Genomic DNA, 120,725 nt, shown 5'->3' with positions numbered 1-120,725 from the left:
CACAAACATTATACGTTTTCATGTTTTTATTGAACACAACATGTAAACATTCATAGTGCAGTGTGGAAAAAGTATGTGAAACCCTAGGCTAATGACTTCTCCAAGAGCTAATTGGAGCCAGGAGTCAGCCAACCAGGGGTCCAATCAATTTGATGAGATTGGATGTGTTGATTAAAGCTGGCCTGTCCAATAAAAAACACACACCAGTTTTGAGTTTGCTGTTCTGAAGAAGCGTTGTCTGATGTGAACCATGCCTCGCACAAAAGAGCTCTCAGAAGACCTACGATCAAGAATTGTTGACTTGCATAAAGCTGGAAAGGGATACAAAAGTATATCTAAAAGCCTTGATGTCCATGTGTCCACGGTAAAACAGATTGTCTACAAATGGAGAAAGTTCAGCACTGTTGCTACACTCCCTAGGGGTGGTCGTCCTGTAAAGATGACTGCAAGAGCACAGAATGCTAATCTAGTATGCTCAATGAGGTGAAGAAGAATCCTAGAGTGTCAGCTAAACACTTACAGAAATCTCTGGCACATGCTAACATTTTTGTTGACAAATCTACAATAAGGAAAACATTAAACAAGAATGGACTTCATGGGAGGACACCACGGAGGAAGCCACTGCTGTCCAAAAAAACATTGCAGCACGTTTGAAGTTTGCAAAAGAGCACCTGGATGTTCCACAGCACTACTGGCAAAACATTCTGTGGAAAGATGAAACCAAAATGTAGTTGTTTGGAAAGAACACACAACGCTATGTGTGGAGAACAAAAGGCACAGCACACCAACATCAAAACCTCATCCCAACTGTGAAATATGGTGGAGGGGGGATCATGGTTTGGGGCTGCTTTGCTGCCTCAGGCCCTGGACGGATTACTGTCATCGATGGAAAAATGAATTCCAAAGTTTATCAAGACATTTTGCGGGAAAACTTAAGACCATCTGTCTGCCAACTGAAGCTTAACAGAGGATGGACGATGCAACAGGAAAACGACCCAAAGCATAGAAGTAAATCAACAACAGAATGGCTTCAACCGAAGAAAATACACCTTCTGGAGTGGCCCAGTCAGAGTCCTGACCTCAACCCGATTGAGATGCTGTGGCATGACCTCATGAGAGCGATTCACACCAGACATCCCAAGAATATTGCTGAACTGAAACACTTTTGTAAAGAGGAATGGTCCAAAATTTCTCCTGACCGTTGTGCAGGTCTGATCTGCAACTATAGGAAACGTTTGGTTGAGGTTATTGCTGCCAAAGGAGGGTCAACCAGTTATTAAACCCAAAGGTTCACATACTTTTTCCACCCTGCACTATGAATGTTTACATGTTGTGTTCAATAAAAACATGAAAACGTATAATGTTTGTGTGGTATTAGTTTAAGCAGACTGTGTTTCTCTATTGTTGTGACTTAGATGAAGATCAGAACACATTTTATGACCAATTTATGAAGAAATCCAAGTAAGCCCAAAGGGTTCACATACTTTTTCTTTCAACTGTATAAAAATAACTTTTTAGTCAACTAAAATACAATTTAAAGCACAGGTCAGATCAAGGCCTTATGGTTAGTTAAGATTAGATTTTTATTTTGCTTACAGTACACACCAGACACCTACTGTAACACACAAATCCAGAAATAATTTGAAATTCATTTACTTAATATGAAACATTTTATAAATATTTTTACTTGAGTAAATTGGAAAAATAAAATAGAATACAAATATGACATTCATGCAAACTGACATTTGTGAGAAATATTTGTCCTGACAACACAGTTCAGCATTGTAGGTAAAAATGTACAATATGAAGTCTTACAAATGTTTCATGTTGAAAATCGAAATGCTAAATGCAGTCCTACATCGTGCATGTAAACAACAACTCGTATGTGTTGTTCAGTAATACAAACATCTGTAGATAAACACGTGTCTTGCGTCACAGCAGTTATAATAACAGACAGTGTTGTGTATTTCTCAGTCATACAGAACTGAAAGATTGAAGCCACAGAATGCTGGCTATGGTTTTATTGGAAGCTGGATGGTGATAATGGATCAGTTCGATGGCAGTGTGCTTCTCTCACCACTAGAGCTTGCACGTGGCCAAAAACTATAGCATCCACGTACCTGCATGCATGCGCTCTTTCATAAGACAGCTCATTGAACATCTGAACAAAGAGATACATGCGACCCACTCGAATGTTGTGGCCTGTGACGAGGCTTCGAGTCGTGGATGGACCCATTAAGGATGCGCTCCCCAGTGTCGCAGTGATGGCTGGAGTGTCTAAGGGCACTGACTCACGCTTCTGAGCAGATGTCTGGACCGGTACCGACACCGGGACCCTTCCTCTGGACACACAGATGGCAGGTCGTGTAGAAGGAAGCTGGAGGTGTTCGCGCTCTGGAGAAAAGAGGAGGAGATGTTCATGGAGACACGCGTCAGGAGGGATGAGCGCCACCAAACTCTCATCTTTAGGAATATTGCTGCTTTTAATACACAGTGCGCAGCCTTCCGAGGGTAAGCCCATATCTCACCCATTGTATTTATATTTTTGTGTGTGTCCTATTACAGCATAACCAGACATTTTCCCATCGGATCAAACTCAAGCCTTGGCATTAAGGAATGGATTATTTAATAGAAAACCCTTAGGCACGCACATTTTCTGATCGCTGAACATGTCTGTGCAAGATTTACGCATTCACATCAGATAAAACTTTGGCACCGTATAGAACACATCACTCACAATAAGAGTGCAGATCTTAATTGTTACTTTGACGATTTAAACGTGACATGTCGGTGTTTTTGGTAATACGTAAAGTTATTTTAATTGAATTTGACCGCATTTGCTTGTTGTCTTTAGGGAAAGCATAATTGCTATGTTTGAAAAGACTATATACTACTTTGAGTGCTTTATCATCTATAGAGATGATGATGAGAGTGATGTAATGTGATGAAGTGAGAGTCCAGCAGTAATGCAGTGAAGTGTGTAGGCGCGTGCTGATGGAAACTGCAGCTCTGTGCCCAACGTTGATGCCTGTAGTTTTTTTTAACATGCATGGCCAAAATGCAGAGATTTATGTCCAACACTGTGTAACCTGGGGACTTATAGGATTGCAAAGCAGGGTTCATGCACATTCACAAATGAGCTGTAAAAGTGTCTACAGCAGTGTCTCATTTGAGATGCCGAGCTTGCCTATATGGTGTTCTAGGAGCATCTGCAGAGGTCCTAGTTTTTAACACTGTCAGTGTGTGTGTGTGTGTGTGTGTGTGTGTGTGTTGTATGTCCAGTGGAGAAGTCATTTAGAAAGGGGTGTTATGGTGGGGATACGTATTTTTCTGTGTATTTGGTGTGTTACAAGTTGCCCATGCATGTATTAGACACATAAAATTGCCAAAAATAAAGTGTAGGAACAAAAGATGCATTCAATCTAAAAGCGAATGCTCACCCAGACCTGCCAGAAACGCCTCGTGTAACCACACCCCCACAAATATACGTCAGTTCGTGGTATGATTTGACTGAGACCGCACAAATGTATACGCAAGTAATAGGGGCGTACCTGTCAGTACAATTGAAGAGGAACCTGATTTTCCAAATATTGTAAGAGGCGTTATTTTCTGATTTATCTGATTTGACGCTACACTGGTTTGTCATGTAGCACTTCTTGCACTGTGCATTATGAGGACTGGGAACATGTAACCCACTGGATATACAGTCATGTTTTCATTGTAGACTAGCGTTTCCTTTCTAGTTCTCAGTGAATAAAGTTGTGACCAAGCATCCTCCACTTAGTCACATTAAACTGAATTCTGGTGAGTGAATAAAAGTTTTTTTAAACATTTGCATTGAATACAAAATATGAAAGCTCTGTGCCCATTCAATGTATACAGTCAAATACTGACTTTAAAGGGTCTGTGCAATGGTGTTTCAGGCATTCTGACTTCTTTACAATGTTAAACGTGGAGAACTGGCTTGTCACGCTTGAAATGGGTCAAAAAATTTGTTAGACGTATGATGTACTATTCTGTGCCCGATACACTCCCCTAGCATTCGTATAGGTTTCAAAACGTTTTTTCAAATATGAAAATTCCTCGTAACAACTTTTCTCGGTCCCTTATTGGAAAATTCTCTCATAAAAGCACGCCCATGTGTTAACCCGCTAGAGCGTGAAGAAAGAGCACTCCCACAATTTTTGAAGGGTGCAATACTATTTTGTAAGTACTCAAGATTAACATGAGAAATGCAGAAACTGTCTGAATTGCGGCCACTTTAAATCGCATTGTGTCTTGTGACTAGTTAATGGCATGAGAAGGAATAAGATCTGATGTTATCACTGTGCCACCACAGGTTTTTTCAACACAGATTATTATTTTACAAAATATTCATAATATAATATAGTTGTTATACAAATTTGGTATATATTTGTTCCAGCTTAAATGTTTGTATCACACAACATTGGCATCTGGCCGTTGTACTTACTACACATTGTAAGAGCTTGTCTTTAGTGCGTGATCTTTGCTGTTTTTTCGCTATTTTTGTTGAGCTTCTTCTTAAATGTATCCTTATTAAAATGATCTGCATGTCTGAATTGGTGTTGGAAGATGCAGCAAACCCCATCACACCCTGTTTCCTCCTTAACTGTCAAATCTCTCCAGGGAGTGTTAATAACAGCCCGTGGTCTATCCCTTGGACTGGTGCAGGGGTAAATCAGGTTATACGGCATTGCTTGCCCTGTGGTGTTGGAACGTTTATCATTGCTAAGACATTAATGTAAACCCAAAGTCCTGGTGTATAATGCTCCCTTTAGATTCTAACCTTGTCCTTTCTCTTTATAGAGATAAGCAGACAGAATCAGCAGAGAAGAATAGCAACAGAGAGGATAAATCTATATAACTGTTGAAGGGGGCTGCTGGTATCATTTGTGAATTTATGGCTACAAAGCACAGTGGAAAAAGTCATTTTACTGTAGTGGCACCGATTTTCAATTTGGGGTTAAAATCTGACCACATTGCAGTTTACAGACATTTTTACAATCCATGTGTTAACACACCTGACTCAATCTGATTCCATGCAATACATCATGGACAGACTGTGGGGTTTAGCATTTATGAAGAGCAAAAACAAATAGACTCCAAACCAGCACTGGGAAGAAAGGGAAAAACCCAATCATTCTGTTAAATTAAAACAACTTTTAAACTACACAGCATATGTTCATTTACACCCCAAAGGTGTATAGAATGTATTTCTTTCTTGGCAAAATTTTATTATAAATAATATTTATTTGGGTATTAATAAAAACCAACAATGGGGGAAAAAGACGAAAGAACGGAGGTGAACTTTAAAACTAAAACTTCCCACAATGGAACAAAACAAAGAAACAGGATTAAACAAAACAAACTACCAAGACAAGACTAAATGATACACACGACGTAAGACAAGGAATCCAATAAACAAGGTACTCCAGCACAGCACGGTAACAAATTAGCACAGTACAGCAAACTCAAGGGCATTAAATAGGGAGACTAACAAAGGATAATTAACAAGGGACAGATGTGGGGAATGAAACACTGATTGAAAGCTAAATGAGGAAACTAGAGGGGCTGAGCCAAAGAGATCATAGAGAGCGCATGTTATGTCAGAACCAACAATAACATGCCTCTCTCCACACAAAACATGAGGCTCTGTCATGATCCTGCCACTAGACCAAGAAAGACATGACATGATGAGGTAGAATCATGTCAACATACAGTAGCCTACAATCCATTTGACCGCATTCCATATCACTATGCAAAGTTACAGAAAACTGTCATAACAAAAATATTAGGTTGTAGCATACAGGTATGTGCATGATTTGCCATTTTTAATGACAGTTTGACAATATATTACACAACAATGGCTTCAAATAAAAGAAAATAAAGTATTTTTAAATGGATAAGTTTGTGGAGGCGATCCCTTCGTCTTCCACTCACCGGATGTGAGGTCATGAAATTTCCTACCAACCATTTCTGTTATTGTTTGCAGCAGGTTGTTAGGTAAGGCATTTTTCCCTTTCGAGCCATCAAAATTTTGCCAGTCTTGGTAAAAATCTTGGGGCGTATCAGAGCCTTCTTGTTAAGTTTGTTTAGTTTAGTTTTTTTCTGTTGTAAAATGTAATATCAGTGTTTCCCCTACCATTATATAAGGGGGGCGCCCCGCCCTCCTAACGGCTCGCCCCGCCACCCTTGGACGTCAAGTAAATTTGATTTTCTTTATAGCGCCAGATTACAATTTGTTATTTTATTAAACAAACTAAATAACCCTTAAGTAATATGTTATTTATCTTATTTCCACGATGGCATGTCTTTTCTGTCTGTGTTTGCGCGTTTACAATTATCCCAATGAGTGCGCACACGCGCTCACTCACACACAAACAAACATTAGCGGACAGAGAGCGCGCGACGGGAAATATGTCGCTTCAATCAGATGAAAACCAAATGAAAATATTTGCGTTTTTTAAGCGCTCACAGGGAACTGAAGATGGCAAAACTCACTCCACTGCGAGTAGCAGCCGGAGTAGCTCTCCTGCTCCAAGTCTAATTGTTGCGCATCCTGCCCCTGACAAGCATCAAAAGTCCATTCATCACCGGATGGCGGTTAAAATGTATATTAATGAATTACATGCCGCTTACTATTTACATATGTGTGTTTAAAATGTTTTTAGTCAGGACATTGTAAATCTGCTGATTAAATAAGACAAGAGATATTTAATACGCTATGCAGATGGCTCCGTGTTGTATGGGAATGTCACGTGATGACGTTCACAACAGCGTCCACGTCTGACAGGATTATTCTCCAATAAATGCATCATAGAAATTAAACCGTCTCACAAAAAAGCCCATTTAAAATTAGTTTATCATATAAAGGTATTAACTAACATTAACGAACAATGAATGAGCAATATATTTGTTAGTATTTATAAATCTTTTTATAGTTCTTTACTTTTTTAAGCTCTGGCCCATTAATATTAACAAATACTTCTATAAATTTAACAAAGGTTATTTGCCAAAGTCAATTTTAAAAAGATTTAAATACATTTATTTATATTTATATATAACATTTTTTAAATTTTACAAAGCATTACCCTCCCAGACAATCAATGTATGTGACTAGATAGAAAGATAGATAGATAGCACATAAAGAATAAAAAGGAAATGATTTCTCGTCAATTTTCCCCAACCAACCCCCCCCAAAGCTGTAAACCTAGGGGAAACACTGAATATGAATAAAAATACTAAATTACAGTGTGTACATGGCCATTATATCCTGTGTTTTAAATACAAATGCTTATGCAGTGATACAGAACTCATTTGATCTTGCGCAAAGTGAACGAAAAAGCCACTAATAAAGCAGACTGCCCCTTTTAGCGAATTTATAGAACATACATAGGCTAAACATAGTGATTATGTGATTATTTTACATGTTCTTGTCAACGAAATGCAAGCATTATGCTTGGATAAGTTGGCTCAATGTTTGTGAACAATAACTCCATCTGAGGAATCTGCGAGGACTCAAAGATAACAGTGCTAAGCAATCAAGTTTATTCATGTGCTTTGTTTTTGATAAACATTAATCAAAGAAACTTCAAAGTTCTGTTAATCTAGAAGCTGAGACATCATTGTTTTATTCTGCTCATGATGCATTTACAGCTCATTCTGCCAACAAATAATGGCAAATCCATCTTTAATCCATTGAATTTTAAATATTAAAATATTTATATTCATAATTAAGTAATTGTTAACATAATTGTATACCTTTAGTCTTTCGATCATTATTTACTTTTCGGTTTATGTCTAAATTATTATTTTGACACTTTGATATGAAATAGTTTGCGTAAAACCTACCATTTTCTTAACTTTAGCTTATGACATGAAACATATCTTCACAGAAAGAAGAACCCATTCAGCTAAAAGTTGGAAGAGTCAGGCCTTGCACCAAACTGACCTGAATTTTGCTTGCCGAATTCAATATTATGGTCTGTTTTAGCTTTCTAGTGGTAAAATGGTTGTTTCTAAAACGATCGATACAAAAACCATCAGGTGTTTCTAGGCCAAAAAAATCTATGTTAAGGAATTCCGGTTCCGGTATTTTTTGGCAGTGTAGTGTCAATAAAATCATTAATTTCTCACGTTTGTAATGTCATAAATACAATTTTGAATACTACATCTTAAAGGTAGGATTGTGATCTGCCATTTACAGCAATACAAACAAATTATAATTTTTTTGTCATTTTTATCTCATAATTCTGTGACTTTAACCGGGAAATCACAGGCAGGGTCACAATTATTATAACACACATAAAACAGATTTAATTTACAAATCTAATTAAAAAACGAAAATATGATTATTAACTACAGGTTCCCATGTTATTTTAAATCCAGCTAAATAACTAAGCGCAATGAGGCCTAAAACATGCCACTTGTGGATCTTCTGGGAAATGTAACAGTTTTTTTTATTCCAACAAACAGGTCAGACCAGTACTGCGGAAATCTGCATCATCATCTTCCGGATCCTGCATGAAAAAAACACACATTTTTTAAAGGCCAGATCTGTATGACAGAGCAAAGCCACAAGAACCATACATATGTGTACAACGGATAGTTTAAAAAACAGCAGAGAATTAAATCACAACATACACTTTGTATATAGAAGCAAAACACGTGCCTCTCAGGTGTCGAACCCGCAACTTTCACCAAATCCATCAGAACGTGGTTTGCAGACGACGATGTACACACAAATGGGCGAAAACAAAGGTTTTAATCTTCCTTGAACACAAATTAAACTCAACTAGAGCAGGATACATCAAGAACTAAACTGAGGCGAATTCCTCAGAGTCATTGGGGATGATCGCCTTCCAGACACAGGCTAGAGGCAATGCCATCACTGCCCACTCTGGTACGGGCTCCAGGGGCAAACATATAGGAATGTGATTCAGGGGCACACATTCTGGAACAGGATCTAAGGGGAGCAACTCAGGGGTGGGAGACAGGGAAACGAGCTCTGGAACGATCTCTGTGGGGGTTCGGAACAGGGGGTCGAATTCCCATAGCAGTTGCTGGGCCAGGGGAAGCTTGTGAATAACAACTCCAGTAGGCTCGGGCTGGTGTGGTGGCGTGAGGTTTTGGCCCATTTGGCCTTTCATACCTCGAACGCAACTAACTAACTAACTGCAGACTCTGGGAAGTGACGAGACGCTGGTTCAGGAGGTCCATGACAAGCACACCGCTTCCAATGGCGGCGGGAGGACCTTCTAGAAGAGCGAAAGGTTGTGGAGGTCTGAAGTGCACCAACCACACGAACGCACGGTGACCCTGTCTTGAAACTACAAGGGTACCTTCAGGACATTAATTAAATGACACGTGCCAAATTATACAATATAATGAAAAAGATATTATGATGTATAACAAATTTCTAAATGGCGGACAGGCCAATCATTCAATCGTGACAATAATAGCTTTTTTTTAAATCTCGTGACCTATAGGTTGGCACAGAACCCCAGTGTGATGTGTTGATGAAGCATACCATGTTTTGTACTGATAGGAGAAAGAATGTCCAAGTTACAGCCTCAGATACATTATTGGTTCAACTTCGAAAAGTTTGGACTTCATAACTTTTGAAATCACAATCCTGTATCATCAAGTCTGGCTGTCTCAGTCCATGACAATTGGTCACAATTTTAGGACAAGTAACAAAAACATAATACTGTACTTTTCAAGATGGCGCCTACTGTAACGTAATATATTCCAGCATGCATCATTCTCTCAGATAATTATAAGTAGACTATTAATTTGTTTGAAAATACACTGTCTGGGGGAAACCACAGTATGTCCTGTACAGGAAATTTTAACAGCTCCCTGGATCAGATGAAATTTGTCTCTGTGGTGAGTGAGCTGTATGCGCTCGGTGGAGGCGTTTAGGTGTGATACATCCAGATGGAGTCATGTCATGCTTTGCTGCCATTCAGTATTTTATTTAATGGGATTGGACAGTGAAGGCCTGATCTTTCTTGTGTATGATTGGCTTCTCATAGCCTGCAGTCCAACTTCTGTCACTATGCAGACAAATACATTTGTAAGATGGAGAAGCGAAAAATAAGGAATTAGATACTGTACTGTTACTGTCTGGAACATGCAAACAATCCTTGTTATGTCATGCGGTAGTGTTATACACTTGTGTGTTCTCCCTAATTCTAGATATAGACCTACATGTACTGTACGCTGTTATTGTTTTCCAACACAAAGATAAACATTACACATACTTGCATGATTTTGTGGTAATATGATCATGTGAGCACTCCATCCAGGGTATATCCTGCCTTGATGCCTGATGACTCCTGAGATAGGCACAGGCTCCCCGTGACCCGAGGTAGTTCGGATAAGCGGTAGAAAATGGAATGGAATGATCATGTGATTTATTAACCATCAAATATGTGTGTTTGCTAGCTACTGTACGTGTCGTGTTGTCAGACTTTTGATTATCTGCATAAGGTTTAGTTTAGTGATATTTCAGTTTCTGGCCAAAAATTGCTCACAAAGACTATTTGACCAACATAAAAAGTGGCTAACAGCTTTTTGTTTTTATGCTTCAGGTATAAAGAAACTGATTGTTAAATTAAAGGGATGTTCACCCAAAAATGACAATTCTGTCATCATTTACTCACCTTTCAGTTGTTCCAACTCTGTGTAGATTTCTTTGTTCTGATGATCACAGAGAAAGATATTTTGAAGAATGCTTATAACCAAACAGATCTTGTCCCCCATTGACTCCCAAAGCAGGAAAAATTGCTTCATCATTTTTTTGTTCTGTTGTACACAAAAGAAGTCATTTTGAAGAATGTAGGACAGCAAACAGTTCTGGGGCACTTTTGACTACCTTTGTATTTTTTCCTACTATGGTAGTCAATGTCTGTTTGGTTATAAGCATCAGAAAAAAGACATTAATGCAGATTTGGAACAACTCGAAGGTGAGTAAATGATGACAGGATTTTGAGTAACACTGTCCTTGAAAAATGTACGCATAATGCACTGTAAAAGTAGTTTTAAAGCATTGTGATGCACCTTTTAATGCATTGGAATGTCCTATAAATAATTATTTGTGCTAATAAATAACACTTAGCAATTCATTGTTACACTACACATTTTAAATTGGTTAAACTTCTTTACAACTGCATATAATGCATTACAAAACACATTATGAAGAATTATAATGCATTTTACCCTTTAAATGATGTTTTATAAACAAAGTTCGGGAGGAGCCGGAGCATATAATCAAACCCGGCTGGTTCGCAATCAGTAATCATGGCTTCCACCCTACCTGCTAAGTGAGCCAGCCCATAAATAAGCAAGACCTCTTACCTGCGACATCTCTTCTGTTTCTAACATGTCTGAGACCCACGAATCCGTCGTTAACGACAGTCCAATCCAGCAAGATACTCCGGCCCCTTCGAGCGCTCGTCAGCGTTCCATCCTCAGCCCGGAAGCTACATCCCAACCTGCAGAGCAAGAACGAGGCCGCCAGCAAAGCCGACCGACTCGTCAAGCCTCCAAACGCAACCGCTCTTCCGTACAGAGCCAGGTTAGGCTCCCTTCCTCCTCACCGGCGTCATCATACACCTCGGCGCACTCAGCAATCCCAGCCATCGGGAAATGGACAGTCGCAGGACTTCGACTCGCACTCTCCAATCGGGATGTGAACTTGAGCAGCCGGCTAAGCAAACCTTGGGGAGCACTGGACACTGAGCTACATAATAGGGTTGTAGCAAACCTCCATAAAAGGAAGGAAGGAGGCGGGAACCGGCAGACATTAAACACGAAATTTTAATATAATAATAACATCTGGCGGCCCCTCACGGACGACCGCCGGCGAAATAACATAAACAACAAATATAAATACAAATACAAATGTAAAACAAGTTCAGGCCCGGTCCTCTCTCTTCGACGGTCCGGTCGCTCGTTCCTTTTATATGCTCCAATCTCCTACGTGATTCGAGGCCGGTGTGCGCACAGCTGGCGCTAATTCACAATTACTCACCGGGACTCGAACCACGGTCTCGCCCCGCCTACTCTACTACATACCCCCATCACCCCTAACAGGCCGGGGGAACCCCCGCGACTGTGCAAGCTCCCTCCCCCTCCTTCGGGGGGGGTGGGGTGGGGGGTATGCAGCGACGAGACGAGACAACGGAGACGGGAGCCCTCGGAGCGACCGGAAAGAGAGAGGGGAGAGAGAAAAAAAAAAAATTATAGTCCGGTTCCCTGACATGCTGCCGCTTGTTCCTCAACCAGCCGGAGTACTCTTTCGCGGTGCCTTGCGGTGGCCCTGGGGCTTCGGCGGACGGCTCGACCGTCCGCCCCTGGCGGCCGGCGGTGGCTCCTCCTTAATCTGGGAGTCGGGGCGGGTTCCCCGTCCCCTGCTCCGCCCCCTTGGGCGGACGGACGCAGGCTCCGGCCTCTGGCGGGCGGTGGCCACACTCGGCGCTTCCGCCCCCTGCTCCTCCCCCTCGGGTGACAGACGCAGGCTCCGGCCTCTGGCGGACGGCGGCAACTCCCCCGCTCCCGCTTGGACGAAAGCCACCCCACCTCGACCCAGGGGCGCGGCAGCAAAGGTCGCCGTTCCACCGAAGGTTTGACGGTGGCCGCACTGTGCACTTCCGTTTCCCAGAGCCACCGCTTCGGGCAGCCACTGGAGGACGCCCTTCGTCCGCGCTGCCCGAACTCTCCGGCACCGCGAGGCCCCTCGGCGGCGAGGACTCTCCGACAGCATGTCTCTCCTTCCTCCCGGGTTTCGGCACCAATGTAATATGATTCATTAAAAGGAAGGAAGGGGGCGGGAACCGGTAGACATTAAACACAAAGTTTAATATAAATAATAACAGCTGGCGGCCCCTCACGGACGACCGCCGGCGAAATAACATAAATAACAAATATAAATATAAATATAAATATAGATACAAATACAAACGTAAAACAGGTTCGGGCCCGGTCCTCTCTCTTCGACGGTCCGGTCGCTCGTTCCTTTTATATGCTCCCTATCTCCTACGTGATTCGAGTCCGGTGTGCGCACAGCTGGCCCTAATTCACAATTACTCACCGGACTCGAACCACGGTCTCGCCCCGCCTACTCTACTACAAGGGTGTTTTTGGGTTGCCAAAACATTTCATGCGCGGTGTGCCGATCCATGGCACACAGCACCACCGCTTGCCCCTTGGTCACTCCTTCCATACCCCCACGCCCAGTCTCGCCTCATCCCATTTCAACCGGTCACATTCCGCGCCTGCTAGATCTAAATACCTCAGAAGCTTCCAACACCCGTTCGCACGACGTTTGTATCAGCTTCAATACAGGACGGTGCACCAGGCAGAGGTGTCGGTACTTGCACGTGTGCAACCATTGCGGCGGCGCCCATGCCCGCCTTGTTTGCCCCGTTTACAAAGCTGCAATTAAAAAATCAAAAAATTATTTCTCGACTCCTGTCAATGTTTTACATTTGTCTGCCGAACTATTACACCACCCTGACCCTTCCTTTACAGAATACCTTGTGTCCGGTTTCTCATCAGGCTTCAATCCTGCCATTGCGAGTTCCATTTCCCACAGTCTCGTCTGCCCTAACCTTCAGTCCGCGCTAGCCGAGCCCGAGACCGTAGATCTCCTCGTCAAAAAAGAGATCGACGAAAGGTTTTTGATCGGCCCCTTTTCCGCACCACCGTTCACGGTTTTCCGCGTCAGCCCCATAGGCATAGCCACGCGGAATTTCTCGGGGAAAAAAGCGTCTTATATTCGATCTCTCATCGCCTCACGGAGCTCCCTTCCCAAGCATTAATAGTCTTATCCCGCTCGAAGAATTTTCGCTACACTACCACGACATTGAGCAAGCCATCACCCTGATTAAAAAAGCCGGTCGCGGAGCTTGGCTGGCTAAAGTAGACATCAAATCCGCGTTCAAAGTAATGCCGATTCACCCAGACTTTTGGCATCTATTCTGCATTCGGTGGCGCGAAAAATATTATTTTTCCGTCCGCCTCACCTTCGGATGCAGAAGTAGCCCAAAAATTTTTGACATGTTATCAGAAGCGATTTGCTGGATCCTATCCAACAATTACAACATCCCTTTTCTCATCCACCTTTTAGACGATTTTCTAATCATCTCGCCTCCTGACTCCGTCCCAGCCGCGTATCTCTCAAGTCCAAGACGATTTAATTCAGATAACCAGCTCATGCAGCGACGAGCTAAGTTTATGGATCGAATTCCTTAAATCATGGAACGGCATATCTTTTTTCTACAACGACATGTTGTCTCTTCCCGTCGACATCCGCCTTTTTACCGACGCAGCCCCATCTGTAGGTTTCGGGGATTTTACCAAGGACGGTGGTTCGCATCTACCTGGCCGCCCCAACTCGCAACATTACCGCAGCATCTCGCGTCATCAGCCCTCTCCTCTTCTATATCCATTGGTAGTAGCAGCTCAGTTATGGGGGAAAGAATGGTCCGCCTCCAGCATATTGGTCCATTGCGATAACGAAGCAACGGTACAGTGCATAAATAAAGGACGTTCCCACTCAACCACCTTAATGCCCCTTCTCAGACGCCTGACATGGATTTCGGCACGCGATCAATTCATTCTAACAGCCAAGCATATCCCCGGGTCCAGAAATCAGATTGCTGACGCACTGTCCCGCTTTTCATTTCAGAAATTCAGTCAGCTAGCGCCGGATGCGGACCTCTATCCAACACCTGTACCTCCTTATTCAGAATTGATCTTCATCTAAATCACCCTTTAAAAGCCATGCTGGACGTTTCACTCGACGTCATCATTCAAGCTGTCTCCCCCAGGACCATACAGCATTATCTCACAGCCTGGAGAAACTTCAAAGTATTTCATCACATCTATAACCTCCCCTTCCCAGATTTCTCTCTCCTCTCCATCACATCATTTATCTCCTTCCTAAGTACCATTAAAATTCTTCAAGCAAGCTCAATTAAAGGATACTTGAGCGGAATCCAATTTTTCCATAAATTAATTTTCAATGCCCCTTCCCCAGTCATAGCCAGCTCTCAAGCTTCCATGCTTATAAAAGGCATCCAGAGAACCCGACCCGCCCTCCCAGATGCCAGACAACCCATCACTATAGAAATTTTGAGCCAATGTATTACAACCCTTCGCAGAGGATACCACTCCAAACATACAGCTCGCACGCTAGATGCCATGTTCATTCTGGCTTTCTTTGGATTTCTCCGATGTTCGGAAATACCCACCACAGCAAATTACGATCCCGCAATTCATCCCAACTTTTCAGATCTATCAGTGCTCGACTCAGAATCAATCTCCTCTTTCATCAAGCAAAGTAAGACAGACCAAGGCAGAAGAGGACATTTTATCTACATCTTCAATCTTCAAACTCCACTCCAGCCATACCAAACCCTCGTAGCCTACCTCCATTTTAGAAGATCTCAAGTCAAATCACCATCCGAACCACTCTTCGTAGACGATTCAAACCTACCCGTCACACGATTCTGGTTCCAAAAACACCTGAAGTCAGTTTTGCTCCACTCCGGCATCCCAGCAGACCATTTCTCTAGTCATTCCTTCCGCATTGGCGCAGCAACTACAGCCGCACAAAAGGGCCTTTCACTAGTCAGATTCAAGCGCTCGGACGCTGGTCATCTGAAGCATTCAAGACTTACATCAGGGCTGACCGTGCCCTCATCAGAGAAGCCCACCGGACACTCATCACCAGACTCATCTAAGTACCATCTAAGAAATCCCCAGCCACCCCCAGTTCGGCCAGAGCCCTGTTTCCCCCCAACGATCCAACGCAGCAAAAGCGTTTCATCAGAAGCCTCAGGGGCCAATGCTTTCTATACTCTCCCCGTGCTCTGCCGCAGCAGTCACAACCACAATCCAATCCCTCCCATGTCACCTTCCCGAAGCCAGTATCGCCGCAACGACCGCCCCCGCAGGGGCCCGTGCTTCATCCCGTGCACTGGCGCAGCAGTCACAACCTTTATCCAATCCCTCCCAGTCACCTTCCCGAAGCCAGTATCGCCGCAGCGACCGCCCCTGCAGGGGCCCGTGCTTCCTCCCCGTCCACTGCCGCAGCAGACACAACCTTAATCCAATTCCTCCCAGCCACCTTCCCGAAGCCAGTATCGCCGCATCGACCGCCCCCGCAGGGGCCCGTGCTTCTTCCTCATCCTCTGCCGCAGCAGTCACAATCACTATCCAGTCCCTCCAAGTCACCTTTCCGAAGCCAGTATCGCCGCAGCGACCGCCCCCGCAGGGGCCCGTGCTTCCTCCAGTGCTCTGCCGCAGCAGTCACAACCATTATCCAAATCCTCCCACTCACCTTCCTTCCCGAAGCCAGTATCGCTGCAGCGACCGCCCCCGCAGGGGCCCGTGCTTCTTCCTCATGCTCTGCCGCAGCAGTCACAACCACTATCCAGTCCCTCCAAGTCACCTTCCCGAAGCCGGTATCGCCGCAGCGACCGCCCCCGCAGGGGCCCGTGCTTCCTCCAGTGCTCTGCTGCAGCAGTCACAACCATTATCCAAATCCTCCCACTCACCTTCCTTCCCGAAGCCAGTATCGCCGCAGCGACGGCCCCCGCAGGGGCCCGTGCTTCTTCCTAGTGCTCTGCCGCTGCAGTCACAACCTTCCTCAGCCCTTCCTACCCAAGTTTCCCCCCCACAGGGGGCTCGCCCTGCCAACTCACCCTCTCACACAAATAATCAGTTCCCTTTTCCAACCCAGCTATTTCAACTCATCAGGCCAGCTATCATCCACGTCACAGCAGGAACTTGCCCCATCAAGAGTGTCATCCCTTGCACCGCAGTTCCATCCGCTCTCGCCGGAGCTCACATCAACTACCCACTCGCACACCACGCAGCCTCGTTTATTATCTGCATAGGTAAACTCGTGAAATGATGTTTTATAAACAAAGTTCGGGAGGAGCTGGAGCATATAATCAAACCCGGCTGGTTCGCCAATCAGTAATCATGGCTTCCACCCTACCTGCTAAGCGAGCCAGCCCATAAATAAGCAAGACATCTTACCTGCGACATCTCTTCTTTTTCTAAAACCCACCCCACCTCCCCAGCTCCTTCCCCGAACTCCCCTGTTAGCAGAATCCGGGGGGTTGCTCTGGGTTCGGGCCGTTTCCGAGCTCTGGACACTCACCCTAGCGGGGGGAGTGTTCCGGGTTCAGATGGAACCGGCGAGTTCGGAGCCCGCTCCCCGGACAGCACGCCAAACACGCATACCTGTTACACTTCTGCTAACCGTTTATTATCTGCATAGGTAAACTCGTGAATAACTCTTTATAATGCATTATATATACATGCAGGGTTCGTACGGTCATGAAAAACCTGGAAAAGTCATGGAATTTGCTTACAGAAGTTGTGAAAGTCTGCAGTGGTCACATTGATATCCTGCACTCACTCTCACAGGATATCTGACTGCTTCAGGCTTCGTCTACTCTGAAACTCAGCAAGGTAAGAAAGTAGGCTAAAGCTCTGATGGATTCTTTATATTATTTAGGTCAGTGTACTGTGGCACAGATTCCATGCAGTTGTTCTGTACCTCACCGGAATTCTCTCTGGGAGATCAAGGTTGAGCTAGTTTCCACTGCAAGTGTGTACTTAGTGTACTAACCCCTAACTGCGGCTAAAGTTATAGAAAGAGTGATTGAAAATAAAATGATGTTCGACGATATGCTAATATACTGAATTGTCTTGAAAGTAAAATAGCATACCCACAATTAAACCTACACACATTTTAAAGACTGTGAAAATGACATTATAGCAATGTGATATAGGCATATGGTGAAATCAGCAGACTGTGCTTGTTTGTGCAAATTCAATATGGAGTCATCCGCGCATAACCTAACCTTTACATCATATTAACAACTGAGGTCATTCTTTGGTTTGCTACCCAACCTCATTATTGATATGTCAACGATCGCTGGTCACAAGATGAGTTTCCCTCTTTGGGGTCCAATTATTGAAGTTAAAAATCAGCATGTGCTCCAGTCCTGTGTGTCTGCAGAGCCATGGATGAAGGGCCTATATACTTACACCTCAGTTCTATAGGGCTTCGTTTTTAATAAACAGCTGAGCAGCACTTTTATTTTCCCCTCTCAGCTGCCTGGGTACGCCATTAATCTAATGCCTGCTGTTTTCTTGCCATAGAGCTCTTGGTTTTGTGAGTGTTGTCTTTAGAGGCGTCTGACTGCAGGGTCTCAGTCGAAATGAAGACGATGATATGTGCGACAAACCTTCTCATTAGTTCATTTTCAAGCCAGCAAGTTTGTCCTCCCTGAAGTGATAGAGAACATTTTATCTATAAGAAATAATAGCTTGCGGGTTATTGTGCTTAAACTTCGAAGTTTCATGACTTAATGGAGCTTAATATTAAATTAAGGCCAGGATTTTTTAGGTAGAGATTTTGATATACTGGTTGTATTGCATGGATCATCAATGTGTGGGACGTGGTCCAAGTCAAGACTAGGATCAACAACACATTACTGAAGGATGCTGTTAAACACGATACAAGGTGCTGTGAGCTGAGATGAGCACCATACAAGCCTCCGACTGCCTTTACAACATTTTAACCATTTATAAAAACGTTGGTAGCTTTAACCATAAACTCTTGAGCTGTGTGTGGATGAACAACAAGACGATGAAGGCATTTGTTTTAGTAGGCCTATTAGTAGGAACAAAGTTTAATTTGCTCTCGAATCTCATAGGAGAAACAGCTGAGATATATAAAGACATCACACGTTTTTTTTCTAGCATGTGAGTTGTGTTTTTGCAGAACTGTCTGTGCAAAAAGTATTGTCTAGTTGAGAGTGCAGTTTATTATAAACGGCAGAGGAAAATATTCACACACACACCCTACAGGGAAATGAGGTAGTGTGTCAGCCAATGGTGTGATTCATTGGACAGAGGGACACCATGACCTTCACGGTTCTTTAGCGTATGTAACAAAACTCAGAACAATGAAGCTTTCTAGGGTGCTTGTATAACTGCCAAACAGAGTTTTCTGGTCATGAGTCCAGATCTATTAAACCCTACAGGTGTGACCTCCAACTATTAGAGCACATCATGCTGACAGAAACAATACAGACGGGAAAGTTGTGCGTGTAAAGGTTCTGTCTTTGTGTTAGCTGGAACAGTATGTCCTTTGCTGTTCGCCTTTTAGCGAAATTCAACATTTTGAATCAAAAATAGGTCATTTATGTGAATCTGTGGGGGGGCGTCTACTCTCTAGCGTCTGAAACGTCTTTGGACCAGCACCTGGATTAGTTTGGCAAACCAGAATTAAGATAACAGCTAACATAATCACGCATCATGTTTGCGCCTGTGTAAAGCATTTTATTTAAAGGGACGAAAGCAAAGTGTCTGTCAAAGAGAGAATGGTGTTGATATTTATTCAAATCGAAACGGCTATGTTATGAGTGACAGTGGGCAGTCTCCCTTTCGAATTTCAACTTCTAGATCTCTGCCCTTCTAAGTGAGTAAGGCACTTGGGTGCAATTGATATTCGTCCGAAGTCTCAGTCACAGAGGCTTGAGTTTACAGATGATATTTAATAATTATTTTAGAGACCGATCAATTCGATACATTAGTATGTCGTCAGGAGCCGCCTGGATTACTTTTGTAAAGTTTGTATCTGCTTCTTGACCTTTCTTTTTTTATGAAAGTTCTAAATAACTTAAAAAGGCTGTCACCTTTTTACCTCCTCCGAGTTTACATGTCTGAACACTGAGGGTGGTTATGGGTCTGGTAATTTTGAGTGAAATATCTTGAGGATGACTGTGGCAGCAAATGAAATGATATTAACGTAGATGTCATTCTGTAGTGTTTGCATTTCTGGTAGAGTTAAATTACAGCAGGTGTATTATTGACTACAGAGATGAGTCTTTAGTTTAGACTTAAGCAGAGTGTGTGCAAACTCCAAACCAAAAACATCAATGTCTTTTCTACGCTGAACAATTAGACCGATTAGACCAATGAATTTCTTTAACTGTTAAATGTTCTAGGTTGCTTCTGTAAGCATAATATTAATCAGCATTGAATGGAAGTCAGTTCAGGTATTGTGCACTGTTGTTCTAATGGAGCGTAGCCACTGTTTGAGGTTTGGTAAGTGAACAGATTGGCACACAAATAAGCAACAGAATTTATACATTTGTTTGTGTTTTTTCAGTACACAGGGCTGCGGGTATGGAGGGGGTAATGGACATCAGTTATAAGAGAGTGGCTCTTGCTGGGCTTGGCACGAACAGTTATTAATCTCCAAAGATTTGCATCTCCGAGAGAGATGCATACAACAATTTACCAACACCTGGAGATCACCTGCAAATGCAAATGCAAATTCTGCTCACTACTGGAATTCACATTGAGACCAATCTGACATAATGACAGTTTACTTACAGGGTGCTTTTATTCCAATATCAAAAAACAAAATCAAATCTGATGTTCTTGTTATGTAGCCTTTCTATGAAGGTAAAATAATGCCTAAAAGATTTGCAAGCATAAAATAAATTTGCATTCCCAAAACAATTTGGTAAAGGTAGAAATCAAGCTGCAAGCGAAAGAAAACAAGTTTTGCAGCATCGTATATATATTTTTTTTAAGCGTAATTCAAGTGTTATGAAACGGCAAGCTCATATCACGTCAAATAATAATGATCTGTATTCTTCTATTGTCTTGGTGCATGCATTAAAGTACCATTTCTGATGTCTGCTTGACAGACATGTTATTGAACCAATCAGATAAGAGAAAACAATGAGTCGTCAGAAACCTCATTTGATTGGTGACAAGAAGGTAGCCCCGCCTCCCCACTCACGCTTGCAAACCCAAATGAGTGAGACAATCCTGCCCAAACTGTAAGTGCAGATACAAGCGAGACGGAACCGTAAACATCGGGTTATTGCAAGAAACAGTTTTCTCCTGCGTAGGCAAGACGTTTGCAACTTTTACATACACAAAGATTTTACATACACATTCATGACACCATTGTTTTTGGACGCACACCTCTGTTTACAGACTTGCAATGCTTTTGGCAGTATTTCAGCGCATAAAACGTGTCAAAAGTTTAAGCGAGGTCAGAAGAATAAAGAGGTCAGAAGAATACAGATCATAATTTTTTTGACGTAATATGAAGTTAGCCTTTTACAACACACGAATACGCTTATGAAAAATGTTACAATGCTGCAAAAAACAAGAATATTTCTCTTGCAGCTTTACAAACTTTTTTGCGATTGCAAATTTATTTTATGCTTGCAATGTATGCTTTTTCAAATGTTATCCTGTGCAGGCAAATCTTTTAGGCATGATTTTACCTTCATACCTTTCGGTCATCTTTCATTTAGTGTTGCATTTCTGCTTCAGCTACTTCTGCCAAAGCATTGCATGCTGGGAGGTCAGTACCGAGGTCTAGATAAAGAAATGCTGCTAAGCTTCAGTATTTCGGGATAAAACAACTTTGTAATCGCACAGAATATAAATGTAATAAGCCAAGTACTATAATAAACAAAAGACTCATCCAATTTAGAGAAATATGAGATGTTCCTAGTACCATAATATTCAGATGTGTCTCTGCAATTTTAAGATCCCAACAATGCATCAAACTGTGCTTGATCTGAAAAGATACCAGACATCTACAATCTAAAGGCAGCGATTTTAATTGGACGCATGTCTTAGAAAATCTTCCCAAAACCAGATTATTTGAGATATGCTGAATAGTCTTTTTATAGTTTTATACAGCAAGATTAATATATCTAATGTATGTTTATTTTTAGTTCCTCATTCTAGGAGAAACATCTGAGGCAGTTTCTATTAAATCTGAATTATAGTATTTGCTCTGAAAATTGCATTTTGGATAATATTTGATTTCGAAAGTAGCCTTTACTTAAAGTCCCACTGAAATAAAAACATACAGGGCCGGGTTTTACATGAAATAAAATGCATGTGTATACCTATTAAACCTGAAAATGCACTTCCACCCTATATTGACTATCCATCTTAAATGAGGTATGTTAGACGCTTGGGCGGAGCATCCGTTGAGTCCTCCCTATTTTTCTCTTTCGAATTTCCATTTCACTCTGAAAATCGATCGAAAAAAATCACACTCAGTTCAGGAAGAAAAGGATCAACATTTTTAAAGTATTAATAATGTTTATTTTTGGGTGTGAGAAAGTTATTAGAACATTACACTTTATAATTTTGAAAATGTAAGAATATTGTTTTTAAATCAATGCTTTTAGGACATTTTGCATTTGAAATGTGATGTTGATTAAATGCTTTACTAACATTACTGCAAAAAAAATGGATAGCTGAGAGAACTTACACATAATGTTTTAAGAACGTTCTTTGTAAGCTGGGAGGTTTTTGTAATCTTATGGTAAAAACATTCTTGTAATCTGTAGTGTAGAGCTATCTTCTGTCCTGGAAAGGTCTCCACAAATACATCTTAATAGGTTAATTGAGGTCATCAGAATTATATGAAAATGTCCGATAAGTGTTTTTGATTACAGTTGGGATGAAGGTGTGCACGACTTTCTTGACCTGAGCTGAACAGCCCTGCTGCAGTGAAACATGTCCATTCAGCGTACAGTATGAAGTTGCTTGAGTCTGCACAGTCTGTGGATTATTTAGGGTGCAGATTTCTATGAATGAATCATTCTGTCCTCCAGATATTGTGGATGTCAGAGCGACAGGGACAAACTGCTAAGGAAGTCATCGTGGAAGAGTGCCAGTGAAAATGTGAAGAGATTCTGTTCAGTCAGCATATCAATCTGAATTTCTGACGCTTGATTTATTTTTCAGTTTGAGGGTGACACACATACTTTACTGCACCTGTGATTTATATTCTGTCCAAAAAAGTCATATTGCCTAGATTTAATGTACTTTCTTTTCCCTTGTATAGTTTTGTTCATGTCTTTGAAGATTATGGAATGTCCTGCAATTTACCCTGGAACTGGACTAAAAATGTGAGATGCATTTGCATCAACCTGTTTACATCAAAATATTTTTTCCCTTTACATTGACAAGCATATTTATTTTGCCATTCTAACTTTTCATGATTATATGGTTAGTTGCATTTGTAGCAGATGTCTGCTGTCCATGGCCCTAACAAAACAAACTGAAATCCTCATGCTGTGATGCTGTTATCCTTTTCATGACTATCAAATTAATTATTAATCAATATAATATAATATGGTTGATAAACATAGAAAATACTTTATGATGGAGTTTATGAACATTTCAGTCCAACCGAGAGGAAAACTCTATTGCTCAGCGTTAGTCTTTCATAGCTCTATGTTTGATTTAAGTAATTAAGTAATTTATCAACTTAGTCTGAGCCTCTTGTATAATTTCTTGGTTGAAATGAAAGTAGGAACAAGTCAGACAATTGTTAAAATACATAAATAAAATGGAGGTTTAAAATGAATTTAGATTGTAGAGGTCAAATGATCTGTATTTAGGTACATTTGGTGTTCCATAATATTGACATTTAAAAGCAGACTTGACAAATCTGAGCTACATTTTTGACATTATTGAGAATGTCTTCTGAAACTAATGGAGACATTTGTGACATTTCTGGCTCTTTTTTTCTCAGGAGAAATATCTTATATGCAAGAGATTTCCATTTACTCCCTTTAATTTGATTAATGGTTAAAATAATTAAGATATTTAAGAAATCTCATTTGTGTTTTTCTGTCTTATGGAAATTTTACATTTACCTTTGACATTCATATAAAAAATCGACTTGTCTGTCACATATTTTTAGCATTATGCTTCAGCATATTCAGCATTTAAAATCTATTTGTATTATGAAAGGAAACAATCTTGTGAAACAGGAAAGGAAAATTACAGCCTGAAAAGTTTTCCTCAAAATAAGAAAACTGTCATTGATGATTTATTTCTCTCAGGATAGCTTCATTATCCTCTTTCTCTCTTTTTAGATGACAAAAGTCGTGAATCGTCTGGCTCAGCGGTTTCATTTCTGGATGTGGCCACCTCACCATCCTTTCTTACAAAGGATGAGAGTCCTTTGTCTGCAGTCCACACAAACTCCACAGGGTTGTCGAAGGGTAACAGAGAACAACCAGCTTTCTCCTCTATACTCAATTTGCTGGCCGGGACGGACCAAATGCTTACGAAACATCAGCTACCAAAAGTGTCACATGAGAATCCTGTCATAAGTAATAATGAAACACATCAATTGCTTTCAAACATATCTTTGGAGAGAATTGAGTCTTCATCTTCTGAACTGGTCAGCAACCATACCTCCCTATCAGGTTTGTTTCAAAGCATGCAGTTTGCAGATTTTTGACCACTTTTTTCAAGCTCAACCCAAAGTCTGCTCTTAGTTTACCCACTGTCCCGCGCCAACTTTGCTGTTCCCATCATCCCATGAATGGGAATATACACGAACATGTAGAAACACATTCGGTGTCAATACATAATAGGTCTAGCACTTCAAATTGCAGAATAGCACAAACAGCTTATTAATCCCCACTTCCATTTAAAAAAACTACTTTTCCGAAAGCTGTTTTATCATCCACAAGTCATTATATCACAAAGCACAGAGCGGTGCCTCATCCCCGCATGCCGCTGCAGGGCCGTATGCCTGCCAGTGTTCTTCAGACAGCCGGTTTAACAGAACAAAGAGCATTGAAAGTGTCACAAAGGCATTGCCGAAGCTGTTATTATCATGTTGACCAGACAAAGCCAACATACTGTTAATGACTGTGGGAGTGTGTGTTTAACACAGACTTGATGTACAAAAGCAAATGTAAAAATACAATAATCTTATTCAAGTCATTTAATTTGCACGGTATAAATTATTTACAGTACACATTTTCCAAAGTAGCTTTATGAAGAACAGTGACTTGCAAATTCAATAGTGAGAAAGCCATAAGTGACAATGGCAAGGAAAACGTCCTTAAAAAGATAGTTCGCCCAAAATAATTTACTCACCCTCAGACCTGTATAAATTTACTAAACACCAAGGAATATACAGTTGTGTTCAAAATTATTCAACCCCCAATGCTGTAAATTTTCTACCGCTTATCCGAACTACCTCGGGTCACGGGGAGCCTGCGCCTATCTCAGGAGTCATCGGGCATCAAGGCAGGATACACCCTGGATGGAGTGCCAACCCATCGCAGGGCACACACACTCACGCACTCACACCCTACGGACAATTTTTCCAGAGATGCCAATCAACCTACCATGCATGTCTTTGGACCAGGGAAGGAAACCGGAGTACCCGGAGGAAACCCCCGAGGCACGGGGAGAACATGCAAACTCCACACACACAAGTCGGAAGCGGGAATCGAACCCCCAACCTTGGAGGTATGAGGCGAACGTGCTAACCACTAAGCCACCGTGCCCACCATAGGAAGCATCATTCGCAAATTCAAGGCAAAGGGCACTGTTGAAACGCTACCTGGTCGTGGCAGAAAGAAGATGCTGACTTCGACTGCTATGCGCTACATGAAGCGTAGAGTGGAGAAAAGTCCCCGTGAGACTACTGAGGAACTGAGAAAAGATTTGTCAGATGTGGGTACTGAAGTTTCTGCTCAGACAATATGGCGCACCCTGCGTAATGAAGGCCTCCATGCCAGAACTCCCAGGCGCACCCCCTTGCTGTCCCCAAAGAAAAAGAAGAGTCGATTGCAGTATGCCAAAAGTCATGTGGACGAACCACAGAAGTTTTGGGATAGTGTTCTGTGGACTGATGAAACAAAATTAGAACTGTTTGGGCCCATGGATCAATGCTATGTTTGGAGGAGGAAGAACAAGGCCTATGAAGAAAAGAACACCTTGCCTACTGTGAAGCATGGCGGGGGTCAATCATGCTTTGGGGCTGTTTTGCTTCTGCAGGTACTGGGAAGCTTCAGCGTGTGCAAGGTACCATGAATTCTCTTCAGTACCAGGAGATATTGGATGACAATGTGATGCAGTCCGTCACAAACCTGAGGCTTGGAAGACGTTGGACCTTTCAACAGGACAATGATCCCAAGCATACCTCCAAGTCCACTAGAGCATAGTTGCAGATTAAAGGCTGGAACATTTTGAAGTGGCCATCGCCGTCACCAGACTTAAATCCGATTGAGAACCTCTGGTGGGACTTAAGGAAAGCAGTTGCAGTGCGCAAGCCTAAGATTGTGACTGAACTGGAGGCTTCTGCCCATGATGAATGGGCGAAGATACCCGTAGATCGCTGCAAGACACTTGTGTCAAGCTATGCTTCACGTTTAAAAGCTGTTATAACTGTAAAAGGATGTTGTACTAAGTACTAATATTGAATGTCACTTGGGGGTTGAATAAAACTGATAATGATGTGAGCTCAGAAAAGACATTTGTGGTTATTTCATTATAAATGTTATGTTATATTTGTCTGACCTACACGTGCCTCTTTGATTTAATTGTAAGCAGGATGACTGAATGATCATAATCAATGTCAAACCGACCAAAACAATCAATTTCAGTGGGGGTTGAATAATTTTGAACACAACTGTATTTGTAAGGATGTCAGTAAGCGAGCAGATCTTCCCCCATTGACTCCCATATTTATTTTCCCTACTATGGCACTCAATGGTGTCGAGATCTGTTCGATTACAGACATTCTTCCAAGTGTTTTCCTTAAATCCCAAGATCTTATCACTAATCTGTCAAAAGCTGTGTCAAAGTCAGCTGGTGTTAAAGTCTATGTTTCATGTAATTCCTGAAGATCAAGGTAGACTTTGATTTTGGGCAGTAATGCACAGCACAGACGGCCCATCATCCCTGTCAATGAGCACATCCCTTGAGAACATTTTCACCACCAAGAGGAAATTGTGGTTTACTGAACAAAATAAAAAATCATCAACTACTAAGAAGATAGCAAGACCCCACAACAGGCCCATCAAATGTTTTGTCCTGAGAACTTTCTCAGAACGTCCCCTATGGGACATTCCCATAAAATTCCAAGATGATCATGATGTGAAGTTTTTTAAAGGGTTTGGAGACGGTATTCGGTTGACTTTCACAGACTATTCAGGACGTTCTCTGAACGTATAGAGGACCTTTATTATAGGACATTCCCATAACATTTGAAGAACCTTTAGGGGACTTTAGCAAGTTCAAAGAATGGGAAAGGAGGCCGGGAATCGGTGAACATTCAACCAAACTTTAGTAAAATGAACAAACCACAAAACGAAAGTAAAATTCCGGCATATTTTGTAATGACAAATTTACAACCAATACCACCTTTAAATCCCTATGCGTTCAAGGAATGTCCTGAATGTTCTCTGAAGGTCAACCAAATAACATCCCCACACCCTTTAAAAAAGTCCTCATCGTGAACATATCGGAACATTCAGGGAATCTCTTCGAAACCAGCAGGGACGTTCTGAGAATGTTATCAGGACAAAACATTTCTAGCAGGACATGTCACATTCCAATAATACATTAAAAAGGATGGTGAAGGTATACAGTAAATTAAAACTATAGAACATATATTTAATTTCCCACACACCTTGTCAAACTATGGCATAGCCTTAAAAAAATATATAATTTATAAAAAATTATAATGGGTTTTATTGTCTTTTGTTGCATTGCACTGGCCGCGTAGACACGATGTAACTGTATACAATGCCAGCCAAAATAAAACCTGCTAGAAAAAATGATTACAGACAGATTAAATCCTGTACATTCATAGTAGAGTAACTTTAGCAAATTAACCTGGAAATGAAGAAACCTGAAGTAAAAATTATAATTTACATAGAATCTGTGAAATATGTTTTAAAAAAAATGAAAACTGTTTGCTCATAGACACAGGCTGCCAACTGCACAGAGAAGGAGCAAGATGAAGGTCATTGAACACCAGGGACATTTTTTACTTCTGTTCTTTCAAACACAGGATCAGATTGAGTCACTTTTTAAAAATAAATCACAGCAGAGAGTTACATCATCTCAAGCGCTTTTTACAATTTTTATTGTTACAAAGCAGCTGTACATGAGACACATTTAATACAAGTATGAATTCTAAAGCAGCCCCCCCGGCCAGGCAGATAGTGCAAAACAATATGCAAACGGTGGTGAGGAACCCAAAACTCCCATCGAGAAAAAAAACCTCAGGGGAACCCAGGCCCAACCAGGGGATTCCAGTTCCCCTCTGGCAAAAGCTGCTGCCTCTGCACAAGCTCATCAGTGCTTGCACAACAAGGCTTAATAAAAATATAAAAATTAAAGATTATCATTAACAATCTAATAGCATTTGAAATGTTGTAGAAAAAAACAAAGTTGTCGCGTCCTTTATCCAGCTCTATCCTCTTAGCACTTGTCAGGTCACCGCTTCCCATTCTCAGCTCTGCCATCAGGTCTGGGCATGAACTGCATCCTGCGGTAACCTTGGAACAAAGAGACAAGACTGGCTGAGAGTAGAGTACTGTTCTGCACTCTTTGATGCAACAAGTACATCATTTGTTGTTGGATGTGTTCCTGGTTCCGGTTGATCTAAATAATGCAGCCTAAATCCTCTGAGGATTAATATTATGGAGGTGTAGTGTATGCAAGATTAAAAAGATGAGTCTTTAGTCTAGATTTAAACTGACAGAGTGTGTCTGCCTCCCGGACCGTGCAGGGAAGAATATTCCAAAGTTTAGGCGCTAGATAAGAAAAGGATCTACCACCTGCACTTGATTTTGAAATTCTAGGTATTACCAACTGACAGGACCCCTTAGAGCGTAATGTACGTGGTGGTCTGTAATACAATAGAAGTTCATTCAAATACTGCGGCGCTAGACCATGTAGGGCTTTATAGGTAATAAGCAAGATCTTAAAGTTAATGCGATGCTTTATAGGTAACCAGTGCAAGGTTGACAGAACCGGGGTTATATGCTCATACTTTTTTGTACGTGTAAGAACTCGAGCTGCCGCGTTTTGAACCAGTTGCAGTTTTTGTAATAGGCCCGCAGTACTGTACTTCAGTGTCTCTTTTTTCTGTAATTGAAAGATTCGAGAGCCAATGTGGATTGTGGAAATTAGTATGTTTAAGTATATTTTTATGCCTTAAATGAATGTGTAATGCTTGCGAATATCGCACCGCCCAGTTCATTTAAGTCGCTCAGCACAAATGCGTGTCTATTCACATCTTTGCATTGACTTTGTATGTAATTTACTTGCACGTTTATTCAATTCGCTCTTGGTGTGAACACATTATTATTATAGCAAGAGACACAGCGAAACACGGTGACAGAATCAGTGGCAGTGTGAATGCAGCTCTAAATGCCTGCGTTGAAATAGTAAATGCAGCTTTAGCCACTGAAATAACATTAAACTATTAAACTCTTAAACTTTAAAAACTCATCTACTGTATTTATACATTTATGTAATCAGATGCTTCGACAGTGATAACAATAGTGATGCTATTGTTTGTGATGCCATGATAACTGTGCAGTGAAAATCCGATATACTGTATGTCTAAAGACAATTTGTGTACGTTTAGAAGTATATTGTAATTATTGTGTTTCATTTTCATCATCTTCAGTAAAATCTTCATTAATATCGGCAATTATAATGTCAATGTAAATACTTTTTGTGTCATCTCATCAACACTCTTTCCATCGTTCTCTTTCATCTTTTGTTACCATCAGTATTATTGTAAATAATATCTTTATATATTTTATAATTGTGATTGCAGAGTCCGAGTTGATGTCATTGTTGGTCACACCTAGATCTGCAGACCCTCACGTTAAAGGCAACGATTCCTTCATATACTCCCCAGAGCAGAGAATCAAAGATTTCCCCAAAAGAGCATCAGTCGCAGATGTGGACACACAACAAGAACGACCTGAGGTCCCTGTCTCTCAACCATCAGCATTTACCAGCAATACCTTTACACCAGCCAGCACTTCCTTTCCGACAACCACAGAGTTAACCAGCACTACCGGTTCAACCAGTGCCAAACGCAACACCAAAACATCTAACAGAAATTCAACCTCGCTCTACGAATCTACAAGGACAAAACACAGAATCCTGTCCACCTCACAGAGCACAAAGACCACCCCAGCAAGATACACTGCAGGACCACCAAAAGCTCCTGTTACTGACACCACACCGCTCGGATGTAACATCACTGACAGAATGTGGATAAAAACAGGTTGGAGTATTAAAGCCATCATAAAGAAACTAATTGATGTTCTTTTATACTGGCTTTTGCATATAGAGAATGCTTATCTCTTAAAAAAGTTTGATAATTTTGTGAAAGGTTAACACACTACCACAGAAGACTGTAATACCAACACTGTTAAAGATTAAAGATAAGAAGTGGTGTGATGAGTAGCGGGTTTGATCCAACAATGAGTTTGAACAAGATTTGTTAACTGTACTGTTAATAGAAATTCATAGGACCAGAACAACACTGGGATGCCTTACTGTTTTTATCAAACAGTCAAAATAGCATTATGATGCATCAATAAAGTCTATTTGTTGCTTCACTCGGATATTGCTTTGAAAAAAGAGTTATTTTACACTACATGCATTTAACCTTGACTCTTTATTTTTGTGTCTGTGACAGTGCTGTCCATACAGTTACGAAGGAGTCGTCTAGACAGTATTCTGAAGCAGAATCTCCCTAGAGGACTTACTAATGCACTGAAGAAGGCCTTGAATGACAGCATGGTTCAAGCTAAGGTCTGCACTTTACAACTTCGTGACTTTTGCATTATGTATGGATTTTAGCATAGAATCAGCATAGACACTTAACTTATACAGTAAACATGATGTAAAACACTATGTGCTTTATCCAAACTCAAAGTAAACGTTAAAAGTGATTGAGAAACACAGCAGAAATAAGCCTTGTTAAAACTGACCATAGATAAATAAGACTTTTTATACAGTTTTCTTTATGATTTATTATGCATATGAAACAAAGCTGTTACCTTAGCTGTGTTATCACATACTTTAACTTTTGACAAATGCTTGTGTGCCCAACTTGTTAAAGCGGCCATTCTACCAATCTAATATAAATGTTGAGTTCCTATAGAGTAGTATTGCATACTTTGTATCTTCGAAGAGTATTTAGTTTGATCACATTTATAAAAGATACATACAGCAGCTGTACGATTATTTCCGAAAACATATGCCGCGTTTGGGGGGAAGGGGCCGGCTGAACTAAAGCATGTGCATACCCATTGCCAACAAAACACAGACATCAGTTTTATTCACCGCATGCGGTTCATGTCCGGTATCTTTTACCACTGGGACGGCTCCATATATCAGTTTCAAAGGATCTCCAAAACCAACGTTATATCCACAGTTTATATAACATTCATCACCCAAATGCAGTGATCAAACAAACACCTGAACTTCGCGAACATAGGCTCTCTCTCCTGAACACAGATGAAAGTGACGACTGCGCATGCTCCTTCTCCTGCTCTCATTGCTGTTGCGTGGGCGTGCCGCATGCTTTTCCGGGAGAATTGTCCAATAAGGGACTAAGAAAAATTGTTATGAAACAGTTTTATATGTTTGAAAAAAACTTTCCGAAATCTGTACGATCGATGGGGGAGTGTATCGAGCACAGAAATACTATGTAATACGCCAACTCGTTTTTTGACAAGTTGACCATGTTAAGCATGAGAAGACGTTTAACATTGTAAAGAAGTCGGATGTAATCCAAAAAGATAAGATGTGGCTGAATGGCTTGAGGAACTTAAAGGGATAGTTCAGCCAAAAACTCCAATTTGCTGTTTATTTACTTACCCTCAGGCCAGATGTAGGTTACATTTTTTCATGAGAAGAACCATAAAGAAGATCGTTTGGTAAATCCGCAGCCCTCTCCGCTTCATATAAAGGTAGTATATGGGGTCCGCCGTTTTAAGAGTTCCTAAAGCACATAATTCCAATAAGTGGCTTGCTCGATATTTTCATAAATTTGGACGTCATTTTTTATAATATTAGCCAATCTGTACAGCCTCAACACTCCGTTTCTGCAGGTGGCCTTTGTGGCGAGGTCGCTGCTGCGATGCTGGCCTCTAAGGGAGTGATGTCCTGTGCTGCAGAACATAGATGGAACCACTGGGCCTTGTAGGCGCTGCTGCCATGCTGGCCTCTAGGGTAGTAATGTCTGCTGCTGGAAAACGTAGATGGAGGCAGGGGCCCTTGTGGGGCTGTCGCTGCTGCTATGCTGGCCTCTAATTGAATGATGTCTGCTGCTGCAAAACCTAGATGGAGGCACGGGCCCTTGAGGGGCGGTCGCTGCTGCGATGCTTGCCTCTAAGTAAAAGATGTCTGCTGCTGCAGAACGTAGGTGGAGGCACGGGCCCTTCAGGGGCGGTCGCTGCTGTGATGCTGGCCTCTAAGTGAATGATGTCTGCTGCTGCACAACATAGATGGAGGCACGGGCCCTTGTGGGGCGGTCGCTGCTGTGATGCTGTCCTTAAATGGAGTGATGTCTGCTGCTGCAGAACATAAATGGAGGCACGGGCCCTTGTTGGGCGGTCGCTGCTGTGATGCTGGCCTCTAAGGGAGTGATGTATGCTGCTGCAGAACATAGATGGAGTCACGGGCCCTTGTGGGGCGGTCACTGCTGCGATGCTGGCCTCTAAGGGAGTGATGTCGCTGCTGCAGAACATAGGTGGAGGCACGGGCCCTTGTAGGGTGGTCGCTGCTGCGATGCTGGCCTCTGAGTGAGTGATGTCTGATGCTGCAGAACATAGATGGAGACACTGGCCGATGTGGGGCGGTTGCTGCTGCAATGCTATGCTCTAAGGGGGGGACGTCTGGTGCTGCAGAACGTAGATGGAGCACTGCGAAGTCAGAGATGTCAGAGATGGCGGGGTGGACTGTAGGGTTGAAGCTGGATGTAGTGGTCATTCCAGAGCATCTGAGAAATCCAAAAAAGGCCAGAGTGAACATGCCGTCGAGGTTGTGTGCATGGAGTGGTAACCTCTGCGGAGTGAAGGAAAGCATTTGGTCAATAGATCCAAAGTTGTAGGTTGTCTTGTGTCCGGGCAGGCGGGTTGAGCTCTTTGTATTCCTTTGATGAGCATAGAGGCTTGAGGACTGGCTATAGCTGGGCAGGTTGAGTTAAAAATGAGTTTGTGGAAAAATTGAATTCCGCTTAGGTACCCTTTAATTGAGCCTTTAATTGAGCTGGCTTGCAGGTTTTTGTTGATATTCAAGTTCAAGTTCAAGTGTGCTTTATTGTCAATTCTTCCACATGTACAGTACATACATACAGAGAATCGAAATTGCGTTACTCTCAGACCCTTGGTGCATACAAATAACATTAAACACTGACAGTAGACGTTGAAATAAAGATAAATACGATTTAACGATATGTACATATAAACTATATGGATATACAAATGAGGACATTGTAGAACAATAAAAAAATAAAAATAAAGAGAGATAAAGTGACAATTGGCACATGGCAGATAAAGTGCAAACCAGTTGAATAAAAATAATACTGTGCTGATGAGAGTAGTGCAAGAAAAAAAAGAACAGGAAGGATTCAGGAAGGATATGAATGAGGTGATGGTAAGCAGAGAGAACTCGGGAAAAGACATGTTGTATGTTTGGTGGAATGACTTAAAACTCCTCCACGCGGTTAGGTACGACTGAAGGGTCCTGAGGGAGACGGCTTGGATGATAGAATTGAATGAAGAGTCTAGGAGAGTTCTTAGTCGGTGATTTACGGGAATATCAGTTCCGAAAAAGGAGGTACTGGTGTTGGTAGGGGGTCCGCGTCTGGTGCCAGGCGCCTGAATTCCTGGAAGGCAAAACGGGAAAGAGCGTCGGCTATTTGGTTTCCAGAACCAGGAACATGTTTAGCAGTAACAATGAACTGATCGCTAGCCGATATCCAGGTGAGGCGTCAAAGGAAAGGCATCAGTGCGGAAGAATATGAACGGCCTTTATTGATGCAGTGCACTGTCGCTTCGTTGTCGCAATGAATGGTAATGCTTAAAGTGGACCACTCATTCCCCCACAAAGAAGCCTCGACTACGAGAGGGTACAGCTCGAATAAGGCTGAGGACGTAATTCTAGGAGCTGGGGGGCCACGTAGAGGCGAACCAGCGTCCTTGGTAATATCCTCTGAAATCAACGGAGGGGGGCGTAGTCGGTGAACAATTGAATAACGACGGGGAGAGCGCTCATGTCCTTGTAAAAGAAGGACAAACCGTTCCATTGATTAAGGAATTTTATCCATAAACCGAGTTCGTCATGGCATGCGCTGGTTAGGGTTATTAAGTCCTCTAGGGCGTGAGCTTGCAGAAGCTGCATGGTTCGCGGCTTGATGGTTGCCGGCAATCAGAATCTGGCAGAGGGGGGTTGGAGGGATATGATGGGAAGCGTGGGACGTAGCCTGTGGATTTGAGGTGAGTCCGGGCGGGGGGGGGAGGGTGAGTGAACCAAGTGGCAAGAAGTGGTGCTGTGGGATGAAATATTCTTGCAACCGAGGAAAACTCGGTTGTGAAGCTGCAGGTCCAGTGCCCCCCAGTAAGGACACTGGTTCCACTGAGCTACGCGGATGGCACATTTGCCAGAAAATAGATGATAATAGGTGTAGAAATGGGTTCCCCCGTAAGAGAGCGCAAGCTCTGTGACTATGGCAAGGTAGTCACTGAGCTTGTGGCTCCTATGAGGGAATGCCGTGCTGATTACCTCGAGGTAGCGTGAAAAGGATACGGTGAATTCTGGAAATGTTAAGGTGCGTGAACTGCTGTGTGTTCTTTAGAGTGAGTGAGAGCTCGCTGTAGGTGATTTGGCGATCTGCTGACGCAGGTGAGAGTGGGGATAGAAGAGGTCTACGTCCGCACCTGCCAGTACCTGCGACCTGATGCTTGCTGTCACGGTAGGCGGCTCCAGGGCCGGGGCATTGGGCGGGACTCGCTGCCGATGACAGTGAGAAGGAGGGACGAGCCTGAGGGAGAGACATGAGAGGGGGAATAGCAGCTGCTGGGGCTGTTTGCGGGGCCAGTCTCAAGCTACTGTACTGAGGAGGAGATTGTGAGGATGTGTGGGTGAGCTAGGGCCGCTTGCAGAGCCATGCTCGCGTTACTGGGTCGGCTTGATGTGTGGCTGGCTTGAATGGTGCCCGGGGATGCTGCCTGCTTTAGCTCTTCTGAGCGGGGAAGAGACTGCAGGTGGGCGGATCTGGCGTCCGGGGTGCGGCCCAAGCTTGCAGAGGGACCGCTGCGGCGGTTTTCGGACCGGAGGCCCCTCCTCGTTGGAGTCTGATCTGGCTGTAGATATGGGGAATCACGGACATGCCTCTGCTTTCCTGTTGCCCTCGTCGGAGTGACAGTTAGAGCAGTCAGGGAATCCGGCTGGAGTGAGGACTACAAACCGTTCAGTTCGGCCTTGTTCATCCGTCGCGGACGTCTGCTTTAATTAGCGCTTGCCGTAATCCTATAACCGTCCACATCTGGATAGGCGGGATGGAGGGGAGGATGGACGCATAGGAGGAAGCTGGAGACGTCAATGGCTGCCTGGAAGGCGGTGGTGACTGTGTGCAACTGCGTCTCGGGGTAGTAGAAGAGGCGCGGGAATGCCGATGGCCTCTTGTGCTGGCCGTCGCTCGGGGACACCGAAGGACCCGGATCGTCGACGGAGTTGTCAATTGGGATTGTTTCGTTCTCTGACATCGCTGCAATTTGGATATACCAATGCTTGAGACTGAAGAGAGAGTGAAGGTAAGACGTCTTGACTATTTGTAGAGACTCTCTCTCTCTCTCTTTTGAACTGATAGGTCGATTGCTGTGATTGCTGCTAGCCGACCAGCCGAATTGATTATCTGATCCAGCTCCTCCTGAACTTAGTTAGTAAAACATCATTAAAAATCACGTTCAGTTTTATGAAAATATCAAACAATTCGCTTCACGAAACATCAACATGTCGCCAGGAGACGCTTTTTGGAATTATGTGCTTTGGGAATTCTTTACCAGAACTGGATTTACCAAACAATCTTCTTTATGGTTCTACTCAAGAAAACATGTCACCTACATCTCTGATGGCCTGAGGGTGAGCAAATTAACTAGAAATTTGAGTTTTTGTTGGTCGTTTTTAATCATAAAAGTTATTTGGTACCTGTGGCGGAGTAGGCGGGGCGAGACCGGTGAGTAATTGTTAATGAGCGCCAGCTGTGCGCGCACCGGCCTCGAATCACGTAGAAGATCAGGAGCATATAAGAGAACGAGAGTGGAGCGGGCCCAAACATGTTTTACGTGTGTATTTATGTTCTTGTGTTTTAACTTCCGTGTTTTGTGATTTGTTTGTTTGGTTCACCGGCGGTCGGCCGTGAGGGGCCGTCGGCTTTTATTATTTATATTAAAACTTTCTTGTAATGTCTACCGGTTCCCGCCTCCTTCCTTCCTTTTATTGAACCTTTCTACATTGGTGCCGAAACCCGGGATGAAAGAGAGACATGCTGTCGGAGAGTCCTCGCCGCCGAGTGGCCTCGCGGTGCTGGAGAGTTTGGGCAGCGCGGACGAAGGGCGTCCGCCAGTGGCTGCCCGAAGCGGTGGCTCTGGGGTAACGGAAGTGCACAGTGCGGCCACCGTCAAAGCTTCGGTGGAATGGCGACCTTTGCTGCCGCACCCCTGGGTCGAGGTGGGGTGGCTTTCGTCCAGGCGGGAGTGGGGGAGTTGCCGCCGTCCGGCAGAGGCTGGAGCCTGCGTCCGTCCCCCGAGGGGGAGGAGCAGGGGGCGGGAGTGCCGAGTGCAGCCACCGCCTGCCATAGGCCGGAGCCTTCGTCCGTCCGCCCAAGGGGGAGGAGCAGGGGACGGAGAACCTGCCCGACTCCCCGATAAAGGAGGAGCCGCCAGGGGGCGGATGGTCGAGCCGTCCACCGAAGCCCCAGGGCCACCGCAAGGCACCATGAAGGAGAGTATCCCAGCTGGTTGAGGACCGAGCGGCAGCATGTCGGGGAACCAGACTATAATTTTTATTTTCCTCTCTCCCCTCTCTCTTTCCGGTCGCTCCGAGGGCTCCCGTCTCCGTTGTCTCGTCTCGTCGCTGCATAACCAGCACCCCCCCCCCCCCGAGGGAGGGAGCATGCACAGTCTCGGGGGTACCCCCGGCCTGTGAGGGGTGATGGGGGTATGTAGTGAAGTAGGGGGTGCGAGACCGTGGTTCGAGATGAGCGCCAGCTGTGCACGCACCGGCCTCGAAACACTTAGGAGATCGGGAGCATATAAGAGAACGAGCGATTGGACCGTCGAAGAGAGAGGACCGGGCCCGAACATGTTTTACGTTTGTATTTATGTTCTTGTGTTTTTACTTCCGTGTTTTGTGATTTGTTTTGTTCGCCGGCGGTCGGCCGTGAAGGGCCGCCGGCTGTTATTATTTATATTAAAACTTTCTTTTAATGTCTGCCGGTTCCCGCCTCCTTCCTTTTTTGAACCTTTTTACAGTACCATTTATGACGCAAAGGGCAATGGCTATAACATAAGCAAACAAAGTTGTGGAACATTATATTCACATTATCCAGTAAGTAATACAATGCTGGTTATTCTTGGTTTTGTTATGGCAGAACAACATAGCTATTCTTGAATAGTAAAGGTTTGTCAACTTATACAAACAAGCTGGTTAAGGAAGTTATGGAGATAAAACACACACACACAATGTGCAACATACTGTACTGGTGACCAACTATGCTGATTTATCAGAATAAGACCATTTCTCTGTCCTTTTGTCTTTAAGATGAAAGGCATAAGAAAACAATATCTACACAAAGATCCAAAGAAAAACCAGCACAATGGGAGAAGGTTGGAACGTATCACTATAAATGTCATTATCACTCTGGAGCCACAGGAGAATGATGTCCTGACAAGGAACAGTCCTGAGATCTTCTGTCTCGAGCTATTGAAAAAATTAATTTCAAGCTTTTAAGAGCCCTTTAAAAAGTGGACTCTGAAACATCATCCATCGTTTCTTTCATTCAGTCAAAATACAGTTTTAATTTGAACCTGAGAAAGAAACCTCTGCACTTTTATGATAAAATAATGATAAAATAATGCTCTTCTGTAAGGAGTTTCCATTTTTGTGTTTAATTTTTCATGTGCCGCAGGTGGAAAGCATTTCCAGTGTGCCTAACGTGACTGTTGGATATTACGTGACCCATGGAGGGATGGTGTACACCGCCTCTGTGGTGGTGGAGGCTCTTAATCTTTATGGTTTTGAGAGATTAATGGCAGATATCCGACAGTTTGTGCCTCTGGTCCAGGCAGTTCCGATGCCAGCAGCCCGATGGAGACCCAGTCCTGCCATCACACACATGCTGAAGACAGGTCAGACATACAACTCAATCTCCATCACTACAGATACATTACTGCTTACAATGACAAAAAAACACACAACCAACATAAGCACAAATCTACATAGAAGTAGTGTCTTTTCTTGAATGTCTCTGCTATACACAAAAGAAAATGTTAGTTGATGTAATGCAACTTAATAATCTCTTTTGTGTGCGTGTGTGTGTGTGTGTGTGTGTGTGTGCATGTTTGTGTAGTTCTGAGGTTTGTAGGTCCAGACGATGACCTCAGATCCTGTAGGTTTACTCAGATGATGGAGCAGAGGCTGGAGAATGCTTTTGCTGAGGCAGAGGCCATGGTGCTTAACTCTTACAGCTCTCTCACTGTACAGGTGAGAAAGACCATAAGGATTAACCTTTAATGAAAAAGGGTTAAAAAATAGATATTTTGAGAATTTGACTAAGACCGCACAAATGTATACAAAAGTAAGGTTGGCGACGTGTGGTACAATTGCTTTGGAACCAGATTTTCCAAAATGGTAAGAGGCGTTACACATCCGTCACATGCTTGCAGTATTCGACCAATCACTTTTCAGAGCGATGAGCTTAGCAAAAAATCCACACGGGGCAAAGAGGAGATACAAATATGCACGGTTTGTGAACCTTAAATCGTGTATACACATTGTATTACATCTTAAACAAATGATAATATACGTGTCACATGACCCCTTTAAAAGTCTTGTAGTGTATTCCAGCCATAAATGATTACAGTATGAAAAAAAACAATTATCAAGTAATACTAAAATTTTACAAGTTTGAACTGCCCATGAATTTTAGTGTAAGATATCTTTTTTTTTTCCCACACAGATCTTGAGTGCATCTCAGTCTTCAGGTACTCCTGCTGTATCTCTGATCTATGTGGTTTATAATGGAAGCGTCACTCTCAATGGCACTACAGCCAGTAACCTCCTCAGTCGTTTGACAGCAGAGCTGGTGGGCTACTTCCTGTTTTACCCTCCACTGATCACTGCAGAGCGTAAGAGATTTTCAATTGTACACATAGGATGAAACTTATGAAACTATTAATTTAATACATTTAACAAATAGTTGAAATTTTGGTTTGATGGTGTAACTTGACTGTTACATCGTTTAGCGAAACGTTAGACAGAAAAAATGTCAAATAACCAGTGGTGGAAAGTAACGAATTACAAATTCTCAAATTACTGTAATTGAGTAGTTTTTTTCTGGAATTGTACTATTCTAAGTAGTTTAAAAACAGTGTACTTTTACTTGAATCCTTTTTAGTGCTGTTTTTGTACTGTTACTGCGCTGTTTATCCTCACATTGTCGTCGCTACTTTATATGTTTAATGTTTATGTGATTGGCTAAGGAGAGTAATCCGTCCCATCACCTGACCCGTCCACTCAAATCGCGCATAGAAAACCTGCGCGCACAGATTTCAAGACATCTGCCGACAATTTAGTTTAATAATGAAGTAGGACGAACGTGTGCAGCAGGCAGGGCGCGTATCAAACGGCTATGATAAATACGAAGCTATATCACTCCATTCGTCAAGTTTCATCTAAAACGGCTGTATCATGAGAGAAAATTGTCCATCGCTCTCCAAAGTCTCTACATCAAGTGCTCTACCCCTATAAGTGAGTAGGGAACATATGCGACTGGAATCCATGCGAAGCAGTTTTGCAAACTGTGCATTACCAGTTATAATGTTGTTAATAACAATCAGTTTCTTGCACAGTTTGATCGATTCGCTTAAATAAAACGTCATTACATCGAAAGAAGCCGCAGGGATTACTTTTATGTTGCATCTATCTGTATTTTGAACCTTTAAAGACATGAACCATGAAAAACCATGGACAACAACTCCAGGTAAAAATCTTTATTGTTCTACCTAAGAAATAATGTCAAGTACATCTCGGATGGTTTGAGGTTGAGTAATTGATCAGCCAACTCCTCTACAGATATGAAGGTTAATCATAATCAAATGCAATTAAGGTAATACATGTTTTGCATTTTTTGAAGGTATTATTTAGGGCTCTTATTTATTAAATTCTGCATTGTGGGGCCTAGTACACATGATTGAAAAGTGTTTGAATTGTATAAATGGTTTTAACTGGAAAACTGCACACATGATAGACAGACAGACAGACAGAATAACACATTGAATGATTATTTTGTCTTGAGTTGTATCCAGTTATATGCTTTATCAGTAAGGTAAAGATGAGTTTTGTTAAAAGTAGCAATTTTCTGTATAAATCTCAAAATTTGATTATTAATAACTATTCTTAATTCATTAAATAACACCGCCTAAAAAGTAACGAGTAACTAGTACTCTAAGTAGTTTTTGAGAAGAGTAATTTTTACTTTTACTCGATTACTTTTTTAACACCAGTACCTCTATTTGTAATTGAGTACAAATTCAGCAATGCAACAGTTCTTGTACTTAAGTACAAATTTCCAGTATTCTTTCCACCACTGCATCTAACCCATGTTCCCAATAAGGCTTGTTCACCTGTTCTCACTCTTTTCAAGCTATATGTTTTACTTTTGAAATGATAAAAAATATGATGTTGACATTTGATGTGTTTAATACAATACCTTATATTAGATTTGATGCCATAGAAAATCAACCATAGATAAGGCTTATTAATAAAACCATTAACTGTTTGTTGTGTAGTGTTGCCGTTATGTCAACATCACAACATTCACAGGAGGCAGAAACAGGTTTAACAAGCAAGGGTAAGAGCACAGCATGCACATGAATCCAATTATCAAGAAAAATAACAAACAGTGGGGAGTTGTCATGTACTGTACTGAGTGTCTGTTGTAAACCGCCTTCTGCAAACATATGTACATTCATGTGAGAATATCACACACCTCTCGCTGTCCCACTTCTGCTCTTGGGATTGTGGGGTTCTTTTTACTGTCAGCATTCACTTCCGTGCTCAACACCAAACTCTTTTACACTCACCTTCATGTTTTAGGACATTTTGTGTGTTTGATAGGCAGGGTTGGGAGTGTTACTTTGAAAATGTATTGCGTTACAGTTACAAATGTAATCAGTAACGTAATCCAAGTATCACAATAGAAAATAAGTGTAGTCTGATTGCTTTTGGATTACTTTTAGGGACACATGTGTAAATAAAACAGAGAAGCAAAAAGATTTAGTCTTTTAATTTACACAGAAGTAAAGAGGCATCAGAATTGTCTTTAGGTGGCTTGAAGCAGAATATCAAATGACATAGATCTAAAACAAATTTATAAGAGAGGGCTGCAAGATTAAAATGAAATCTTTATCATTTATTATAGACTTTGATTGTGTAATCTTGATTATTAATGTCAGTTAACACAATGCATTATAAACATCATATTTTTGATAGGCAAAGCATTCAGGATTCTTTTTTATGTAATAGAAATTGGTTATTGAAATTGGTTGCTCGGCACAAAAATACCTTCACACTTTCACATTTAAAAACGTACTTTTGTTTCGAAACAGTTGTAATCCTGACAGAAATCAAATTTTTAACTAATTGTAACTACTTTTTTGTATCCTGATCACTGTAATCCCGTTACATGTAGTCAGTTGCTCCCCAACCCCGTTGATAGGTATAATGAAATAAATGTAGGCCTACTATAAAATTGACACTTGAATGTTAAATGACACATCCTTTTTTCTACCTCAGTGTGGGCTCTTAACAATTTGAGAAATTGCATTGAAAGTTTAGACGCATTCTGAATTTAATTATGAACTCTTGTCAGTGAAGTAAAGTAATTCAACGGCTGTACAGATTTTATAGACTATTTACAGATTCTGCCTGGAAGACACAATGTCAGCCAAATCCTTTAATCACACTGCCAGTATGCAATTGAGTAAAAGTTTCATTTGGGAAATGATGTGGCTGGTGTGAATGTGCAAAGCTAAGCCTCAGGACCACGATCAAAGTAACTGGCTTTAGAAAGAAACTGTCTTATCTACTCTATCTCTCTCTCTCTCTCTCTCTCTCTCTCTCTCTCTCTCTACCCTGTCTTGCTTTCTTCCTTATACTCTATAGCTCTGGAGTACCACAACCTCAATATCTCTGTAGAAACCAGGCCGTTCTGGGTCATCACAGGTAATCATCTTCCTCATCATAAATAAGTCAAAGAGCTTAATTTAAAAGGGCAAATAGCAATGAAAGGAACATGTTCATATTCTGTAACATATTCAGTGCAGAGAATCTGGGAAAATCTTGCACTTACTGTCTTTCCTCTTCCTAACTCTGCAGTTATTCAGGATGTGGAGAACTCATCTCTTGAGGTACACTACCAGAGCTTCGCAAGTCTGATGGAGGAGCGTTTGGCTGAGCTCCTCATGCTGGCCCATCAGCAAGGCATTCGTTTCAGAAGAGCAACAACAGTGGACAGTTACACTGTCCAGGTATGTGCACATGGAACAAAGGTTTTATGACAATTTGTTAACTGAGATATTGATTCTGTAACATCAAAAGTTTGGCAAACTAGCAATGTTTTCATAGTATCACAACAAAAACGGACTATTTTGACTGTTGTCTACCTACTTTAAAGGGGTCATGAAATATTGTTTCACCGTTCCCACTTCGGTACCTCCGAATAGTTTAATACTGTGAATAAATTGTCTGCTTGTAAGGTGCAAATTTACTTAACTAGCTTTAAGTATACAAGGCTGGGAAGGTTACTTTTCAAATGTTTTTACAGATTACAAAATACATGCTTTAAAAAGTAGTCGGTAACGTATACCGTTAGATTACACGAGTTTTGTATACTTTTAAATACTTAAGAATACTTTCGAATACTAAGGTACATAAATCAAAGGGATCACCAGGACTTTGCTTTCCTCTGCATATTTTATTTAAACAACAGCAGTTTTCCCTCAGTGGACCTTATAGTCCTTAATTGTGAGTGTATTGTCTCACAATTCTAAGAAAAGCAGTCAGAATTGCGAGTCAAAAACGTACAATTGAGAGAATTGTTTAATTCTATGAATGGACCTTCTCCACGATCTATCCAGTTTAACCAAGGCTAAAGCTTGGAATTATTGTACTTCAAATTATGTAGCCAGATTTTTTGACATACTATCCACAATGCGTGAACATGGCCTACATGTCATGAGTATTTGTATGCACACAATGGCACTATTTTTGTGTAGCACACCTTTCAACAAATCAGTGCTAGTGCATTATTCATGAAGCTCTGCACTGTTTGTGTGCCACAATTGATGTAGCACCATTACTACCAGCAAAAAGCAAATGGTTAACAATGTTTGTTTATATTTTGTATTAGTCTGGGCAGCTTCATCACACAATGATAAAATAATGGAGAGAAGCTTTTTAACTTGGCCCGCATCCAGAAACAATGAACAGTGAATTGCGTTTTGTGCCTTTAAAGAGCAAATTGAGGTGCCTGTATTGTAATAGTGAAGTGATGCTGAACATTCGCAGCAAAGTGTGTGAGAACACAGTAACTATCCACAACTCGGCACCTCGGACTGGTCTACAAGATAACAAATTTCAGCATACATATTCAGTTTTTGAGCATATATGAATGATGGGATTTGGATCATTGGGCATTAAAACAACACTCATGCAAATTAAAATGTTCCTCCAGTACTGAAAGTTGCGTCGATGGAAAATATTCAACATGGTTTACAAATGAAAACTGTGTGTACAGAAGGTGATCATGCTGTGTTTTGTTGAATTCAGATGGTGAGTATCAGGCGCTTACAAGGTCCAAAAAACCCAGCTGAGATGACCTACTACGTCCAGCAAAACGGGACCCCACTGCTCGGCACAGCCACAGCCAAGCTCCTTAATACACTGGACTCGCAGACCATGGCACTCACGCTGGGCTATTTTGTCGAACTGCAAGCTGAAGGTTAAATTACTTTCTCCCTAAGCTTTGGGTATTCCTAGCATCAGCAGAATTACAATAACTACTGTAATTTCAAATCAAATCACTCAAGCTTTATTTACAGAAATACGATCCCATTAGTGAATGAGGTAAAATCTCATTACTGTTGACTGTTGCTCTTTTTCAGAACTAATCAACTGCCTCCATAAACAGCCTCTAAGATTCTTACCAATATAGTACTGTATGTGCTTTGGGAAAAACATTGTTTTCATAAAATCTTACTGAATGTTATGGATTCAACTCCAAGAAGCTCTATGAACATACTCATAATGGAGGTACACAGGGCAACACAATAAACATTACACAGTAACTCATCCTTTTTAAAACCTAATAATAACATAACAACATAATGTGCATTTGTTTGTGTCGCATCTACAATGATGCCACAGCAGTAGAGGTGGTGCAACTGGAGATAACGTATTTACGAAACGCGCTCTGTAGAGTAGTTTGTCCATTTAGGGCTACTGTAGAAACAATGCATGCAAGGGGACCCACTGTGTATGTAGATAGAAATAGCTCATTGTAATGGTGGCAAAAACTTTATTGTCGACATGTTTAATGCCTTATGACTAGTCAAAGGGCGCCAATGTGTGTGCACACCAACGCACAAAACAGCAGACGTAAAAGCGTTATTAAAAAATGTGACAAGCTGCATTGAAAACTGGCCAACTAATGAGATTGCCGCTTTTGTTCAAGTGCCTGGAGCTATTGAAGTTATAGCAAAACAAATATTGTCCACACTGGATGTGGCGCGGCAAGACGCACATCTAGGAAGGACAATATTTTAAATTATAATGGGTTCTAATGCGTTTCTAATGTCTTGTGTCACGTCATGCCTATCACGTCCGGTGTAAGACCCTTTTGTGCTTGAGCACCACCAAGTCGTGTTTTGCTGTAACTTCAGCAGCTCCAGGCACATGAACAAAAGTGCCAATCCTATCTGCACGTTGCTGAACTATGTTCTTGTTTTATTGTTTAAAAATATGAAATATACTTAAATATTCTGTCCTCATACTTCAGCTTGTTATTTAATATGTGACTGACATTATTTCCAATCTTGCAGCCGTGGTGAAGAATCCTCCCAACAATCTGTGGATCATTGCTGCGGTGCTGGCGCCCATCGGTGTGGTGACCCTCATTATAATCATCATTACTACCGTACTGTGTCATAAAAACAAGAACGATTTCAAGAGCGATCCAATCGGTAGCTTCAACCCTCGAGTCAAGGTACGGAGGCGATTAGATCAGTGTTTCTCAATTCCAGGCCCTTCATCCCAGAATGTTTGAGATCGTTGCCTTTATAAAACAACTCACCAGACTGTTAGTTATTTTGGAGACGTCTGAAACATTAGGCGTGTTCGACTTCACACAGATCTTTAACGGCATTTAACATTACAGTACTGCAAGAGAGATTCGAGAGTAGATGACTCTAAATGCTTTTTTTCAGTTTGCTCTCTCGTCATAGGCTACTGTTTGAAGGTCTGAAAAGCCTGTTTTGCAAGGGGGCTGATGAGTTAAATAAGCTCTTTTATATATGGAGACATTTAAAATATTCTTTGAGGGGATATCAAGGACTGAAATTGAGAAACAATGGACTAGAATGAACCTCCCGCTCGGCCATTTCTCATAAAGCATGGCTTTGTTCTTTATCTGTCTCATTATAACTCATTACAGTGTTTTATAGACTCAGCATTTTGTGCAGTGGCTACATCAACGGTTCTCCTCAAACTCTCACATGCTTTGCTTGCCTTGCCTCTGGGAATACATCCCTGAGAGAACATTTGAGAGAGATCCGGAAATGATTGATGACTCTTCATGCTGTTTTCTCTCATTTAGACTGCTTACTGGAGAGACGTGGGTTATTACCCTCAGGTAGTTATTCACATCATCTAACCTGCTGCTCTGGGCTCCTGATGTTCTTACTCTGTTTAGGATGTTGTATGGTTTAAACGGGTCCCAGGCACAAATACTGGCTATCTTTCTACACTATTCAAAGTATATTTAACTCAAAAATTAAAACTTTGTAATCATTTACTCATAGTTTTGTTGTTGTTAACTTAACAAAAGATGACAGGTGATTCTACATAAGAGTAAGCTGCTCTCTTTGTAAAAAATGATAGTGAATAGAGATGGACCCTGTAGAGCTTAAGAAGTAGGTAACATGTGTTTTTTTAGGCCCTACTTTGGTTTATGGAGTGTCCAACAATTGTCCAGAGATTCACCCGTCTAGGCCCCTCCTACCCGGTAACCTTGTGTCATGTGATTGGTCAGATGGTGTAGTCTGTTGTGATTGGTCAAACGCGTTCATCATTTGTCGCAAAAGGAACGCCTACCATCATTACAGGATTACGGTTTACATATGTGGTTGGATCTCTTTATATATACAGTTGTGTTCAAAATTATTCAACCCCCACTGAAATTGATTGTTTTGGTCGGTTTGACATTGATTATGATCATTCAGTCATCCTGCTTACAATTAAATCAAAGAGGCACGTGTAGGTCAGACAAATATAACATAACATTTATAATGAAATAACCACAAATGTCTTTTCTGAGCTCACATCATTATCAGTTTTATTCAACCCCCAAGTGACATTCAATCTTAGTACTTAGTACAACATCCTTTTACAGTTATAACAGCTTTTAAACGTGAAGCATAGCTTGACACAAGTGTCTTGCAGCGATCTACGGGTATCTTCGCCCATTCATCATGGGCAAAAGCCTCCAGTTCAGTCACATTCTTAGGCTTGCGCACTGCGACTGCTTTCTTTAAGTCCCACCAGAGGTTCTCAATCGGATTTAAGTCTGGTGACTGCGATGGCCACTTCAAAATGTTCCAGCCTTTAATCTGCAACCATGCTCTAGTGGACTTGGAGGTATGCTTGGGATCATTGTCCTGTTGAAAGGTCCAACGTCTTCCAAGCCTCAGGTTTGTGACGGACTGCATCACATTGTCATCCAATATCTCCTGGTACTGAAGAGAATTCATGGTACCTTGCACACGCTGAAGCTTCCCAGTACCTGCAGAAGCAAAACAGCCCCAAAGCATGATTGACCCCCCGCCATGCTTCACAGTAGGCAAGGTGTTCTTTTCTTCATAGGTCTTGTTCTTCCTCCTCCAAACATAGCGTTGATCCATGGGCCCAAACAGTTCTAATTTGGTTTCATCAGTCCACAGAACACTATCCCAAAACTTCTGTGGTTTGTCCACATGACTTTTGGCATACTGCAGTCGACTCTCTTCTTATTCTTTGGGGACAGCAAGGGGGTGCGCCTGGGAGTTCTGGCATGGAGGCCTTCATTACGCAGGGTGCGCCGTATTGTCTGAGCAGAAACTTCAGTACCCACATCTGACAAATCTTTTCTCGTTCCTCAGCAGTCACACGGGGACTTTTCTCCACTCTACGCCTCAGGTAGCGCACAGCCATCGAAGTCAGCATCTTCTTTCTGCCACGACCAGGTAGCGTTTCAACAGTGCCCTTTGCCTTGAATTTGCGAATGATGCTTCCTATGGTGTCTCTTGGTATGTTTAACATCTTTGCAATCTTCTTATAGCCATTGCCCTTCCTGTGAAGAGTAATCACCTGTTCTCTTGTCTTCCTGGACCATTCTCTTGACCTCACCATGTTTGTAACCACACCAGCAAATGTCTAGAAGGAGCTGAGTATCACAGTCATTTTGTAGCTGCCTAATTGGTGCTTATTAGGCTTTATTGCTGCTCCCTGATATCCACAGGTGTTTTCAATACCTGATTGAAAACACTTCATTGAACCTCTGTTCTTCAGAGTGGTAGTCTTTAAGGGGTTGAATAATTATGTCAATGAAGAATTCACAAAAGAAACATTTACTACTGTATTACAAAACTAATTGATGTCATTTTAGTTGCATATGGTTCTTTAAGAAGTCCTTGTAGGATTTCATTCTGAATACAATTACAAATGTACACTAAATTCCCTTAAACCATTTACAGCATTGGGGGTTGAATAATTTTGAACACAACTGTATGTGTAGATAGAGATGGCGGCGATTTTACCGTACCAGTTTGAGCCCGAGTCTGACGAGGAAGAAGACGCTAATCCTCCACAAACTCCACCACGACTGGAGCAGGATGTTAGTCAGTGGCAAGTGACAACTCTTGTCATAAAAACTCAGTGTGACAACATGCATGTTGTGTTTTGCTTATCAATGAAGTAAATTATTATTTTTCTTAAAGTACGTTAGTAATACTAATATTTCATCTAATTGTGCGTTGTCATGGTACATAGAGCATTTCAAAAAGTCGACGTTATGAAAAAATATTGTAGTTTCACCCAAATATATCTATAGGTGCACGTGCGGCAAATGCGTCAAACTGCAAAGCGAGGATGAAAATATTTGCTGCCAGGAAGTTCAACAGGTTGTTTACACAATATTATGAATCAATTTATGTTATGAAAAATATTTTTTATCGTTTGTTGCCATAACAACAAAATTATGTCATAAAACATTCTATTAAGTTCATGAACGTTTAAAGTATTTAGAGAATTAATTCATCGTTCTGCAGATCCCAGTAAGAAAAAGGACATTTACAATTCTCTTGTAACAGTATTATACATGGACTAGTTGACACGGCATACAGTGTCCTGTGTTCGTATCTTCAGATGTTATTACAATACAGATAGTACTCGATCGACTTAGTTCTTGAAACAAATACTTTGAGAATTCATGGATTGAACAATTAAATCAGCCGAGTAAATTGCAAGTTAAACAAACTGTAACACCAGAAATACGTACGTACGCTTTAATAAATAACAGAAAAGCATTAGTATATTAACCATAAGATGCATATTATAGTTCAAGTCAAACAACAGCCTGTCATTTTGCAAATCTTAGTGTTCTCAAATTTTTGCATTTGTATCGGTCAATGTTCAAGTCATATTAGGTCTTCTGTCACGAGTCTGCACTAAAGGTTATGACAAGTATTACAGGGGAGATGTGTTGGAAAACATTACTGCACTGTATCTGCACTATTTGATTCATTCATAAGCCCGTGTACACGCTTGATTACTTTTTCAAAGCTGCTTTAAAGTAAAGCGTAAAGCATGTTTTCAAAGTGCTTTTTTAAAACGCCAGCGCCGGCGTCTTTTTCTGCAGCTCAGAGCGTATTTTTAAGTAAAAAAAAAAACACCCTACGTCAAGCTCCTTCTTCATAGCTAACCAATGATAGAGACCTGTTGTTCCCTTTCTGTCGGTCTCTCGACGTTGTGTCGAGAACGACAGATGGGGTTCGCCCTTGAGAACCAATCAACTCTGACTACTATAGAAAAGGCCAATGAAATTTGGCGAATGAAATTTGCATGCCGGGCTCCGCCCCCGGATATCCGGTATAAAAGGAAGCCGGCGTGCAGCATTCATTTACCTTTTGTTCTTCAGAGCCTTCGCTCATGACTACGAACTGAACGAATTCAATGAATTCTTCGTCTTCTTCTACTGCCGGATCTACGACGTGTAGCAGCGGATCGTCCCTACCTGCAGCGACCTTCCCCTGGGCGTCTCGGCAGTTCCGAGGGTGTGAGATTTATCTAAAAGTCCTTTTCAGGACTGACTGAGCATTCTCCAGCGCGGCTGTTCTCTTTGGTGCGGAAAGGAATGGATACGATCGCTGCATTAGGTGTGTGGGCGTCCAGCACACTGAAGCAGCGTTCGTTGACACATCTGCCCGCACTGCGGGTAGATTGTCATTCAGAAGTTGCGGTCACGGGTGGCTGTCTTCCTACGGGAACCAGCCACCATTTCGTTTGCTACCAGGGCTGTGACATCTGTGGCTACGGCCCTGATGACCACCCATGTTAGCAGCGTTAGTGATATGGGGAACTCTGCGAACGTAAACCCGCCAGCTAAGTGCTCACGGGCCGATCGCACCCCGATTCGCTTTTCTGAACGTTCCCCAACCGGCGGTGGCATACCGTCCGGATTCTCACGCACACACATCGAGAACGACATGTCCCGCTGTTCTCTTGGGTGCGGCAGGGGACTGACACGATCGCTGCATTAGGTGTGTGGGCGTCCAGCACACTGAAGCAGCGTTCGTTGACACATCTGCGCGCACTGCGGGCAGATTGTCATTCAGAAGTTGCGGTCACGGGTGGCTGTCTTCCTACGGGAACCAGCCACCATTTCGTCTGCTACCCGAGCGGTGACATCTGTGGCTACGGCCCCGATGACCACCCACGTTAGCAGCGTTAGTGATATGGGGAACTCTGCGAACGTAAACCCGCCAGCTAAGTGCTCACGGGCCGATCGCACCCCGATACGCTCTTCTGAACGTTCCCCAAACGGCGGTGGCATACCGTCCGGATTCTCACGCACACACATCGGGAACGATGTGTGACGTAGATGAGATGTCGTTCGCAGCATCGGAGGGAGACTGACATCCGACTCTGACGAATCCGAGCTCCACCCCCAGTGGTCGAGTTAGGAGGAAGCAGAAATGTCATTCATGCTAACCCGGGGTTCCGGAGGTGCATGAGGAGCTGTGTAAAACTTGGAGCGCTCCACTCTCGGACCGCTCCAGTGAAAACCAGCTCCACCTCCCTTACTTCCCTCGATGGTGGGGCAGCCAAGGACTGCGTCGAGATCCCCCGAGTGGAACGTCCGCCCGCGGTGCACCTGTGCCGCGGACGGCTACCACCTGGGGGGAATCGGCCACGCCTACGGTCCAAAGCACGTAAGACTTCGGCATCACTGGTGTCGAGGGCTTGCGATGCCGCGGACAAGGCTGCCTCCTCTCTCTTCGCCATGGCCATCCTGCAGGTCCGCCAGGCCAAGGCGTTGAGAGAGCCCCACGAGGGTAAGACCGACCTGGGTATAATGCAGGATCTCCGTGCCGCCGCTGACAGCGCTCTACGGGTAACTAAGGCGGCGGCACGGGCCCTGGGTCGGACGATGTCCACGGTAGTGGTCCAGGAGAGACACCCCCGGCTATACCTTGTGCATAAGAGTGATACCAAGGAAGTCCGCTTTCTTGATACACTCATCTCGCAGGGTGGGTTGTTGGTAAAGACCGTCGAGGACTGCGCTCAGCAGTTTTTGACGGTGAAGCAGACAGTGGCAATTAACCACATTTTTCTCACCGCGACTCGGCCGCCGGAAGGCCTCCGAGATCCCGCGTGACGTCTGCTTCCCTGCAACCCAGGACCCCTTCGACATCGATTCCGGTTCTTGTGCCCCCACAGGCGGCACCCCGGAAGTAGAGGTCGAGGGGGAAACCTCCACCCCGTCAGCAAACTTCTCACGAGAAGGGACACTGACGGGAAGACTCCAGGGAGAACAACATCGGGCCCGAACCATCACAGCCACGGCTCTGATCGGTCGGCACGTGACGACTCCTGCCTCGTCACCAAAGCCGGGCCCTTTTCAGGGCCTGGCGCCCACTTACTCACAGAGTTTTTCGGTCTCCCCGGGTGTACTTGCAGCCGATCCCACACTCCACTGGACTGTGCTCGGCGAACCGACCTCACGCCCTGGCGAGGCGTGAGGTCGTACACATACGACAGTTGTCACCACTCTCAAACCGACAGTGCGTGCCATTGTCCCGCCAGGCAGGTAAAAAGGCGGAGCCATCCTTCCCTCCGGGGACCCCCCGCGACAGATGGTTAGCTCCGCCAGCCGACGAACCACCCCCCGTGGAAATGATGAAGCAGACTGCCCCCTTGGTCACCCTGTACAGTCCCTGGGAGCTCAAGAGCTGCCCACACTGTCTCGCTGGCTAATGCGGGTGGTCCGTCTTGGTTACTCGATCCAGTTTCCCAGAGACTTCTGGCAAAACAGGCATCGAGTTCGTCCAAAATCAAGACGTTCAGTGGGTCACAACCTGCACTTCATCATTCCCTAGAAAGACGGCGGGTTGCCATAGGTCTGCGTACCCTGAACAAGCACCTTCACGAGTTGCCGTTCAGATGCTCACGCAGAGGCGCATCCTGACATCTATCAGGTGTCAGGATTGGTTTGTGGCAATCGACCTGAAGGTTGCTTACTCTAATGTCTCGATCCCCTCGACACTGCCCCGTTCCCATGGTTCGAGTTCGAGGGGTGGGCATATCAGTACAGAGTCCTCCCTTTCGGTCTGTCCCTGAACTATCTCGACGACTGGCAAACACTCGTGAGATCTGTTCTGTACACAGAGGGACCTGGTGCTCCGGCATCTAGATCGATTGGGATTTCAGGTCAACCGAGAAAAGAGCAAACTCTCCCCAGTGCAGAGCATCCTCTTTCTCGGTATGGAACCAAACTCTGTCACCATGACGGCACAGCTGTCCGCAGCACGTGCCCAGTCAGTGTTGGAACTGGAGGCTCCTGGGACACATGGCATCCTCCGCGGGGGTAAGACCCCTCGGGCTGATGCACATGAGACCGCTTCAACACTGGCCACAGAGTCAAGTTCCGAGGACAGCGTGGCACACCGGCAGCAGGCGCACGGTGATGACGCCCTGCTGCCGACGCACCCTAACCCCTTGGTCTTCCATGACCTTCCTCTGGGCGGGGATTCCCCTCGGGCAGGTTACGAGGCACGTCGTGGTGACGACGGACGCCTCGCTGCAGGGGTGGGGTGCAGTGTGCAACGGGCACGCAGACGCGGGGCGCTGGACGGGCCCCCGTCTGCGCTGTGCAATTGCCTAGAGTGGTGTACGCTCACGGTAACTAACACAACTTGCCCGACGCCTCCTCCTGTGGAGTTAGCAGGTGATCCGCTCCCTGCGGGCCACACACATCCCAGGCAGACTGAACCAGACAGCCGACACGCTCTCTCGTCAGTATACGCCTTGCGGAGAGTGGCGACTCCACCCCCGGTCCAGCTCATTTTGGGTGTTGTTCGGACAGGCACAGATAGACCTCTTTGCCTCCCATGACACCACCCATTGTCTGCTTTGGTACTCCCTGATCGAGACCCCCTCGGCACGGATGCCCTGGCGCACAGCTGACCACGGGACGGGCGGAAGCACACCTTCCCCCCCCAGGAGCCTCCTTGCACAAACACTGTGCAAGGTCAGGGAAGAGGAGCACCAAGTGTATTGGTTACACCACACTGGTCTAACCGCACTTGGCTTCAGAGTTGATGCTCTGAACAGCGACTCCCCCTGAACCATTCCCCTGACAGAGGACCTGCTCTCTCAGGGGAAGGACACGTTCTGGCATCCCAGATCAGACCTCTGGAACACCCATGTCTGGTCTCTAGACGGGACGAGAAAATCCTGAGATGGCTACTCCCCCTCTATGGCTGAGACCATCACCCAGGCTAGGGCCCCATCTACTAGGCGGTCACACGCCTCTAGACGGCGCCTCTTCTCGTCCTGGTGTCTCTCTCTCTCACGAGAAAAGACCCACTGAGGTGCTTGATCAGGATTGTGTTCCCCTTCTCACGAGACTGGAGACTAAGATCTCCCCTCCAAACTGAAAGTGTATGTAGTCGCTATCGCTACTCATCACGACTCAGTTGATGGAAAGTTTCTAGGGCAACTCGACCTGGTCACCAGGTTCCTAATGGGCGCGAGAGGGCGGAATCCGCCTCATCTCCGCTCCATACCCTCTTGAGAGCCCCTCAGAGGTTCCGATCTTCCTCACCTGAGTAAGACGGCCCTCCTGTTGGTGCTCGCTTCCGTCAAGAGGGTAGGGGACCTCCAAGCATTCTCTGTGTCCCCGGATTGCCTTAAATTCGGCCCTGGTAACTCTCACGTTATCTTGAGACCCAGGCCCGGATACGTGCCCAAAGTTCCCACTTCTCCCTTCGGGGACCAAGTGGTGGACTTGCAGGCGCTCCCCACTGGGGAGGAAGACCCAACCCCATCCGTGTTGTGTCCTGGACCGCACGCAGAGCTTCAGTAGCTCTGACCAGCTCCTTGTTTGTGTTGGAGGACAGCAGAAGGGGAAGGCTGTCTCCAAGCAGAGTCTGGCGCACTGGGTCGTGAATGCCGTTAGGACGGCATTTCGATCTCAGAATCTCCCATGCCCATTGGCAGTGAGGGCTCACTCCACCGGAGTTTAGCCACCTCCTGGGCACTGGCAGAAGCACCTCTCTAGCAGACATCTGTAGAGCTACGGGTTGGGCTACGCCCAAACACCTTCGCAAGGGTTAACAACCTTCGCGTAAACCCGGTGTCAGCCCACGTCCTGCGTGGCGACATGTAGGACTGGCATCCGGGGGGGCGTATGCCTGCGAAAGCACCTTCCCACCCTCCAAGAGGTTGGGTCAGTGTGCTATTTACCCTTTTCTTCTTACCCAAACACATGGCTAAGAAAATTGGTACCTCACCAACCTTCCTTCTTACCCAGACACTGGTTAAGAACAGGCACTCCATCCATCACTAAGCAAGCACCTCCTGGGGGTTGGCTGGGCAGAGCAGCCTTCCCCCTTAGGCCGGGAAACCTTATGACCTATCACAGTTAGTTCTAACCGGACCTGTGCTATCGGACGCAGTAACACCCCCTCCGTGGGCTGTTCCGTCTGTTATACCCTCATGACAATGGTTCCCACACATGGTAACCCATGAGCTTCCCCAGGTGGACCTCCACCTCGCGGCACTACCCAGTCCGCCCGTTCCATGCGTTCTCCTCCAAGGACGAGACCATATCATATCTCCACCATATTCCTCCCCACGGGTAGGAGGTGGCCTCTGCAGCGCTTCTCTGATTAAGAGTTGCGCTTTTCCCGGTGTAAACCCGAGCCGGACGGCCTCTCGCCTGTAGAGAGCTAAGGCCCCGTCCGTGAAAGGTTACCGGTCAGGGCTGTACCCATCTTTCTCCCAGAAAGCTCTGGAACCCCCCGACCACCACACTGGTAGGTTACAAGTTTCACGAAAGCGTCGAGCTGACACGCCCAGGCTTGTTACCGTCGCTTCGCTGAGATTGTGACGCGATACAGCGTTTGTGGCGTTTTCCATAGATAACCCCATCTGTCGTTCTCGACACAACGTCGAGAGACCGACAGAAAGGGAACGTCTTGGTTACGTATGTAACCTCAGTTCCCTGATGGAGGGAACGAGACGTTGTGTCCCTTATGCCACAAACACGTATCGTATTCTGCTGCAGTCGTGAGAGGATCTCAGGCTCTTCAGAACAAGAGGTAAATGAATGCTGCACGCCGGCTTCCTTTTATACCGGATATCCGGGGGCGGAGCCCGGCATGCAAATTTCATTCGCCAAATTTCATTGCCCTTTTCTATAGTAGTCAGAGTTGATTGGTTCTCAAGGGCGAACCCCATCTGTCGTTCTCGACACAACGTCTCGTTCCCTCCATCAGGGAACTGAGGTTACATACGTAACCAAGACGTTTCCATAACAACATGTGAGGAACGTGATTGGTCGAATTGGCTCAACTTCGAAAAAATAAAACGTTGGCTGTATCGCTAGTTGGAAAAAATTCATTTTTACTTTCAACAACTTCTGATTGCATTTCTAGCGAGAAATAAGTATTGTAGTTTTTAAATATGGGATTAGTTATTGCAAAGACGCTCTCTGTTTATAATTCAAATCGACTTCCGTTACGCTGCCTATCTATTTCTCTGGGCTGCTTTCGTGCACAGACGCTGCCTACGAAGTCATGGCGTTTAGCTGCTATTTGTAACCAAATGCTGTGTTTAATAAAAAAAGGACCTTTGTCAATTAAAAAAAAAAGAAGTTAAATGTGAACACGGGCTAATTCAGTAATATATCTATACATACTAAATCTTGCACAGTTTTTAAGGGACCATGATTCGTTCATATTTAGCATTTTAACTTGATTACACAAATACAGTAATTTTCAACATGAATGCATTTGAATCAGCAGGGGGGTTTGTAGCTTTTCAGTTTTCATCATGTTTCCATCAAAGGTCTGCTGTGTAACACAAGATTGCAAAAATCACAGACAATGTCTTCTTTGAAGGGTCAAATAAATTGCTTTTGCATTTGTAGTACCTTTTTGTGACATTCAGGGATACAAATTCTGTCATTTATTCACCCTCTTGTCCGTTTAAACCTGTATGACTATTTCTTCCTCAGAACACAAAATATGTTTTTTGGAGAATGTCGGTAACCAAACAACAGCATTGACTTGCATTGGTTTTGTACCTATTAACTTGTATGGTATGGACACAAAACCAATGCAAGTCAATGGATACCGCTGTTGTTTGGTTACCATCATTCTTCAAAATATCTTTGTTCTGCAGGAGAAAGAAAGTCATACAAGTTTAAAATGAGTTGAGGGTAAGTAAATTATAGAATTTTCAGTTTTGGGTGAACAATCCTTTACAATTCTAATCTCAAAATGGAAGTGTATACTTTTTTATTGAATGTAAAAGTAGTCTCAACTATTTTTTCCTTTCTTTTGCAACAACATGAGAGAGTAAATGATAACAGAAGTTTTATTTTTAACATTTTTAAAGTTTTAATTTAGTCTCACATGCACACACAATTTGTCTTACGTACTTAATAATGTTAATACATTTTTTTAAAAAAAAGTTTAGCAATATCTTACCAGACTATGACCTATATGTGTGTGCATGCATGTGCGTGTGTGTACATATGTGTCTATATTTGGGGTTGATCTTTGTGTGCTTCAATGGCCAAACAGGCAGATTATATTAGGAATAAGGTCATACATTCTCAGAGGATTTTGTTGAAAGTAGGCTAGCAGGACCATGAAAAGTACAGAAAACTATTTGGAATAAAAGTGCATTTAATGCATCAGTGCATTAAATGCACAGATCTCTTTTAGACATATGTCAAATGATGTTTTATCACTTATAATGATTGACCTGCTTCATGAACCTTATGGCCTAGTTTAGGTCAGGCAAATTATTTCACTATTATAGCAAAATGATCCGCCCATTCAGGACCACTTTTAGCAAACATGGAATTACAATTTTATATTTTACTATGGTTTTTTTTATATACACACTAGCCACTGTCTGGCACTAGTCACTAAAATCTTGTTCATGCAAATGACATATCTTTGAAATACCTATTTATATTCAGTGCTTCTTTGTTGTTTTTAGTGATGAGGAACAATCAGTGCATCTGAATCAATGCATCTTAATGTCTCATGTGTGTTGAGTTATATTTTATGGAAACCAAATCTTTATGCTTTTAATGAAATGTTCTATTATTTGCTCATTGCTTAGCCTGTTCAGGGGTTCGACTATGCCAAGCAACACCTGGGTCAGCAGGGTGGTGATGAGGAGAACCTCCAGGTTACCCAGGAGACCATGATTCTGCCTCACCCCATCCGAGATGCCCCACTGTCCTTAGATAAGGTCATACGGCGGGATGGGTCTGCATCCAAGAAGAGCTTAGCCAGTGAGATACGGAAAAGGTATGAGTGATGAAAACTCAATTAATACAGTTATGTTTTATGCAAGTCCTCAATACTCATTTGCCAAGATTTGAAGTGGTTTAGCTGCATGCCACAAAACTATTTGTCATGAAAGATGTAGCCTAATGTAATATACCCAGAGAGGAATGAGGTAATTGAAATATTGTAACAGTGTCTTCGATCGTTTTATACTGTAATCAATTACAAAGATTTAAAACCATGTCACAGAGCTCTGTGGTCATTTCGAGTTACTGTAGCTACAGATTAGTTATGACCTTCTTTAGTATGCTACAAAAGAGCATTTTAATGTAATTATATGATACCAAATAAGTAAATGTAAATGCATTTTGTTAATTATCTACACCTAACCATAGTATCTTAGTTTACTATACTTTACACTTTTAAAGTGTCAATAACTCAGTTTCTACATAGCTCATGTTAATCTCGAATACTTACAGAATAGTATCGTACCTTTCAAATACCTGTAGAGTCTTTAGTTTGACAAAAGCACGTGCGCACTCATTGCCAACAAAACACAGATAAATGTCCGGCATCTTTTAGCATTGGGACCGCACCATCTGTCACTTTCAAACGATTTCCAAATCCAGCATTATATCCACTGTTTATATAACATCCATCGCAAAAATGCCCTGAACAAACAAACACAATTCACTTTCTCATTATCGTAAGAGTAAACGAGCTGCAGGTCCCCAGCGCAGCCGATCTTGACGCAGTGCACCCGATCTTGATGGTAAGTGGCTCTCGCTAGTCGGTTGCTGCGTTGGCGGGCTATTTCTTTCACCTTGTCAAGGCCGTGCTTTTCTGGGAGAATTGCCCTTTAAGGGACTAAGAAAAGTATTAAGAAACAGATTAGTCATGTTTGAAAAACTTTACGAAATCTATACGAACAATGAGGGAGTGTATCGAGCACAGAAACAAGACATCGTAAGAAACCAATTCCTATTTTGACAAGTTGACGATGTCAAGCATTAGAAGACAGCACATTTAACATTCTAAAGAAGTCAGAATGCATGAAACACTGTTGTATCCCCCCTTTAACACTTAGAATGTGACTGATTGAGTTTCACAGCCATGCAAAAGATGATCCAGATCCACTGGTAATGCCCTTATATGTAAAATTACAACACAAACACAATACATTTAAAATATTGCATGAGTGTTCTACAGTGTTTGCCAAACATTCTGCTTTTATACAATGTGCAGTTTTATTTAGACTATGTCATCAGCGATGTGTAAGCTTTGTCACACAAATGTATATTTATTGCAAACATGTGTAGGGTACTTCTGAGCATGCTACGACACTCTGTTTTGTGTAAGTGAGATGAGGGAACAGGCAAAGAAAAGGACATAACCATCTTTGCACATGCACTGACTCACCGCTGCTCCTTGTTGCTATGGTTACTTACAGTAGGTTACCGAGTGAGGATGGCTCTGTCATCAGCAGCGAATCACGGAAGGAGGTTTCGGGCAAGGGCTCGATTGTGCAAAAAGAAACAGCACAGCAGAAACTGACAAAGGAGAAGAGCAGAAAGAATAATGGTGAGAGACGCCTTTTCACACTTGCGCTGTCACGACACAAACAGACAGCTGAGCTGGGAGATTTCACCCCAAATGCCAAGATGTTATTTGTAAAGAGAATGCTCTGATGCATTCTCGGCGAGACTATTTGAAAGATAAGTGAAACGTGTGAGTTTGGATGCATTTTTGGGTTTAATATTAAAATGCATTCATGATATTTTGTAGTTTTTATAAACAGTCATCTTGTAAAGCCACCTATCCTAATATACTGTATATCTAAATAATTTCCAGCATTCATTTGTTTTATTGAAATTGCTGTTGAAATGAATGGCTCAAAGTCTTGCATAATAAAGAAAAAGCAGCTAGTAAGAGTCATTATTGTTTCAACGATGCTCTAATAATCTGCTCAGATCTTAGACAACTGCTGAGTTATTTTCTCTATAAATAAGAAAAGGGAGCTGAAGGCATGCATTCATCCTCCGCACAAGTGAAATCATTTCCAGCCAGTACAGCCGTCACATGATAATGATGTAAATTTGTAGACTGAAACTGAATAAGCCTTTTGAGTTTTGTTGCTGATGTAGAATTAAACATGATGTTTGTTTGATGTCAGTGGCAGATCATTATGATAGTTCCTCTGGATCACTTCAGCTCATTTCCATTAAACCAATGACTGCTCCACCCAACTACTCACACCCCGCGTCCTCCGACCGCAGTCAGGACTCGGCCATATTCAATGGAGAGGTAAGAAACATCTCTTACATGGTATAGGCATACTTTTATCTCTAGGATAGAGTTGAGAAGCACCAGCCCTATTCAACATGATTACTTTATGTCAGGTGTGTTTCTTGTGCTTAAGCATGTGTACCCAGATAGCAACCAACCATTGAATCAATGTTTAAAAATAGTTGATTAGTCAATGTTAATTGCATTGAATCAATATCACTTTTGCACGCGCAATTAATGTAGATTTTCAACAAATCATCATTACTGTGATCAGTGTTTGATTTTGTTGGGCTTTTGACTTTACTTTAAATGTTAAGTTATTTTTAGCTGTCCATGAGTGATGAAACACTTACAGTATACTTTGGTCAAAGAACAAAGTTCAAGTTTGATCAGAAAATTACAGTTTTTTCGTCACTATGAAGTTCATTAAATTATTTTTGAGTGTGTTCTGTTATTAACATCTGAATACCGAGTTATGATACTGTTTAAAGAGATCAAAGCAGTGTTATGGATGACTAACAGAATAAATGATCTTCTCAAAACTGTTACATTTCTGAATCAGTTAGACATGAGGAATTGGTGTATGAACCCAGCAATGGTGACAATCAACAAAATGATGCTTCATGCTGCAATGCATGCTGCGTAACGTCATAGAACAAAACTCGGTGACCTGTTAATCTGAATTAGTTTGATGATTGTCACCATTGTTGAGGTTTGTATGATGAGTGTTGATGTATAAGTGTGTCAGCAACTTTTACTTAAATTTTATAATCACTGTAGTTTTATAATTGTGAAGCAGAATTCAACATCAGTTGCGAATGGACCAAACCCCAATAATATTTCAATAAGCTTAACTTTACCACTGTAAAGAAAACTGTTCACTTGAGCTTCAGCTTGTCAAAACACCTCTTTCTTTATCAATATACAAGTGTTATTAATAAAACACTATTGTAAACATTGAAAGAGTTGCCTTTAAAGAAAGTCCAGAGTCAAGAGCCCAACTAAATCTAACACTTAGCACAATAATGGTGATTTGTTGAAATTTCATAGTTTTACAACATTACTTGCGGGTGCAAAAGTGAAATTGATTCAATGCGATGAACATTGACAAATCAACTATTGATTCACTGGTTGCTTGCTATCTGGCTATTGTCCATATAATCATCAAACCAAGCAATCGTATTATGTCTCTGATAATACTCTTGCTTAATTTAACCAAATTTGGGCATCAGAGCGACTTGGCACAGTTTTCTTTTAGCATATCAGTTTACCTTTGGGAAATCAGTTTCACATCCTCTATGATATTTTGCAGTAGGTGATTGGCCAGCCCATTTCTTGTGTATGCAGGTGAATTTGGCTCTGAAACAGAAGTCAGACATTGAACACTACAGGAATAAACTGAGGCTGAAGGCAAAAAAGAAGGGTTACTACGACTTCCCGTCTGCTGAAGGGAGAAACAGCTCTAAAGACCTGAGCAAGAGACACAAGTATAACCGTGACAGACCTCCTCATCCTCACGGCAGACCTGCAGAGCAGGAAGACGACAGGGGATCCACGTATGTGAAACATCATAGTAGGTAAGAGAGGTCACTTGCGATTATGTATGTGTGTGTAAAACGACTGTACATGGGCCATTGAATGTAATAATGTTATTGCATTGTAGGGCAAACCTTTAAACCACAGTGAAAGAACAATAACACCACATTTAAAAAATATATAACCATGCACCTTACAAACCTATGGTGTTACCAGGGTATAATGATTGAATCGAATAATACCATTGTCATAGTTTGATCACTTTGATTCATTTGTTTTATTATGATCTTAAAATCCTGCTCTATACAAAATACAACCTCTAGTATTTATATTAAAATTGTTTGTGGAGATAAATGAGAGTTTTCACTTTTTTGTAATAATACATGAGGCTTTACACAGTCACTTATGTTAATATTTATAAAACGTGTTATTTTTATTTTTGTCCTTTCATCATGCTTTTTGACACTCTCCTTTTTCCTATCCTACCAGCTGTAATCTTCTCAGGGTATCTTTTTCTATGTTGTACTTAAATTGTGTTTGTTACTTAATGACACTATAATTTTCCCATGGTTACATATACTCTGTCATGTACTGTATCTCTGTATACTGTTATACATTATTGAACCATGAAATGCAACTGCAGTCATGCCATCCCTGGACTAGGCAAATGCCTACCGTCCATTTAACTGTCAAATTGATAGTGAAATGTCTGTTTAAGATCTGTTAATCGATTGTCCTCTAACTGACCACTTAACTGTTTAACTGATTGTGAAATCATCTGTTTAGATATTGTGAATCGATTGTCTGTGAACAGCCTGGGAAACATGCTATATAAATTAAACATATTATTATTATTATTAACAAGAACAAAATTCAAAATGGTCTGCCAACAATCTGAATCAGAAGGAGCTTTATTACCAAATATGTTTACACACACAAGGAATTTGACTTGGCAAAAGGGAAAGAGTGTACACATGAGAATTATAAAAAAACAATAATGCACTATTTACAAAAAGTGAAAAAATATAGACTAAAAAACATTTTTTTTTAAAGAGTGTACAGATGTGTTATTTACAGGTTTATCCTAATGTTTCTTATAATGTACAGTTTCCAGATGCTATGTGCAATGTGATGGATAGTGTGTAGTAGTGTGAATGCTGACACCTGAACCCTGGTGCGCACCAAACAAGCGGGTCGAGACTGCTGAAGAGTGTGACGAGTGAGACCCTAGAGAGTAGAGAATCCAAGTGAAGGTTGTTTATTAAAAACCAATCGACAAACAATCCAAAACGGCAGGCAAAACATAGTCAAGGGCAGGCAGATAAATCCATAAGCTAGTGATGTGACATTTGACACCGAAGCTTGTATCAAAAAACAAAGCATCTCACAATAAAGCACTGTACCCACAAAAAATAGGAAAAGGCCCAAGTTCACAATCACGTCACAATTTTTATTTTGTCATGTATATCTACATGAGCCTTGCTTATGAACTAACAGGATTAAGACAAAAGCTTCTGTGAATAACTGCATATGCTGATCGAAGCACATCTTTCTTAAATGTTGTTTGTTTTATTTATTGATATTTTTTATTTAGTCCTATTAGTTATTCAAACCATATGAAAAGCCTAGCCATAGTGCTACATTAACACTAAATTATCATTTTTTTTTTATTATATCGATGTGAAGTGACAGCCTAACACATGAAACATTAAAAATAAACTCAGCAAAAAAAGAAACGTCCCTTTTTCACGACGGTGTTTTTCAACAATAATGTTGTAAAAATCCAAATGACTTTACAGATCTTCAATGTAAAGGGTTTAAACAATGTTTTCCATGCATGTTCAATTAACCATAATAATTAATTAACATGCACCTGTGGAATGGTTGATAAGACCTTAACAGCTTACAGAGAGTAGGCATTTAAGGTCACAGTTCTAAAAACGCAGGACACTAAAGAGACTTGTCTACCGACTGTGAAAAACACCCAAAGAAAGATGCCCAGGGTTCCTGCTCATCTGCGTGAACGTGCATTAGGCATGCTGCAGGGAGGCATGAGGACTGCTGATGTGGCTAGGGCAATAAATTGCCATGTCCGCACTGTGAGACTCCTAAGACAGCGCTACAGGGAGACAGGAAGGACAGCTGATCATCCTCGCAGTGGAAGACCACCTGTAACAACACCTGCACAGGATCGGTACATCCGAATATCACACCTTCGTGACAGGTACAGGATGGCCACAACAACTGCCCGAGTCACACCAGGTACACACAATCCCTCCATCAGTGCTCAGACTGTCCGCAATAGGCTGAGAGAGGCTGGACTGAGGGCTTGTAGGCCTGTTGTAAGGCAGGTCCTTACCAGACATCACCAGCAACAACGCCGCCTATGGGCACAAACCCACCTTCGCTGGACCAGACAGGAGTGGCAAAAAGTGCTCTTCACTGATGAGTCACGGTTTTGTCTCACCAGGGGTGATGGACGGATTCGGGTTTATCGTCGAAGGAATGAGCGTTACACCATGGCCTGTACCCTGGAGCGGGATCGATTTGGAGGTGGGGGGTCCGTCATGGTCTGGGGCGGTATATCAGATCACCATCGGACTGAGCTTGTTGTCATTGCAGGCAATCTCAATGCCTTGCGGTACAGGGAAGACATCCTCCTCCCTCATGTGGTAGCCTTTATGCATGCTCATCCGGACATGATCCTCCAGCAGGACAATGCCACCAGCCATACTGCTCGTTCTGTGCGTAAGTTTCTGCATGACAGCAATGTCAGCGTTCTGCAATGGCCAGCAAAGAGCCTGGATCTCAATCCCATTGAGCACGTCTGGGACCTGTTGGATCGCAGGGTGAGGGCTAGGGCCATTCCCCTCAGAAATGTCCAGGAACTTGCAAGTGCCTTGGTGGAAGAGTGGGGTAACATCTCACAGCAAGAACTGACAAATCTGGTCCAGTCCATGATGAGGAGATGCACTGCAGTACTTCAAGCAGCTGGTGGCCACACCAGATACTGATTGGTACTTTTGATTTTGAGCCTACCTTCATTCAGGGACACATTATTCTATTTCTGTTAGTCACATGACTGTGAAACATTTTTAGTTTATGTCTTATGGTGTTGATTTGTTTAGTGTTCATACAAATATTTTCACATATTAAGTTTACTGAAAGTAAAAACAGTTGAAAGTCTGAGGACGTTTCTTTTTTTGCTGAGTTTATAAATGGACACAGACAGCTTTTCCACAATTTTGCCACAAGATGGCGCTAGTGTGCACCGTTTTGAAAAGCTTCGAGTAACAAACCATTTTATGATACACTTGAGGGGAAAGCCTCTACGCTTCGAAAAGCTTCATTTTACCATCACTTCCATAAACCTTGAGACAGCCCAACCTAACAGCAAAACAAGAGGATAATCCTAAAGAAGTTATCTGGCACAATGGTCATTACAAGGGACACAGACATAAACAATGGCAAAGAACAGTGAGACACTCGGTACAGAGTAAAACGGACAATATTTTGCAATGGGTGAATTGATCAGGCATGTCTTATATACTAACAAACAAGAAGTGTGTGAATAGTGAGAGAACCCATGGGCCATAACAGGAGAGGGGGCCCCCTGGTGGAAAGGGTGAATGTAAAAGATGCTCATTCCTTACATCATGTTGTGACTTAAACAGTGAACCCAAAGATATTGAACCTAAAAGCTCACGTGTTAAGTAAGCGAACCAGGATTACATTTATTATTAATTTTGTGGTCCGGCTTAAAGGAGGCATGAATTAAAATCACAATTTTAACCCAAGCTTTTGTTATATAAGAGGGAATCGTATTTACGCTAACATCATGTAAGTGTCAGAACTGAAAACGCCCTTGTTACTGAGATTACATCTGTTAGTAACACCAGGCCCAGCGAACCCCAGGTTCTGAAATGCACCTATCTATGACGACATTGATAGGTTTAACACCACCTCCACAGAAAAATATCAAAGACCACTTCTCTAGCCCCTCCAACTGGTTCGCGTATGACAGTACTGAAGTAACAAGTTGCGCAGAACCAGGTAGAGCGACCAAGCAACAAACAAATATGCCGTTTAAGATAGCTAAATATTGTGCCACCTCTAGCTGTAGAAGAATATAGTCGCGGCATAACCTTCCATCGGATTCCGATATTAGGAATGCGGAATTAACGTTTATTTTTAACTCTTTCACCGCCATTGACGAGTTATCTCGTCATTAAAAAAACAGTTCCCCGCCAAAGACGAGTTATGTACAGTAGATGGCGCTATTACACACCTTTGGGAAAAAGTACAGAATCCCAGAACCTAGAACGTATATGTTTTAGCGGTTTTTAATGATTTGTTCTGAGTGTAATATGGGCGGAATCTTTGACAAAAAACTTTAATTTTCTCAGCTGTTTAATCAAAGTGATGCATTTTTGAAGAAACCTACCCACATCTATGGAGTGATAAAAAACGAACTAATGAAGATCGAAGAATACGGTTTCTTTTGTTTAAAAGCTGAGAGTCTGTTCTTTCATTTGACATATTGTTTGTCCATATATTCTTTACAGAAAATGTACTGTGAGCCATTAACTTTGGGTGAAAATGTTAAAAAATGCAGGCGTAGGCTGGCAACTTTTTTTTTAAAATGCTGGTGGGTAATGAGTTAAAGACGTTCCAGCTCATGTGGGAAAAACATGGAGCGTTTGTCCGTTTAATTTCTCAGAGGATTCCTTTGTCAACAAAGCAGAGATCAACATTGGATTTGTGGAGAGTTTAAAATTAAAAAGCAGTGCTGTGTCGTGAATATTGGATCCAATAGGAATGGTGCAGTAATCTTAAAGTAAAACGTTTGTACTATGCGTCACTATTGCTTTGTTAGAGATCGCTTGATGTGCCCTGATCACTATTCACTTGAGTTTAGTATTACATCGGGATACTTTTCATCTTTTAATTTGTAAAAATTGCAGAGGTTGTCTGTGATCTTATGCCCTTGCGAAGCGGATCTCTGTGAATCGGTGGGCTCATATATAATTTTTCAAGGTTTTATACACCGTTTGCGAATATTGGAGGCTGTTTTGAAGTGTTTTGGTATTATTTCGGGTTTTTGAATGAAAAAATCACACGAACATCATAACTAGACCTCATACAACAGTATAAAACAATAAACAAGGCCGTTTCATGAGACCTTTAAAAAATTCTGAGAGTAAGAAAACGTAAACATTTTGTTTACGCAGGACAGTGTATGCTTTTGATCTAAATGCTTATGCTGAATAGCTTTCTAACAGTCTCATCAATTTATAGAAAGCTTGGACAATTATTTGCCTGGTGATGAAAACACTATGTGCTTAGAATGTTTGTTATTCTTTATGCGTGACACAACAGTCTGTCACCGATATATTATGCATGAATGCATCAGACATTTCCATTATTAAAGTGAAAGTTCACCCAAAAATAACATTTCTGTCATTATTTACTCACCCTCGAGTTGTTCAAATTATGTATACATTTCTTTGTTCTGATGAACACAGAGAAAGTTATTTGCAAGAATGCTTATTACCAAACAGTTTTTGTCCCTCATTGACAACTAAAAATTACTGTTGAACACATAATAACTTATTTTGAAGAATGTGGAAAAGCAATCAGTTCTGGGGTACCTTTGTCATTTTTCCTACTTTGGTGGTCAATGGTGTTCGAGAACTGTTTGATTACAAGCTTTCTTCCAAATTTCTTCTTTTGTGTTCATCAGAACATATAACTTTATACTAGTGGTGGGCCGTTAACGGCGTTAGTGAGACTATTATCGCGCGATAAAAAAAATGTCGCCGTTAATCTATTCTCAAAGTTGGGTTGGGGGCTGGGTCTATACTACGCAAGCTATGTTGACTTTCACCTTGATATTTCAGCGCGGATGTATACCAGCTTAACTGCACTGTACGGGGCGAGAACGAGATTTTTCAACTCGCGTGATTCGCGTCATTCGCGGAAGCAGAAGCCGCCTCATCATCTCATAACCAGGGCTTCATTCGCGCGATTCGCGCAGCAAGTAGGTCTATTGGTTCTTTGCATTAACATATAAATCACTCGCGCTTGACGCGCCATTCGCGTTTGGTCTGAACAGAACATAACGTTACTGTGAAATTACCGCATCAGACGTGACGTGCTAACATGGATGCAGCTATGAAGCTGCCGGGTTTGCTTCAGGGAATATTAATTTTTAAGAAGCTTCCCAATTGAAACATCGACAAGACTAAGGTTGTTTGCACCTTGTGCAATGCAGAATTGGTTTAAAAAAAACACTTTCTCTCAACAGGTAGTGGTTTAGCTTTAGTTGAAACCAGTAACTTTGTATTGAGATCTAATGTATTATGGCTCCTGTATGACATATCGCTTGTTGCTCCCTCACTCTTTGTAAATTGCGTTGGATAAAAGCGTCTGCTAAATGACTAAATGTAAATGTCCTGTAGGAGCTCTTCCAGTCTCAAGTACCACCTAAACGCAAAGCATCTCTTAGCTAATGCGGAAGTAAACACAAGTTCATCTTATTGAACATAATTTAATTTTCATCACCAATTATCATAGTAGAACAGCTTTCTCAAGCAGTTTGTGATGCATTTTGGAAACAGGAGATGAGCCCCTGGTCTAATGCGCCACCTGGCTTGAGAAACCCGTTCTCAAAGACTTACTTTTAGTCATTATTTGGGTAGCACACATATTCTGAATGCCTTCGGCAGAATTCAAATGAGCCATTTTAATCTAGATTAATCTAGATTAATCTTGGAATTAATCTAGATTAATCTAGATTAAAAAAATTAATATATGCCCACCACTACTTTATACAGATATGGAAAACCTTGTGGGTGAATAAATGACAACATGTCAACTTTCCCTTTAATTGACCTGTCTTCATAAATGTGACCTTCTTTAAAAAATAGTCTTTCCGGATTCATCAAAGGAGTGCGTATATCATTCTAAAATCCCCTTTTTGATTAAAGTTTAGATGGTAGGGATAACCGACATGTCTCAAAATCTTGCGTCATCGATGTGTCCTGATGTTCTTGCAGCAGACACCACGGCAACCTCTTGATTTTAGAAGGCAGTGCTTTGCAAAAGTTGTTTCGTCAGAAGCCATTTGGACAAAGTAGTAGGAAGTGCCTCACAATGTTATCAGATCAAAGGGCTTTAGTTGAGTAGACTTTTATTTTATCTGGCACTGCTCCAGCAGGGATGTCAAAAGTGCTGGTCTGAAGTCCACAATAAAATAACAACAATGTCATGGTGTCAGTATCAGTGAATTTGCTAATAAGTGATTTAATAAAAATGTTTTGATTGATTGATTGATTGATTGATTGATTGATAACAAGCTTGAACATTATTTACTTGGGTTATGTTTAAGTATTTGTTTCTTGTTTTTTTCAGTTGTTTTGGTTATTATCTGTTGCTCATTACTGTACTAGTTTCCATAAGGGGTCTCAAACTGCAGTCCTGAAAGGCCACTGACCTGCATAGCTTAGGGTCAGTGCTGTTTTAATACACTGGGATGTAATTTTTATGTTATTCTGAATCACTTTATTAGCTTGTTGAGATGTGTTGAACCCTAACTCTGCAAGACAGTGGCCCTTCAGGAGCTGGAGTATGTCACCTGTGACTTTGGGTTACATGAGGCATTGAGGTAATGTTTCTGTAAATGTAAATATAGTCAGCTTGGCCAAAAGTGATGTCCACAGGGTGAGTTTGTAAAATGTTTGTACACTTGAAACTTTCAGAGAGGCATTCCCTGTTGAAAAACCTCCATATGCTGGTTAGGTGTGTTTTAAAGCATGGTAGCCGGTTTGAGCTGGTTTAAAGGGATAGTCCAACCCCCCAAAAAACAAATCTGTCATAATTTACTCATCCTCAAGTTGTTTCAAGCCGTGTTTGGTTGTACACAAAGAAAGATATTTGGATGAATGTTGCACCACCAACTGCACCATTGACTAACATTTGATATTGTATATTCTGAAGAATTGAGGAAAACAAACCGTTCTGGGACACCTTTGACTAAAATGTCTGACTTACCCAGAAATTTCAGTTGCTTGCATTCTTCCAGATATCATTCTTTGTGTTTAACAGAACAAAAGAAATGTATACAGGTTTGTAACAACTTGAGGACTACTTGAGTAATTTATGACAGAATCTTCATTTTCAGGGGCAGTATGTTGAAATAGAAAAGGTCACTGTTCAAACTGTTGGTAAAAAATTAGAAGCACACAATTCTCAAGAAAATCATCATAAGAGTTGGTCATGGAAATGCTCATGGAAACGATTAAAGTAGTCAAACCTGTTCTGTAGAAGAGGATGTCCTAATACTTTTGTCCATACCTTTAAATTTGTTACATCATGAGTGACCTGTATATTTCTGTGTGTTATTTTGGTATTTTTGGTGTGTAAGTGCTAACCTCCACTGATGTGTGATCTGCTGTCTTAACAGCTCATTGCTCTGACACGTGACTCTGCATGATGACATCAGATAAAGTTGCCTACACAGCGACTTGTCTTTACATGCCTAATAAATTATTTTCTAACATTACACAGATGAGTAGTATTCATGTTCCTCAGTAATAGAACACTGTAACTCAATAGAAAAAAGCATTCAAATTTGTTACTGAAATAACTGAATCGATCTCTAAATGCAAAAGATCGAAGTTTTCCAATAAAATATATGAAAACAATACAAATACAAATAGATCACTACAAATAGATCTAAACAATTTTATTACGTTTGTGTTGCAATGTATCTGCTGATTTTCCTGTTCCTCGTTTAAAATGTGTGTATGATCATCATGGTTTCAGAGTGTCACAGGTGAAGCAGCCCTCACAGCACAGCAGACAGTCTCTAAACTGTCCCAGTCCTGGAGGAACAGAGATGGATCTTCTGGTCATGAGAGAAAGACCCAGAAAGGGGATTCGCAACACTGGTTATGATGTAAGTGTTGTTTAACAAAGGCACTCGTCTTTTTCCGGAATTAATTGTACAACTGTATCTGTCTTTTATAAATTTGTTCAAACTAAATAGTCTTTGAAGACACAAAGTATGCAATAATACTCAATAGATAGTCAAGAGAGATTGGGACTGCATGTTACCTCATCTTTAAATGTGTAACACTGGTTGTGTGAGGCATGAATTTTTGTTTCTTGGTATGTCTCTACACAGTAGAATGACAATAAAGCTCACTTGAACTTGAACTTATTTGATTAACAGCTATGGCATTTTAATTTAGCATCTAAAACACTTAACCTATAGTATATTAATATGTTTTTGTGATATGAATTGATACTCTTGGATATGATATGTAAAGAAAACAATGATAGTGTTAATTAAAGTAGTAGTTCACCCAAAAAATGGTCCCCATTGACTTGCCCATAGTTATTTTTATTTCTACTATGGAAAGTCAGTGGGGACCATTTTTTGGCTGAGCTACTCCTTTAAATATTATACAAATTATTTAATGTTAATTAAAGTTATTTTAGAAAGCTGTCTTAGACTTTAGGTAACAAAAAGGAAAAAAAGATTTTCAGCCCTTTCAGGATTTTTATGTTCTGTGTATTTTCAACTGTCTAGAATTGTGCAACCACAATGTGTTTGATTGACTAGAGTCTGACAACATCTTACTTAAATACTGATTCTTTATACTGTAAGTAATTAGCAAAATTCTAAAATATAAACAAAACCAATGCACTGACAATAAATGATATTAAATTATGATATATTGGCTTATATGATCATATTTCTTTACTCTGGTAAGAACTAGCTTTTGATAGCTTTTTGAACAAAAAAAAGATTATTCAATGACCCTGTCGGGCACCCAGACAGCAATACAGTATTACAAAGATATATTCTTGGCATCATGAATATTCTAAATAAGATGGAAGAATGCATGGAAAATGTGACTTTTAAATGCCAGATTGCAATCATTACAATTATATTTTATATGCACACAATTTCATTTTAATGACATACAAGGAGAAATACAGTGGTCTGAAAACTGATCTTTGTAGTACTCCATACTGTATCATATTCTGTGCTTTTCTGTTGCTCAGTGGTTAGAGCATGTCGTTAACAACTCCAAAGAGATGGGTTCGATCCCAGGGGATTGCACATAATCAGAAACAAATGTATAATGGAATTTAAGTTGCCAAATGCATAAATGTAAAATGACCTGTAATTCACAAATTCTCCCAGATCAACCTCTGCTTTTATAAGAGTGTTTGGTACATGTGCACAAGATAGCAAACTGACATGACATAATATTTTTCTATTCATGCTTCGTTCAGACTCTTCAAATACTCAATAAACAATTGTAGAATTGACATGGTGGAAATCTTCGGTGGAAGGATAAATTGTTTATTGACATCCATCAGCATTGTCCTACTCCAGCCCATATTCAGGAGCCAATTCTCTTGTTCAGGAAGCAGAATTGTTGGCTTTATCTCTTCCTTCTGGATGAATGCTTTTCTTTTCTCTCTTTCTGAATGAATGCCATTGGTCTCAGTGTGTTGTTAATTCCTGGGGGCATCAAGTTATATGTCATCCACATGGTATTAATTGCTTCTACATGCCCTCTCAGGACCTGGCTGTGATGCCACATGTACCTGTATCACAACAAATCTGAAGTCAGCAGATTTTTTCCAGCAAATGAATGCACTGAAAAGATTTTTTGAATACAAGCTGCATGATTGTGAAGGTGTGTCTCTATGGAAACAGAAGCACACTCTTAGGGTTTGAATTACAGATGTACAGGATTCCACCAAACGCGTAAGCTTGAAAAACATGAAATTGCCAGGACAGAATAAGTGGCACATACTGTGGACATTTTGATCTCAGATCTTATTAAGTAAAATTTACTGAAGTTACGCTTACTGGATGCATTTCTCAGCAATTGTAAACACGCTGACTCTCTCTTATTTGAAATAACCCTTGGCTGTTTACGCTCACAGAAAAACATATTTGCCCTCTTGCATTTAGTTTAAACAATACTGTATTTGCTTTTGTCCTCACACTATGAGTTATGCTATGGTCTGTTCATCTGTAATCTTAGTGACAAATGGCTTCAGTTCCATTGATTATGGTATAAACACATTGCCTTTGGCTAGATTACTGCAGATTCTCATTCTTGACGGTCTGTGTTGTAAAGGGGGTGATTAATATGATGGGCTGCACCAGAGCTCTTGTGAGTGCCTCACCTCTCACATGTCGCAAAAGAATGAAAGAGATAAGGAAAGATGTGAACTCAAATTCTGAGGTTACAGATTTTTGACACAATGTTAGTACTACACGGTATAGACAAAAATGGAGTGATGTGCTGGAGTGTGTGAAACAGGAGAGATAAAATAAGTTACATCAGGTTGGTGGATTGCTGCAGTCTATAATTACTGTCGCTCTCTCTCTTACTCTCTCATCTCTCGCTGCAGACCACAATCATCTGATGAATAAACACAACTCCCACACTGTTAATCCAACAGGGATGGATGTTTGACAGACTGCAAAGCACTGATGTTCTGTTGTGTTATGGTTGTGTGTTTTATGAGTATCTGTGTGTGCGTTTTAATAAAAATGAGTAATTTAAGTAATTATTGTTGCATAATAACCTAGATAGCCAGTGAGCCCATTGCATCACTTTATTTTACTTGGACTTTCTGAATTCACTCGGTCCAATTAAACCGCAGAGGACACGTTATGAAAAGGTAACAAATTAAATCAGTAATGTGGGTCGAGAGAGAATGTAGAAAAAAAACTTATGCATGCAGTGTCTCAGAATAGCAATGCTGTCTCAGGATCATATTTGCTTTCTTGTAGCTTATGATTTTCTCAGTCTTGTCACGGCACACCTTATTTTAGATTTTTTACAACATTTTATCTGCAGAGGATTGTTAAAAATCACTGCTAGCGAACAGGGACAGTGGCATTCTTATTAAGCTATAACCATTTTATTATACTGTGCAAGCACTATTAGTACACTCTATGACATAATGGTACAGAAATAGGAACACATTCAAAAACTGTAATTTTATTGCTTTTATTATTTTAATGTATTAAATTGTTTTAATACATTTAAATATGACAAAAACATGTCAATTGTCTTAAACATCATTTATTCCCTCTGCTGGTTTTTTTGTTTGTTTAATTTTTTTCAGTGAAAACACTGTAGCTGTCGAATTATGTATCTGCCAAATTAATATATTTATTCATGTTTTTGTATTTTTTTTCTTTACATCATTAATGTCACATTCACCAGCCGAAGTGCCCTTATGCTCCACAGGAGGGCACTCTTCTCATCTCCCGGGCTGCCATTTCACACTACACTTCCCATAATCCATTGTTGGACTCATTATGTTGATCACAATCACCTGTGTCTTGTTAACCTGTATCACTCTGTGTATGTATACCCTGTTGTTGTCACATTCCATGGTTACGGAGTCTTGTATGTGTTACCTTTGCATTAATGAGCATTCTACCCTTGTTGGAGTACTGTGTTTTGATCTTGGTTTGGTCTTTGCCGTTGTAAACCTTGTCCTTTGCCTGCGACTTGTATCAATAAATCTGCATTTAGTTCCTCATCCCTTCAAGTCTCAGAACATTCGTAACAATTAAAAGTTTGCTCTTTTTCTGTTATTTGGTGCTATTTTCAGTGGGTTCTCAATCCAATCCCTCTCCTGGAAACCGCCCCTTAGTGTTAACTGGAATTTAAAGAATGATCTTTTATTTTTGCTTTTGTCATCTTTTTTTATAAAACAGATGAGCCTGAATATTATAATTTCTCTTCATGTTGACAATTCCCTGATATTATAGAGCAGATGAAATAATCACTGGAATTATTACTGGTTTGTTCAGGTTATCCTCTAAACCTGATGGTGTTAGTTACATCATGAATAATCTATTAATTGTTTTTCAGTTCCTGTTTAGCCTATTCACCTTTATCTCATTTTAAACTTGTGTTGACTCTGCTCCCTATTATGCATTATTATTCTCTGAAGTGAAAACATTTGATTTGTTTGTTTGTGTGTTGCAGACTGAGCCAGAGATTATCGCTGAAACTGACGTGGACCATGTGGAAAGCGGTCATTATTACGGTTGTGGTTTACAGATGAAAGGTCAATCTGAAACATCCACGCTGAGCTCTCAACCCTCTATAGATGAGGTCCGTCAGCAGATGCACCTTCTTCTGGAAGAGGCCTTTAGTCTGGCTTCAGCTAGCCGTACGGCCTCCAGCAGACACCATCAGCATCCGCCGCTGGGCTCTTATGGCCTGGGTCCAGTCATTCCATACTCTGAGGTGGTAACTAGCGCACCAGGCACCACGTGTCGAGGACAGGGAGATCTGCAGTGGGTGCCTGCCTATAGACCAGACTCATACCAGTACAGCCTGGCCAAACAGGTGCGCTTACAATTCTCAGTTTACACCAAAATTATTATAAAAACTATTTCAGCAGTTTTAAGGTCAAATCAAAATGTAATATGCTTTGCTTGTCAATATACACTACTGGTCTAATGTGTACGATTGATTTGAGCTTTTTCCAAAGAGAAAAAAACATTTTTATTTATCAAAAAGCAATAACCAATCTAAGGCTCTGAAATGACTTTTCTGTACTGATCATTCAATTTAGAAAGAATGTTTTTTATTTATTTTTAACTGTATTATAATGTTTATTACAAGAATTATTATATAATTGGCCAATATCTGTACATAATGTATTAACAAAGTAACACACTACTAAAAGTGCAGATCACCTTTATATCTACAAACAGACTTGACGGTGGATTTTTAATGACTTGTTTGTTGTAGCAATTTTGGCTTTCTATCAAATATTTAAGTCTTTATTAACTTTTATTATATGGTAAAATATTAACTTATTGTTCCATAAGTTTCTGTATATCGGAGATATCCAAACCAGAAATTGTGGCCAGGATAGCCCAGGCATCATCAGACAATCTTTTAGGCCCTATGAAGAACTTCTGGCAACAGTTAAAAGATTAAAACTGCAGCGGTACAGTATGAATATGTTACCCGATCTTCTGGGCAGGCCAAAGTTATTCTTCATCGCATAGCTGAAGGTACATGAAGGAGAGCGAGATCAAGGAAACAGTTAGCGAAATGGATTGGGACGAATTTGCCAAGACACAGGTCCTGGCCAAGAACTGCTAGAAGTGGAAAGAGCCGTCTAAATGTGTCTCTAAAGTAGTATTTTCTCACGTAGGCATTCAGGTTTACTCAGCTTCCTGACATGGCTTTAGGGTCTCCTCCACCGCCCATCCCTCCGAGGACAGGCCCTCCACCTGAACACTCACTGAGATGGTCAGAACACACACACTCACAAATACACACACATACACACATTTTTTTCTATTTTGGCAGGGACTTTTCATTGACTGCTGTTGCATAAGAACGTCTTGGTTACGTATGTAACCTCAGTTCCCTGATGGAGGGAACGAGACGTTGTGTCGAGAACGACAGATGGGGTTCGCCCTTGAGAACCAATCAACTCTGACTACTATAGAAAAAGGCCAATGAAATTTGGCGAATGCAATTTGCATGCCGGGCTCCGCCCCCGGAAATCCGGTATAAAAGGAGGCCGGCGTGCAGCATTCACTTACCTTTGTTCTGAAGAGCCTGAGACCTCTCAAACTGCAGCAGAATACGATACGTGTTCGTGGCATAAGGGACACAACGTCTCGTTCCCTCCATCAGGGAACTGAGGTTACATACGTAACCAAGACGTTCCCTTTCTGTCGGTCTCTCGACGTTGTGTCGAGAACGACAGATGGGGTTGCCTATGGAAAACGCCACAACGCTGTATCGCGTCACAATCTCTAGCGAAGCGACGGTAACAAGCCTGGGCGTGTCATCTCGAAGCTTTCGTGAGACTGTAACCTTCCAGTGTGGTGGTCGGGGGGTTCCAGAGCTTTCTTGGAGAAAGATGGGTACAGCCCTGACCGGTAACTTTCACGGACGGGGCCTTAGCTCTCTATAGGCGAGAGGCCGTCCAGATCAGTTTACACCGGGTAAGCGCGACTCTTAATCAGAGAAGCGCTACAGAGGCCACCTCCTACCCGTGGGGAGGAATATGGTGGATATAGGTATGGTCTCGTCCTTGGAGGAGAACGCATGGAACGTGCGGACTGAGTAGTTAACCGCGAGGTGGAGGCCCACCTGGGGAAGCTCATGGGTTACCAGGAGTGGGAACCATTCTCATGAGGATACATCAGACGGAACAGCCCACGGAGGGGGTGTTACAGACGTCCGGTAGCACTAGGTCCGGTTAGAGCTATCTGTGATAGCTCACATGGTATCCCGGCCTAAGGGGGAAGGCTGCTCTGCCCAGCCAGCCCCCAGGGGGTGCTTGTTTGGTGATGGATGGAATGCCTATTCTTAACCAGTGTCTGGGTAAGAAGGGAGGCTGGTGAGGTACCAGTTTCTTAGCGATGTGTTCGGGTAAGAAGAAAAGGTAAATAGCACACTGACCCAACCTGTTAGAGGGTGGAAAGGTGCTTTCGCAGGCATACGCCCCCCCGGATGCCAGTCCTACATGTCGCCACGCAGGACGTGGGCTGACACCGGGTTTACGCGAAGGTTGTTAACCCTTGCGAAGGTGTTTGGGCATAGCCCAACCCGCAGCTCTACAGATGTCTGCTAGAGAGGCGCTTCTGCCAGTGTCCAGGAGGTGGCTAAACTCCGTGTGGAGTGAGCCCTCACTGCCAATGGGCATGGGAGATTCTGAGATCGGAATGCCGTCGTAACGGCGTCCACGACCCAGTGCGCCAGCCTCTGTTTGGAGACAGCCTTCCCCTTCTGCTGTCCTCCAACAGACACGGAGCTGGTCAGAGCTTCAGAGCTCTGCGTGCGGTCCAGTACGTACTGGACACAACACTAATCGGGTTGGGTCTTCCTCCCCTATGGGGAGCGCCTGCAAGTTCACCACTTGGCCCCGGAGGGAGTAGTGGGAACTTCTTGGGCACGCATCCGGGCCTGGGTCTCAAGATAACGTGAGAGTTTCCAGGGCCGAGTTTAAGGCAATCCAGGGACACGGAGGATGCTCGGTGGTCCCCTACCCTCTTGAAGGAAGTGAGCGCCGTCAGGAGGGCCGTCTTACTCTATGAGGAAGATCGGAACCTCCGAGGGGCTCTTTGGGGGGCCCTGAGGCTCCCCAGGACCACTTAGGGTCCCAAGAGGGTATGGAGCGAAGATGAGGCGGATTCCGCCCTCTCGCTGCTTAGGAACCTGGTGACCAGGTCGTGTTGCCCTAGAAACTTTCCACCGACTGAGTCGTGATGAGTGGCAATAGCGACTACATACACTTTCAGTGTGGAAGGGAGATGTTAGTCTCCAGTCTCGTGAGGAGGGGAACACAATCCTGATCAAGCACCTCAGTGGGTCTTTCTCGTTGAGAAAGACACCAGGACGAGAAGAGGCACCGTCTAGAGGCGTGTAACCGCCTAGTAGATGGGGCCCTAGCCTGGGTGATGGTCTCAGCCGTATAGGGGGAGTAGCCATCTTAGGATCTTCTCGTCCCGTCTAGAGACCAGACATGGGTGTTCCAGAGGTCTGATCTGGGATGCCAGAACGTGTCCTTCCCCTGAGAGAGCAGGTCCTCTGTCAGGGGAATGGTTCAGGGGGAGTCGCTGTCCAGAGCATCGGCTCTGAGGCCAAATGCGGTTAGACCGGTGTGGTGTAACCAATAACACTTGGTGCTCCTGCTCCCTGACCTTGCACAGAGTCTGTACAAGAAGGCTCCTGGGGGGGGAAGGTGTGCTTCCGCCCATCCCGCGGCCAGCTGTGCGCAAGGATATCCGTGCCGAGGGCAGGGACTATCAAGCGGGCAAATGGTGGTGTTACGGGAGGTGAACAGGTTTTACCTGGGCCTACCCGAACAGCCTCCAAATGAGCTGGACTGCACGGGGGTGGAGTCGCCACTCTCCACGAGGCATAAACTGGCGAGAAAGCACGTCGGCTGTCTAGTTCAGTTTGCCCGGGGTGTGTGGCCTGCAGGGAACGAGTCACCTGTTGACTCCACCGGAGGAGGCGTCGAGCAAGTTGTGTTTAGCTGCTGTGTGCGAACGCCACCCTGACGATCTGTATTCGCTACAGCTATAGTGCTGTCCTCGGAACAGCACGTGCATGTCTCGCACGAGAGGCCGTAGCCTGCTCAGTGCAAGTAGCATAGCCCACAACTCTTGGCAATTGATATGCCAGCGCAGGCGGGGGTTCGTCCAACACCCCACCTGCGTGCTCGTTGCACACTACACCGCACCCCTGCAGGGAGACTTCAGTCGTCACCACGACCTGCCTCATAACCTGCTCAAAGGGACCTGAGTCCGTCGAAAAAGTCATAAAGACTAGGGGTTATGGTGCGTCGGCAGCAGGGCGGCATCACCATGCGCCTGCTGCCGGTGTGCCACGCTCTCCTCGGAACTCGACTCTGAAACCAGTGTTGGAGCGGTGTCATGTGCATCAACTCGAGGGGTATTAACCCGCGAGGACGCCATGTGTCCCAGGAGCCTCTGAATTGTTTCAGGGGGACCGCTGTCTGCCTAAAATGTTCATTTCAGACAGTTCAACACTGGTTGGGCACAACTGCGGACAGGTGTGCCGACATGGTGACAGAGCTGAGTTCCATACCGAGAAAGAGGATGCTCTGCACTGGGGAGAGCTTGCCCCTCTCTTGGTTGACCTGGAGTCCCAATCGACCAAGGTGCCGGAGCACCAGGTCCCTTTGTGTACATAACAGATCTCGCGAGTGTGCTAAGATAGGCCAGTCGCTGAGATAGTTTAGTACCCGCTAGCCTTCCTCCTCTCAGGGAGAAAGGGCGGTCAGGGACAGACCGAAAGGGAGGACTCTGTACTGATATGCCCGCCTCTCGCACGCGAACCGTGGGAACGGCCGGTGTCGAGGAGGATCGAGACATGAAAGTAAGCGTCCTTCAGGTCGATTGCCACGAACCAATCCTGACACCTCATAGATGTCAGGACGCGCCTCTGTGTGAGCACCCTGAATGGCAGCTTGTGAAGGTGCTCTGTTCAGGGTACGCAGCCTTTGGGGGCAACCCGCCGTCTTTCTTGGGAACGATGAAGTGTGGGTGGTGACCCACTGAACATCTTGGTTTTGAGGGACGAACTCGATGCCTGTTTTGCCAGAAGGGTGGTGACCTCTACCCGAAGTACGGAGGCGTCCCTGCCTCTGACAGAGGGAGAGATGATGCCCCGAAACTTGGGTGAGTCTCTGGCGAACTGGATCGAGTAACCAAGACGGACCGCCCTCATTAGCCAGCGAGACAGTGTGGGCAGCTCTCGAGCTCCCAGGGACTGTGACAGGGTGACCAAGGGGACGGTCTGCTTCATCATTCCCACGGGGGGTGGTTCGTCGGCTGGCGGAGCTAACCATGTCGCGGGGAGTCCCCGGAGGGAAGGTTTTTGCTCCGCCTGCTTACCTGCCTGGCGGGACAACGGCACGCACTGTCGGTTTGAGAGTGGTGACGGCTGTCGTATGTGTACGACCTCACGCCTCGCCAGGGTGTGAGGTCGGTTCGCCGAGCACAGTCCAGTGGAGTGTGCGATCGGCTGCAAGTAAACCCGGGGAGAACAGAAAACTCACTGAGTAAGTGGGCGCCAAGCCCTAACAAGGGCCCGGCTTTGGTGACGAGGCAGGAGTCGTCCCGTACCGACCGATCAGAGCCGTGGCTGTGAAGGTTCGGGCCCGATGTTGTTCTCCCTGGGGTCTTCCCGTCAGTGTCCCTTCTCGCGAGGAGGTTGCTGACGGGGTGGAGGTTTCCCCCTCGACCTCTGCTTCCGGGGTGCCGCCTGTGGGGGCACAGGAACCGGAGCCGATGTCGAAAGGGTCCTGGGTTGCAGGGAAGCAGACGTCACGTGAGATCTCGGAGGCCTGTAGGCGGCCGAGTCGCGGCGTGAAAAAAATGTGGTTAATTGCCACTGTCTGCTTCGCCGTCAAAAAACTGCTGAGCGCAGTCCTCGACGGTGTTACCAACAACCCACCCTGCGAGATGAGTGCATCAAGAAAGCGGACTTCCTTGCTGTCACTCTTCTGCACAAGGTATAGCCGGGGGTGTCTCTCCTGGACCACTACCGTGGACATCGTCCGACCCAGGGCCCGTGCCGCCGCCTTAGTCGCCCGTAGAGCGCTGTCAGCGGTGGCACGGAGATCCTGCATTATACCCGGGTCGGCCTTACCCTCGTGGAGCCCTCTCAACGCCCTGGCCTGGCGGACCTGCAGGATGGCCAAGGCATAGAGAGAGGAGGCAGCCTGGCCCGCAACATCGCAAGCTTTCGACACCAGTGATGCCGAAGTCTTACGTGCTTTGGACGGTAGGAGTGGTCGATCCCCCCCCAGGTGGTAGCCGTCCGCGGCACAGGTGCACCGCAGGCGGACGTTCCACCCGGGGGATCTCGACGCAGTCCTTGGCTGCCTCACCATCGAGGGAAGTAAGGGAGCCGGAGCTGGTTTCACTGGAACGGTCCGTGAGTGGAGCGTTCCAAGTTTTACACAGCTCCTCATGCACCTCCGGGAAAAACATGGCACCCGGGGTGGGCGCGGTTTGCACCGCGCACCGACCTCGGGAACCACGCATCCCCGGGTTAGCACGGATGACATCACTTCTGCTTCCTCCTGAACTCGACCGCTGGGGGTGGAGTTTGGATTCGGCAGAGTCGGATGCCAGTCTCCCTCCGATGCTGCGAGCGACATCTCATCTACGTCACACATCGTTTCCGAGTGTGTGCGTGAGGATCCGGACGGTATGCCACCGCCGGTTGGGGAACGTTCAGAAGAGCGAATCGGGGTGCGATCGGCCCGTGAGCACTTGGCTGGCGGGTTTACGTTCGCAGAGTTCCCCGTATCACTAACGCTGCTAACGTGGGTGGTCATCGGGGCCGTAGCCACAGATGTCACAGCCCGGGTAGCAGACGAAATGGTGGCTGGTTCCCGTAGGAAGACAGCCACCCGTGACCGCAACTTCTGAATGACAATCTGCCCGCAGTGCAGGCAGATGTGTCAACGAACGCTGCTTCAGTGTGCTGGACGCCCAGACACCTAATGCAGCGATCGTGTCCATCCCCCTCCTCGATGAGGGTGCCGCACCCAAGAGAACAGCGGGACATGCCGCGCTGGAGAATGCTCAGTCAGTCCTGAAAAGGACTTTTAGAAAAAATCTCTAACACCTCCGGAACCGCCGAGACGCCCAGGGGAAGGTCGCTGCAGGAAGGGACGATCCGCTGTAACACGTCGTAGCACCAGCGTGTAGTTGTAGAGGATTGAATCCTGAGTTGTACTCATGAGCGATGGCTCTGAAGAACAAAAGGTAAGTGAATGCTGCACGCCGGCCTCCTTTTATACCGGATTTCCGGGGGCGGAGCCCGGCATGCAAATTGCATTCGCCAAATTTCATTGGCCTTTTTCTATAGTAGTCAGAGTTGATTGGTTCTCAAGGGCGAACCCCATCTGTCGTTCTCGACACAACGTCGAGAGACCGACAGAAAGGGAACTAAATAATTACTTTTTCACGCAAATCTTTTGGCTTTTATCTTTTTCAGTGAGACATTCTTTAAGTTCACTTTTGCATTTACATGCAGAAGACATATTATACAGTATGTGCTAGTGTCTTCTTAAGGTTCAAAATGATGTCCTAGCAGCTAAACATATTTACATTGTACAGTCTTTATAGTTTGGAAAAGGACACTAGCAACAATAGCAAGTGTCACATCATGTTCATGATCCTGATGTAAACAATTCGAAGGCTGCTAAATATTAAATTAAAACGTTGTAATATGTCCCAAGCTTGATGTTGCTAATGTTAGCACTAGAAACACAAGAAAGAAGTGTTTAATGCTCTTTCTCTAAAAGTCAATACTGCCATCTGGTGGTAAAACCCATATCAGTGCATATGTGAAGCTCTTCTCATGTTCATCAGGTCATCCTCTGAACTTGGTTCAAGGGGTCACTGCTCTAGATCTTCAGCACCGAATCAGCACAGCAGCGCCGCCTATATGCCAGACAGCAGAGCAGCAATTCCACCTGTCACTACAGAGCTTATTCCCAACCACTCAGGTCAGAGTGTATGCTTGTCTAGGGAGGTTAGGGGTGACTGTGTTTCAATAAAATTTCACTTCACACCTTACTTTCAACAGAACAATATCTTAAAACTACGGTGGCCGCTAGGTGTCACTGCGCTGCAACTGAAGAAAACACATGCAAACCCAAAAAAACAAAAGCAAATTCAGAAAGCATCTCCATTAGTTTGACGACACATGCCCTGCAAAATACTCAAAACACAAACAAACACAGAAACGCGCTGCATATACTCGCAACACAAACAAACACAGAAACACGCTGCAAATTCTCGCGACACAAACAAACACAGAAACGCGCTGCAAGCTGCACAGACGACAACGGAAGTGTTTCCGGGGGACCGCAAAAACTGATGCACCTGATTGGGACGCGCTTCATTTTGACTGTTCAAATTCGTTAGTGGAGTTGTCAGCCACATTGAAGGTAGTTGCTTTATAACTTTATTTTAACTTTCTTAACGTACGTCCGTAGGATATTATTAGCCTGTCGATTTGAACAGTTTAACAAAAACGATGAGACGTAGTAACTGCTCGACTTACTTAAACAAGTGTCACTATAACAAAGTTTAAAGGTTTAAAAAATGATTAAAAACTTATTCTAGTCGACATAGTCAGTGTGGCTGACAACTCCACTAACGAATTTGAACAGTCAAAATGAAGCGCGTCCCAATCAGGTGCATCAGTTTTTGCGGTCCCCCGGAAACACTTCCGTTTTCGTCTGTGCAGTTTGCAGCGCGTTTCTGTGTTTGTTTGTGTTGCGAGAATTTGCAGCGCGTTTCTGTGTTTGTTTGTGTTGCGAGAATTTGCAGCGCGTTTCTGTGTTTGTTTGTGTTGCGAGTATTTGCAGGGCATGTGTCGCCAAACTAATGGAGATGCTTTCTGAATTTGCTCGTGTTTTTTGTGTTTGCATGTGTTTTCTTCTGTTGCAGCGCAGTGACACCTAGCGGCCACGGTATAAAACCCTATATCATACCATCCACTGCGTTTTTGCAGAAACGTTTTTTTTACTAAACTAACACGTTCAATATTTTTGGCCCATTGCCTGTTGTATTTGTTCATAATTTTGTACTTACATTTAGTCATTTAGCGGACGCTTTTATCCAAAGCAACTTACAAATTGGGTAAACAATGGAAGCAATTGGGTCAACATTAGGACAAGAAAAAGCATAAGAGCAATAAAAACATAGCTCTGTACACAAGTTTAGTTTATCTAAGTTTAAGTTAGCATGCATTTTATTTTTAATTTTTTTGGAAAAAGATACAGAAATCAGAAATGATCAGTCCGGTGCTGTTTACATTTTAACTAGCTGGAACAAAGTAGTTTGTCCCCGGTCATGAAATTGCCCTGTTATACAAATTGTGACAAAAATGGAAGGTAAAGTTACATATACCTGTATATTTCCAGTAATTGTTATTCTTTATTTGTCCCTCAGGAAATCCCATGACAGCGGTGTATGCCATTCCAGCCAGTCGTCCTGGGTACACGGGGTATTTCATCTCCACGCCACCCTCCTCCTACCACAGCCCGTCCTGGATGTCCTACCCTCCTGAACCCGAGGATGTGCCTCCTCAGTGGGCTGAATCTGTAAGAATCTGTTTAACATCATACGATCTTCTATCAGGTGTTCAATTCTTTAATCTGGCTTGCATCCCAAGATGCCACCAGTGTCACAATGCATGTGGCATAAACCTTATGCAACCAGAAGAGGCTGAATTGACCCTGTGTGTCTCTACATTGTTGTGAATGTGGGGGCCTACCAGGCCTTTGGAGCAACTGTTTGTCTATACCTGTTTCATTCCAAATGCCTTCACATAGTGTCTTTTTGCAGAACCAGTGTCATTTTGAAACCATTTGCTGAACTGAATTAATCGCTGACGTTGAGTGGACACAACAAATTCATCGGGTAGTAGAGCACATTTCTTTAAATGAACTCTTTTAATTTTTAACTATTTAGCTCTTTCACAAGTTCAGGGTTGTGCTCTATTCAGAATTGAGTTGATAATGCCTCATCAGAAGAAAAATTCCTAAGGAAATTCCCCAACTGCTTACTATATAAAACGAATCGCAAATAAATGGCTCCCAAAGCATGGCTAAGAATCTAAAGTGTTGTCACAAATAAGAGCAATAGTTGACAACCAGATTTGGGATCCAAAGGCACATGGAGGTATCTGAAACTCCTTACGCCAGAACAGCTCTTCTGTTAGTGCTGCTCTTTTAAATTAGAGCATCAGCAGAGTGTCACTTATCATAGTCTTCTGTCAGCAACTAATTCCTGCCCACAAATACTAAAAACAACCCACACAGGAACAAAAATAAAAGGGTCATAAAAGTATTGTGCATGAACATCATTTAGTTTTGCACGGAATTGCATGTCAGTCAATAAAAAAAAAAATTTTTTTTAAGTAAAATGGATATGCCACTTTTATGCCTTTTTTTTTTTGAACATATCACATTGTTTGCGCAAATCTTTGATGGAAACCCAGCTAGTTGTTAATATTTTGTAAGTCATGGATTAATAAAATGATCCAATCACCCGATTCAACTTTGTTTAAATTGAGTGACATGGTTATTTTGTAGAATCTAAACATTTTTATATTGTCGTATTGTGAGTGTTGTAGTTGTTTTGCATTTGTCTATTAGTTCCAATTTAGACTTTGGTCTTCTTCAGTACAGATCGAGATTCAACAACCTTACATTTAAAACCAGCCCACATTAGATGATTGTTTTCAGCACAGCTGCTGTTGACTGTTAGCCGCCTTCTCTTTCAGATGCCCTTACCAGGCTACGCAGAGGCCTTTCCTCATCCCCACTATCCTCAGGGCAGCCCTCTCCTCTGGCACCATAGTCAGGCTGTGTCCACTCGGGGTGGTCCCGACCATCCGCCCTCTTCATCTACTGCAGCATCCCAGCAGAGTCTGGCAGAGTCTGGGGATCGGATCAGACCTGACGCCCCCCTCAGCAGCCTATCCACCTCAGCCCTGGTCAAAGCCATCCGTGATGAGGTGGCCAAGCTGGCCAAGAAGCAAGCACACATGTTTGAGTTCCAAGTGTAAAGGTTTCCAGAGGAGCAGACCACATTTACGCATTTAGGACTCCTGTATTAATCAGACTTTTAATTATTATATTTCAACGGATCCTTCTATTATCCTTGAATGAAATGCCTGTCTGTTGTTTATACACATTTTGTGTGATTCTCTTTTACTCTGGCCATTGTAATATAACATAACAATATATCGTATTCAAGATTTTTTTTTACTGGGACAATATGATAGTCTTAATAGTTGTTGGTTGTAGTGTTGTGTTTCATTTATGAAAGATATTGATTTTTTGAATTGCATCATCAAATTTCAACATCAATGTCCAGCCCAGGTGTGACTGAAGATATGTCGTATTGACTTGAAATGTCAAAACTTCACTGAATAGGGGGATCTAAAAATCATAAAAAAGTGGAAGCTAGACACCAGGGGCCGGTTGCACCAGCTGTGCGTAAGTTACAACTCAGCCAAGTTTTGATTAAGTCACAACTTATACACTACTAAATATTTTTTGGTTGCACCATTCAACTTGATGTTACGTATTAACTAAATATTTATGGATGCATTCTGTCAGGAGTAACTATAGGAATAAAAATGCAGACTCACTAACTAACTGAATAACTAACACTAACTAGCTCTTGTTTCACTCGACATTCTTCATTGATTTACACACATGATAATGCTGACATTTACCTTTTAAAATAGAGAACATTATGTAATGACATTGAATTTTTGACGCCTCTAACAAGAACCATCCTAACGCGCCTTCGTATGTATCTGCCTGTGTTGTGCACGTCACAAAATAATTTTCATTTTATTTCATTGGCGGTTGTCAGTAGAATGAAATCACTCATATGTCATGTAATTTATTATTGCGTTAAATTGGCTGTATTGTTTTTAATCAACATTTGTTTATAATAAAAATAAATAAATATGCTATTCATGATGGGTAGTAATTAATAAAAAATGACCGTTATTTTATAAGGTAAAATAAGTTTAAATCGAGAATGTTTGAAATTCACAACATTTCAACACAACCTTTCCTCACGAATTTAAAGGCTGCTTTTGGACTATTAAAGGTAAACGTCATATTATTCGACTACACCTTACTTTACGAAGAGTTTAGGAACTACTAGCTACGTTCTGCCTGAAGACCAAATGGTGCAACCAAATAACATGCAGATTTAGTTAGAAACTAGCTAGTAGTTACCAAGCATCTAGAGTGGACTTTACGTTGACATCTAAGAAAGAACTTGCGCATGGCTGGTGCAACCCTACTCAGGCCCTTCATTTTGTTTTGACCTTTCACTTATTGGCTACATTCCCAAAAAATGTGTTGAATTGCGATTCAAAGAAATTCAACACAGTCCAAAACAAGAAAAATGGCTTCCTGGAATATTTTAATAAAACCAAACTGGCGTTGACATTATGCTCAATAATTATTTTGTATAGTCTATAATGAGTAAAATGTATAGCAATTAGTTCACACATCTAATATTTATATAATATATTATTAACATGTATTTTATTTGAGATAGTCAGGAAGGGAAAGTGGCTAGAGTGGTCAAATTCAAAGACTAAACGTCCATCAGGGCACTGTGTTGCATTTGGTCATTTTATTTAGATAACTTTGATTGATTGTCACCATTTTTTATATTTAGTGTTGAATCAGAAGGAATGTGTTATGGTTTAATAACTTGGGATATACACCATGTAATAATGTTCTGTAAAAGGTGCTAATGTAGATGTAATGCCTCATCATCATCATCATCATCATGGTTAAATGTAAAAGAGTTTCAAGCCTAATAATGACTTTCTCTTTTACATTTATTTTTCACATTTAACATATTGTTTGTTTCACATAAGGGCTTTTTATATTGTAACATAAAATGCATTTGAGAGAGACTCATCTGTCTTATACAATGGATCTGTTTACTTTAAAGCAGCTTGACTGGCAGTCTGAAAGTCGATTATGCATGAATTAAGATTCTGTATAAATGATTTAAATCTGACGTGTGCTGTTCAAAATGCACTTTACTCCTGATTTTTGTGCACATGCAAGTAAAAGAATACCAAAACCGTGTGGTTTTATTATATATAATTGTAATAATATATATACATATATTTCAAGAATTATCCAATACATTCACATTAATAATACTTAACTAACTCACATCATTTAGCCAATCATAACCATTACATAATTTACATGGGAATGCTATTCGTATCCTCAAAAACCTGATGTTTGCAGAGTCTTGGCAGTTTTAGTGCTTTGTTGGATAACTGACTTCAGGAGTTTGCCATCAAAGGGATGGTTCAACCAAAAATTAAGTATTTCATAATTTACACACCCAGCCGAGTAAAACTAAACTAAACACCATTGGCATCTGTCAATTTTGTTTCCACAAAGGTGAGTCATTTAAAGGTTTTAAATGACATATGAGGGAAGAAATTATGCAAGAATATTCATTTTCCGGGTGAACTTTAAGACGCCACAATAAGGCATTCCATTAGTTTTCCTTACCGTCTTTTTGAGTTATAACCCATTTTTCCAGAGGCAGCTTGATATAATTGATTTACCTTTGACAATAACGGTGATCAAAACAATGGAGAAATCAAATGAAATAGTTCATTATTAATATATTTTAATAGATATAATTATATGCAAACATCTTATAAACAGAACAGGTAGCAGGTATCTTAAGAGCCCAGTGATTTAGGTTTCTCTAAATCCAGCGTTATATCCACAGTTTATATAACATTCATCAACCAAATGCAGTGAACAAACAAACACCTGAACTTCGCGAACGTATGCTCTCTCTCTCTCTCTCTCTCTCTCTCTCCTGCTTGCAAGTGAAAGTGACGTTAGCGCATGCTCCTTCTCCTGCGCTCCTTGCTGCCGTGTGGCCCTGCCGCGTGCTTCCGTGAATTGTCCAATAAGGGACAAAGAAAAATTGTTACAAAACACTTTTATATGTTCGAAAAAAACTTTCCGAAACCTGAGCGTTCGCTGGGGGAGTGTAGCCTATCGAGCACAGAAATACTACGTAATACGCCAAACTCATTTTTTGACAAGTTGACCATGTTAAGCATGAGAAGACAGCACGTTTAACATCGTAAAGAAGTCAGAATGCACGAAACACCGTTGCACGGACACTTTAAATAAACAAGCGATTTCAAGCCTTGACTGTAACATTACAATAAACCACTGGTAGTTGACAAACACACCGTTGAGTCCTTTGGTGTGAAATATGGTTTTAATAGTGTTTAATTAAATGCTTGTTCTAAACAATCACTTTAGCAAAGTTTGTACTATTTTTGTTTATTTCGATAAATAAAAGAACTAAAAAAAAACATATACTGTCATTAGATCAAGTTATCACAATATATAAAAATCAGTGAAAAAATTATAAAAATGCAAAGATTTTGAAAGCATTGGAGATCTCATAATAATCTAATATCGATTTACAGCAGTAACAATAAATTATATTGAATGATAATATATGATTAATATATTATTTTCCTATTGATTTATAATTTACTGAGTGATTTCTGTAAAACAGCTTTTGCAACAATGGACAATTGTGAAAAGCTATATAGTTAATGTTAATTTACTTTCAGCTACCTGCTCATGACCAGTAGGGGCTCCGAGGAATTGAGTGATGGTTAAAAATTCTATTGCATTTGGAACTTTTTGTGTGTGCTTGAAACGTTGTCTATAACTCAATAATACTCAAAAAACTCTTAAACTTGACCGAAAAATACAAATTCGGTCATCATTTACAGATCTGTGATCGGAATAATTTCTATGTTCGATGAACAAACAGGGAGATTTCTGGAAGATTGTCGATCAAATCTCTCATTGACACCCAGTATTTATCTTCCCCTATTATGGCAGTAAATGGTTGGTGAGATCTGACATTCTCCCTCGGTGTTCAACAGGTAAAAGAAATGTATACATGTTTAAAACAATCTAAGGGTGTGTAAATGAAGACATAATTTTCATATGTGGGTTAAGTATTCCTTTAAATAGTCTGCATGCATATGGATTCATGTTAATAATTACATCGTCTGCAGTCTTTCAGCAAAGAAAGAGGCTCTCGTATCGATAATCTGCATAAATGCTGGTTATCGGACCTTTGGAGCAGCACATGCATTTATCTTTGTGGCCACTAGATGTCAGGAATGACTTTCATACAACTTCAAAACCAAACGGTAACTCTTGAATCATGTAAATCACTGGTTCTCAAACTTTTCAGATCAAGTACAACATTTAATAAAATTGGTTGCTCCAAGTACCACCTTATGACCTCCGTAGAAAGATCACATGGATAAAAAATGTATTTAATAGACTAGTCGAGCTGTGAATCTTTATCTTTACACCTCATCCTCCAATTCTAACGTAGCCTTAATTAATAATACAAACACTTTTTTATTTACCAGCTGTTTTCAAACTAAAGAACATGTTTTTTCCATGTTCTTCAAGTTAGTCAGCAGTAATAGTGGACACAAATTTTTGTCTGTAGTCTAGTGTAGTGCTCGGTGAATGACTTTTATTGGGATCTAACTTTGTGGGTACTTGCAGAAAGACAACAGACCTGTATTAAAGACAGACAATGTAGAAAGAATATTTAACACAGAAGACAAATAAACACTAAACATCAAGAGAACAGCTGTATATAACATAGAGACTCACACTTTACTGCAGTGGCTCTTGTCAATCCGCCGCGTCAAAACTTAATCACAACGCCTGCTTCACTGATTTAGCTCGTCGGAAGAGGGAGATCATCACAAGCGTCTGTCTGCTCCCGTTCAGTGTTTGAGCTGCCAGTCAAGCGCGTTACATCGACCAATGATAAATAAACAATAATTCATACAACTATATCAAAATTGCAAATAGGCCAAGATGTTTTCCGTTTTTTCGATCATGTAATAAACACTTGAAATTGTATTTAAAACACGAATTTAATAAATATCGTTTTTAATTTCCTGTCGCGTCACGTACCACCGGGGGTCTATTCAAGCACCAATAGTGGTACGTGTACCACAGTTTGAGAACCACTGATCTAAATCAATTGAATCATCTGTAAGGTTTGATGTATACCTTGAGTTTTAGTTTTATTTTCCTTTTCATCACACTGTCTGCAGTATACCCTTAAATTTCTATGCGTCCATTCCCCATCCTGTATATATAACCCCATTGAGTCACAGTGAGTAGCCTATTAAAACTCAGCATGATAGTTTGGATAAAAAATGGTTACTATAACTATTTTTACTATTACCTCGAATCAACTGAACCCAGTTTCTAATGACTGGTGAAATTTATGGTGAAAGTTATTTGAAACTCTTGTAAAAGTGTCAAAACTTTTCTAAAATCTGTCAAAACTGCACCGAATACTACTACTGTAATTGCACACTGATGAGTCAAAAGCATGTGATTTTCCATGTTAACTCACGTTCTCGACGTGCGCTTTGGAGTCGCCGAAAACGCACGTTATGAGCGTGCATTTTATCTGGCCAAAAAACGCGCGTTTTCGACGCGTGCTTCGCTGTTGTACATAAAATCATCCAACATAAATTAAAGAACATTATGTGGAAATATCATCTTGATAACTTCAATATTGACTGAGTACGGCAGTGTGAAAATACATATATTTTTGAATTTCAATGCGAAAACAAACTCATTTTTAAAGCTGAAAAACACCTGAACTATAATTTTCATGTCTATGTGCCATAACAAGGCTGAGATTATCCCATTTTCAGTGATATTCAAGATATTTATAGGGAATTTACAGTTTTGTAAAATAGACTAGTTTTGTATTGTTATACGCATGTAAAGAAAACATAAAATCATGGAAACATGTGGGATACCCATAGCTGGATTATAGCAACAATAAATCACTAGAAGGATGCGGCAAGCTTTTTAAACAATCTGGTACATTTTGGAAGTCATTTCACTCGGAAGCCAAAGTCACAACGAAATAAAGCAACAACACCACAGCTACTCGGTCTAACTAAATGGGAGAATGTATTAGACATGTCTAAACATCACAATTGAAAAGTATTTTCCATCAATAAAAACTTGACATCAACTGTAGAATAAAGTTTCTTAAGCGAATTATACAATACTCATTAGGTGTTTTGTTGTAAAAAAGTACGATCGAAATAATTGTTTATGATACCGTCTGACTGACGATCATTAACGTACAATGGTAAAGCCCGTACTCCGACCCCAATTTCTGAGCCTCCCCAATTACAGGCTTTCAACCAAATGAAAATGACGAGCAGAGACAAAACCACGGACTATAAATGTATTTAAGTTAATAAAAAAAAACACCTTGAGCTCAACATTAATGATACAATTTCATAAATGTGAAGGAATCATCCCACTGGGCTTTGTTTAGACTGTTCCCGTGGGCCGGCCACCCATACACTGGCCAAACGCACCAAAAAAAACCAAACAAAAAAATATATATATATATATACTTACAAAGGAACAATTCACAACAAATAAATTAAAGTTGGTTTCCTTCTTTCACATTATGTCTTTGCTTAAACATTTCACCACTCCATACAGAAAACAAAATACATGCAAATCAAAACACTTCAAACCAACCAAACCCAAAATATATAATTAATTTAAACCCACTCAACGCCAATCAGATGAACCAAGGTCAAAAGAGCAACAGAACAGATAAACCACAATTACTCAACCTCCGAAATACAGCAGCATAAATGTAAAGCAAGACAACGAAAGAATTACAACCAACCCAAATAAAGAAAGGAACAAACTAAATAAATTGGTCCATAAACAATACCTGATAATAATATTAATAATACAATAAAGCAGTGTAACAAAACGAAATTCCAATTTCACTGTTACACACACATTTACTCAAATCAAATGAAATTACGCCAGCGACATGAGCGAGCCCCGATGGCGCCAGAGGCAACGGTCGGCCACGGGTTTAGAGCGTATCCAACGTGAGCGTTGTACAGGCGTCGTATCCAACGTGTGCGTTGTACAGGCGTTCAAGGCAATCGTTCAAGGCAATCGCGAGAATTCCATGCAATCACGAGCGTTCAATGCAACAAGAGAATTCCTTGTCCCAACAGGAAACGATATTTTAACCACAGCAAACAGCAGCTGGCAACTTCTGAAAAACAAAGACATATTCGTTTGCTCCCTCCCCACTCCTCTCAGATTTATAGTCACACAAACCGGGTAAGGGAAACATAACATTACCTTTCACGTGCAAGACACTCACTCACACATGCTCACTAGCAATGTCTGGACGCACCCGACTAATCTAAAATTACATCAAGCAAGCACATTAAGCAAACATGTGAATTAAATTAAATTCCTACGAACACCCATATTCTAGATTTATATTTCCCTACCGTCTATGAGCCACCAGTTTAACAGACCCTACCTTTCTCGAGGAGTGAAGGAGATTCAAGACCAACACAAACATGTCACATCGATGCAATGTCATGACGCACCTAACTCACCTGAATCTATATAGGTACGTAATTACCTGACGTACCCACCCACTTAATGCCCCGCTATTTTTAAAGGGGCCACGCAGACTACTCTTAAAGGTGCCATCCCACTACATTTAGGAAGCCCGTTTTTTTGGTCTTTATATTTATATATAGTGTCAATAAAAAACATACATTTTTGCAAGCTTTACAGCTTAGCCAATTACATAAAAATTCTTTGGTTGGGTCAGTCTGTTGAGGGCGACTGGGACAAGATCATTTGCGCGCAGGGCTGCATGGGTGCAGCATAAAGGTTGCTACGCGATCAGGTTTATTAAAACACGTTGTAATTTTGTGATAATTATTTGACTTAAGTAATTGACAACTTTGAATCTGCATTTAGAGGCAGATGAAGACGGCCTTTCTCATCTCACTTTCAGTTTTTGGTGGACTTAGTCTTTACAACGTGCAGTTATTTTTTACATTAATGAATACTAAATCATTCTCTTAACTCCAAATTATTTAACCTTCATAATGCACCCGTGAAGTATAAAACAAAAGTCGCATAACCATGTTTGGAAAAAAGAAGTGTAGGACGACAGGACACATATTCTGATAGAAGGTCAAATGCCTGCCCCTCTGCCTGATTATACTACTGACCTGCAGATTAGTGTTTCATGTAGTGACAGGTTGTAGGAGTATTTTTGCCAGCAAAAGTTGGGGGTGCAGATTGTGCTCTGTTGGTTGACACTGGTGCAAAGGTGTCTATAGTCTCTAAACATTGTTGGCAAGTGGTCTACTGTTTGCCAAATATGAATGTTAGGTTTGGTTAATGAATTTTGGGTAGCAGAGATACCCCTAAATGAAATAATCTTGGGCACAGACTTCTTGATAAAATTTGGAGCTGTGATTGACTTGAGTGCCCAGTGTTGTAAATTAATGGGAAAATGGCTGCCACTACATTTGAACACGGGGACTAATAAAACATGACAGTGTCAGTAAAACAGGATTTAATTGTCCCTCCAAGAACTGAGATGCTAATCCCTGGTACTGTTGAATGGGTTGGGGTAGAGGACAATGCTAGAACCCTCTAACAGATTAATTACTGAAGTCCTGGTGGCTTGTGTATCATGTAAAGTGGACAATGGAGTGTTACCACTCCGAGTCATTAATTTAACAAGTAGCGAGCTTCATCTCAAACAAGGAATGACTATGGGAACATTGCACACCAAGGTACATGTAGGAGAGGAGGCTATTACTCCCTTAGTCCCGCATGAAAGCTTAATACAGCCGCCATGGACATTCGGTGTTGTTGTTGCAGCATTTGGGGCTGAATGATAGCGATTTTGAGCCAACACAACTGCAGGCTATACATGATTAATTGAGTGCGCATTTTTCAGTGTTTAGTAAGAATGACACCGATTTAGGACGGACACATATGACCTTTCATCAAATTGATGCGATGGCAATTAAAATGGCCGCTCGTAGGCCATCACGCCATCTGCAACAGGAGGTAGCCGATCATGTTAAGCAGATGCAGGAGGGGGGTATTATTCAGCCATCCTGCAGTACTTGGGCAGCTCCTGTTGTACCGGTGAGAAAAAAAGACAGAGGGTTGAGATTTTGTGTTGATTATTGTAAATTGTATGATGTCTCAAGAAAAAATGCATATCACCTTTCACGCATCGATGATGCTCTAGATAGTTTGACCCTTGCACAATGGTTTTCCTCCTAAGACCTGGCCAGTGGTTACTGGCAGGTTGAGGTTAATCCCAAAGATTGTCCTAAACTGCTTTTACAACAAGACAGGGAACATTTGAATTTAATGTTCTCCCTTTTAGGTTGTTGAATGGTCCAAGTACATTTCAGCGATTTATGGGCTTAATTTTGGCAAATTTGCAATGGGCCATATGTTTAGTGTACTTGGACGATATAATTGTGTTCGGACAACATTTTGAGAAAGATCTTCAGCGGTTAGGTCAGGTTTTGGCAACCTTTCAGTATAGGATTGTGCACCGTACGGGAAAGAGCCAGAGAAATGCAGACACCATGTCGAGGTTGGCAGCTTATATGAAGGAAGCCAGTGTTAAAGCTCCTAGCCAAGGAGAAGGAATCCTGGTATCTCAGCTCTGCATTGTAGATTAGGGAGAGGTTGGTTTTGGTGGGGATGTAGGTGAAAGTGAGGATAAATACCTAAAAAGTGCTCAGTATGCTGACCCAGATCTGAAGCTACTACTGGATGTGAAGAAGCAAGAGGGGAGTAGAAGAGAGATTATGAAGAGCTATCATGCCTTCAGGAAGTATGCTTTGGTCTGGGAACAGATACAGGTTCAAGGACAGATGTTAGTGAGGGTGGTGGCCCCAAAAATTGGGATGACCGCAAAGACCCAAGTGATCATTCCATCAGTTTTGGTCACACAGGTATTAGGGGGTTGTTGCATAACACTACCACTGGAAGTCATTTGGGAGTAAAAAAAGTTAGAGGGGAGTATCGGGATCTGAAACAGTGGTGTCAGGAATGTCAGGACCTCTATAACTTCCCACCCATATGAACGTGTAGCACTGGACATAAAATAAATATGTGTTGATAGTGGGAGATTATTTTTCCAAATGGACAGAGGCATATCCGCTTTCTAATCAGGAAGCAGGAACAGTGGCCGAAATTTGGTAGAATAATGGGTCTGTCGTTATGGAACTCCTAGAAGCCTACATTCAGATCAAGGCCGGAACTTTGAATCAAACCTGTTTGGGGAACTTTTCCGGTTGTTGGGTATTAGTAACCCCATATCTACCACAGTCGGATGGTATTGAGAGGTTTAATCATACTTTGCTGTCTATTTATGTTTTACTTGATGACAATCAACGAAGTTGGGATGTCTTGCTAACCTATGTCATGATGGCATATAAGAGTAGTGTTCATGCCAGTACGTGTTTTACACCATATAAGATTTTGTTTGGTAAAGAGACTGTTTTACCTATTGACGTAATGATGGACGTGGAGGGACATAAGAAAATTTCGACTGTAAATGATAACGAAAAAAGGGTGGCAGAAAGCCTCTCTACAGTCGTGGAAGCTGTTAAAATGCACCAGTTGGGAACTTCAGAGCATCAAAAGGTGTACTTTGACTTTAAAGCTCATAGCAATACTATTCAGTTGGGGAGCTGGTGTGTTTAATGAATAAGGCTCTAAAGAAAGGAGTGAGTCCAAAATTACAGAAGCGATTTAAGGGCCCCTAGAGAATCGCGGAAAAGGTGTACGAAGTCCTCTATCGGATACAGCCAGAAGGAGGAGCTACAAATATTGTGGTGCATTTTAACCAATTGAAATCTTATGGCAATTCCGTTGTTTCAGGGCCTGTGGGGGTGGTACTGAAGCAAGGGGTGTCCAGGAGAATATACCAATTCAAACCAGTGGGCAGAACAGAAAAAAGGGTCCTGTGGTGGTTGGTCGTCAGTCCTCTGCATCGTCCAGGGTGGTGGAAGAGTTTCCCTTTGCGGTTTCTTCAGCTGCTGCGGAGATACCAGTTTCAGCGGTACTGCCTATGGGGGTCGAAAATTCTCCTACAGCAGACAAGGCGGTGGAGACAAGGACGTCAGGGTCCTCTGCGGAAGTCCCAGCTGAGGAGCAATTGGGTTCTCCTAGGCTGGCAGGTACTTCAGGGAAGGTTCATCTTCCTGTGTCATCCATGATGATGGAGGATTTTTATGCAAGTGATCGGTCTGTGGCCACTGGGAAGTCTGGTCCAGCAGTTTGGCTCAGGGAGAAGGCACAGCTCCGAGAGTAACATTGGATGGTGGGATGTTGCAAACTGGAAGAGCTCAGAGTAAAGTAGGAGCTGGCCAGTACGTGCACGAAAGCCTCCCAACTGGTTTAAGGACTATGTGGGACCTTCGTAAGACTAGAGGACGAATATGTTTTTTCAAAAAGGGGGGTAGTGTAATGCATATTACTGGAGTGATAGTGATGTCATGGTATAAGTGATGTAATGAAGGAGGGGGTTGTGATTGATTAACGCACATGTGATCAGTGAGTCTTGGCGGCAATGTGTTAAAAAGGGGAGAAAGAAGTGGAAATAAAAGGAGAGGAGGAGGAGCTTAGCCTGTGAGACATGGCAAAGTAAACCGGTAGATACGTCGAGGATACGTGTTTTGATACAAAAAGCACACATTTCTGAAGCGTGTTTTCTGATAACTCAAAACGCACGTCAACAATCGCACGCTTTTGACGCGTCACTGTGCAATAATATGCCCAACCAGGTATTAATGAATACGTTGGTTTTCCATAATCAGATGCAGAGTGTAAATGTGATTGACACAACAAAAAAATGTTTAACCTGCGGAAATTTTAGATGCAAATTTCGGACTCAATATGCAATGGTCTTTACTCCTTCCTTTTTATGAAATGAACTAGAACTCATGGGCTTAAAAAAAATGTATTTGCTCAACGATTTCCTCAAATTTAATCAAAATCGATGACCTGTTTAAAAATTTGAATAAATAGCAGGACAATCAGGAGAGCAAGATAAACATTTTCTCTGAGGTACGTATAAAGATTCAAGAGTGACAGAGAGGTAATTATAGTTTTACCTTTTGGATCTTTTTCTCACCATTCAGATAATAATAATAAATAAGCCATTTGTACATTAATTCCATCTAAAAGTGTGTTTATTATAAAAACTGTGACACTATTAAAATGTATATTTTCATACAACAAGATGATATTATTATTTTTAATTTCTGCAAACAGAAGCTTATTTAGAATTTCACAAATCCAAAACCAAGATATAAGTTTATGGTGTCTGTTAGCAGCACCGGGTCAGACCTGACAAATTGATAAATAGTACAGAACCTTCTTTATATGTGTATTCGAGCAAATGATAAGGTTGGTCATCTCCTGTGAGGCTATGAATGACAGGTACGCCTGATTCTGTGAGAGGCTGATACATGAGGTGAGGTGATGTAGGAGAAGAGATTGGCGTGAGATGGGATATCGGGCATGTTCTATCCTGCCCTGTGGTATTGCGTGGCAAATAGAAGAAGAGATTTAATCACTTCCTCTCAATAATTAAAGGATGAGAGAGAAACTGGGAAATAACACATTACACCATCATTGTGCTTAATCTTCTTTTGTTTCTTTGTTTAATGAGAGTTCTTTTTCTCTTACAACCCCACACTGCTTACTCCAGACACCTGAGATACTGTGGAACAGTATCAACGAAAGGAACTCAGCTTGAAGAGCAATGCCAAATGCTTTGCCAGACACATGATATGTTTATGCAAGCTTTTTATTATGGCAAGCCGATGGTATCACAATTACGCTATAGATTTAATGCATATATATCCAAACAGCATATTTCTTGGTGGTTTAAACCAGTATAAAGTTACACAACGTGGTCAGCAATTATAGCAATTATAGCATTCCTTACCCTATTCTTATCACATATAGTGCCCAGTTAATTGCTTACGTGAAAAGCAAAGAAGTAATGGGTCAAATATCTTATTAGTTAATTTCCAACGCCAGGAATCATTCCTTGTATAAAGAAGGTCAGCTAGAGTTAAAAGTTAAATGTTTTTAGCAACCAGTGTAAACTGCATTCTCTTAAACAGGTGCTTATTCGGGCATTGTTGCAAGACGTTGCTGTTAGTCTACTGGTAAGCTTGGTTAGCTCACAATCACATTATCTGTGTAGCAAGGTTTTTTTTTTATAAATATATCTCAGCATTTAATGCGTGGTCAATATATAAAGAAAGTCAGGAATAAGAACTCTTTTCAAATGATGGAAATATCCAACCATATCAACATTCAGTAAACGACTTTTGCTGCTAAAGCCTACTGAACTCGCAGATTAGTTGACTGTCTTGTTTTAAACAGGAAGAACGAACAGTAATAGACATTACGCATTTGGCAGACGCTTATCCAAAGTAACTTATCCCCGAAGTATAGTTCCCTTTCTACGCGTATGCGATGGACAGTGTACATTGAGCGTGACGCAAATTTCGTCATCAGAATAGTACGCACGTACTATACTCACACACCTGAATTTTGTTACCTCGCGTACAAAGCACTCGCAGGTTGCTCATGCGCATTCCATTTCTTGCAGTAACAACCAGGTGGCAACCATGTTCTGGAAGCATCAACTTAAGGTAGTTGAAGAAAAGCTGACCCCTTTAGGCCCGGAGAGATATTGCTATACATCATAATGCGCATGCGTCAGAACCCGTGTGTACGCGTATGAGTCAAAAGCAGTATACTTTGCATGGTTATGCTTTTGGCTGTACACTCACGGTTGAGTATATGTGATAAAAACAAAGTGCATTTTCGTCTATGATTTTATCAGTATGTGCAGTGTAGCAGGTCAGACACGAGGCAAACTCAAAAGGTAGTTTTAACCCTGGAGGGTTCTTTATTACTTAAGCAAACAAGGTACTTATGAACAAAAATAAGCAGGTAGGGGGGAACACCGTCTTCAGACGTCCGTAAGAATCCTCCGGGGAAATGTGAAGCAGGTGAGGTCCGTGGCTGTAACTAAACTTCTGCTTCTCCGGCTGGTTGTCAGGCACTCGTATCTTTCGAGAGGGAAACAAACACAACAGAATTCCGTCAGCACGTGCATCTCGTGTGGAGTTGTAGCTCACCTCCCTCTCCCCTTCTTCCGGGTTTTATATCTTCCGAAAATACAGGTCAGGCGTTGACAATCAGCCGGCGTGCAGCTGAATTCGTTCAATTGCCATGGTGACGCTGATTGGGCAATAGGCGACTCGCCACAGCAGCCACATTTACATTTGAAATAAAACATATCATGCATTGTTTATATTTTTCAGCACATTGAAATATAAGTGGGATTCAAGGCCGGTGGCGTATGTTTCATTGTTGGCCAAATAGAGTGCATTCATCATATTACTGCAAAAGTTGAATATGTCCACTTCAAGCAAATTGAGTTTGACTATTGGGTTAATCAGGTCATATGGCACGAATATTTTTTCTGTGTCTTTTATGTGTTATAAGTTGCCCATGTATGTTATAGAAACGTAAATTTGCAAAAATGTAAGTGTCGGAACAAAAGATGCATTTCATCTAAAAGCGAAAGCTAACCCAGACGTCCTGAAACGCCTTGTGTAACCACATCCCATGAGGCTACTTCATTTCGTGGTATGACTAGTTTGCCCTTCCCTTGTAAATTTTATTTCAAATACTGTTCCAGAACATTACAATCCGAATATTCAAGTGTGTGCAGAGCATTTAAGAGATGATTGCTTCACGAACCTGGGAGAGATCAAGGCCGGCTGTGCAGGAAAGCTTTTGTTCAAAAGTGGGGTCATTCCAACTATTACAACTTTACATTTACGCATTTGGCAGACGCTTTTATCCAAAGCGACTTACATTGCATTATCCTAAACATTTATAGTTAGGTATCTGTAATCCCCTGGGATTGCAACCTTGCGTTGTTAACCCAGTGCTGTTACCACTGAGCTACATGAAAGCTCAATTTAGCAAGGACAGTCTGGCGCTTCAGATTCGCAGCCTGTAAGTATATTTTCATTGTAAAAGACTTTACGGATTAAAGCGTATATTTGAGTTTGTCGTGTGTTTGTTGCGCATGTTGCTTCTTTGTTTGATCTGCAAATGCAGACATGCGCGCAACATGAAAAAAGACAACATAAGTCCTATTAATCAGTAATTATGTTTTAATAGAGGAAACAAATGTCGTGTTTATAATGGGATTTATTGTCTTTGTTGAGTCGCGACGAGACATGGCGTAACATTGGTTGATCACTAACGGCAAATCTTTACAGTTGGCTATAGTTTTAACTATTGAACATAATATTCGCCAAATATTTAGCTTGTTGTTTCTTTGGTGTTTTCGTTTTTTCATCAGTTACTAGCCTACACTTTAAAGGACAGCATAACACTTTAAATAAGAAGCGTATATTTGTGTTCAGAAACGAAAATGCAAAAAAAGCATTAACAAACAACAAACAGAAAACATTTTCTCCAAACAAAAGACACAAAACAAACCATTAAATAAATTACAGTCCTGCTCACCATTATTGGCACCTTGGTAAATATGAGCAAAGAAGGCTTTCAAAATATATCTGCATTGTTTCTTCTTCTGATCTTTTATTGAAAAAATATGCAGAATTCCAACATTTCATTAAAGTAAAAAATTTAAAGAAGGGGGAATATCCCATTGAGATTTTTTTCTCTCAAATACACCCTGGTTACAATTACTGCCGTCCCTAGAAATTCTTATGAGTAAAATACCTCCCAACTATATTCCCATTGATATACATTTTCTTTGGACACCAAGGTGACTTGACGTTGTCCAGTTATGACTTCTTGTTGCACAGGAGAATAAATATTAGTAACACAAAGCCCAACCCCCCTTAATCATTTATCACAATGGATAAAACCAAATAATGTTGTTATGGTGTGCAATATACAGTTGAAAGAAAAAGTATGTGAACCCTTTGGGCTTACTTGGATTTCTTCATAAATTGGTCATAAAATGTGTTCTGATCTTCATCTAAGTCACAACAATAGAGAAACACAGTCTGCTTAAACTAATACCGCACAAACATTATACGTTTTCATGTTTTTATTGAACACAACATGTAAACATTCATAGTGCAGGGTGGAAAAAGTATGTGAACCTTTGGGTTTAATAACTGGTTGACCCTCCTTTGGCAGCAATAACCTCAACAAAACGTTTTTCTATAGTTGCAGATCAGACCTGCACAACGGTCAGGAGAAATTTTGGACCATTCCTCTGTACAAAAGTGTTTCAGTTCAGCAATATTCTTGGGATGTCTGGTGTGAATCGCTCTCTTGAGGTCATGCCACAGCATCTCAATCGGGTTGAGGTCAGGACTCTGACTGGGCCACTCCAGAAGGCGTATTTTCTTCTGTTGAAGCCATTCTGTTGTTGATTTACTTCTATGCTTTGGGTCGTTGTCCTGTTGCATCGTCCATCCTCTGTTAAGCTTCAGTTGGCGGACAGATGGTCTTAAGTTTTCCTGCAAAATGTCTTGATAAACTTTGGAATTCATTTTTCCATCGATGACAGTAATCCGTCCAGGGCCTGAGGCAGCAAAGCAGCCCCAAACCATGATGCCCCCTCCACCATATTTCACAGTTGGGATGAGGTTTTGATGTTGGTGTGCTGTGCCTTTTGTTCTCCAGATATAGCGTTGTGTGTTCTTTCCAAACAACTAAATTTTGGTTTCATCTTTCCACAGAATGTTTTGCCAGTAGTGCTGTGGAACATCCAGGTGCTCTTTTGCAAACTTCAAACGTGCTGCAATGTTTTTTTTTGGACAGCAGTGGCTTCCTCCGTGGTGTCCTCCCATGAAGTCCATTCTTGTTTAATGTTTTCCTTATTGTAGATTTGTCAACAAAAATGTTAGCATGTGCCAGAGATTTCTGTAAGTGTTTAGCTGACACTCTAGGATTCTTCTTCACCTCATTGAGCATTCTGCGCTTTGCTCTTGCAGTCATCTTTACAGGACGACCACGCCTAGGGAGTGTAGCAACAGTGCTGAACTGTCTCCATTTGTAGACAATATGTCTTACCGTGGACACATGGACATCAAGGCTTTTAGATATACTTTTGTAGCCCTTTCCAGTTTTATGTAAGTCAACAATTCATGATCGTAGGTCTTCTGAGAGCTCTTTTGTGCGAGGCATGGTTCACATCAGACAACGCTTCTTCAGAACAGCAAACTCAAAACTGGTGTGTGTTTTTTATTGGACAGGCCAGCTTTAATCAACACATCCAATCTCATCACATTGATTGGACCCCAGGTTGGCTGACTCCTGGCTCCAATTAGCTCTTGGAGAAGTCATTAGCCTAGGGTTTACATACTTTTTCCACCCTGCACTATGAATGTTTACATGTTGTGTTCAATAAAAACATGAAAACGTATAATGTTTGTGCGGTATTAGTTTAAGTAGACTGTGTTTCTCTATTGTTGTGACTTAGATGAGGATCAGAACACATTTTATGACCAATTTATGAAGAAATCCAAGTAAGCCCAAAGGGTTCACATACTTTTTCTTTCAACTGTAGTTCTGTTGAGCTACACAAAATACAAAATTACTTTATGGAAATAGTTAAACAATGTAATTTTTAAAATCAGGGCACTGATCTTGAAGTTTTAATGGACTGGAGATGTTGAAAATCAGTTTGAAACAGGATGTGTGTCTATATTGTCTCAATGCACAACTAGGTGAAGAATTTGAGTGGCCAAAGACTCTTTAAAGAGCAGAGATGGAAAATTGCAGTAATCAGTAGAATTTTGGGGTCAGGGAGCATTTCATAAAAATAAAGGAAAACTACTCCTCCATCACCACAAGTTGTTTGGGACACTGTTCAAGAAACAATATTGGGTAATAAAAAATGTTAAATTTAAGAATAATAATACCAAGTACAAAATTCTAAAGCTGATGTCAGCAGAGTGCGCAAAACGAGTGCGCCAGTTTGCAAACATTGGCCTTGAGAGACCTAGAGAGTATTCAAGGCCAGCCAGGGGAAACAGATCTCACATGGCACAACTCCTACATCTCTACAAGCTCGACAGTGCTTGCACAAATAGGCTGAATATTAGACGATAGGTTTAATATTATTTAAAAATTCTAGTAGCTAATTGCAGTAGCAATTTTGTTGTGTAATGAGGACATGTCAGGTCGCCGCCTCCCTCTTTCAGCTCCACCATCTAGACTGGTAACAGACGTCTGAACAATGAGAAAAGACAACTGAGTGCAGAATACTGTTCTACAAGTGCATCAGTTGTTATAGGAGGGGTTCCTGGTTCCAGTTGATCTAAATAATATAGCCTAGTATTATAGAAGTGTTGTGAACGCAATGTTGAAGAGATGCTTCTTTAATCTAGATTTTAACTGACAGAGTGTGTCTGCCTCCCACAGACTATTCGGAAGACTGTTCCAGAGTTTTGGGCGCTACCTAGGACAGGGATCTACCACCTGAATTTAATGAAACTCTAGGTATTACCAAATGTCCAGAGCCCAAAGAGCATAGTGAATGTGGGTGACTGTATAGTAGTAGAAGCTCACTCAGGTACTGTGGAGCTAAACCATGATGGGCCTTGTAGGTGTTTAGTAATGTTTTAAAGTTAAAAGATTGCTTAATAGGTAACCAGTGCAATGTTGACAGGATGGGGCTAAAATGCTCATACTTTTTTGTTCGTGTAAGAACTACTGCTGACATGTTTTGAACATGCAGTTTTTGTAATAGACCCATATTGCAACCGCTTAAAGGTGGATTAACATAACCTAGTCTTGATTTCATGAATGCGTGAATTAACTTAAGATAAAAAAGGACATAAAACAATTTCTCCAAACAAAAGAAACAAAAGAAACCATTAAATTATTTATAAGCCAAATTTATTAGTGAGGCATTGGCCATCACACACGTGTGACATGAGTAGTGTGTGGCATTGAAATTTTGGATGTCTATGTAATTATGAATAAATGTTTCATGACATACTCTCGATTTGAAGAGTAAACAACCTTTTATACTTTTGACAACACATAAAATTATATTACAACAATTTTTTTCATGCAAACATGAGTTTTTTATTCGTATAAATCTGCATTAGTTTGCATTTGGGTTTTATTACAAATCCCTTAAAAAAATTAACAATGTTTTTTTGTGGTGGAATAGTTAACATGTTTTTGGTTTATTTATACTATTGACAAATCAGTATTATCCGTGATTATGTTGTGCTAACCATGTTTTTTAACTGTAGTGAAACGGTTTTAAAAAAATGTAGCTGTAATATTTTCCAAGGGATTCCACAAATAGTTTTATACAAAATAACTTTTTTTCTTACCGTAATTAATGGAGCCCTTTTAGAGATAAAAGAAAACGAAGATATTTGTAGTTGCTACGATCAAATCTCACGACAGGTCTCATTTCGTGTACATAAATTTCGAAGGGATTATACAAATATTTGTATACAAAGTTGTATTTATATGCAAATGCATAAATGTCTATTTGCAATACGCTATCTTCTTTGTTTGACAAATATGCATTCTAATAAAAACAGACAAAATATGATTACTTTTTTTATTTGTGCGATGTTCGCTTGGGGGTAGAAGAAGTGCACTGGGTCAAAGCTCGCAGGCGCCAGGCCGGTTTGTGGGGTCCAGAAGACCGCTGTTTTGGTTCTTGCCTCTGATAGATCTGAAATACTTTTTTTTTAAGTAAACATAAAACAGCATGTGCTTCATTTAAGCAGCCAGAAATGCAAGATTTTTGCAGCATTACAAACCGGTAAGAAACATACATCCGTCTCCCCCGCCACAGACCATTTTCTCTTCACCGAAATGAATGAACATTGTATAAAACTCACACATTTAATACACATTTGATGGCGCCACAAAAATTATCAGTATTAACTAATTTACACTCGCATTCGTTTTTACATTTACACGTAAAACACAGTTCTAAGACTTAAGTCAGATTGATTTTGTTTAAATTTAAATGCATTTTACAACCAAAGTAATTTAAAGCAACAACAATCATTTCCATGTAAACAGGTCCTAAATATCCAGTAAATATCCAATAAAAAATACAAATCTCAGCTGGAGTTCGGTTCGCTGTTGCCCGCAGCAGTGATCTCTTCTTATAAACTGTTTCCCTATTCCGAATGGCGCACTTCGGTCTTGTTGACCTCCTCAGAGTCCACACTTGGTGACGTCCGGAAGTGCAGACCTTTAGGGCAATAGGCACGAGTCCATAAGGGTACGTGGGAGTGCATTTTGGAACACACTTGAGGTCATCACGCCGGAATGAGCAAGCGGTACTTTCTAATCACTCTCGCGGTACTTTGTTGTCATTCGCTGATCAGTCTGCGCAGCGCCGCATGAAGTCGATCAGACTCGTTGTCCCATTGTAGTTATTTGGGACTGGAGCTGCCGGTTTTTATTGTTCTGTATTTCATATGTTGATATGCCACCCGAGCATTATCCAATAGATACTTATGTTTGTAATACATTCATTTGTCATGACGTAAATGCAACTGCTTAATGTATATTTATATATTTGGATCCACTATTCTTCTGTATACACTTCTAAATATGCATATTGTGGTTATTTATTATTTTCTCTATAATACAGAGGATGTGCAGTTGTTCAGCTTTACAGAGCCCGCAGAGACAACAACATATAAATCTACAACAAAATATGGCTTATTACCTTAAGTAAGAAAATGCACCACATTAAAAGTTTTTATTCTTGAATAGCTGGCTTAATAGAAAATAACTCGTAGGCTTGGAGAGCACAGGCAATTTAACTGCACGAGACCACAAGTCGACATGAAGTGTGCCATTTGGGCATTCCATTCGCATGAATTGCGTATAAATAACAAGCGCTGTGCAATATCGTGTAATACGCACGCCAAAACTCGATTTTGCGTGCAAATGATACACCTATTTAGCTTGTGTGCATATTAAACAGCAATGTGTCTCATTAACCTGTCCCCAAACCCTAAACCTAACAGTATTATTTTAATAATTTAAGTGTTTCCTCTTCATGTACGTTTAAAAATGGCTGCTCTCCACCCAGGTACAAGCAAACATTTGCGTATCATATGCACGCAAAATTGAACTTTTCGGTAGGTATTAGACAATAATGCAACAGCGTGTTATTTATACGCAAATTGATGAGACCAGGTTGATTTGGGACAGGGCCACTGTGTTTTGTGAGCCTCATTCGTGGTAGACCAATACCAGCTGCATCACAGCAGACTAGACCATCTGACCAATCACATCAGACTAGGCTGGCGAAAAGGAGGGGATTAGACAGATTAATTGCGGACGAATCATTTGAGAGTCAGTCAAGAAGTTCAGTTAGAATAACTGCCTTTTATTTTGAAATAGTGTTTTTACACCTTCTGTGTGCATAAACTTGTTGTTTGACACTCCATGAACCAAAGTAGGACCTTAAAAATCCCAAATTATGTACTCTTTAAGTAAATCATTTATTTAGTGTTTGGGGGGTTATTAGTTATTAGTCAAATTAAGTCACTTTAGTGATCATCTTTCATATTATGATTACTTGTGCTGGGTTATTTACGATATAATGTGTGTGTACTACAAGATTTTAATAAACAATGTTAATGTAAACTCGCGTAGCCACTCAAATGGCCAAGGAGTCTTTTCATAGTTTCTCTCACACACACAGACAAATTTCTTTAATCCAGTCTCTTAAAAGGAGTAGATCTTTCCTCAACAAATGACATAATTTAAGACGCCAATATAATGCCTATGTCATGATTCCGCTATCATGTCATATTTATTCTTGGTCTTGCAGTGGAGTCATGTCATGACCTTGGGTTTTGTGTGAGAAAGACATGGCTTTGCTTATATATTGGCTGTCATGCGCTTTCTCGTGTCTCGTTGGTGTTTCCCACCCTTTTGTCTCGTTAGCTTTCCCATTAGTGTTTTATTACCCACACCTGCCCCTCGTTAATTATCCGGTGTTTGTTCCCTTTAAAACATCCTCGTGTTCATTGTCCTGTGCTCGTTCATTGTATGTGTAAGCTGTACATGGTCTTTGTTTGATCTCTTATCTAAGCCGTGTCCGTGTTTGCTATGTGTATAGTGTAGTGTAGTGTAGTGTAGTGTAGTGTAGTGTAGTGTAGTGTAGTGTAGTGTAGTGTAGTGTAGTGTAGTGTAGTGTAGTGTAGTGTAGTGTAGTGTAGTGTAGTGTAGTGTAGTGTAGTGTAGTGTAGTGTAGTGTAGTGTAGTGTAGTGTAGTGTAGTGTAGTGTAGTGTAGTGTAGTGTAGTGTAGTGTAGTGTAGTGTAGTGTAGTGTAGTCCTAAGTGTTTATTTTCTTAGTTTAGTCAGTCTGTGTCCTTGTCTTAGTTAATAGTTTTATCCGGTCTTGTTTTATTTTTGTATAGTCTTGTGTCTCAATAAATATCTGTTTAACCGCTTCATCCCTGTGTCTGCCTGCGATTGGGTTCTCCCTTGTCAAACCCTGACAGCCTATGCCACAGTATAAACTAATGTGATTCTTACGTCAGCAAATACCACAAAGAAACAAAAAACATGAATCGTTTTATTTAATCACAAAGTAAAACTTTATAAAAGGTCACAACATGGCTGAAAAGGAACCGTTTCAGACAGTATAGGACAAAGTATTTAACGTATGCTTCTTAAATCAATAAGGTTTCTGAGAAAATGTAATTCAGAATGTTCGAGTCCTTTATCACTGTCAAGTGAAGACAATAGCAGTTGCAGGGCATCAACACATCTGTCAAATTACTCCACGGGTACAATCATACTATTTTGTTATTTTACATAATCACAGTTGATAGAAAGACGAATAACACATTTCTCGAACACCATGCCAATTTATCAAATGTGTCTTCTGCTGGAACTCATGTCTAAGCCATGTCAGAGAAACCAATATTTACGTGCTTAAGCAGTTTTAAATAAATCTAATTTCTTAAATGGATTTACATGGATTAAACTAACAGAACAAGAAGCCTCAGGAGAAGAACTTGCTTTTCATCTCAAGCTTTTTTTTAAATATGTTTTTTAATTGTCCTCTTTCATTCTACTGAGTTCTAAACAACCCCCTTAACATTAATGTTAAATGTTTGTGAGTGGTTTGAGTCGTTTATTTTACTGAATAAGTACAATTTAATTACCTTAATTCTAATGGTGAATCTACAGTATAGGACTTTCCTCTAGTTCAGTGGTAAGAGCATTGCGTTAACAACGCAAAGTTGTGGGTTCGATCCCAGGGGATTGCAAATACCTATGTAAAATGTATAGGATAAAGCAATGTAGTCTTTATGCAAATGCTTAAAAATGTATAAATGTAAAATGTAAAGCACCTGTTTAAAAACAAGGAAAGTTCAATGGTTTTGATCATCATCTTCCTCCAGTGAAATGAGCACTGGAATTCAGTCTGTCCACCATGAAATGAGAAATTAATGTGGATGATTTAATAAAAATGTTTGATCATCATCTGACTTCATCAGAATGTAACACCCATAGTGTTATTTTAGTCATAATGTTTATTAAATTGAAATAAATTTGACAGACATAACATTGATAATTTTAACCCAAAGTGTATCTTAAAAATAATCAATATATACAGTATTGCATGTATTTTAAGTCCATCTCATTGTGCAAGGCTTCTGAAGACTTGCTGTACCAACTAAAAAAATTGCTCACTATTGACAACAACTTTTAATAAACAATAAAAGTCCCAATAAAATCAAAGTTACAGCCTAAAATGTAGTTTGTAGGTTTATGTATTGGGTAGTATAGAGTGATTTTCCGGACAATATCAAAAAGGAATTGCTATTGTGTTTTAAAAATGTGACATAATTCTTACACAAATAACATCACCTCCCGATACAAACACGACCCATTGCATAAGCCCATCCCCTGCCTTTGATTGACAGGTTTCTGTACAAGGAAACACAAATGCAAAGGGATTTGAGATTTCAGTTTTGGCAGGCTTAAAGATGCAGTTTCTAACTTTTTTGCAGTAAAATATCCAAAAATCACTAGGCCAGTGTGATATACTTTGTTAATCTCAGTACAATATCAATTTTTTTTCCAACTATGTGTAAATCGTGATAATATTGTCATTATAAAGTGGTCAGGTCTGGTCCTTGATTTTGATTTGCTTCGTGCAGGGATGTAAATTCCGGGAGGAAACAATAACTTTTAGGGTCCCTCCTAGGGTCCCCCCTCAAATCATTCAAAATCGTCTATTGTGCTAAATATACACTCACCTAAAGGATTATTAGGAACACCTGTTCAATTTCTCATTAATGCAATTATGGTGGTGGTGTAATGGTGTGGGGGATGTTTTCTTGGCACACTTTTGGCCCCTTAGTGCCAATTGGGCATCGTTTAAATGCCACGGCCTACCTGAGCATTGTTTCTGACCATGTCCATCCCTTTATGACCACCATGTACACATCCTCTGATGGCTACTTCCAGCAGGATAATGCACCATGTTACAAAGCTCGAATCATTTCAAATTGGTTTCTTGAACATGACAATGAGTTCACTGTACTAAAATGGCCCTGTAGTAGAGTAGGCGGGGCGAGGCCGTGGTTCGAGGCCGGTGTGCCCACAGCTGGCGCTCATTCACAATTATTCACCGGACTCGAACCACGGCCTCGCCCCGCCTACTCTACTACAGGCCCCCACAGTCACCAGATCTCAACCCAATAGAGCATCTTTGGGATGTGGTGGAACGGGAGCTTCGTGCATCCCACAAATCTCCATCAACTGCAAGATGCTATCCTATCAATATGGGCCAACATTTCTAAAGAATGCTTTCAGCACCTTGTTGAATCAATGCCACGTAGAATTAAGGCAGTTCTGAAGGTGAAAGGGGGTCAAACACAGTATTAGTATGGTGTTCCTAATAATCCTTTAGGTGAGTGTATTACATTCATTACATTACATTCAGGCATTTGGCAGACGCTTTTATCCAAAGCGACATACATTGCTATATTCTACGCATTTTACATAGATATTTGCAATCCCCTGGGATCCTTTCAAACCTTGCGTTGTTAACGCAATGCTCTTACCACTGAGCTACAGGAAAGCTATAAATATACAGTTGAAAGAAAAAGTAGGTGAACCCTTTGGGCTTACTTGGATTTCTTCATAAATTGGTCATAAAATTTGTTCTGATCTTCATCTAAGTCTCAACAGTAGAGAAATACAGTCTGCTTAAACTAATACCGCACAAACATTATGCGTTTTTATGTTTTTATTGAACACAACATGTAAACATTCATAGTGCAGTGCATTAAAAGTTTTTATTCTTGAATAGCTGGCTTAATAGAAAATAATTAAGCAATAATGTGAATAAGTAACTAATTAATAAATACTAGTGGTGGGCATAGATTAATTTTTTTAATCTAGATTAATCTAGATTAATCTTGGAATTAATCTAGATTAATCTAATTCTGCCGAAGACATTCAGAATATGTGTGCTACCCAAATAATGACCAAAAGTAAGTCTTTGAGAACGGGTGTCTCAAGCCAGGTGGCGCATTAGACCAGGGGCTCATCTCCTGTTTCCAAAATGCATCTCAAACCGCTGCCATTACTCTTCCCACATCCTTTTTCAAAAGAGTGTTTAACTGTTTGGAAGCAGATCTCCTAAAAATAGTTAATACCTCACTGCTCTCAGGAACTTTCCCAGAGTCCCTAAAAAATGCAGTTGTCAAACCTCTTCTAAAAAAGGGCAATCTAGACAAAACATTACTGTCTAACTACAGACCAATATCAAATCTTCCTTTTATAGGCAGGATCATTGAAAAGGTTGTCTTCAATCAGCTGACCAAATTCTTGAACTCAAATGGCTACCTGGACAATTATCAGTCTGGTTTCCGTCAGCATCATAGCACAGAGACAGTGCTCATAAAGATAATTAATGATATTCGATTGAATTCTGATTCAGGCAAAATTTCAGTTCTGGTTTTACTAGATCTCAGTGCTGCTTTTGACACGGTAGATCACATCATACTCCTACATAGGCTGAAAAACTGGGTAGGGCTTACTGGGTTGGTACTTAAATGGTTTGGGTCATACCTTAAAGGGAGAGGTTACTATGTGAACATAGGCAACCTTAAATCTGACTGGACAACCATGACTTGTGCTGTTCCACAGGGCTCAATTCATGAAATTAACAGCTGGATGTTTCTAAACTTCCTTCAGTTAAATAAAAACAAAACTGAAGTCATTGTTTTTGGTAACAAGGATGAAACTAACAAGGTAAACACATACCTTGACTTAAGAGGTCTAAAGACACAAAGCAAGGTAAAAAAATCTTGGGGTCATTTTGTAGTCTGACCTTAGTTTCAGCAGTCATGTCAAAGCAATAAGCAAATCATTGTTATACCATCTCAGAAACATAGCCAGAATCAGATGTTTTGTCTCAAGCCAAGATTTAGAGAAACTAGTCCATGCTTTCATCACCAGCAGGGTGGATTATTGTAATGGACTCCTTACAGGTCTTCCCAAAAAGACCATCAGACAGCTGCAGCTCATACAGAACGCTACTGTCAGGATTCTGACCAGAACCAAACAATCTGAGCATTTCACTCCAATCCTCAGGTCCTTACACTGGTTACCAGTTACTTTTAGAATCGACGTCACAGTATTAATAATTGACTATAAATCACTTAATGGTCTTGGACCTAAATACATCACAGATATGCTCATTGAATATAAACCAAACAGACTTCTCAGATCATCAGGATCAAGTCAGTTAGAGAAAACAAGGGTTCACTCAAAACAGGGGGAGTCAGCATTTAGCCATTACGCCACCCGTAGCTGGAATCTGCTTCCAGAAGACATCAGACGTTCACCAACAGCAGCTACTTTTAAATCCAGATTAAAAACACACTTGTTTAGCTGTGCATTCACAACCTGAGCAATGTGCTGGTTAACATCAACTGCACTTCTATTTCTAATTTATTTTTATTTTGCTCTTATTCTTTTTATATATACACTCACATTTTTAATCAATTTTTTTGCTGTTTTATTGTTTCTTAAAATCTAAAGTATTTGTGATCTTAAATCGTTTGCATTTTAAAGATACGTTTTATTTGTTTCTGTCAATCATTTTATGTAAAGCACTTTGAATTGTCCTTGTGTACGAAATGTGCTATATAAATAAACTTGCCTTGCCTTGCCTTCCTCCCAATTCTGATATTAGGAATCCAGTTGCATCGCTGCTGGCGGCTAGTTTGTATCCACTGACACTTGCTTCACCTCACATTTTTTCTTGGTCTAAATATTAGTGTATTTTACTATCGTTGCCTATCACTGTTGTTGCCGAATTATTTATAACTTTACATTCTAAACCTATATTAATTGAAATTTAACGCCGCTAGCATAGTATTAGCGTGTTAGCTTGCTTTCTGTTTACACTGTGGAATATCATCTCCCCCTATGAGACTCATCAAGCAACGTTGGTAAATTAGGATTGCACTTCATACCCGTTGAGTCATGGCTTCTATTCCTATTACTGTTACTTGCACCTCATGTCATATGTTTAGCTTAGCCTTCTCTGTCAGCGGCGAGGGTTTTACATGTGATAAATGCATGGAAGTAGTTAGGCTGACAGAGAAGATCTTAGAATTAGAGTCTCGCATCCAATCTTCATTTGAGGATAGTAAGAGGGTTAGAACCATAGAAATGCTTTGGATGCGAACAACGTTAGCGCACACAGCTCGGTTCCGGTTGAAAATCCCCTGCGGCTGGGAAACGAGTGAGACGTCATAGTCGCAAGACCGTTCCGATTAAAGTCTCGAACAGGTTTTCCCCACTCAGTGAGGCACTGACTGATTATCCTGCTGAAAGTGCCCTAGTGATCGGTGATTCTATTGTCCGAAACGTTAACATAGAGACACCAGCCACCATAGTCAAATGTTTACCGGGAGCCAGAGCACCTGACATCAAGTCAAATTTAAATGTGCTGGCTAAGGCTAATCGTAAATTCAGTAAGGTTGTTATTCACGTCGGCACAAATGATGTTAGACTCCGTCAATCGGAGATCACTAAAGATAATATTAAAGAGGTATGTGAGCTCGCAAGCACGATGTCAGACACTGTAATATTCTCTGGCCCCCTCACTGTTTACCGTGGTGATGAGATTTATAGCAGATTATCATCACTAAATGGCTGGTTGTCTGAGTGGTGCCTGCAGAATAATATAGATTTTATAAATAACTGGAAGAGTTTTGAGGGCAGACCTGACCTGTTGAAACGAGATGGTCTCCATCCCTCCTGGGATGGGGTTTCCCTCCTCTCTAGAAATTTGGCACACAGTCTTAATAATGCTAAAGGCTGACTACCTGGGACCAAGGTCAGGAAGGAGACGGAATATCTTAACCGCTGCTTGCCGTCTCGCGTTGCAGAATAAACAAAATATACAACATGTAATAATCCCTTCTCACAAACATCATAAAATAGAGAATGTGTCTGTCCCCTGGATTAGCAAACATAAAATAATGCGTAAACCTCTTGAAAGTAATTTTATAGACATTAAACAAACCAAACATGAACAAAATACAGATAATCAACTGTTACGACTCGGATTGCTTAGTATAAGATCTCTGTCAAATAAAGCACTTTTTGTTAAAGATATGATAACCGATCATAAAATAGACATGCTTTGTTTGACAGAAACATGGCTAAAGCCAGATGATTATATTACTCTAAATGAATCCGTTCCCCAAGATTATTTCTAAAAACATGAGCCTCGTCTAAAAGGTAGAGGGGGAGGTGTCGCTGCACTTCACAATAATTCTTTTAGCATCTCTCAGAAGTCTAATTTTAAATAAAATTCTTTTAAAGTCATGGTACTTCACGTATCAACACCTAATACTAAGGACAAAACATTTTTTTAATTTATTCTAGCTATTGTATATAGGCCTCCAGGGCACCACACAGATTTTATTAAAGAATTTGGTGGGTTCTTATCAGAACTAGTACTAGTACTAGAACTAGTACTAACATCCATGTAGATAACGATACAGATGCATTGGGAATGGCTTTCAAAGACACTCTTAACTCCATGGGCGTTAGTCAACATGTGTCAGGACCCACTCACCTTCGTAATCATACTTAAATTTAATACTATTTTACGGTATAAATGTGGACGATGTTAAAATCGTTCAGCAGAGTGAAGACATTTCGGATCATTATCTGATATTATGTTTGCTTCCCTGGCCTACAGCTGCAAATCAAACTCCTTGTTACAAATATGGTAGAACGATTACTTCAACCACCAAAGATGCGTTTCTCGATAATCTGCCTGAATTGTCTCAATTCTCTAGCATGAGTAAAAACGTTGAAGATCTTGACATTACTATTGAAAATTTTAACTCCACCTTCTCGGAAACATTAGACACAGTTGCTCCTCTGCGTTTAAAGAAGATTAAAAAGGGAAGCCCAACACCGTGGTATAATGAACACACTCAGGCTATAAAGAAAGCGACCTGAAAATGGAGCAGAACTTTAAGAAAACTAAATTAGAGGTATTTCGTACAGCATGGAAGGATAGTACTCGAAAATACAGGAATGCCATAAAAGATCCACCTACTTTTCATCACTAATAGAAGAAAACCATCACAACCCCAGGTTTTTTATTTAACACAGAGGTTAAATTAACAAAAAAGAAGTTGTCAGCGACTTCAGATTCTGTTTATCAGCATAACAGTGATGAATTTATGAACTACTTCACAAGTAAAATCCAAGATATTAGAGAACAAAATATAACAATGCAACCGGAAGTGAAACCCACTAAACAAACTAACTACAGCACCCTTAGGAGAAATTGCTATTATTTTCTACCGTAGATCACCCTGAACTGTCTAAAATCATTAAATCATATAAATCAACAACATGCATGCTAGACCCTATACCTACAAAACTACTGAAAGAAATGCCCCAGAAATTATAGATCCTCTTCTTAGTATTACTAACTCATCTCTGACATTAGGACTTGTGCCTAAAGCATTTAAGGAGGCTGTTATAAGGCCCCTTGTCAAAAATACTGGATTTCGAGCATATCACAGTACAGAGACTGCTTTGATCAGAGTTACATATGATCTGCTTTTTGTGTCTGACTGTGGCTGTATTTTGTTATTGGTGCTGCTAGACTTTAGTGCTGCATTTGACACCATTGATGACAGCATACTCCTACATAGACTCGAAAATTACGTCGGCATTAACAGAATTGCATTAAAATGGTTTAAGTCTTATTTATCTGACCGTTTTCAATTTGTAGCAATAAACAATGAGGTGTCGCAAGTCCAGTATGGTGTACCACAGGGCTCGGTCTTAGGGCCTCTGCTCTTGGCATTATATATGCTACCTCTAGGAGATATAATAAAGTGATACAAAATTAGCTTTCACTGTTATGCTGATGATACTCAACTTTATATTTCCTCGAAGCCTCATGAAACACAGCAGTTCCCTCGAAACGGAGTGCATAAGCATGAGTAACAATTTTTTACTACTGAACTCGGACAAAACCGAAGTGTTACTTACTGGACCGAAAACCGCCATACGTAACAAGCAAGAATACTGCTTAACTATTGACGGATGCTCCATAAAATCCTCGTCGTCAGCTAAGAATCTTGGCGTTGTATTCGATAGTACTCTGTCATTTGAAAGCCATGTCGCCAACACATGTAAAATTTCATTTTTCCATCTTAAGAATATAACTAAATTACGTCATATGCTGTCACTGTCAGATGCAGAGAAATTAATTCATGCATTCATGACATCAAGACTAGATTACTGTAATGCACTTCTAGGTGGTCCTGTAGGCCTATTACAAAAACTCCAACTGGTTCAAAACCCGGCAGCTTGAGTTCTTACACGTACAAAAAAGTATGAGCATATAACCCCGGTTCTGTCAACCTTGCACTGGTTACCTATAAAGCATTGCATTAACTTTAAGATCTTGCTTATTACCTATAAAGCCCTTCATGGTCTAGCGCCGCAGTATTTGAGTGAACTTCTATTGTATTACAGCCCTCCACGTGCATTACGCTCTCAGGCGTCCTGTCAGTTGGACCTAGAATTTCAAAATCAAGTGCAGGTGGTAGATCCTTTTCTTTTCTAGCGCCTAAACTTTGGAATATTCTTCCCTGCACTGTCCGGGAGGCAGACACACTCTGTCAGTTCAAATCTAGACTAAAGACGAATCTTTTCAATCTTGCATACACTACACTTCCATAATATTAATCCTCAGAGGATTTAGGCTGCATTATTTAGATCAACCGGAACCAGGAACACATCCAACAACAAATGATGTACTTGTTGCATCAAAGAGTGCAGAACAGTACTCTACTCTCAGCCAGTCTTGTCTCTTTGTTCCAAGGTTACCGCAGGATGCAGTTCACGCCCAGACCTGATGGCAGAGCTGAGAATGGGAAGCGGTGACATGACAAGAGCTGAGATGATAGAGCTGGATATAGGACGCGGCGACTTGAGACAATTTCACTCCAAAATTTCAAATGCTATTAGATTGTTAATGATAATCTAAAATCTATTATCTAAAATCTATTAAACTTATTAGTAAGTTTATTTATTATTAATTTAGCCTTGTTATGCAAGCACTGTTGAGCTTGTGCAGAGGCAGCAGCTTTTGCCAGAGGGGAACTGGAATCCCCTGGTTGGTCCTGGGTTCTCCTGAGTATTTTTCCTCGATTTGAGTTTTGGGTACCTCGCCACCGTTTGCATACTGTTTTGCACTATTTGCCTAGCCGGGGGGGCTGCTTTAGAATTCAGAAGTTTTACATAATTAATATTGCATAAAGGAATTTATAGTCTGTTTAATATTTGATCTGTGGTTCTCTCTGCTTTATCTCAAATGTGTGCTTTCACTGTGCGTGTGTGCGAGTGTGTTTGCGTGTGTGCGTCTATGTCGATGTGTGAAAGTATGTGTGCATATTGTGTGTGTGGAGCATTTGTATGTTTGTCTTTTGTGTTTTTACAGGTGTATGACTTTAGTTGTTTTACTTGTAGTCAATGTGTCCCATACAGCTGCTTTGTAACAATGAAAATTGTAAAATGCGTTATAAATAAAGTTGAGTAGAGAATTTTTTTTTAAAGACGTTCCAGCACATGTGGGAGCGTTTGTTCGTTTCATTTCACAGAGGATTCCTTTGTGAACCAGGCACAGGTCAACACCGGATTTGTGGAGAGAGTAAAATTAAAAGGCAGTGCTGTGTCTTGAATATTGGATCCGATAGGAATGGCGCAGCAATCTTATGCGAGTAATACATTTTTGTACAATGCCTCATTATTTCTTTGTAAGAGATCACTTTATGTGCCCCGAGCACTATTCGCATGAGATTAGTATTACCTGGGGACCAGACGCGATTTCTTTAAGACTGCAAGGGAAGCTCAGCTTCCCCTATAATTGTCAAAAAATGAATGGTCAAATATATGTACTATTATGTTAACATTTTATTGACTAAAAATGCGTTAAACACGTTCATCTCGAACGAAAACAATATTGTTCAGAATCAGCTACTTAGGTCGGCTGACTCGATTTCCTTCTCATTCATTCCCGTAGCGTACAGTGCATTACTCTGTTGAAGCCCAGTGTCCATTGACGTCAATGGGACTGCTCTAAACAGTTTTTTCAGTGCTTAGAAACAAGACGGTCATTGGATAATGCTGCGATTATGTCCCGCCCACGGATGCTCAGCGTCTCTGGGATGAATGGAGGAGTGGGCTGGCCTGGACTCCGAGCTTCTGCGTGATGATTGGAGGGTCTGTCATCTCTTTTTAATCCACTTTTATGTACTAAAACGCTCGTTTTTTGGGGTCGACAACAGCTGGATAGTTATACCCGAGGGTATCAGACACAGAAGAGGAATCACAGGTATAGTCCTCCAAGAACAAGACGTGGTGTTTCGTGGGAATCCTGAGAAAACTTGTGAATTATTTACGTCACTAGACAGACTAGACAGAATACAATATAACTTCATTAGGTGAGCCGCAGCTACCCCTAGGGCAGTCCGAGCAGACAAAAGGTACGGTCAGACAAAGAACGAGAAATACTGAGTAGATTAAATAGGAAGAATGTAACAAGGGGAGATGGCTAGCAGGTGTGGGATAATTACGGGACGAGCTTGATGAGATGATTGTCAGCTGGGGTGTGAGTATGGAGTGGAAAATAACCCGTGTAGGGAAAACCTAGGGAAACACTGGGCGGGGAAAATGACGCGGACACTGAGCATGTAATCAGCGGAAAACTAACCCCATGCTCAACAATAAGAAAGACACCCATGTGCAAATGCCCCAACCAGACCTAGATCACGACACTTAATTTCTGTGTGGATGCTCTTAACACTGGAAGCTGGGAGCACCAGTGCTTCAAAGGAAAAAAGTTAACTTCGAGCCCTGTTCTCTATTTATTTGCTTAAATATTATGTATGCAAGCTACCTTCGCATGCTATTCAGTTGTTAAAGAAAGAAGTCTTAACTTTGCAGGTATTATAGGGGATACTGTCACTGTCACCATGAAAGTATAAAAGGGCGTTTTAAGTCAATCAACAGCACTATTTCCTCTCTCAATCAGTAGAAAATGTCGTTTTAAAATACCGCCATGTACTGGGAGACCGCTATAAATCCGGAAAAAAGTTTTGGTCATACCGCCCCACCCTAAAATGCACTGTAACCCACTGCTTCTTGGGGCTTATTGCTTTATTTTACCCAATGACACAGGGCTGTGTCTGGCAGTCGCCTGTCAATAGCGTCATATCCGCGTTACCAACGAGACTATTTGGAAAGCCTGCAACCTTCAGCGGAATGCAGGAAAGGAGACCATTTTCATCTAAATGGTAAGTCCAAAACACAAGGAGCACTAAGAAACTGAATGGGGTATACAAGCAAAGAGCAGTATATAAAGTGAAATCATGACAACAATCCAAGCAGGAACAGAGAAACAAAAGGGCTTAAAATAGGTATCAACTAACGATGGATATTTACAAAAGGGAGGTGACTGCAGGTGACGGAGATAAAACACTAAATGGAAATTAGCGGGAACATAATGGGACAGGTGAGAGAGATGAAACACTAACGGAGAAACAAAGGGGCGGAGCAAATGAAAAACAGGAGGACACACGGCCTAAAGTGATAACAAATGCCACGTGTCTCCAAACACAACACATCAATACCTAATAGATGTGGTACTGTCACAACTCTGTCCAGGGAGCTAGAAAACTTGTGACTGGAAGGACAGAGTCCTAACATTAGTCTTATTGTTTGAATGTCTTTTTCTTATTTTAGCACGAGTGTCATTTATATATTCACTGAAAAAACAGTAATCGTTTTTAGATCATTTGACCAATTAAAAAAAAAAAAAAAATGAATTACGTGTAATTCATTATAATAAAATAAAACCAGGTCATCAAACGCAGATGTTTAAAACTGTATTATTTTACATCACCCAGTGACGTGCACAGGAATTTTGAGGGGCAGTTGCTCTGACCTGAAAAAAGGGCACCCCCCCAAAAAACTGGAAAAAACCCCCGGGCTATATGAGGGACTGAGAAAAACTCTGATTAATTAATCAATTCGCCTACGCAGTGTCATGTCATCTTTATCACAGTGCAAAGTCTCTGTCTCACCTGCTGGTTGGCTTTTCACAGCCAACCCTGCAGTGATGTGCTACGACGGCATTTTAGTGCCACGTAAAAATAAAAAGATTTCGAGAATAAAGTCGATATGTTACGGGATTAAAGTCGAAATGATACGAGAATAAACTCGTCGTTAAACGTATTTTGTTAAAGTGAATGTTGTATTTTAAGAATTTAAGTTGTGTTTAAGCACGTCTTCTGAACCAGTGAGTTAGTTCGGAAGGCCTTGCAAACACAAGCAGTCATTATTAAAACCTCTTTAGTTCACATTTTTACATTTTTATAACATTTACATTTAGGCATTTGGCAGACGCTTTTATCCAAAGCGACTTACATTGCTTTATCCTATACATTTTACATAGGTATTTGCAATCCCCTGGGATCGAACCCACAACCTTGCGTTGTTAACGCAATGCTCTTACCACAGGAAAGCTTAATAATCCCTTAAGGATTGTGGATTTTATAAAATTGATGCAACCAGATCTCGTAACATTTCAACTTTATTCTCGTAACATTTCGACTTTATTCTCGAAATCTTTTTTTTTTACGTGGTACTAAAACGCCGTC

The 120,725-nt window shown here is 41.5% G+C and overlaps 1 protein-coding gene across 3 annotated transcripts; it reads left to right on the top strand.

The window, feature by feature from the left end:
- Nucleotides 1-2,193: 2,193 nt before the first annotated feature.
- On the top strand, nucleotides 2,194-87,536 carry kiaa1549lb (KIAA1549-like b). 3 transcript variants are annotated; one of them, XM_056766763.1, is made up of 22 exons: nucleotides 2,194-2,511; nucleotides 23,991-24,326; nucleotides 29,720-30,178; nucleotides 30,596-30,711; nucleotides 38,096-38,315; nucleotides 38,537-38,670; nucleotides 39,146-39,314; nucleotides 42,352-42,411; nucleotides 42,565-42,716; nucleotides 44,017-44,188; nucleotides 45,288-45,451; nucleotides 46,061-46,096; nucleotides 57,361-57,551; nucleotides 58,981-59,111; nucleotides 59,710-59,834; nucleotides 61,164-61,393; nucleotides 70,179-70,311; nucleotides 74,396-74,761; nucleotides 75,582-75,679; nucleotides 82,303-82,439; nucleotides 83,893-84,044; nucleotides 85,229-87,536. In XM_056766763.1, the coding sequence occupies exons 1-22, from the start codon at nucleotides 2,355-2,357 to the stop codon at nucleotides 85,511-85,513; spliced, it is 4,023 nt and encodes a 1,340-aa protein (XP_056622741.1). In that variant the 5' UTR covers nucleotides 2,194-2,354; the 3' UTR covers nucleotides 85,514-87,536. The 3 variants fall into 3 exon arrangements, with proteins under 3 accessions (XP_056622741.1, XP_056622740.1, XP_056622742.1); XM_056766762.1 differs by having other exon boundaries at nucleotides 59,704-59,834; XM_056766764.1 differs by lacking the exon at nucleotides 46,061-46,096 and having other exon boundaries at nucleotides 59,704-59,834.
- The last annotated feature ends 33,189 nt before the right edge of the window (nucleotides 87,537-120,725 follow it).

Source organism: Triplophysa dalaica, chromosome 14 (genome assembly GCF_015846415.1).
Source record: "Triplophysa dalaica isolate WHDGS20190420 chromosome 14, ASM1584641v1, whole genome shotgun sequence".
Classification (NCBI taxonomy): domain Eukaryota; kingdom Metazoa; phylum Chordata; class Actinopteri; order Cypriniformes; family Nemacheilidae; genus Triplophysa; species Triplophysa dalaica.
This window is presented reverse-complemented; position numbering and strand designations above follow the sequence as displayed.

Coding starts and splice junctions, on each gene's coding strand:
- kiaa1549lb (XM_056766762.1), top strand. CDS start 2,355: ATGGCAGGTCGTGTAGAAGGAAGCTGGAGGTGTTCGCGCTCTGGAGAA. Junction 30,179..30,595: donor CAGAATGTGGATAAAAACAG/GTTGGAGTATTA, acceptor TGTCTGTGACAG/TGCTGTCCATACAGTTACGA. Junction 42,717..44,016: donor TGGACAGTTACACTGTCCAG/GTATGTGCACAT, acceptor TGTTGAATTCAG/ATGGTGAGTATCAGGCGCTT.